Raw genomic sequence first — 117,726 nt, forward strand, 5'->3', positions numbered from 1 at the left:
CCCTGACATATGCTTCTGTTCCTTTTCATCTCTGTTTTTTCTTGAACCAAACCACCAGTACTGTGGTGGCTTTGTACTGTGTCAGGTTAGGTACACTGGAATTACATTTCCTATAATTCCCTTTTTTGAATGATTCTGAGTTAGTACTGGCCACAGGAGACATTTTGTGTGGGATTTGAAAGGCTGTAAGTTAAAAAGCAGTTTTTTGTTTTTTGTTTTTTTTAATACTCTGAAGGACAGTAGAGGGTGCTAGGAATGTTGACAGTTTGCAGACATTGCCACTGATCAGCTAGCTTACCCTGTGGGAAGAATCCAGATATGTAACTCCTCCAGGTTCTGTCAAATCTCCTCCAGCTTCTCTAAGTTCTGGCCTAAGTGTTTGGCAACTCCATGGTGAAACTCGCCACCTTCTCCTGCTGATCATCCATGGCACTGAGGTTGGAGGGGGTGAGAGACAGATGTTCATCCTCGTTCGTCCTTATGGGTCCCAGTTTGTCTTCACTGGTTCCAGTTTGTCCGTGCTCTTATACGCATCTAGCTTTCCTTCCCAACTGCTAGTTTGTTTGATCTCTAGTGAGTTCAGGTTCAACACTAGACACAGATGCAACAGCTTGTGTGGACCAGCTCCCACAACCGCAAACCATTATGATAAATCCATTATTTTGTATCAATAATAGAGGTTCTGCTTCTTGGATCTATTCCTGATTGATATAAATATTATCTTGTTCTTTATTACTATTGTTTATAATATGTTTTAATATTCTATTTTTTAAAAGATGACTTAGCTATTTGAGGGCACTATTTTTCCATATAAATGTCAGAATATATACTGGAATTTGTTGAATTTCATTAAATTCATTGATTTTTGGGGAGAAATGATATCTTTAAAATATGAAGTTTGAGAGCATGAAAAAGTCTTTCCATTTATTAAAATTGTATCTTAGCCCTTACCAAGGTTTTAAATTTTCTTCCCTATATATCTTGTATATTATTGATTAACTAATTTTAACAAAATACCTTGGTTAATTTTAAGACAATTTGGTTTTATTGTAAAAATGAATGCATCTTTTTAAAAAACTATTTTCTATTTGGTTATTGAGACTAACTGCAATTGATTTTTGAGGACAGTCTTGTGCCTGTAAACATTGCCAAACTCTTTTATTAGTTCTGATTCTATTTTGTATGTGTTGTTTTTAAGATAGATGATCATATCATCTACAGAAATGACATTATTTTTTTCTTTTCATATCCTACATCTCTTACCTTATTTTTTCTTTCTTTATAGAATTGTCAGGTACCTCCAGTATAATGTAAAGAGTGGTAGTGATCACCTATCTTACGCTGTGTATGTTTGGGCACTCTTGGGCACCAGAGGATTACTAAAGTTTCAGTGAAGTTGGCATGAGTAGAGTACAGCATATGAGGCAGGCCATCTCCTCTACTCTTTAGCATAACTATACGCTATGCTTTTTCAAGTCTTTCATCTTTGAACATGCCATGCCTTCTGCCTAGGATCTCTTTCCCACTTTTCTTGATTTGAGTAATATGGACTCAACTTCAAGACTCAAGTCAGATGTCATTTCCTTCACAAAGCCTCCCCCAAGTCCCCACTTTGGGGACTCTTCTTCTGAATGCTCATAAATACCATGTGCATACCTCTATCTCTGTACTTAGTTATTTAGGGCTCTGTCTTTTCTGTTGGACTGTAAGCTAATTGCTGGCACGGACTGTGTATTACTAATCTTTGTACTCCTAGTGTTAAGCCCAATGCCTGAAATATAGTAGTTACTCATTTACTGCCTTTTAAAAATGCATTCAAATTGAACTGAACCAAAAAAGGAATCACAGTTGGTATGAGGCATGCCTAAATTACCCGGCTTATCCCGTAGCCATGACAGGAGCAGGCAGTACCCATGTTGGGGAGGTTTAAAAAGGAAATGCTAACAAAAATGTCTACCAATTAGGGAATGGCTATGTAAAGGAGGGCACAGTCATACTATGGAATACTCTGCAGTAGTTAAAAATAATGGAATAGACCTGTAAGTATTGAAACAGAAAAAATCTTCAACTTCTACTGTTAAGCTGTTTCAAAAAGAATATTGAGACTGAGGATAATATTCATGTAAAATAAGTATTTCTATACCTGTATTTGCATGTATGTGCATGTGTATAATTGTGTGTGCATATGTATGTATATATGTGTGTATTTTTTTATGTGGCAGATTCTGATGTTGGGCCATTTTATCTTCTCTTTGCAGTAGTATGTCTAATCTCAGGACATGAATTGATTTAAGTCATTATGGAAATCCCAATTCTCTTTGTCTGTGATTGATCAGGGAGCATGTTACCAAGTTTACCGTGTACTTTAGGGAAAGACTATCCTGTCAGAGAAGAAAAAGGCATGAAAGGAAAAAGTTCTACTTTGCCCACTCCCACTTTCTTTCTGTGAAGGTATAGACAGGAACTGATGTGGGAGAATTTTATGTGGGGAGCTGCAACAGCCATCTATCTAATGACCACGGTGGTAAGCATCTGAGGCTGGCTGTGCAGAGAGAAGGGAAAAGTCAGGGTCCTTGATTATAACATTGAGCTACCAAACCAATTCAGAGCCACCCACCTCCAGATGCTTTCACGTGAAGAAGAAATATCCTTATGGTTAAGTTACTGTTGGTTGGGTTTTCTGTCATTTGCAGTCAAAATTATCCTTTGTGCTACAGGTATAGTTCACTTCCATACCACTTGAGCATTTTCCTTTTTATTCTTAATCACAAAATGTATAATGCATATATTCCTGTTCTTTTCCATTCTCCAACTTTTTGCCTTGTAGATCACTCCCATACCCTTCACAAGTTCTCTTGCTTTGACTTTGGACTACCTCCATAAACGAAACTGGACAAAGGCCACAGTGCCAAAGCCCAGGCAAATTACCAGGAGAACCAGACTGGACTGTGTTTCCCTTTACCCTCCACCTAAAATTGCAGGCTCAATTAATGCCCAAGATACTATGATTTTGTTGTGTTATCTTGTTATATTATAAAGAGCAAATAATAGCAGAAGCAATAATGAGCTGAGGTTTGGTGAGTTTCAGGCATTTGCCCAAATCTTAGGTTAGTCAAAGTGTCACATTGTATTTGAAATCTCTCATTGGATTCTGATAATTACCTTAAGTGAAATTTGTCTAGTATAGCCAAATGGAAAGATCCCAGCATATCTTCATATGCCCAGTAAGAGATGAGGGTAACAAGTGTGGAGGGGTGACAAAGGCATAGGGGACAAAGTATAATTGGGTAATGAATGGTGACATTTTAGGCCCACAGTAAGAGATGAACATTAACTCCCTTTATAAACATTTCATACATTAAAGAATCATGGCTTGAACTTCAGGGAGCTGAGTCCCCGCCTGTCAAATAATATTTCTGTGGCCATTGAAATTGTCCCTCCTTGACTCTCCTCACTTATACCATGGGATAATGGGATTGTTGTGAGGCTCAAAGGAAGTTATGCATGCAAAATTATTTACAGAAAAAGGGAAATCAATGGGAGATGTTCATATGGAGGTGTGAGCCACATTTTTTAAGTTATTAAAGAAGAGATCTTCCTGACTACAAATTAATACTTTCATCTTCCCTTTTATTTTCCTCAGAATATAAAATGTGCCCTAGTAGTAAACACTTATTTAGCCTCAGGAATCAGAAATTTGAATTCTAGTCCTACCTCTTATGCTCACTGTCTTTTGCATAGATCCTCAGACAAATCACCTTTGTCTTGTCATTCTTTCTCCATTTACAAGACAATAGGTCCTCCTTACTTGGGTTCTCCCATTCTGAGAAAAGACATGACACTTCAAGGGAAATTAATCTATGAGCTGAGTGCAGTCCCTGGAGGGGCAGGAACTTCTAAGTCAAATGTGATCTGAGTTAAACAGCCATAAGGTACAAACTTACATCCTCAAAATCCACAGCAAGGGATATGGCAGAGTAGATGCTCTAAGACCCTGTCCCCACACAGAAGCTTTGAATAAACAGCAACAGCTGGCGGAAACATCTTTCTCCAAGCTCTGGAAAATAGTTAAACCATTACAGTGAGAGGGTGAGTGCCAAATCAAAAAAAAAGTCTCCTTAGAGGCAGTTGTATCTCCGGGGGCCCTAGCTGGCCCCTCCCCTGCCCCTGGCCTCCATTCTGCAGCCAGTAGAGTAACCCCAGGGTACACACCAGGAGCACGCGTGTCTGGGCCCATCTGTCTGGTAGTGGGGGAGGGACTTGCCGTCCCAGAACTTGCCCTGCATGTAGCAGGTGGTTCACGGAGATCTCCCTTTGGAATGCTGCAGGAGAGCAGCAAAGTTGCTGTCTGTAGGACATACAGGGCAGTGCCTGGGACCATGAGGAAACAGTTTTCTAGGGAAGAGGGGACATTCCTAACCATGTAAATGCTCGCATTGCCACACCCATGAGCTCAAAACAAGATGCATGCGCAGAAAGGATCAGGGCAGGTGATGCTTTGGCCTGGAGCCATTCTCCAAACTCTTTGTGGAGTTAAGCATTTACGCTGGTCAAGCTGCAAAGATTTGGGAAAGGTGTTTTCTTTTTTTCCCTTCTTCTTTTTCTTTTGTTAGCTCCTGGTATTCAAGGAAAGCTCTGTCATAACACTACCTGAACACAAACTTAAAGAACAGGCATCCCAGCTTCTAAATTCCAGCAATAAAAATTCAAACTATCAAAATGTCCAAGTTTCAACAAAAGATTACAAAGAAACAGGAAGTGACGGTCCAGGCAAAGGTCAAAATTAAAGCCTCAGAAACCATTAATAGGAAGGATGGGACCTGAGATATTCCAAAGATTTTTTTTTTTTTTTTTAGTCTTCATTTTATTGAGATATATTCACATACCATGCAGTCATACAGAACAAATCATACATTCCATTGTTCACAGTACCATTACATAGTTGTGCATTCATCACCTAAATCAATCCCTGACACCTTCATTAGCACACACACAAAAATAATAAGAATAATAATTAAAGTGAAAAAGAGCAATTGAAGTAAAAAAAGAACAATGGGTACCTTTGTCTGTTTGTTTGTTTGTTTCCTTCCCCTATTTTTCTACTCATCCATCCATAAACTAGACAAAGTGGAGTGTGGTTCTTATGGTTTTCCCAATCCCATTGTCACCCCTCATAAGCTACATTTTTATACAATTGTCTTCAAGATTCATGGGTTCTGGGTTGTGGTTTGATAGTTTCAGGTATCCACCACCAGCTACCCCAATTCTTTAGAACCTAAAAAGGGTTGTCTAAAGTGTGCGTAAGAGTGCCCACCAGAGTGACCTCTCGGCTCCTTTTGGAATCTCTCTGCCACTGAAGCTTATTTCATTTCCTTTCACATCCCCCTTTTGGTCAAGAAGATGTACTCCGTTCCACGATGCCAGGTCTACCTTCCTCCCCGGGAGTCATATTGCATGTTGCCAGGGAGATTCACTCCCCTGGGTGTCTGATCCCACGTAGGGGGAGGGCAGTCCCCTTTTAAGGTCCCCTTCTATATCTTTTAGTAGAGTTACATAGTTTTCTTTGTATAGGTCTTTTACATCTTTGGTTAAGTTTATTCCTAGGTACTTGATTTTTTTAGTTGCTATTGAAAATGGTATCTTTTTCTTGAGTGTCTCTTCAGTTTGTTCATTTCTAGCATATAGAAACATTATTGCTTATGTGCATTAATCTTGTATCCCGCTACTTTGCTAAATTTGTTTATTAGCTCTAGTAGCTGTATCGTTGATTTCTCAGGGTTTTCCAGATATAAGATCATATCATCTGCAAACAATGACAGTTTTACTTCTTCTTTTCCAATTTGGATGCCTTTTATTTCTTTGTCTTGCCGGATTGCCCTGGCTAGCACTTCCAGCACAATGTTGAATAACAGTGGTGACAGCGGGCATCCTTGTCTTGTTCCTGATCTTAGAGGGAAGGCTTTCAGTCTCTCACCATTGAGCACTATGCTGGCTGTGGGTTTTTCATATATGCTCTTTATCGTATTGAGGAAGTATCCTTCAATTCCTACCTTTTGAAGTGTTTTTATCAAAAACGGATGTTGGATTTTGTCAAATGATTTTTCAGCATCTATTGAGATGATCATTTGATTTTTCCCTTTTGAATTTTTAATGTGTTGTAATACATCGATTGATTTTCTTATGTTGAACCATCCTTGCATGCCTGGAATGAACCCCACTTGGTCATGGTGTATGATTTTTTTAATGTGTCTTTGGTTTCGATTTGCAAGTATTTGGTTGAGGATTTTTGCATCGATATTCATTAGGGAGATTGGCTGGTAGTTTTCCTTTTTTGTAGCATCTTTGCCTGGTTTTGGTATTAGATTGATGTTAGCTTCATAAAATGAGTTAGGTAGTGTTCCATTTTGTTCAATGTTTTGAAAGAGTTTGAGTAAGATTGGTGTCAGTTCTTTCTGGAAAGTTTGGTAGAATTCCCCTGTGAAGCCATCTGGCCCTGGGCATTTATTTGTGGGAAGATTTTTGATGACTGATTGGATCTCTTTGCTTGTGATGGGTTGGTTTTGGTCTTCTATTTCTTCTCTGGTCAGTCTAGGTTGTTCATATGTTTCCAGGAAATTGTCCATTTCCTCTACATTATCCAGTTTGTTGCCATACAGTTGTTCATAGTAACCTCTTATAATTTTTTGAATTTCTTTGGGATCTGCAGTTATGTCACCTTTTTCATTCATTATTTTGTTTATATGGGTCTTCTCTCTTTTTGATTTTGTCAGTCTAGCTAGGGGCTTGTCAATCTTGTTGATTTTCTCAAAGAACCAACTTTTGGTGATATTTATCCTCTCTATTGTTTTTTTGTTCTCTATGTCATTTATTTCTGCTTTAATCCTTGTTATTTCTTTTCTTGTATTTGGTTTAGGATTGGTTTGCTGTTCATTTTCTAGCTTCTTCAATTGATCCATTAGTTCTTTGATTTTGGCTCTTTCTTCCTTTTTAATATATGCGTTTAGTGCTATAAATTTCCCCCTTAGCACTGCTTTTGCTGCATCCCATAGGTTTTGGTATGTTGTGTTCTCATTTTCATTCGTCTCTATATATTTAGCAATTTCTCTTGCTGTTTCTTCTTTAACCCACTGATTGTTTAGGAGTGTGTTGTTTAACCTCCAGGTATTTGTGAATTTTCTAAGTCTCTGATGGTTATTGACTTCTAATTGTATTCCATTGTGGTCAGAGAATGTGCTTTGAATAATTTCAATCTTTTTAAATTTATTGAGGCTTGTTTTATGTCCCAGCATATGATCTATTCTGGAGAAAGTTCCGTGAGCACTAGAAAAGTATGTGTATCCTGGTGATTTGGGATGTAATGTTCCGTATATGTCTGTTAAATCTAATTCATTTATCAGATTGTCTAGGTTTTCAATTTCCTTATTGGTCCTCTGTCTGGTTGATCTATGTATAGGAGAGAGTGATGTGTTGAAGTCTCCCACAATTATTGTGGAAACATCAATTGCTTCCTTTAGTTTTGCCAGTGTTTCTCTCATGTATTTTGTGGCACCTTGATTGGGTGCATAGACATTTATGATTGTTATTTCTTCTTGTTGAATTGCCCCTTTTATTAGTATGTAGTGGCCTTCTTTGTCTCTCAAAACATCCCTGCATTTAAAGTCTATTTTATCTGAGATTAATATTGCTACACCTGCTTTCTTTTGGCTGTCGCTGGCATGAAATATTTTTTTCCATCCTTTCACTTTCAATTTCTTTGTGTCCCTGTGTCTAAGATGAGTGTCTTGTATGCAACATATTGATGGTTCATTTTTTTTTGATCCATTCTGCGAATCTATATCTTTTAATTGGGGAGTTTAATCCATTTACATTCAACGTTTTAACCGTGAAGGCATTTCTTGAATCCGCCATCTAATCCTTTGGTTTATGTTTGTCATATATATTTTTCCCCTCTCTCTATTCATATCCTTTATTGTACCCATACCGAATCTCTTTAGTACTGAACCTTTCTCCAAGTCTCTCTGTCCTTTCTTTGTTTCTCTGTCTGTAGGGCTCCCTTTAGTATCTCCAGTAGGGCAGGCCTCTTGTTAGCAAATTCTCTCAGCATTTGTTTGTCTGTGAAAAATTTAAGCTCTCCCTCAAATTTGAAGGAGAGCTTTGCTGTATAAAGTATTCTTGGTTGGAAATTTTTCTCACTCAGAATTTTAAATATATCATGCCACTGCCTTCTCGCCTCCATGGTGGCTGCTGAGTAGTCACTACTTAGTCTTATGCTATTTCCTTTGTATGTGGTGAATTGCTTTTCTCTTGCTGCTTTCAGAACTTGCTCCTTCTCTTCCATGTTTGACAGTGTGATCAGAATATGTCTCGGAGTGGCTTTATTTGGATTTATTCTATTTGGAGTTCGCTGAGTATTTATGATGTGTGTATTTATGTTGTTTAGAAGATTTGGGAAGTTTTCCCCAACAATTTCTTTGAATACTCTTCCTAGACCTTTACCCTTTTCTTCCCCTTCTGGAACACCAATGAGTCTTATTATATTCGGACGTTTTATATTATCTATCATATCCCTGAGGTCCGTTTTGATTTTTTCAATTTTTTCCCCATTCTTTCTTTTATGCTTTCATTTTCCATTCTGTCATCTTCCAGGTCACTGATTCGTTGTTCAGCTTCCTCTAGTCTTGTACTATGAGTGTCCAGAATCTTTTAAATTTGGTCAACAGTTTCTTTAATTTTCATAAGATCATCTATTTTTTTTATTTAGTCTCGCAATGTCTTCTTTATGCTCTTCTAGGGTCTTCTTGATATCCTTTGTATCCTGTACTATGGTCTCATTGTTCATCTTTAGTTCTTTGAGTAGCTGCTCTAGGTGCTGTGTCTCTTCTGAACTTTTGATTTGGGTGCTTGGGCTTGGGTTGTCCATATCATCTGGTTTTTTCATATGCTTTATAATTTTCTGTTGTTTTTGGCCTCTTGGCATTTGCTGAACTTGATAGGGTTCTTTTAGGATGTGTAGACCAATTGAAGTCCTTATCTCTAATTTATCAGATCTGTAGCTTTGTGGAGTACACTTTCTCTAACTAACCAGCAGGTGGCGTCCACGAGCCACCTGTTCTCCACAAGCCAGTTCTCCCCTGCTTAGCCTTTGTGGTGAGTGGGGGAGTGAGTCTTGTGGGGTCCAATTGGTGTACCAAGCTTGCGTGTGTAGTTGGTGTTGCCCCCCCTGTATATGGGGCGTGTTTCTGGGCAGTCAGGGAGGGGGGTGGCTCTAACAATCAAATCTCCCTGGTGATCCTGGAGTTTTAAAGCTGCTGCAATAGTCTAATCCTTCAGTTCAGTCCTGCCACAGTTTGTCTCTGCCACTGACCCACAAGTCCTTGGTATTGGCATATGGCTCCTGAGACTTGTGAGTGGGTCCCTCTTCCAGACTGTGCACCCCCTGGTTCTCTGTTGAGGGATGACTGTGCTATGTCACAGGTGAGTGCCGTCCCCCCAGGGCGGTTCTGGGCTGCTGGGCTGTGTAGGGAGGCTCCCAGTCTGCTGAAATGATGGCTGAATGGGGCTTTGTTAATTCATACTGCTCCACCTTCCCAACTCTGGGACAACCAGCTGAGGGTGCAGGGAAGGCTAATGTCCACGCCCAGTTTTATGGAGTGTGCCTGTTATTTGAAGCACTTCCATCACACTGGGTTGTCTGGGGCAGCTCTGGGCTATGGGGCTGGCGATGGGCAGGAGTGTTTCCTGTCCACCAGGATGATGGCTGTGAGCTGACACCCCCCCTTTTCTTGGGAAGTTGTGGTGTTTAGTGAAATTTCTCAGCCACTGGATTATTGCCTTTTGTCTCAGAGCTCTCTTAGTTCTGCTCTTGTCTTGACCTGCCCAAATTGCAAGTATTTGAAGCTTTCTGTATTGGGCTTCTTAGAGTAATTGTTTTAGAAAAAGGAAAAAGGATTAAAAAAGAAAAAAAAAGGGTCCTCCTTACAGATCTAATGGGTTATTGAAATGCTAAGAGACAAAGCAATTAGGGCCATTAAGGAAAGGTCCACAGGGCAGAGAGATCAGCTTTTCTTCGGGATTTGCATATGAGCCTGAGGGCCTGAGCTCTGCCCTTCCCCTTTCTATGTTCACCAGAACTCCAAAAATCCTCCGCTTTTATTTTGGAGTTTTTCGTGCTGTTTTTTTCTATGTCTGTCTCTTCTCTGCTGTGCTGGCTGCTCTGATTCTCTGGTGTCTGGTCTCAGTCTATCTATGGTTGGAGTTTGGATCAGTAGAATGAGTTTCCGATAAGGGCTGCCACTGCAGTTCTCCCTTCTCCTTCCCGGAGCTGACAGCCCCTCCTCCCACGGGACTGAGCCTGGCAGGGAGGGGTGCAGGTCCCCTGGCTGCAAAAACTTACAGATTTCGCTGATCTCAGCAGTTCCACATTTTCATGATTGTTGTATGAAGTATGCCCAAAGTCAGATTGCTCTGTGGTGTCCAGTCCACGCAGTTCCTGGCTTTCTACCTACTTTCCTGGAGGAGTAACTAAAACATACAGCTCACCAGTCCGCTGTCTTGCCCCAAAGACTTTTAAAAAGTGGTCCTAATAAGGCTCAAAGCACTAAAGGAAAACATAGACAATGAACTAAGGGAAATTAGGAAAACAACAGATGAACAAAAAAAGAATATCAGGAGAAAGATGGAAATTACGAACAGGAACCAAACAGGGGCAAGAAGGCAGTGGGATGACATATTTAAAGTGCTGACAGTAAAAAAACTGCCAACCAAGAATTCTATATCTGGCAAAATGTCTGTGATGATTAGGTTCTTGTGTGAACTTGGCCAGGTGATGGTGCCCAGGTGTCTGGTCAAGCAAGCACTGGCCTAACTGTTACTGCAAGGACATTTGTAGCTGGTTAATAAACCAGAAAGCTGGTTTATTAAATTATCAATTGATTGCAGCTGTGGCTGATTATATCAATGACAGGTGTGCCTTCCACGATGGGGAACTCAATCAGCTGGATTTAATCCAATCATTTGAAGACATTTAAGGGAGAAGAGAGAGAACTTCACTTCTTCTTCAGCCAGCCAGCCTCTCCTGGGGAGTTCACTGAAGACCTCCGTTGGAATTGCCAGCTTGCTGCCTGTCCTGCAGAATTTGGACTCATCCCCACAGTTGCGTGAGAGACTTTTATAAACTCTCATATTTACAGACATTTCCTGTTGGTTCTGTTTCCTTAGAGAATCCCAACTAATGCAATGTCTTTCAAAAATGAGGGCAGGATTAAGACATTTCCAGATAAATAAAAGCTGAGGGAGTTCATCACCACTATACTGGCCCTGTAAGAGATGCTAAAGAGAGTTCTGCAGGTTGAAAGGAAAGGACAAGAGACAACAGATCGAAGCCCCATGAAGAAATAAAGATCTTCAGTAAGGGCAGCAGCAGGGGTACCTATAAATGCCAGTACTATTTTAGTTTTGGTTTGTAACTCCACGTTTTACTTTCTGCAGGATCTAAAAGGCAAATACATAAAATGTAATGATAAATCAATGATTTGGGACTCATGAAATTTGTGACAAGAGCTACATAAAGGTGGGGGATACAGGGATATAGGAACGTAGTGTATGTATGCTATTGAAGTTTATTTGGTATCAAAGCAATCAAGATTGTTGCAGATTTAGGATTTTAAATTTAAGCCCTGTGGTAACCACAAAGAAAATATCAGAGGATATGTAAATTCATAGAGACAGAAAGTAGAGCCCAGGTTACTAGGGGTGGGGTGTAGGGGCAATGGGGAGTTAATACAAAATGTCTGTAGGGTTTCTGTTTGGGGTGGGGGAAAGTTCTAGAAATGGATGATGAAGGTACTGTAACACTGTAAGTAATTCCACTGAATGGAATGCTTGGGAAGGGTGAGGATGGGGATATTTATGTTGTATATATGTTTCCACAATTAAAAAAAGAATAATAAACTAAAGTTATAATGGCAATTAAATGCAATACATGATACTGGATGGTGTATTAGTCAGGGTTCTCTAGAGAAACAGATGGGATCAAAGAATGGAGGAGAAAAGGCTTAAAAGGACCTTAGTGAGACATAAGAAAAAATTGGAATATAGACTGTAAGCTTTATATCAATGTTAAATTTCTTGAACTTGATAACTGCACTTAAGATGGTTACATAAATGAATATCCTTGTTCATAGGAAATGTACATGAAAGTATTATGTGTTCAAGGAGTATGATGTGTGCAACTTTCTCTCAAATGTTTGTAAAAAAAAAAAAATTGGTGGATCTGAGTATCTGGGGGCATGAGGGCATATTGGAGTTCTCTGTACGGGAATTCTCTGTATTATCTGCAACTGTCCTGTAAGTTTGAAATTATTTCAAAATAAAAATGTAAAAAAAAGAATTTTAAAAAGAATAAAACTGAATTACAAAAAAAAATTAGGTGGTAGAAATAATATCAATTATATCAATATCATGATAAATATAAACAAATAAATTCTCAAATTTGGTTCAAAATGTGGATATATTTTAAAAGTACATTTAAAACATTAGTACCTAAAAAAGTTTGAAAGTAAAAGGATGGATAAGAAAAACCAGGCAGATATTAATAAAAATTAACCCAGTTAAGCTTTTCATTATCAGTCTCTGAAATAGAAAAAAGCAAGGAAGAAAGGGGTAAGACTTATTGGTGAGTGAGCCATGGACATTAATTATAATACTGTGTTATTAGTTATGCCCTTGGGAAATATGGAGATGTGCATTACATTTTGTCTTTTTTGGGTCCACAGAGGAGAAAAACCTCAGAAGTCAGACTTTGACAAGTGAAAGAATTTTCAAATTTCCATTAGACTGCCTGATAACACATCAAGAGCCAAGCTGAGATCATAGTTTCTCCCATAGTGTAGAGAGAGAATACACCTTCTGCAATAAGGACTTTTGAGGCACAGTGTCCCTGGGAAGGACATACAAAGGGAGAGTCCAAGCTAAAATGAACCAAAAATGGAAGATCTGCCTTCTCCCAGCTGGCTTGTGATGAGAAGTCAAAGAGACATAGCAAGCAAAGTGGGGCAGTGGTTGGACATATGTGTCATAGTTTACTCTCAACCAAACACAAATTCTAGAATGAGGGTGACATTGTAAAAAACCCAATGACCATAAATGTGTGGGTTTATTTTTGAACTCTCAATTCTATTCCACTGATCTATATGTCTATCTTTATGTAAGTATCACACCATCTTGATTATTGTAGCATTGTAGTAATTTTTTAAGTGTGGTTTTATTGAGATATATTCACACCTCATTCAAACCATCCAATAATTTTTGATATTGGGAAATATGAGTCCTCCAACTTTGTTCTTTTTCAAGATTGATTTAGCTATTTTAGGTTTTTTACATTTCCATGTGAATTTTCAGATCTGCTTGTTAATTGCTGTCCTAAATGCAGCTGGCATTTTGTTAGGGATTATGTAGATCAATTTGTGAATTATTGCCGTTTTACTAAAATTATCTTCTAATCCATGAGCATAGGACTTTCCAATTATTTAGATCTTCTTTAATTTCTTTCAACAATATTTAAATGTTTTAGTAGCATAAGTCTTGCACTTCTTTGGTTAAATTTATTCATAAATATCTTGTTCTTTTTGATGCCACTCAATCTCTTTACTTGATATGTGTCAATTCAGATTTTCTATTTATGCTTGAGTCAGTTTTGGTAGTTTAAGTATTTCTAAGAATTTGTTCATTTCATCTAGGTTATTTACTTTGGTGGCATCCAATTGTTTATAGAATTCCCTTACATTCCCTTTTATTTCTGTGAGGTTGGTAGTAATGTTCCGTTTTTCTTTCCAGATTTTAGTTGAGTAGTCTGTCTTTCTTGGTCAGTCTAGCTAAAGGTTTGCCAATTTTGTTGCTCTTTGCCAAGAATCAACTTTTGATTTTATTGATTTTTTTCTCTACTGTTTTTCTATTTCATTCACTTCTGCTATAACCTTTATTTTCTTCATTTTACTTGCTTTGGGTTTAGTTTTCTCTTCTTTAAGCTCTTTAAGGCAGAAGTTAAATTACTGATTTGAGATTCTTTCTTTTTTTCTAATGTAGGGGTTTCCTGCTATAAATTTTCCTCTGAGCATGGTTTTGCTGCATCTCGTTAATTTGGGTAAGTTGTGTTTTCATTTTCATTCATCTCAAAATATTTCCTAATTTCCCTTGTGACTTCTTTGACCCATTTCTTAGGAGTATGTTGTTTAATTTCCACATATTTCAGAAGTTCCTCCATTTTTTTTTCTCTTGTTAATTTTTTTATTTCCTCACATTATGGTCAGAGATATCACTGTGCATGATTTCAGTTTTTTCAATTCATTGGCCTAACATATTCATGAAGAGTGTTCTGTATGTTCCTCAGAAGAGCGTGTATTCTGCTCTTGTTGGATGGAGTGTTCTACAGATGTTTGTTATTTGGAACATTGAGTTGTTAAAGCCTTCTCTTTCCTTGTTAATCTCCTGTTTATTGTTCTATATGTTATGAAAGTGGGCTATTGAAATTTCCAACTCTTATTGCTGAATTGTCTATTTTTCTCTTAATTTTGTCAATTTTTGCTTCATGTATTTTGGTCTCTGTTATAGGGTTCATGTATGTTTATAATTGTTGTATCTTCTTGATGAATTGACCCCTTTATCATTATAAAATATACTTAATCTCTGGTTACACTTTTTGCCTTAAAGTCTATTTTGTCTGATATTAGTATAGCCACTCTAGCTCTCTTTTGGTTATTATTTACATGGCATATATTTCTCTATCCTTTTACTATGAACTTAATTTATGCCCTTGAATCTAATTTGTGTCTCTTGTAGACAGCATACAGTTGGATCATGTTTTCTAAATCCATTCTGTCAATCTCTGCCTTTTAACAGAAAAATTTAATTCATTTAAAGACCTCAGTCATTTGTATTCTATAAACTTCATGTTGTTTTTGCTCTTTTCTTCCTCTCTAACTGCCTTCTTTTTTGTTAAATAGATATTTTTCTAGTGTACTAATTTTAATTACCCTATCATTTCCTTTGCTATATATATATATTTTTTTCTTAAGTTACATTCTTAGTGGTGATTACAATTAACATCTTAATATATAATAATATATTAATATATAATACATATAATATATAATAATACTAAATAATAATAATAATATCAACTAAATTACAGTGGTATACAAATACTTTGAATTTATTTAGCTCCATTCCTTCTCCCTCCCCCCAACTTGTACTGCTATTGCCATACAAATTACATCTATATACATTGTATTCTCAACAACACCAATAATATGGAATGCTTCACAAATTTGCATATCATCCTTGCACAGGGACTATGTTAGTCTTCTCTGTATTGTTCCAATTTTAGTATGCGTACTGCTGAATCAAGCACAACATAGTATGATTTTGCCATTAAAATCTCCACTCTAGCTTCAGTTTGGAAATGAATTAAAGTGGAGGCCAATCTGGAGGTGGAAAGACTAGAAGATGCTGGAATAAATCAGGAAAAAAAACTAGAGTAGTGGAAAAAAGGTGTATGGTGAGCTCAAGTTAAGATGTTGGAATTTGGGATGCTTGTAGGATTTTCAAATGAAGAAAGAAGAAAGAAGAAAGAAGATATCTAGGTTTTAAACTAAAGTTATTAGTATATAGACAGTAATGGAATCCATGAGAGCTTATGAGTATGCCCAGTTAGATTACATAAAGTAATAAGATAAGAAGGCCAAAGATGAGATCCTGGATATTTTGAGGTTGAAGAAAGGAAGGGGAGTTCTCAAAAGAAAGTGAAAAAGAGCGGCATAGAAGTACTTGAAAAACCAGAAGAATGTGGTTTCATGGAAGATGAAAGAAGAAAGTATATCAAGAATAGAGATGCCATGTAAAATAAGGAGTAATATTTTCAATGGATTTAGCAATAAGGAAGTACATTAATAACAATGGTACATTAAAGATAGCCACAAATTCTTTGCTATTCTTCCCATTAAAAGGTGAAATCTATTGCCTTACTCTTGAATCTAGGGCTGTACTGGGACTTGTATTGACTAATAGAGTGTGGCAGAAGTGAGACTGTGACTTCTGAGGCTGGGGAGCTTCCACTTTCATAAGCTTGAAACACTCCCTATTGAAACCTAGTTGTTTTGCTATGCGAAGCCCACATGTGGAGAAGATCTGACTGTAGCTGAGCACCCAGCCAAGAGCCAACACTACCTGCTGACCATGTGAATGAGCCACAGAGGATGTTCTGACCAATCAAGCCTCCAGGTGACTGCAGCTCCAGCCAATATCATGCAGAGCAGAATTGTCCAGCCAAGTCTTGTCACCCCACAGTATCAGGAGAGATAATAAATGGTGGTGGTCATCTTAAGCAACTAATTTTTGGGGTAGTTTGTTATTCAGCAATTCACAACCTATTTTATTACATTTTGTAATGTCTGTAAGAGCAGATGCTTTATTGGCATAGTGCAAGTGTAAAGTGCCATGGCTTGAAGGATAGGAACTGGAAACAATTATTCTAAAAAGTTGATTGTAAAGGAAAGAAGATAGATACAGTAGTAGTCAGAGGAAGATCTTTAGTTGATGAAGGGTGTTTTGTGTGTTTTTAATACGACAATTTAAAATGCTCTTGGGAAGGTTCATGTATAAGAGGAAAATGTTGAAGATAAAGAAGAGAGACAGGATAATTGATGGAATGAGATCTCTGAAGATATGGGAAAATATGTTATCTTATTCAGACTCCCCTAGAAATGATCTATTGGGTTTTTTTTAAACATGAAAAGACACATTTTATTGCACTAAAGTTATAAGAAAATAAAATTTCTAAGTGAATCACACCATAGACACAATCCCTTTAAAGGTTGTTTTCCTCCATCATATCAAGAGGAAAACTTGAATTAACCAACCTGAATCTGATTGTTTTAAATCAGACTAGAGATCAATCAATCAATCAAACAAACAAAAAAGGAGGAGGAGTGCAAAAAGAGATCTATTGATTTTGTTAGGTATGCGCCAGCATACCTGATGGGTGGCATCTTATATCAGCTACCTTCTTGGCAGTCACCTATGAAAGGTTGCTTTTGGCTCATACACTAATCCCTTGTCTAATCACACATGGAAAGGGTATTTAGGGTGTTTTAGTTAGGGTATAAATAACAGAAGACAAATCTCAAAATGGCTAAAACACTGAAGTTCAAGAGTTGGTAAACTCAGCAGCTCAACAGCATCATCAAGAAACAAGGTTCTGTCCATCTTTCTGCTCTGTCATCTTCAGACATTTGTCTTGTTCTCTTAGGTTGGCTTCTGTCATGGTCCCAAGACAGCTGCTGCAGTTCTAGGGGTCATTCAGAAATTAATGTCAAGAGACAGAAGTGGGAACTTTTGCCTTGCATGTCCTCTAATGGTTAGTGACTTCTCTAAAGGTTTAAATCTCATCATATGCCCAGTAAATAGCAAGGATGATCTTAGGTAAGCTGTCTAAACTTTATGAGCTTTAGTTTTCTCATCTGTAAAATGGAAGTAATGTTCATATAGTGCCTTTCTTGACGTCATTGTAAGGAATAAGAGAGAGTATTGTGATAAGCGCGTAGCATAGTGTCTAACACACAGAGCTTCCTTTCATCTTCTCCATCCTCCACACTGTGTTTAGAGTTCATTTTCCAGGATGCCATGTTGAAGGCCTCTCCTCTCCTATCACTTGAAATACCGCAATTGGCTTAGAGTAAACTTGATTTATCTTCTGGGGCTGGGGTTAGTTTCCTGGAAGCACTTAGAAGAGAGGAAAAGTAATTGGATTTCTATAAGCAAGGAAAAAGGGTGTGGATGGGCAACTAACAGTTTCTGCTCCACAGGATCACCAGTGTGCAAAAAACTGTTCTGGTCTCATTGACCTTTGGGGTGTGAGGACTCCTATGGGCCAGGCGGGAACTGAGATGTCAGAGCTTCCTCACAGGGTAGAAAGAGCAATCCAGGGCACACAGTGGAGATTGAGGGCACAGATGGAGTACAGGTGCTGATGTATGTGTTGGGGGAGAGAGTGGGTGAACATTCAGAATGATTTATTCTTATGCAACTATATCCCTCGTGAGAAGGCCCTGGACTCCACCACAGCCCTGTGTCTGAGCCAGCAAAATAAATCATAAAGTTATTTGAGCTCTAAAGAGAGTGCTAATATGAGTACTGAGTATTTGTATTATCATGTTACTAAGTAAAGAGAAAAAAATACCCTGCATCCTTACATGCAGTGCTTGTTCTCTAGAAACAATTAGATTTCCCATCTAGACTCTCCCTTTCCTTATCTCAATAGACACAGTGCCATCTACCGAAAATAAAGCACCAGGAGCCATGGGACCCCAAGGGATTCCCAGGAGAGCCCCCTTTTTGTGGGCTCCCTGTCTCACCCACCTCCCAGATGGACTGGAGAGAGTAGGCGGAATCCACAGTCTGTTCTCCTGTCACAAACTGAAATGCATCTGTTCCCTTGTGCTTTCCGTGAGCTACAAGGGTAAAATGTTCCTGCAGGGACCTAGGGAATCTGGCCAGAAACCCAAAGTGTCCGTGAAAAGTCTTTTAGCCTATCCGCCTGCCTTCAACCAGATCTACATGTACACTATCCCATAGAGAGGAGGCATGCTTTTATATTAAAATATAACAAATAATTGACATGTCTTCCTTTGGATTATTATGAGATACTTCTTTCCACATGATAGCATAGCCATTTATTTAAGTCCTTTTATCCTTCTGTGAAATTTTCAATGGGTACAAAAGATAAGAGATTTATAACAGAATCCTGGAACCTGATCAGGACAACTATGTCTTTGGGGTGTGTGGATAACCTAGCTCACCACAAAATCCATTTAGGTCAAATTCCACTTCCAGGTTTATTGTGTCCCATGAAGATTGCAGTGGTTGGGTTCATAAACGGAGAAATGGAGAAACAAAAGGATGAATGTTGCTGCTATTTAGCCACTAGAGTCAGTGATAGAATAGAAAGTGGATGTTTTTTTGAACTACCCAGCCTTCTCTGCAGGGATTTACTCAACCCTTGCCCTCCTCATCTCTCACTTTACTTTTCTTCCTTCAGAGGAATCTTGGCTCAGCCTGGCAGGTAGCCCTTTGAGGACCAATTACAATGTAAAGCTCTGGTTTGAATTCTATCCTGATTTGATTTTTGGTAGTCAGACCTGGCATTCCTTCCACTTGCCCCTCCAAATCTGGCCTCATTTTCTCTATTGTGTTTGCTATTTATTCTTTCTGCTTTCTTTTTATTAGATTTTCTAAAGCAAAACTCCCCACAGTTAAGTCTGTGGTCTATTAATTTATCACGAATATTCTTGAAATTGTCTCATTTAAAGGAGCATTTGAAGCCAGTACCTAAGTGCCTGTTACCATGGTGACCACCAACAACTGTTTAGAACTGCCTGCTTAAACCAGAGAGGTAGACTGCTGCTGGCAGAAGAGTGAAGGTTAGCAACTAAGGCCTCCTAAGCAGGATAAAAGGCAAGTGGATTCTGTTCTTTTTTTTCCTGTTCTATTGAGATATATACACATACCCTACAATCATCTACAGTGTACAATCAGTTGTTCACAGTGCCATAATATAGTTGTGCATTCATCACCAAAATCAATTTTTGAACATTTTCATTATTCAAAAAAAAGAATAAAAATATAAATAAAGAAGAACACCCCAAACATCCCATGACCCCATCCCCCCATTATTCATTTAATTTTTGTTCCCATTTTTCTACTCATCTGTCCATACACTGGATAAAGGGGGTGTGAGCCACAAGGTTTTCACAATCACACCATCACACCACATAAGCTACATAGTTACACAATCATCTTCAAGAATCAAGACTACTGGGTTGCAGTTCAACAATTTCAGGTATCTAAAGGCAAAGTGGATTCTGATGCGGAATTCTCAGCCTGGAGCAGGACATCCTTCTCTGCAACAAGACAAAGCAAGTTGACATTGTGCTCCTGGATTCTTCACATCATGGGATTTAGGAAACTTAGGAATTGGAAGAGCCTTTCACCAGCAAGGTACTGAAGAGAGTTTGGATTTGAAGTTGATACCTCACAATGTACTTGATCACACTTGAGTTCTGGAGCCAGCCATTTACCTTACTGTGCCTCAAGTTATCTATTAGAAAAATGGATAAAACACTCCTATGTCACCAGGATATGTGAATATCAGTGAGGCAATAAAAGAGCAGCCCTTTTGTCAACAAGGTGTTATACCCATTCAGGATATTATCGTTATTTCCTATAACCAAAAAATGGCCTCTAAAACCTCTGTTTTGGCTCAACAACTGTTTCCTGGGAGCTCATTTTGGTTGCCATTAGTCAAACTTCCTCAAAGAAAAGACAATTCCTTCAATAGAGAGTAGTGTCAAAATAATAGCCTTGTTGATGATCATTTCCAAGTCAGGATTTCCATGCTTTCTATTATTCACTGGTCCTGTGAAAGAGCTCACAGCAGCTGTCAGGCATGTTTCAAGTGCTACAAAGGTAGTTATAAGAAAAGTATGTTTAATAAATAATGAAGACTACAAGAAGTACAAATTACATTTCTTTAACCTCTGTTTTCTTTGCCTTTCCATTTGCAATTTTGGTTAGAATATTGAAGAGACATTAGGAGTACTGAGCATTGTATTAAAATAGGAAGAAATGTTAGGTCAGGCAGTATTTTTGGGAAATGTAGAAGGATCTGTGTATCAAAAAGTAGTTATGTGCTTGGGAGAATTTTGGATGTAATGCTATAAGTTATGGATATAAGTGGATGCTTTAAAACTGCAAGATCCCAAAGTTCTTGGGCCCAGAATCCTTTTGTTGTTCTTCTTAATGACTCAACTGTTGTTAGCATGAATAATCCAATATTAGTGAATTTTTGATGACTCATCCATCTACTTGCAGGAAAGAACCGGGGTAAAAGAGCTCATTCTCCAGGTGATCTTAAGTAGGCAGTCTGCTTCCCCAAACATTCTAAATTCCCGTCTTTTCACCAATTGGGTAGGGAGGTCAAAACTTCCCATAGATAGGTGGGATGTGGAGGAGCCCACAGAAGGTTGAAAATATGCATGTGTTTAAATCAGATGGGTTCATCATCAAATTGATATCTTGCACATGTTCTCAGTAAGGGTGGACAAAACAATCCCACACAAAATTTCTAGTATTGTGGTTGTTACTGAAGAATCACGAGGAACATACCTTTTACTGTTTGTCTCAGACCTTGTAAATCATGAAATGTAGTTTCAGATTGTAGTGTAAAACCAATAGAGTAATGTGCACATTACTGTTAGCTGAAAATACAGTTCTTTATTACGGATTGCAGCTTGTTCTCCCTAAAATAAAATTCAGCATTTGCTGAGTTTAAGTTTAGCTTGGCTTACTTTTCTGCCAAATAGAATTTAAGTACACTGGATATAATCCTGTGTTAGCTTTCTTTTCAACATCAACCAAAATTTTGAATGTTCTTATCAGTTTATTATTAAACTTTCATGCAAAAGCAAAATGGAAAAATTGAAAGGCATAAGCTTTGGCTTCAGATAGACCTGGTTCAGAGCTTGACTATGCCTTTTATTTGATCTCTAATCCTCACTTTCCTTACCTGTAAAAATTAGATGTTAAAAATGCTTATCTCATATGGTGGTTATAAGGTTTAAAGGAAATAATAAATGTAGATTGTGTTGGGGTATTTGCATGGCCCCCCAAAATAATACCTACTCTCCCTTCCCAAGTTGTGAACCAATTAAGAAATAGACAAGAGTTAAGGCATAGAGGAGACCATTATCACTGATAAAGCTGACATTGGGGAGCATAGTCTTCCTGATGCTGAACACCAGAATTAGACTTATTAATGGGTCACAGGCTGTCCTAAACAATAGGTCTCTCCACTGGGAAAGGGCCTTTGCCACTAAGCTTATGGCATGTCTGAGATCAATGGGGAGCACACACTCCACATGAGATTTGCTACTGAGAGAGAAAGACACTGGATTATAAATAATCAGTTTCTTCCAAATTTACCAATGAGAGAAATCACTCCTTCTCCCCAGAGTAGGGTGTGTGGGGTAGTGGGGGGATCCAGGAGTGTTTCGGCTCATGGGGCTGCCTCCCATGGGAGGAAACATCAGGAGTGCAGGATGAGTGTTCTGTCCAACAGAATGTTTCACACGGTGCTGGCAAAACAAGCATTTATAGCTGCCACCTATGCCTATTTCAATTACTGACCGTTAAGGAAAAGTAAAACCTGAATAGCGACAGTACTTACATGCCAAACGATGCAATTTTCACTTTGTTTTGTAGTCAGTGGAGAGCCAAAAATAACTTTACATCAGGGAGAGACCTTGAGTTTGTGTTTTAGAAACTGAACTCTAACTGTGGTATAGAGGATGCAGAAAATGAGTGAAATCTTAATGAGCCAGGCATTATGCCATGCACTTAATGTAATGCTTTCTTTCTCATCTTCACAACAATCTTGAGCATGACACTGTATTAACATTATTCCCATTTTACAGAAGAGAAAACTGAAACTTTGAAAACTTAAATAACTTATCCAAGATACTCAGCTTGTGAATGAAAAAATCTAGAAATGGATTCCATATCTATCTAACCCCAAGATTCAGAGTGGGCTCTAAGGGAGTGCGTCTGTGCAGTCACATGGAGCCCCACGCTTAGAAGGGAACTTTGCTTGGTTTATTACTCTGTTCTTGCTACCTTGAACTTCTTAATAATTTCTGAACAAGTGGCCACACATTTTCATTTTGTGCTGGGTCTCACAAATTATGTAGCTGGTCCTGCCAAGCAAGGCATTGGTTTCTTTTCATTATCCCAGTCTCCACTTTCACCAAATCTGAAGGTTTCTATACAAATAAAGCTCCCTTTTTAATTAAATAGCTATGGAAAATTAACTACCATAGGTGGAATATATATGGGCTATTCTATATGGATGTTTTTGCATTTACACACATAAACATCCACAACTCAAGGCCAAATCTTCATCATCAAACAATCCTTTCTCCAATTTTCTTTGGTTCCTGGGGACTTCTCCACTGCTGCCATGCTGGGCCCAGGATGTGAGTGGGAGCCAGGCCAAGAAGGGTTGAGGACAAGGCCTGGGGTTTAGCGTGTTTGCAGGGTTAATACATTCATGTCTAAGCACATGTGTCTGGTTATATTCCAAGTCCAAGTGCAAATTAGTTTAGGATTACCTTTTTGATGTTTTCCATATTTCAGCTTCCATCAATTGACACAAATGATTAAGGAGTGATGTAATACATATTGGCACAATTTCCCAACTTGTTTGAGGCTATGGGGCTACTGAAAGACAGAAAGTCATTCCAGAAGTTGAGGAGGATATTTTAGAAGGACATGCTACATGAGCAGCACTGCACTGGTGCTTTATTTTTTTTAATCACTGTGTTTAATCATACACATAATACTCTCTGAAATAGGTAGTGGGCCATCCTCTTAGAAAAGAACTTTCTTTTTTTATTAGATAAAAGTTTGAAAATACAAAAAGAATAACCATAGTTAAATTCTTCTACCTCCTTCTGTAATTTGTCCATGTGCACACACATACAAACACATATATAGTTACAAAATGGGGAGTAATGCTCACATTGTTTTGTAACCTGGATTCTTTCTCCACTTAACATTCTGAGCATTTAATAGCTTGGGGAAAAAAAAACTTTAATAGTTCTTGTGGATGTTTTAATTATTACTATACATTTTTTGCCTTGAAGACCATCATTGGAAAAATCTGATTATTTTTTTAGACAGAAGTGAAATATCCTGGTCAAAGGCATACATATTTTTAAGGCCCTCAACATAAATTGCTGACATCCTCCAGAATGATTTTACCATTGTATATTTCCAGCTCAGTGTAGGAGTGGCTGTTTACATAAGCCTCTTTTTAAAAGGTTGGGTCTAAATCTATTTGGGTTTCTCCTACCAGCTGCTCATCAAACCAAGGTGCACAGCGTGCATAGGAAAGCAAGGATAGCTCACTACTCCCAACACACACACCACGGCCTTGTGTGTGTGGAGACAATATAGTTGGTCTCTTTCAGAGAAAAGAGATTTTCTGCTTAGTTTCCATGGCTCTGTTTCTGATGGCTGGTTAGGAATTAATTACCTAAACATACTTTTTTTAAAAAGCTATGTTCTAATTTTTGCTGAGCTCTACCTTTCTTGCTAAATGATTTATTATTAATTTATTCTCTCACGTATTGTCCTAGAACTTGTTCACCCCCTGTCAAATAGATGAATGGATTGTTTCTGAGCTGAAATCAGAGTTAGTCATGTTGTTGCATATTATTGCCTAGTTTCCCAAGTCCCTGAAAATTACTTGTAAATAAGAATTAGACCCTAAAGAAAATAATGCTTTCAATTCATTCTAAACCTTTGACAGCCATTTTTATGCCTGAGTTGTGTTTTGTAAGGATTTTCCATGGCTAATGTCTTCCTTCTACAGTATTCTAGAATTCAGCAGAGAAGCAGGAGCCTAAAATTTGGCTTTGTGTATAAGCTCAGATATTACTCATAGGAGCTCAGATATTTTTCCTAGGTTTGCTCCATTGGTTGCCATATCAATCAGCGCTCAATTGGTGGGGAATTATAAAGAAATCTTTTCAGGCTAGAAACTGAATAAGTAATTTTAAAGCAATATGCCATGCTGCCATGCTTATGATTGATAAACTAGATCATGAAAAGACACTTATTCAGTCACACTAATAAAGTAACCATAATTCTTTTTAATAAATGCTTCCATCTCAACTAACATTTTTTAGTCTACTGAAGGAAGACCAAATGAATAACATAAACTTGACCTCAACTTTTTTTTTTTTTTTTGACCTCAACTTTTTTTTTTTTTTTTTTTTAACTGCTTAACTTCCAACATGTTCCTACTTTACCCCAAGAAAGTTACATAATATAGCAACATTTCAGTGAACTTGTTCCTACTACATCCATCAGAAATTAACAGACCATAGTCATTTCTGGGCATCCCCAGAACGTTAAATAGCTTATCTGTTCTTCTTGGATTATTGTTCCCCCTTCCTTAATTGCTCTCTACTGCTAGTTCCCCTACATTCTACATTATAAACCATTTGTTTTACATTTTTCAAAGTTCACATTAGTGGTAGCATATAATATTTCTCTTTTTGTGCCTGGCTTATTTCGCTCAGCATTATGTCTTCAAGGTTCATCCATGTTGTCATATGTTTCACCAGATCGTTCCTTCTTACTGCCGCGTAGTATTCCATCGTGTGTATATACCACATTTTATTTATCCACTCATCTGTTGAAGGACATTTGGGTTGTTTCCATCTCTTGGCAATTGTGAATAATGCTGCTATGAACATTGGCGTGCAGAGATCTGTTCGTGTCACTGCTTTCCAATCTTCTGGGTATATACCGAGAAGTGCAATCGCTGGATCGAATGGTAGCTCTATATCTAGTTTTCTAAGGAACCGCCAGACTGACTTCCAGAGTGGCTGAACCATTATACAGTCCCACCAACAATGAATAAGAGTTCCAATTTCTCCACATCCCCTCCAGCATTTGTAGTTTCCTGTTTGTTTAATGGCAGCCATTCTAACCGGTATTAGATGGTATCTCATTGTGGTCTTAATTTGCATCTCTCTAATAGCTAGTGAAGCTGAACATTTTTTCATGTGTTTCTTGGCCATTTGTATTTCCTCTTCAGAGAACTGTCTTTTCATATCTTTTGCCAATTTTATAATTGGGCTGTCTGTACTATTGTCATTGAGTTGTAGGATTTCTTTGTATATGCAAGATATCAGTCTTTTGTCAGATACATGGTTTCCAAAAATTTTTTCCCATTGAGTTGGCTGCCTCTTTACCTTTTTGAGAAATTCCTTTGAGGTGCAGAAACTTCTAAGCTTGAGGAGTTCCCATTTATCTATTTTCTCTTTTGTTGCTTGTGCTTTGGGTGAAAAGTCTAGGAAGTGGCCTCCTAATACAAGGTCTTGAAGATGTTTTCCTACATTATCTTCTAGGAGTTTTATGGTACTTTCTTTTATATTGAGATCTTTGGTCCATTTTGAGTTAATTTTTGTGTAGGGGGTGAGGTAGGGGTCCTCTTTCATTCTTTTGGATATGGATATCCAACTCTCCCAGCCCCATTTGTTGAAAAGACCATTATGGCTCAGTTCGGTGACTTTGGGGGCCTTATCAAAGATCAGTCGGCCATAGATCTGAGGGTCTATCTCTGAATTCTCAATTCGATTCCATTGATCTATATGTCTATCTTTGTGCCAGTACCATGCTGTTTTGGCAACTGTGGCTTTATAATAAGCTTCAAAGTCAGGGAGTGTAAGTCCTCCCACTTCGTTTTTCTTTTTTAGAGTGTCTTTAGCAATTCAAGGCATCTTCCCTTTCCAAATAAATTTGATAACTAGCTTTTCCAAGTCTGCAAAGTAGGTTGTTGGAATTTTGATTGGGATTGCATTGAATCTGTAGATGAGTTTGGGTAGAATTGACATCTTAATGACATTTAGTCTTCCTATCCATGAACATGGAATATTTTTCCATCTTTTAAGGTCCCCTTCTATTTCTTTTAGTAGAGTTATGTAGTTTTCTTTGTATAGGTCTTTTACATCTTTGGTTAAGTTGATTCCTAGGTACTTGATTTTTTTAGTTGCTATTGAAAATGGTATCTTTTTCTTGAGTGTCTCTTCAGTTTGTTCATTTCTAGCATATAGAAACATTACTGACTTATGTGCATTAATCTTGTATCCCGCTACTTTGCTAAATTTGTTTATTAGCTCTAGTAGGTGTATCGTCGATTTCTCAGGGTTTTCTAGATATAAGATCATATCATCTGCAAACAATGACAGTTTTACTTCTTCTTTTCCAATTTGGATGCCTTTTATTTCTTTGTCTTGCCGGATTGCCCTGGCTAGCACTTCCAGCACAATGTTGAACAACAGTGGTGACAGCGGGCATCCTTGTCTTGTTCCTGATCTTAGAGGGAAGGCTTTCAGTCTCTCACCATTGAGTACTATGCTGGCTGTGGGTTTTTCATATATGCTCTTTATCATGTTGAGGAAGTTTCCTTCAATTCCTACCTTTTGAAGTGTTTTTATCAAAAAGGGATGTTGGATTTTGTCAAATGCTTTTTCAGCATCTATTGAGATGATCAATTGATTTTTCCCTTTTGACTTGTTAATGTGTTGTAATACATTGATTGTTTTTCTTATGTTGAACCATCCTTGCATGCCTGGAATGAACCCCACTTGGTCATGGTGTATGATTTTTTTAATGTGTCTTTGGATTCGATTTGCAAGTATTTTGTTGAGGATTTTTGCATCTATATTCATTAGGGAGATTGGCCGGTAGTTTTCCTTTTTTGTAGCATCTTTGCCTGGTTTTGGTATTAGATTGATGTTAGCTTCATAAAATGAGTTAGGTAGTGTTCCATTTTCTTCAATGTTTTGAAAGAGTTTGAGTAAGATTGGTGTCAGTTCTTTCTGGAAAGTTTGGTAGAATTCCCCTGTGAAGCCATCTGGCCCTGGGCATTTATTTGTGGGAAGATTTTTGATGACTGATTGGATCTCTTTGCTTGTGATGGGTTGGTTGAGGTCTTCTGTTTCTTCTCTGGTCAGTCTATGTTGTTCATATGTTTCCAGGAAATTGTCCATTTCTTCTACATTATCCAGTTTGTTGCCATACAGTTGTTCATAATATCCTCTTATAATTTTTTTAATTTCTTCAGGATCTGCAGTTATGTCACCTTTTTCATTCATTATTTTGTTTATATGGGTCTTCTCTCTTTTTGATTTTGTCAGGCTAGCTAGGGGCTTGTCAATCTTGTTGATCTTCTCAAAGAACCAACTTTTGGTGATATTTATCCTCTCTATTGTTTTTTTGTTCTCTATGTCATTTATAAGCCAGGCACAAAAAGAGAAATATTATATGCTACCACTAATGTGAACTTTGAAAAATGTAAAACAAATGGGTTATAATGTAGAATGTAGGGGAACTAGCAGTAGAGAGCAATTAAGGAAGGGGGAACAATAATCCAAGAAGAACAGATAAGCTATTTAACGTTCTGGGGATGCCCAGAAATGACTATGGTTTGTTAATTTCTGATGGATGTAGTAGGAACAAGTTCACTGAAATGTTGCTATATTATGTAACTTTCTTGGGGTAAAGTAGGAACATGTTGGAAGTTAAGCAGTTATCGTAGGTTAGTTGTCTTTTTCTTACTCCCTTGTTATGGTCTCTTTGAAATGTTCTTTTATTGTATGTTTGTTTTCTTTTTAACTTTTTTTTTCATACAGTTGATTTAAAAAAGAAGGGAAAGTTAAAAAAAAAAAAAAAGATGTAGTGCCCCCTTGAGGAGCCTGTGGAGAATGCAGGGGTATTCGCCTACCCCACCTCCATGGTTGCTAACATGACCACAGACATAGGGGACTGGTGGTTTGATGGGTTGAGCCCTCTACCATAAGTTTTACCCTTGGGAAGACGGTTGCTGCAAAGGAGAGGCTAGGCCTCCCTATATTTGTGCCTAAGAGTCTCCACCTGAATGCCTCTTTGTTGCTCAGATGTGGCCCTGTCTCTCTGGCTAAGCCAACTTGAAAGGTGAAATCACTGCCCTCCCCCCTACGTGGGACCAGACACCCAGGGGAGTGAATCTCCCTGGCAACGTGGAATATGACTCCCGGAGAGGAATGTAGACCCAGCATCGTGGGATGGAGAACATCTTCTTGACCAAAAGGGGGATGTGAAAGGAAATGAAATAAGCTTCAGTGGCAGAGAGATTCCAAAAGGAGCCGAGAGGTCACTCTGGTGGGCACGCTTACGCACACTTTAGACAACCTTTTTTAGGTTCTAAAGAATTGGGGTAGCTGGTGGTGGATACCTGAAACTATTAAACTACAACCCAGAACCCATGAATCTCGAAGACAGTTGTATAAAAATGTAGCTTATGAGGGGTGACAATGGGATTGGGAATGCCATAAGGACCAAACTCCACTTTGTCTAGTTTATGGATGGATGTGTAGAAAAGTAGGGGAAGGAAACAAACAGACAAAGGTACCCAGTGTTCTTTTTTAATTCAATTGCTCTTTTTCACTCTAATTATTATTCTTGTTATCTTTGTGTGTGTGCTAATGAAGGTGTCAGGGATTGATTTAGGTGATGAATGTACAACTATGTAATGGTACTGTAAACAATCGAAAGTACAATTTGTTTTGTATGACTGCGTGGTATGTGAATATATCTCAATAAAATGATGATTAAAAAAAAAACATTTATTTCTGCTTTAATCCTTGTTGTTTCTTTTCTTGTACTTGGTTTAGGATTGGTTTGCTGTTCATTTTCTAGCTTCTTCAGTTGATCCATTAGTTCTTTGATTTTGGCTCTTTCTTCCTTTTTAATATATGCGTTTAGTGCTATAAATTTCCCCCTTAGCACTGCTTTTGCTGCATCCCATAGGTTTTGGTATGTTGTGTTCTCATTTTCATTCGTCTCTATATATTTAGCAATTTCTCTTGCTATTTCTTCTTTAACCCACTGATTGTTTAGGAGTGTGTTGTTTAACCTCCAGGTATTTGTGAATTTTCTAAGTCTCTGATGGTTATTGACTTCTAATTGTATTCCATTGTGGTCAGAGAATGTGCTTTGAATAATTTCAATCTTTTTAAATTTATTGAGGCTTGTTTTATGTCCCAGCATATGATCTATTCTGGAGGAAGTTCCGTGAGCACTAGAAAAGTATGTGTATCCTGGTGATTTGGGATGTAATGTCCTGTATATGTCTGTTAAATCTAATTCATTTATCAGATTGTTTAGGTTTTCAATTTCCTTATTGGTCTTCTGTCTGGTTGATCTATCGATAGGAGAGAGTGATGTGTTGAAGTCTCCCACAATTATTGTGGAAACATCAATTGCTTCCTTTAGTTTTGCCAGTGTTTCTCTCATGTATTTTGTGGCACCTTGATTGGGTGCATAGACATTTACGATTGTTATTTCTTCTTGCTGAATTGCCCCTTTTATTAGTATATAGTGGCCTTCTTTGTCGCTCAAAACATCCCTGCATTTGAAGTCTATTTTATCTGAGATTAATATTGCTACACCTGCTTTCTTTTGGCTGTAGCTTGCATGAAATATTTTTTTCCATCCTTTCACTTTCAGTTTCTTTGTGTCCCTGTGTCTAAGATGAGTCTCTTGTATGCAACATATTGATGGTTCATTTTTTTTGATCCATTCTCCGAATCTATATCTTTTAATTGGGGAGTTTAATCCATTTACATTCAACGTTAAAACCGTGAAGGCATTTCTTGAATCGGCCATCTTATCCTTTGGATTATGTTTGCCATATTTTTCCCTCTCTCTATTAATATCCTTTATTGTACCCATACCGAATCTCTTTAGTACTGAACCTTTCTCCAAGTCTCTCTGTCCTGTCTTTGTTTCTCTGTCTGTAGGGCTCCCTTTAGTATCTCCAGTAGGGCAGGTCTCTTGTTAGCAAATTCTCTCAGCATTTCTTTGTCTGTGAAAAATTTAAGCTCTCCCTCAAATTTGAAGTAGAGCTTTGCTGGATAAAGTATTCTTGGCTGGAAATTCCTCTCACTCAGAATTTTAAATATATCGTGCCACTGCCTTCTTGCCTCCATGGTGGCTGCTGAGTAGTCACTACTTAGTCTTATGCTGTTTCCTTTGTATGTGGTGAATTGCTTTTCTCTTGCTGCTTTCAGAACTTGCTCCTTCTCTTCTATGTTTGACAGTGTGATCAGTATATGTCTCGGAGTGGGTTTTTTTGGATTTATTCTATTTGGAGTTCGCTGAGCATTTATGATGTGTGTATTTATGTTGTTTAGAAGATTTGGGAAGTTTTCCCCAACAATTTCTTTGAATACTCTTCCTAGACCTTTACCCTTTTCTTCCCCTTCTGGGACACCAATGAGTCTTATATTCGGACGTTTCATATTATCTATCATATCCCTGAGGTCCATTTTGAGTTTTTCAATTTTTTTCCCCATTCTTTCTTTTATGCTTTCATTTTCCATTCTGTCATCTTCCAGGTCACTGATTCGTTATTCAACTTCCTCTAGTCTTGTACTATGAGTGTCCAGAATCTTTTTAATTTGGTCAACAGTTTCTTTAATTTCCATAAGATCATCCATTTTTTTATTTAGTCTTGCAATGTCTTCTTTATGCTCTTCTAGGGTCTTCTTGATTTCGTTCATATCCCGTACTATGGTCTCATTGTTCATCTTTAGTTCTTTGAGTAGCTGCTCTAGGTGCTGTGTCTCTTCTGGTCTTTTGATTTGGGTGCTTGGGCTTGGGTTATCCATATCGTCTGGTTTTTTCATATGCTTTATAATTTTCTGTTGTTTTTGGCCTCGTGGCATTTGCTGAACTTGATAGGGTTCTTTTAGGGTTTGTAGACCTATTGAAGTCCTTATCTCTAATTTATCAGATCTACAGCTTCGTGGAGTACACTTTCTCTAACTAACCAGCAGGTGGCGTCCACGAGCCACCTGTTCTCCACAAGCCAGTTCTCCCCTGCTTAGCCTTTTTGGTGAGTGGGGGAGTGAGTCTTGTGGGGCCCAATTGGTATACCAAGCTTGCGTGTGTAGTTGGTGTTGCCTGCCCTGTATGTGGGGCGTGTTTCTGGGCAGTCGGGGAGGGGGGGTGGCCCTAACAATCAAATCTCCCTGATGATCCTAGAGTTTTAAAGCTGCTGCAATAGTCTAATCCTTCAGTTCAGTCCTGCCACAGTTTGTCTCTGCCACTGACCCACAAGTCTTTGGTATTGGCGTATGGCTCCTGAGACTTGCAAGTGGGCCCCTCTTCCAGGCTGTGCACCCCGGGTCCTCTGTTGAGGGATGACTGTGCTATGTCACAGGTGAGTGCCGTCCCCCCAGGGCGGTTCTGGGCTGCTGGGCTGTGTAGGGAGGCTCCCAGTCTGCTCAAATGATGGCTGAATGGGGCTTTGTTAATTCACACTGCTCCACCTTCCCAGCTCTGGGACATTCAGCTGAGGTTGCAGGGAAGGCTAATGTCCACGCCCAGTTTTGTGGTGTGTGCCTGTTATTTGAAGCACTTCCGTCACACTGGGTTGTCTGGGGCAGCTCTGGGCTATGGGGCTGGCGATGGGCAGGAGTGTTTCCTGTCCACCAGGATGATGGCTGTGAGCTGACACCCCCCCTTTTCTTGGGAAGTTGTGGTGTTTAGTGAATTTTCTCAGCCACTGGATTATTGCCTTTTGTCTCAGAGCTCTCTTAGTTCTGCTCTTGACTTGACGTGCCCAAATTGCAATTCTTTGAAGCTTTCTGTATTGGGCTTAGATTTCGCCGATCTCAGCAGTTCCACGTTTTCATGAGTGTTGTATGAAGTATGCCCAAAGACAGATTGCTCTGTGTTGTCCAGTCCACGCAGTTCCTGGCTTTTTACCTACTTTCCTGGAGGAGTAACTAAAACTTACAGCTCACCAGTCTGCCATCTTGCCCCGCCTCCTTGACCTCAACTTTTAACCTCAACAATACGTCTTCAGCACCAGTGAAGTAGCAGAGGGTTTCAGGCTGAGGGAAGGCTGCAGGCAGGAATCCTTTCCTATTATTTTCTCTTAGGAGAAGAGAACAATAGTGTCCTAAACTCGAAGCTTAATTTGCCTGCCTGTAACATCGGGGAACTGCTTGTCTGTCTGATCATTAGATCAAATAATAGGATGAACTAGAGAGCTCATTGGGAAATCAGGAACCATATTTAGGAAACCACATAATATTTAGTGTTTCTGGCTTTCCTATTTTTTGTTTTGCTGCCAGACTCTAACTGCTCATTTTGGGAATCTTTGCTCATTTCTTTCATTATAAGATTATCTTTTTATAATATATGCTTGAACATGTATAAGGGTCCCCACATTTTTAGGTAGCTAAAATTGGATTACAACATTTTTTTTTAGAACACTCTTGGCTAGTAGGAATGGGGAGAAAGTGAGATAGGGACTGAAAATAGCTATTTTTTAATTGTCAGCAAATTTTGGTTTCTCTAGACATAAAATTTTGAATTCACTTTTGAGGACAGATTGCTCCTTTACTTCCATCTCTTGATTCCTGGACTCATCTATTTTGGCTCTGGGGAAGATGGCACCATATAATTGTCTCTGATTAATGGCCCATATTGTGCTCTAGAAGATAGAACTTCATTGTTTCAGGCTATTGTCTCCCAACTGGCACCATACGGAGTCTTCAATAAGACATTCTAGCTTTCAGTTATCCCAGATGTTGCTGAGTAATGGGGTCTATAATAAGACCATGTCATTCCATGAGCCCATTCCCATGCTTTCTTTGCTAGGAAAAACCCTGTGATGACCTTACCTGGGGCAGATGCCTTGAAAGGGGATGACCATTCTTCTTAAGATTCACCACAACCCATCCCTCCTATAAACGGATCCATGAATAGGGTCAAATCTCAACATGTTCCAGGGAGACAGATAAACATTATGACCAAGGAGAAAATAACTTACACCCCCAGAAGAACTGCAAGACTTTGCTAATATGTATCAGCATAAACCTGGGGAACATGTATAAGACTGGATCTTAAGGGTATTTGCCCAAAGAAAATAGATATAACACTAGATTGGGCTGATTTAATTGACACGGGTGACTTACTAGAGCTACTGGATTTTAATGTCAGTTTGTGTAGCTGAAGGTGGCTGTAACATCTTTCTTGATTGGTTGACTGAAACTTGGACTCAGTAGTGACATATGTCTAATGAGGTTGAGATGACAGAACTTCTCTGGCATGATGTGGAGAGGGGATCCAAAGCTAAGGTAGGTAAGAATGTTGGACTGGATTTATCATGTGCAGCCTACATTCTACTCCCCCTTCCCTTATATTCCACTAGAAAGCCCAGAAGATATTCCCTTCATTAAGACATGGAGAAATACATTAGCTAAGGGAACATATGCCTTCTTGAAATGCTCAGTGGTTGCTCTCCTTTAAAGGCTGGGTATGACTATAGGGGATACTGCCACTGAGATGGGCTCCCAAATTTGATTGTTATGTGCCTTGATGTGGTTTCTTTATTTTTTTTTTTTAATTAGAGTTTATTGTGTTTCTTGGATCTGTGTGCCTATGATTTTTAATGAATTTGAAAAATTAGAAGTCATTATTTCTTCAAATATTTGTTCTGTTGCCCCCTCCTTTGAGAACTACAATTATCTGTATATTAGGCTGCTCAATGATGCTCTGCTCATTTTTAAGTTTTCTGTTTGTTTCATTTTGAATGATTTCTATGGACAAGACTTCAAATTCATGAATGCTTTCTTCCATAGTGTCTAATCTGCTCTTAATCCCATCCAGTGTATTTTTTCACCTCACATATTGTTTTGTTCAATTTTAAAAGTTTGATTTGGGTCTTTTTAATATCATCATTTGTGCCTTTCCTTAACATGTTTATGTTATGATTTCCTCTACCTTCTTGAATGTATCGATTATAGCATAGCTGTTTTAATGCCCTTATCTACTAGTTCTATTATCTGTGTCATTCTGGGTCAGTTTTAATTTATTTTTTTAATCATTATACATCATATTCTTCTTCTTCTTTCATACATACCTAGTAATTTTGTCTGGATACCAGCAACTATGAACTTTAGCTTGTTAGGTACTGCATATTCTTGCATTTCTAGAAATATTCCTGAGCTTTATTCTTGAATATAATTTAAGTTACCTATAAACAGCTTGATCTTTTGAGGCTTGCTTTTAAGCTTTGTTATACAGGACAAAGTCTAGGGCTGATTCTTCTCCCCTCCCCATCCCCCACAACTACTAATGTAATCTAAGTGTTCTAGCTGATGTCCCACGTATGATGACATTTTCTCACTCTGGCTGGTGAGGCCACCAACCATTCCTGGAACTATGTGAGCCATGAGGATTGACCCCATTGCCCTTTCCAGTGGTTTTTACCCAAGAACCACCCATGCATGTGCTGGTCCCTGCTCAGCTGAAAAATCTTTGTAAATAAGCCTCAATATATTTACAGGATCTTTTTATTATAAGTGACAGAAACCCAACTTTAATTAGCTTAAGTAAGGGAAAAAAAAACAGCATTTGTGGGAAATAAGACTGAAAAATCTAAGGATAGGGCTAACTTGAAAGACAGTGGATGCAGGAGCAAATGAGGTCACCTCTCTTGTGTGCTTTTCTGTTCTTTCTCCATCTATTGCTTATCTGTGGTTCTCTTTGCATGTTACTGTATTATTTCTTACTGGAGATGGCTTCCTCTGAGCAGAGGGAAAGGTGGCTTCAAGCAGTGACAGTTGGTACCATCATCTTTGTAACTTTTTCCCTGGGTCCATTTTTCAAATCTCAAGGAATTTCAGTTGGCCCTGTTTGGGCCACATGTCCACCCCTGAGGCAACACTGGGCATGAAAGATGGAGTGTTTTGGTCAACAAGGCCAGGGTGAGCCCTACTTGATCCATGCAGAATGAATTTCTTGCAGGAAAGAAGAGTGTATTCTTGGAAGATGTTGAAGGAGAGATGTGGAATAGACAAAACAGAGACGGTCACTGCACTCAGTTTCCTCATCTGTAAAATAGGTAAAATAATTTAAAATGTGCTGATGTATGCAGGTGTTTAGCATAGTGGCAGCCTATAATAAGAGCTTAGGAAATGTTATATTACTATCAATAATTTGGCTTGGTGCCTCCAGTTGTTAGTCACTTCTCTACTCCACTAAACCTCAGTAAAGAAGTTTCTCTTTGTCTCTCTGTCCTAAGAGTGACTTGAGTTCCTACCTGTGGGTCTCAGTTTCCAGGTAACTGGGTTCCGCTCATTCAGCATTGCAATTTTTCAACATACCTGTTTAGCCCTCCCTAAGCAGATATCATGTGTGGGCATCTAATTAGCAGCACGAAACAGATGATTCACTCGAATTTGGTAATTTGAGGAGATGAATAAAGGGATTATTTACAAGGATTTTGGCAAGGTATGGGGAATCACAAGAGGTAGTGTAGTACCCTAGCCTAGTAGAAAGGTACTGATATTTTCCAAGGCCTGAGGGGACAAGGGATAGAATAGTTACTGGAACCAGAGAGAGAGGGCCACTCGACAGGAGCTGGGTTATCTGGTCAGCCTGTATTTGGTTGACCCCACAGGGAGGGAGCCAGTGAATAAGTAACCAGACCCACTCTTCTGCCTCTAAACACCATTCCCCTTTGGGTGAATCCAACACGGAGCCAGAGGGTAAAGGAGCCTCTTACAGTCCAACCGGTCATCCTCCCACTTGGGCACAGAGAGGGTGGTGAAGGAAACAGAGTAGACTGCAGGAACATCTAGTGTATCTTAGATCTCAGACCTGGTTTGGATCCTTTTCTCTGGGCATACTTATTTTGATCCTGTGGGCTGATCTCTCAGTACTTTTGGACCCACACCTTTGCCCCTATTCTCAGAACCACCGATTCCTGGTCATGTCCACACAACCTTTGTCTGTTTAGGGTGTCCCTGACCCTGAAGTAGGGAGCTCCGGGTTTGTATAAGTTGGAGTGCAGAGATTGCTAGTGATAGTGTGGTATTTAAGAGAGCAAAATGCTGGTTGCAAAGGCCTGGGGATTTGCAACCTCATAATAGGAGGTTTCCTTCTTAAGTTTGTCCCTTTAGTGGATCATAAATCGAGTCATTTTTTGATGCCAACCCCTTTATTGGTTGACTCTAGGGGATTAGCATAAAAAAAAGGAGAGCTGTTCCCTTGTGTGAACTCAGGTGGGAGGAGGGAACTGGGGCTGCCTTCAAACATTTGCCTTTCGGCATCTTCTACAGATACAAAATTCACTTCATTTTTTATAGTCCTTGGGTAGGAAGCCAAAGGTGTAGGGCAGGGGAATGAAAATTAATGATACTGAAAGAGAGGCAGATGGAGAAGGAACTTTCATCCTTGCTGGAAATTTACAGAAAGATAAAAGTGAAGTCAAAGGAGTGAGTGAAGTAATAACTAAATGGGAAGTGAGAAGTACTAAAGACAAACTTTCAACTCTGGAGATTCACAGGCAATCCTGCCATTAGAAAGAAAGGACAGGACAAGTCCAGCTTTGGCCGTGGCAGATGTGCCAGAAGCCAAGCAGCCACCCATTCAGCACAGTTAGAGGCAAATGCAGGCCTGGCCTGGGTGTCTGCTCTTTATTTTGAATCTGGCATTTTCCTTTCTGAAACACCTTGGGAGCAACTCAGCCAAGGCAAGTGAACAAAAGAGAAAACCAGGCTATCTGGCAGGTTGGCCCACAAGAGCTTTGCTCAGCCATTTGAGATTGATGGGTGTTTTCAGACTGGTACCCAAGAGATGTTCTTAGTGTTGGTTTGAGTATTTTGGATGTATTACCTAATATCTCAGAAGAAAAATCACAGCACAAGTGCCCTCTGGCTTAAGTGCTTATTTATTTTCACAGCCTTTGTCTTTCTGAGCTCGGCACTCTGTTGCTGTGTTGCTATCGAAGGGATGGAGAAAAATAGAGCCATTTTAACGTTGTACTGTTTTGCATTTCCCAACAGTTAAGAAGCAGCCCATTATTAGCTGGCAACACTGTTGTGACATCAGTGGTGACTTTGCTGCTTGGGATTCAGTTCATGAAATGTCTTTCTCTCTCGTGCAAGTTTTTCTTTTTTCTTTTTTTCTTCTTCTTCCTTTCCTTTTTTTTTCTTTTCTTTTTTCTTCCCTCTCTTCTTTCATCTCTCCAGTTTCATTCTCATGCCAATGCCTGGCTAAATAAATGGCCACCCACATTTCTGGCCTAACTGCTCTCCATTCAAGAATGGGTTACCAAGATGCTAACACAATAGGCTTGACCCAACTTTGAAAATCTGGATCCCTAGGAGCCCTTTCTTATGGCTATCCCTGGATGAGCAAGAGAGCTGTCCCTGCCCAGATGGGCTGTCATGTCTCGAATGACAGGGCGTGAGGTTGGGTGCATGGCCTGGCACTGGGTAAAGAGGCTCTTTGTGCTGGCATGGGGTGTCTGAGCCTGGGTGGGAGGAGGAGGTCTCCAGGCGGGAGGCGGGGAGTGGGCGGGTAGGGGGCAGTTGATGTGGAGTGTTGGATGCTGGTGGGATGAGAAAGACAGCCTTACCAGGGATGGGGACAGTGGGGGCAACAGGAGATTGTGATTGATCCAGTAAATAAATATATTGAGGACAATTAGAGATAGCCTTCTCAATAATGGAGAAGAGAAATGCATGTATAGAAAGAGAGAAAATGAAATAAACTCTGTGGTATAAGAATGGAATTGTAGACATTGGTATGAGTTCATAGTTTTTAATATAAGGAGATAAATATGGATATAAAATGTGTGTGCATATACACATGTGTATATGTGTGTGTATATACTTTGCATGTTATAACATTTCTGAGATTTTTTTTAATAAAAACTGGAAAAAATTTTAAATGGATGTAACATTACTAATTACCTCATGGTGCTGTTAAAAGAATTAAATGAGGTAATTCATGTAGTGCCTGACATGTAGCAAACTCTTAATGACTATTATTATTATTATCCTCCAGCAGAAAAGCACACTATAAACACTATTCTACATCTTGTTTTCTTCACTTAAAAGAATATCTTGGAAATCCTTTCATAACAATACATACCTTCCTTTTAAAAATGAATAAATCTAGCTTGTGTTCTTTACTATATTACTTTTAGTATCAAAAAGCCAAAAAAAAAAAAAAAAACAGCAGTAATCATGGGGAGGGATCTGCCTTAGTATGTCATCTGCCGTTGACTCATAATTTAATTAATTCTTGTTGCTAATGGAAACTTCTCGTTGAATAAGGCAGAGTTGTTATTTTAATAGCAGTTCATTACTGAAGAGAATAGGAAAAAATATTCAACACCAAATCTATGGACATGTGGATAGTCACAGTAAAAATTTTTCCTACTTTTGTAAACTCTGAATCACACTCACTGAGTAGTAGTTAAGGCAACCATTGACATTCATTTACTTACTCATTTCTTCCAATCCATGTAAAAATCCTTATTGAAGGACTGCTAAGTGCCAGACATGATTTGTTGTGCTTGGAGACAGCAGTGAACCAACCAAAGACCTACCCCTGTGAAGCTCTCTTGTTCTAAAGGTGGGGAGACAGAGAGCAAACAAATCCCTGATTTTATGACATGTCAGGTGGTGATAAATTAAACTCTAGATCAGTTTCTTTCCTACATGAAGAAAGGTAATTTGGTGATTTTTAAGTTTGCCTTATTAATCGTGTGAGTTTTAGCAACCAACCTCAGATATAAGAGCCTCAGTCTCCATATACCAAAAATGGAAACCAAAAAGGGATAATTATAATAATTTTCTTATAAGGGTGTGGTAATCAAATATGAAAAAAGCCTGGCATAAAGCCAGCCCCTTAGCAGCACTTGTTAAACAGAAGCCATTATTATATATCAGTTGAACAATTTTTTATTCTTGTTTTTGAGACTAAGACAAAGTGTTGCTTCTACTTATAGCAAAGCTACTTGCTTTCCCAGCTTGGTTGTGTCACTGATATATCCCCAGACCTACAAACCTGGGCCTACAAAATTAGTCACATTTCTTTTCCTGTCACATTCACAACCTCCCATCAAAAGGAGGAGGAAGTCCATTCTCTACTGGGTACCCTTCTAGGAGGAATTTCTTAACATCTGTCATGGTCTCTTGACAACCTGCCCAGCAGCCCACGCTTGGAATGATCACTCTGCACTGTCCTGTAATTTGGTTCTCCAGGTAGCTCTTCCCAGAGGCAAGGCCCTCTCTGAACTCCAAAGCCAAACGAGACCAGACTTGACCTTGCAGGCCATGCTGAATATTTGGATCTTATCCAAAGAAGACTGGTAAAACTGTGAAAGGTTTTAAGCAGGAGAATAACCTGAACTCTTTTATGTTATAAAAATAATTGTGTGGTTGCTGTGTAAAGAATGGGGTAAAACTGCCAAGAGAAGAAGCAGGGAGACAAAGACCAATGGGAGCTTTCTGCTGTCATCCAGGTGGAAAACAGTGGAAGCTTATATCAGAAACAGAAGCAACACTACATATACGTAAAATAAAAAAATATATAATATAATAAAATATTACATGTAAGGATATTTATTATAAGGAATTGGTTCACATGATTGTGGGGGCTGGCAAGTTGGAATACATAGGGCAGGCCGGAAAAAGAAATTCTGGTAAGAGTGATATGGAATTCTTGAATCCAAATTCCTTAGGCTGGAAACGCAGGAAGGAATGGTGGGTGTAGTCTTGAGGCAGAATTCCTTCCAATCTCTGGAACTCTCTGTTCTTGCTGTTAAAACGTCCAACTGATTGGATGAGGCCCATCTACATTATGAAGGTAAACTCCTCTACTTAAAGTCAATTGACTGGAAAAAGTAGGTAGAAAGCCAGGAACTGCGTGGACTGGACACAACAGAGCAATCTGACTTTGGGCATACTTCATACAACACTCATGAAAATGTGCAACTGCTGAGATCAGCGAAATCTGTAAGTTTTTGCGGCCAGGGGACCCGCACCCCTCCCTGCCAGGCTCAGTCCCGTGGGAGGAGGGGCTGTCAGCTCCGGGAAGGAGAAGGGAGAACTGCAGTGGCAGCCCTTATCAGAAACTCATTCTACTGATCCAAACTCCAACCATAGATAGACTGAGACCAGACACCAGAGAATCTGAGAGCAGCCAGCCCAGCAGAGAGGAGACAGGCATAGAAAAAAAACAACACGAAAAACTCCAAAATAAAAGCGGAGGATTTTTGGAGTTCTGGTGAACATAGAAAGGGGAAGGGCCCTGAGGCGCATATGCAAATCCCGAAGAAAAGCTGATCTCTCTGCCCTGTGGACCTTTCCTTAATGGCCCTAATTGCTTTGTCTCTTAGCATTTCAATAACCCATTAGATCTCGCAGGAGGGCCCTTTTTTTAAATCCTTTTTTCTTTTTCTAAAACAATTACTCTAAGAAGCCCAATACAGAAAGCCTCAAAGACTTGCAATATGGGCAGGTCAAGTCAAGAGCAGAACTAAGAGAGCTCTGAGACAAAAGGCAATAATCCAGTGGCTGAGAAAATTCACTAAACACCACAACTTCCCAAGAAAAGGGGGGTGTCTGCTCACAGCCATCATCCTGGTGGACAGGAAACACTCCTGCCCATCTCCAGCCCCATAACCCAGAGCTGCCCCAGACAACCCAGTGTGACGGAAGTGCTTCAAATAACAGGCACACACCACAAAACTGGGCGTGGACATTAGCCTTCCCTGAAACCTCAGCTGATTGTCCCAGAGTTGGGAAGGTAGAGCAGTGTGAATTAACAAAGCCCCATTCAGCCATCATTTCAGCAGACTGGGAGCCTCCCTACACAGCCCAGCAGCCCAGAACTGCTCTGGGAGGATGGCACTCACCTGTAACATAGCACAGTCATCCCTCAACAGAGGACCTGGGGTGCACACCCTGGAAGAGGGGCCCACTTGCAAGTCTCAGGAGCTATACGCCAATACCAAGGACTTGTGGGTCAGTGGCAGAGACAAACTGTGGCAGGACTGAACTGAAGGATTAGACTATTGCAGCAGCTTTAAAACTCTAGGATCATCAGGGAGATTTGATTGTTAGGGCCACCCCCCCTCCCTGACTGCCCAGAAACACACCCCATATACAGGGCAGGCAAAACCAACTACACACGCAAGCTTGGTACACCAATTGGACCCCACAAGACTCACTCCCCCACTCACCAAAAAGGCTAAGCAGGGGAGAACTGGCTTGTGGAGAACAGGTGGCTCGTGGACGCCACCTGCTGGTTAGTTAGAGAAAGTGAACTCCACGAAGCTGTAGATCTGATAAATTAGAGATAAGGACTTCAATTGGTCTACAAAAACTAAAAGAACCCTATCAAGTTCAGCAAATGCCAAGAGGCCAAAAACAACAGAAAATTATAAAGCATATGAAAAAACCAGACGATATGGATAACCCAAGCCCAAGCACCCAAATCAAAAGATCAGAAGACACACAGCACCTAGAGCAGCTACTCAAAGAACTAAAGATGAACAATGAGACCATAGTACGGGATACAAAGGAAATCAAGAAGACCCTAGAAGAGCATAAAGAAGACATTGCAAGACTAAATAAAAAAATGGATGATCTTATGGAAATTAAAGAAACTGTTGACCAAATTAAAAAGATTCTGGACACTCATAGTACAAGACTAGAGGAAGTTGAACAACAAATCAGAGACCTGGAAGATGACAGAATGGAAAATGAAAGCATAAAAGAAAGAATGGGGAAAAAAATTGAAAAAATCGAAATGGACCACAGGGATATGATAGATAATATGAAATGTCCGAATATAAGACTCATTGGTGTCCCAGAAGGGGAAGAAAAGGGTAAAGGTCTACGAAGAGTATTGAAAGAAATTGTTGGGGAAAACATCCGAAATCTTCTAAACAACATAAATACACAAATCATAAATGCTCAGCGAACTACAAATAGAATAAATCCAAATAAACCCACTCCGAGACATATTCTGATCACACTGTCAAACATGGAAGAGAAGGAGCAAGTTCTGAAAGCAGCAAGAGAAAAGCAATTCACCACATACAAAGGAAACAGCATAAGACTAAGTAGTGACTACTCAGCAGCCACCATGGAGGCAAGAAGGCAGTGGCACGATATATTTAAAATTCTGAGTGAGAAAAATTTCCAGCCAAGAATACTTTATCCAGCAAAGCTCTACTTCAAATTTGAGGGAGAGCTTAAATTTTTCACAGACAAACAAATGCTGAGAGAATTTGCTAACAAGAGACCTGCCCTACTGGAGATACTAAAGGGAGCCCTACAGACAGAGAAACAAAGAAAGGACAGAGAGACTTGGAGAAAGGTTCAGTACTAAAGAGATTCGGTATGGGTACAATAAAGGATATTAATAGAGAGAGGGGAAAAATATGACAAACATAAACCAAAGGATAAGATGGTTGATTCAAGAAATGCCTTCACGGTTATAACGTTGAATGTAAATGGATTAAACTCCCCAATTAAAAGATTTAGATTCGCAGAATGGATAAAAAAAATGAACCATCAATATGTTGCATACAAGAGACTCATCTCAGACACAGGGACACAAAGAAACTGAAAGTGAAAGGATGGAAAAAAATATATCATGCAAGCTACAGCCAAAAGAAAGCAGGTGTAGCAATATTAATCTCAGATAAAATAGACTTCAAATGCAGGGATGTTTTGAGAGACAAAGAAGGCCACTACATACTAATAAAAGGGGCAATTCAACAAGAAGAAATAACAATCATAAATGTCTATGCACCCAATCAAGGTGCCACAAAATACATGAGAGAAACACTGGCAAAACTAAAGGGAGCAATGGATCTTTCCACAATAATTGTGGGAGACTTCAACACATCACTCTCTCCTATAGATAGATCAACCAGACAGAAGACCAATAAGGAAATTGAAAACCTAAACAATCTGATAAATGAATTAGATTTAACAGACATATACAGGACATTACATCCCAAATCACCAGGATACACATACTTTTCTAGTGCTCATGGAACTTTCTCCAGAATAGATCATATGCTGGGACATAAAACAAGCCTCAGTAAATTTAAAAAGATTGAAATTATTCAAAGCACATTCTCTGACCACAATGGAATACAATTAGAAGTTAATAACCATCAGAGACTTAGAAAATTCACAAATACCTGGAGGTTAAACAACACACTCCTAAACAATCAGTGGGTTAAAGAAGAAATAGCAAGAGAAATTGCTAAATATATAGAGACGAATGAAAATGAGAACACAACATACCAAAACCTATGGGATGCAGCAAAAGCAGTGCTAAGGGGGAAATTTATAGCACTAAATGCATATATTAAAAAGGAAGAAAGAGCCAACGTCAAAGAACTAAAGTCAATTGACTGTAAATGCTAATCCCATCTATGAAATACCTCCCAGGTAACAAGTAATCCAGTATTTGACCACATAACTGCACACCATAACCTAGTCAAGTTGATACATAAAATTAACCAAAATAAAGCTGGAGTAAAGTGGTAGAGAGGAGAGGGAAACAAGCATGGGCTTGAGATGTAGTCTGTTTGGAGGCAGAATTGGTACTTGCTGATGGATTCAATTTAGAAGTGGAAAGGAAAAGGAAAGTTTCCATTGTGAACACTTGGGTAAATTTAAATGGCAGTGCCATTTACTAAAAATGGGGGAAAAAACACAGTGTTTGAGAAAATGCCTACTAAATGCTAAAGAAATCTCAGGTTAAGTGCTTAACACTGCAGGTATACTTTTGGGGCTTATACCCACACTAAAATAATGTCAGGGTCCCATCTTAAACCCTGCAGACCCTGCATGAGCAAGACCAGCTAACAGCCTACCTGCAGAACTTCAGGCCTTGGCGAGCCTCCGGCCCATGCCATACCTTCAGTACCCTAGGAGCAATGAAGTTTCCTTCCCCATTAGTTCAATTGAGGATGGGGAAAATCATCCCCCACACAGAGAATGTACTCAGCTACATTGCTCAGCCAAGGCAATTAGCAAAATGCCGCAAAGTACATTTCCGAAAGCCTGGACTCTTCAGTCTTCAAGTACACTAAGTGGGGGATAAGCCCATTTGTGATGGCCAAAAAGTATTTCTTTAATTCTTTAAGGTCACAATGCAGTTAAAAATGTCCACAATCCACATTACCAAGCAAAACACTTAACACCTGGCAGACTGCAGTATTTACATTCAGATGTAAGGAAACGTCACAGTTTTCTCCAGGAATAAAAAAGAGGTACTTCAGATTTTTGCAATAAAGGAGCCATTCATTTGAATTAAAAATTAAAGCAGAGGAGGCAGGGCAAGATGGCGATTGGTGAGCTGTATGTTTTAGTTACTCCTCCAGGAAAGCAGGTAGAAACACAGGAACTGTGTGGACTGGACACCACACAGCTATTTGACTTTGGGCATACTTCATACAAGACTCATGAACACGTCAAACTGCTGAGATCAGCGAAATCTCTAAGTTTTTGCGGCCAGGGGAACTGCGCCCCTCCCTGCCAGGCTCAGTCCTGTGGGAAGAGGGGCCGTCAGCGCTGGCAGCAGTGGCCGCTCTTATTGGAAACTCATTCTACTGATCCAAACTCCAACCATAGATAGACTGAGACCAGACACCAGAGAATCTGAGAGCAGCCAGCCCAGCAGAGAGGAGACAGGCATAGCAAAAAACAGCAAGAAAAACTTCAAACTAAAAGCAGAGGATTTTTTGGAGTTCTGTTGAACATAGAGGAAGGGCAGAGCTCAGGCCCTGAGGCTCATAAGCAAATCCCAAAGAAAAACTGATCTCTCTGCCCTGTGGACCTTTCCTTAATGGCCCTAATTGCTTTGTCTCTTAGCATTTCAATAACCCATTAGATCTGTGAGGAGGGCCCTTTTTTTTTTTTTTTTTTAAATCCTTTTTTCTTTTTCTAAAACAATTACTCTAAGAAGCCCAATACAGAAAGCCTCAAAGACTTGCAATTTGGGCAGGTCAAGACAAGAGCAGAACTAAGAGAGCTCTGAGACAAAACGCAATAATCCAGTGGCTGAGAAAATTCACTAAACACCACAACTTCCCAAGAAAACGGGGGTGTCCGCTCACAGCCATCATCCTGGTGGACAGGAAACACTCCTGCCCATCCCCAGCCCCATAGCCCAGAGCTGCCCCAGACAACCCAGTGTGACAGAAGTGCTTCAAATAACAGGCACACACCACAAAACTGGGTGTGGACATTAGCCTTCCCTGCACCCTCAGCTGGTTGTCCCAGAGTTGGGAAGGTGGAGCAGTGTGAATTAACAAAGCCCCATTCAGCCATCATTTCAGCAGACTGGGAGCCTCCCTACACAGCCCAGCAGCCCAGAACTGCCCTGGGGGGATGGCACTCACCTGTGACATAGCACAGTCATCCCTCAACAGAGGACCCGGGGTGCACGGCCTGGAAGAGGGACCCACTCGCAAGTCTCAGGAGCCTTACGCCAATACCAAGGACTTGTGGGTCAGTGGCAGAGACAAACTGTGGCAGGACTGAACTGAAGAATTAGACTATTGCAGCAGCTTTAAAACTCCAGGAACACCAGGGAGATCTGATTGTTAGAGCCACCCCCACCCCGACTGCCCAGACACACGCCCCATATACAGGGCGGGCAACACCAACTACACACGCAAGCTTGGTATACCAATTGGACTCCACAAGATTCACTCCCCCACTCACCACAAAGGCAAAGCAGGGGAGAACTGCCTTGTGGAGAACAGGTGGATCGTGGACGCTGCCTGCTGGTTAGTTAGAGAAAATGTACTCCACGAAGCTGTAGATCTGATAAATTAGAGATAAGGACTTCAATTGGTCTACAAATCCCAAAAGAACCATATCAATTTAAGCAAATTCCATGAGGCCAAAAACAACAGAAAATTATAAAGCATATGAAAAAACCAGATGATATGGATAACCCAAGCCCAAGTACCCAATTCAAAAGATCAGAAGAGACATAGCACCTAGAGCAACTACTCAAAGAACTAAAGATGAACAATGAGACCATAGTATGGGATACAAAGGATATCAAGAAGACCCTAGAAGAGCATAAAGAAGACATTGCAAGACTAAATAAAAAAATAGATGATCTTATGGAAATTAAAAAAACTGTTGACCAAATTCAAAAGATTCTGGATACTCATAGTACAAGACTAGAGGAAGTTGAACAATGAATCAGTGATCTGGAAGATGACACAATGGAAAATGAAACCACAAAAGAAAGAATGGGGAAAAAAAATGAAAAAATTGAAACAGACCTCAGGGATATGATAGATAAAATAAAACGTCCGAATATAAGACTCATTGGTGTTCCAGAAGGGGAAGAAAAGGGTAAAGGTCTAGGAAGAGTATTCAAAGAAATTGTTGGGGAAAACTTCCCAGATCTTCTAAACACCATAAATACACAAATCATAAATGCCCAGTGAACTCCAAGTAGAATAAATCCAAATAAACCCACTCCAAGACATATTCTGATCACACCGTCAAACACAGAAGACAAGGAGGAAGTTCTGAAAGAAGCAAGAGAAAAGCAATTCACCACATACAAAGGAAACAGCATAAGACTAAGTAGTGACTACTCAGCAGCCACCATGGAGGTGAGCAGGCAGTGGCACAATATATTTAAAATTTTGAGTGAGAAAAATTTCCAAGAATACTTTATCCAGCAAAGCTCTCCTTCAAATTTGAGGGAGAGCTTAAAATTTTCACAGATAAACAAATGCTGAGAGAATTTGCTAACAAGAGACCTGCCTACTGGAGATACTAAAGGGAGCCCTACAGACAGAGAAACAAAGAAAGGAGAGAGAGACTTGGAGAAAGGTTCAGTACTAAAGAGATTCGGTATGGGTACATTAAAGGATATTAATAAAGAGAGGGGAAAAATATATATGACAAACATAAACCAAAGGATAAGATGGTTGATTCAAGAAATGCCTTCACGGTTATAACGTTGAATGTAAATGGATTAAACTCCCCAATTAAAAGATATAGATTCGCAGAATGGATTAAAAAAAATGAACCAGCAATATGTTGCATACAAGAGACTCATCTTAGAAACAGGGACACAAAGAAATTGAAAGTGAAAGGATGGAAAAACATATTTCATGCCAGCGACAGCCAAAAGAAAGCAGGTGTAGCAATATTAATCTCAGATAAAATAGACTTTAAATGCAGGGATATTTTGAGAGACAAAGAAGGCCACTACATACTAATAAAAGGGGAATTCAACAAGAAGAAATAACAATCATAAATGTCTATTCACCCAATCAAGGTGCCACAAAATACATGAGAGAAACACTGGCAAAACTAAAGGAAGCAATTGATGTTTCCACAATAATTGTGGGAGACTTCAACACATCACTCTCTCCTATAGATAGATCAACCAGACAGAAGACCAATAAGGAAATTGAAAACCTAAACACTCTGATAAATGAATTGGATTTAACAGACATATATAGAACATTACATCCCAAATCACCAGGATACACATACTTCTCTAGTACTCATGGAACTTTCTCCAGAATAGATCATATGCTGGGACATAAAACAAGCCTCAGTAAATTTAAAAAGATTGAAATTATTCAAAGCACATTCTCTGACCACAATGGAATACAATTAGAAGTCAATAACCATCAGAGACTTAGAAAATTCACAAATACCTGGAGGTTAAACAACGCACTCTAAACAATCAGTGAGTTAAAGAAGAAATAGCAAGAAAAATTGCCAAATATATAAAGACAAATGAAAATGAGAACACAACATACCAAAACCTATGGGATGCAGCAAGAGCAGTACTGAGGGGGAAATTTACAGCACTAAACGCGTATATTAAAGAGGAAGAAAGAGCCAAAATCAAAGAACTAATGGATCAACTGAAGAAGCTAGAAAATGAACAGCAAACCAATCCTAAACCAAGTACAAGAAAAGAAATAACAAGGATTAAAGCAGAAATAAATGACAGAGAGAACAAAAAAAAATAGAGAGGATAAATATCACCAAAAGTTGGTTCTTTGAGAAGATCAACAAGATTGACAAGCCCCTAGCTAGACTGACAAAATCAAAAAGAGAGAAGACCCATATAAACAAAATAATGAATGAAAAAGGTGACATAACTGCAGATCCTGAAGAAATTCAAAATATTATAAGAGGATACTATGAACAACTGTATGGCAACAAACTGGATAATGTAGAGGAAATGGACAATTTCCTGGAAACATATGAACAACCTAGACTTACCAGAGAAGAAATAGAAGACCTCAACCAACCCATCACAAGCAAAGAAATCCGATCAGTCATCAAAAATCTTCCTACAAATAAATGCCCAGGGCCAGATGGCTTCACAGGGGAATTCTACCAAACTTTCCAAAAAGAACTGATACCAATCTTACTTAAACTCTTTCAAAACATTGAAGAAAATGGAACACTACCTAACTCATTTTATGAAGCTAACATCAATCTAATACCAAAACCAGGCAAAGATGCTACAAGAAAGGAAAACTACCGGCCAATCTCCCTAATGAATATAGATGCAAAAATCCTCAACAAAATACTTGCAAATCGAATCCAAAGACACATTAAAAAAATCATACACCATAACCAAGTCAGGTTCATTCCAGGCATGCAAGGATGGCTCAACATAAGAAAATCAATCAATGTATTACAACAGATTAAAAATTCAAAAGGGAAAAATCAAATTATCATCTCAATACATGCTGAAAAAGCATTTGACAAAATCTGACATCGGTTTTTTTTTTTTTAAACAGGAAAAACAAGCCTTTGATTTTTATTATTCAAAAAAGCTTCATACATTTTTATTTGGCTTTCTGACTCTGTGCTTGTGCCTTCAACACTTTCACAACGATTTTCTGCTCTTCAATCAGGAAAGCACGCTTGATCCTGTCATGGACACATTTCGTACACATGGAACCACCATACGCTCTGCTTACATGTTTTTTTGTTTTAGACAACCTCATAAGAACTTTAGGCCTCGCAGCACAAACACCCCGAAGTCGGCCTGGGCACACGCCACATGCAGATTTTGGTGCCTTCCCAACCTTCTTGGTATAAAGGTAAACAATTCTATTACCAGTGGTCCGGGACAGCCTAGTTTTGTTGGAAGCAGTATTGTAGGATAGCCTACGATGGTATGTCAAATGCTGGACCATTTTGAATACCTCTAGGTACCGTCCCCGGAAGAGCCATCCATTTTTGATAAAAACACTTCAGAAGGTAGGAATTGAAGGAAACTTCCTCAATATGATAAAGAGCATATATGAAAAACCCACAGCCAGCATAGTACTCAATGGTGAGAGACTGAAAGCCTTCCCTCTAAGATCAGGAACAAGACAAGGATGCCCGCTGTCACCACTGTTATTCAACATTGTGCTGGAAGTTCTAGCCAGGGCAATCCGGCAAGACAAAGAAATAAAAGGCATCCAAATTGGAAAAGAAGTAAAACTGTCATTGTTTGCAGATGATATGATCTTATATCTGGAAAACCCTGAGAAATCGATGATACATCTACTAGAGCTAATAAACAAATTTAGCAAAGTAGCGGGATACAAGATTAATGCACGTAAGTCAGTAATGTTTCTATATGCTAGAAATGAACAAAGTGAAGAGACACTCAAGAAAAAGATACCATTTTCAATAGCAACTAAAAAAATCAAGTACCTAGGAATAAACTTAACCAAAGATGTAAAAGACCTATACAAAGAAAACTACATAACTCTACTAAAAGAAATAGAAGGGGACCTTAAAAGATGGAAAAATATTCCATGTTCATGGATAGGAAGACTAAATGTCATTAAGATGTGAATTCTACCCAAACTCATCTACAGATTCAATGCAATCCCAATCAAAATTCCAACAACCTACTTTGCAGACTTGGAAGAGCTAGTTATCAAATTTATTTGGAAAGGGAAGATGCCTCGAATTGCTAAAGATACTCTAAAAAAGAAAAATGCAGTGGGAGGACTTACGCTCCCTGATTTTGAAGCTTATTATAAAGCCACAGTTGTCAAAACAGCATGGTACTGGCACAAAGATAGACATATAGATCAATGGAATCGAATTGAGAATTCGGAGATAGACCCCCAGATCTATGGCCGACTGATCTTTGATAAGGCCCCCAAAGTCACTGAACTGAGTCATAATGGTCTTTTCAACAAATGGGGCTGGGAGAGTTGGCTATCCATATCCAAAAGAATGAAAGAGGACCCCTACCTCACACCCTACACAAAAATTAACTCAAAATGGACCAAAGATCTCAATATAAAAGAAAGCACCATAAAACTCCTAGAAGATAATGTAGGAAAACATCTTCAAGACCTTGTATTAGGCGGCCACTTCCTAGACTTTACACTCAAAGCACAAGCAACAAAAGAAAAAATAGATAAATGGGAACTCCTCAAGCTTAGAAGTTTCTGTACCTCAAAGGAGTTTCTCAAAAAGGTAAAGAGACAGCCAACTCAATGGGAAAAAATTTTTGGAAACCACCTATCTGAGAAAAGACTGATATCTTGCATATATAAAGAAGTCCTATAACTCAATGACAATAGTACAGACAGCCCAATTATAAAATGGGCAAAAGATATGAAAAGACAGTTCTCTGAAGAGGAAATACAAATGGCCAAGAAACACATGATGAAATGTTCAGCTTCACTAGCTATTAGAGAGATGCAAATTAAGACCACAATGAGATACCATCTAAAACCGATTAGAATGGCTGCCATTAAACAAACAGGAAACTACAAATGCTGGAGGGGATGTGGAGAAATTGGAACTCTTATTCATTGTTGGTGGGACTGTATAATGGTTCAGCCACTCTGGAAGTCGGTCTGGCAGTTCCTTAGAAAACTAGATATAGAGTTGCCATTCGATCCAGCGATTGCACTTCTTCGTATATACCCGGAAGATTGGAAAGCAGTGACATGAACAGATATCTGCACGCCAATGTTCATAGCAGCATTATTCACAATTGTCAAGAGACAGAAACAATCCAAATGTCCTTCAACAGATGAGTGGATAAATAAAACATGGTATATATACACGATGGCATATTACACGGCAGTAAGAAGGAACGATCTCGTGAAACATATGACAACATGGATGAACCTTGAAGACATACTGCTGAACAAAATAAGCCAGGCACAAAAAGAGAAATATTATATGCTACCACTAATGTGAACTTTGAAAAATGTAAAACAAATGGTTTATAATGTAGAATGTAGGGGAACTAGCAATAGAGAGCAATTAAGGAAGGGGGAACAATAATCCAAGAACAGATAAGCTATTTAATGTTCTGGGGATGCCCAGGAATGACTATGGTCTGTTAATTTCTGATGGGTATAGTAGGAACAAGTTCACAGAAATGTTGTATATTAGGTAACTTTCTTGGGGTAGAGTAGGAACATGTTGGAAGTAAAGCAGTTATCTTAGGTTTGTTGTCTTTTTCTTACTCCCTTGTTATGGTCTCTTTGAAATGTTCTTTTATTGTATGTTTTTTTTAATTATTTTATTTATTTTTTTTATTTTTCATACAGTTGATTTAAAAAAAAAAAAAGTTAAAAAAAAACCAAGAACACATGACCCAGCAATTCCCCATCTAGGTATACACCCAAGATAACTGAAAACATTTGTACAAAAACTTGTACACAAATGTTCATAGCATCATTTCTCATAATTGCCAACAAGTGGAAACTGTCCATCAGCTGATGAACAGATAAATAACATGTAGTATACCCAAGCAATGGAACATTATTCAGTCATAAAAAGGAATGAAGTCCTGATACATGCTACAACATGGTTGAACATTGCACTAAATGAAAGAAGCCAGATACAAAAGGCTGCATATGACTCCATTTATATGAGATGTCCAGAATGGGCAAATCCACAGAAACAGAAAGTAGATTAGTGATTGCTAGAGGCTGGGGAGTGACTGCTGATGGGTATGGAGTTTCGTTTTCAAGGTGATGAAAATGTTCTGGAATTAGTGGTGATGATTGCACAACTCTGTGCATATACTAAAAACTACTGAACTATATGCTTTAAATGGGTGAATTGTGCAGTATGTGAATTATATCTCAATAAAGCTGTTATAATCAAACACACACACACACACACACACACACAGACACACACACACAGAGGCGTGTTGGCCTCTCAGGAACCAGAGCTCAGTCCTGGCTCTGTGTAGCACATAACCCTAAACATCCTCTTCCACGACTAACATTTCTCCACATCTCTTGTCCTGTGGCTTCCAGACAAAGGTCACTAAGTCCAAATGCCTTCCTGGTGCGTGGGCTGTGGCACTGCGAACAGTGGAGATGAGCACTGCTTTAAAAAACAGGGACGTTTTGGCAGAGACGTGCTTAGATAAAAGAAAAGGCAAATTAATAAAATTATCAAATCCTTACTTTTAGGAGCACAACAACATATTCTTTACCAGTAGGACTAGCTGTTCATTTTCTTCTCTTCCTGTTTCAGTTATGATTCTGGAAGAATTCATGACTTAGCAAAGTATTCTCAACTGTTGCACATGATGGTTGAGGAGTATTTTCAATGTTAAGTAGCTCATATTACTCTTAAAATTGTAAATACATAGGTTTAGCTAGAAATGCATAAAGTTGATACTGATTCTTTACAGTGGCTACCAGATGAATATTAAATACTGGAATTGGAAATTGTTTCATTTTTATAAAAACATGTAACAAGATAAAATTTTCATAAAATAAAATTTAAAATTTGTCATTGTTAAAAAAAAATTAAAGCAGCTTCCAGGTGCCACAACTTTTTTTTTGGGGGGGGGGGGCAAACAAGCTAAGTCTCCAGTGGGTGACCTACTATGTGAATCTGAGCAAGCCTTCCGTTGAGACATGCTTCTTTCCAATGTTAATGAATGCTCTTGTAAGATAAATGGCTCTCTATTCGAACTGACACTAGGTTTGCTTTCCAGAGCAGTTCCTACCAATGAATGGATTCAGAGCAAGGTCTATTTAAGACCAGACAGCGCTAGGTGGACATTCGCAGATGATAGATTTTAGTGTACAAAAAAGCCATCTGCTCAATGAAAAAGTGTAGATAGGAGATTCCTTGCCATCCTGGTTCCATTTGCCTTGCTTCCTTCACCTCCTTGACTTTGGTTCCTGTTTGTTTCCTTCTTTGACGCAGGTACTCAGATGCTGGTAGTTGCCAGCCTCTCTGGCCACTGCAGTGGTAAATAATAATAATAGCTCATAACATTTGGTAAGCCCTTTCCATGTGCTGGTAGACTCTGTGCTTAGCACTTTACATGCATCGTTTTATAACCTTGTAACAATCCCACCAGGTGGTAATATCAGGATACTCATTTTACAAATGAAAAAACTCAAGCCTGAGAGATTAAATCCTTTGCCTGAGGTGACAGGGTTGGTAATTGTCAGAAGTCAGGTTTTTGTGACTTCAAAGCCCAAGCTCTTGCCACTGCATTCAGCCCTTTCTTCCTCCCTTGCTTTGTTTCTCTTAGCCCCCAGCTTCCTGTTGCCAGCCTCTACTCTGCAGATTCATCTTGCCCAGTTCTCCCAGGCCCCGAGGGCTCTCCCAACAACCACCTGGTCCCCCCTTGGCAGCCCGGCTACCCAGGGCTTTGCAAATTGCTTTCCGCCACCCCCACCTGGCAAGTTTAGTACTTCCAACACTGACAAGTTCCTTAGTCATATACCTTTTATTTTCATTAGTTAAATGCTTATGTGCTACCATTTAAATTAAAACAAGAGTGACCGATTGCCAGATTCAGGATCTAAGATACACTTAAGGCCTCAAAAGTGGATTAAGGAGAATGTAAATTGAACTTGGAAGTGGGACACATGGATCCTCAAGGAAAATTAATGGCAAGTAAAAATATTCCAAATTCGAAATCCTTTGAGGCTCTTCCTAGAGAGGAGAAATATGATTTTAAAAAGGACTTAGCATCTCTTTAACATGACTTTTTACTTATAAATGTATGTTCATGGAACTTTGCCAGAACGTTTCAGGAATGCCTGTCCAAAGTGTAAATTTACTATTTTGAGAAGGTCATTCCTTCTTCAGCTTGTTAGAAATAAGCCAATGTGAGATCAATAATTTTATTCTGGAACTCTGCACTATTTGTTTGATTCTGTTCTGTTCCAGGCATATAGTAGATGCTCTTATTTGATGAATTATAAAGAATACCTAAATAGCTTTTACAAGTTAGAGAGCAGAATGCAGAGGAGTGTTATTTGACTTGGGTTGAAACTGGAATTTTTCTTAAGTACACGGTTGGAGGCTTTACTCAATAAAATACTGTAGAAGCACAATGAAATGGGTATCCTGTTCCTCCAAAGTTAACGACTTTCTAAAGCATTTGGCTTTCTTACCAAACAATTAGCACCATTATTTCCAGGCCAATCAATAGGAACAAATCCAAGATTAAGAGCATTTTGGATCATTATTCTCCTTTCATCACTTCTTCATTATTTTCTGTTTGAATAAGACCTGTAATCAGTGTTATTTACCAATCTTTATAGTGAAACTTTAAACCAGTAATTGTTCCTGACTTTGCAGGTATTAAATGCCATTTCAAATATCTTTTCAATAATTTTGTAGTAGCTAATGAGGTCCATTTTTTCCAGACTTTTCCATCCATTGAGGGAACACTGAATCCCCAAGAGTCTTTAAAGACTATTCGTTGTTTAATTGGTGGCAGCTGTTCCTTAGAAAGCTACTAAGTATATAAAAGTGTTTTTTTTTCACTCCTTAATGGCTTTTATCACGGTTAAAGAGTTATCCTTGAAATACATATGAAATGCATATGATGGTCCCCTGAGGTTTTGTGATATTGAAAAATTTAGATACTGTATTATAATTCTAACATATGTAAGAAATTATAGGAGAGTACCCTTGATTTTGGATTTAATTACTAACACTTAAAAAAAAATATTCTCTTAAGTTTTCTGCATAGATTTCCTCAAGAAAAGTTATTAGTTCATTGTAGTTAATGCTAAAGTATGAACATTCTGTATTATTAGAATGCAACATTTTTCCCTACCTTGTCCTTGAATGCTTTCCAAAAATCATTAGTCTTGGATACATACAGTAATAGCAGATTTGCTTAAATGCTGCTATTAATCCGTTTTACAACCTCTGACATTTTGTGCAAGGAATTTCAGAAAAAAAACCCTTATGCAGACATCTAATGTCCAGAAAAACCAGAGCCAAACATAATGATTTTACAGTTGAAAAACAGCCAAGCTGCACATTTTCAGAGTGTGATTTTACAGGGAGTCTGCATGCAGATGAAACATGGCTTTTAAGAACATAATCTTCATGGTAAAGGCCTTTCTTGTCTTGGCACTAGGCTGCCTTTCGAGCCAAGGTCAAAGTACTTTCTGCAGGTTCTATTTTTAGGTTTCCCCTTTCTTAACTGGACCTTCCTGTTTTGAGTTAGAGCAACACCGAGAGCACATGCTACAGAAGGAGCAGGTATGACTTTCTCCGCTGCTTCCCCTGGAGGGCAATTGCGCTAAATCCCCCTGCTTTGTACACCTCACGGGCGGCGCACGCCAGCCAGTGGCCCTCTGTGGTCACCTGGCCTGCCAGGCGCTGGGGCCTCTGAGGAGACCAAGGTTTACTTGGGGTTCCCCTTGCTTTTGTTGCTTTTGAATTTTCTGAGCCAGCGGTGACCTTATGTTATTGATACTAATCAAGAGTCACCTAGATCTTCAAACTGTAAATCTTAAGGGAAAATAGTAGGTGAAAGTGATTTAATTTAGATTGATGTGGACGAGACTAGGAAACAAGAGCATGTTGATAGAAAACGTCAAATGCTTTTCATTTGTTTTTGAAATTGAATACAGAAGCTTGTAACAAACAAAAACAATGCATTTCAGTTTTATATTATGGCCTGTGAGAAACAAGCAAAAAGGAAAATGCTCACCTGATTGTGGAGAAGGAAAGAATTTATTCATGACCAGCAAGAACGGATGCACTGCCAGAAACGTGGCAGGCGCGGCACAAAAGAACATGGCAGTAGTTATACCCTACCCCTAAGACGCAGGTCCCTCCCCTTTTTCCCCATTGGCTGGTACTCCAGAGGTTACAGCCTATCTGAGAGCGCTAACTAGCCTGCCTTTGAGATTTTGAATTTTACAGCCTATCAGAGAGAGTTAACTAGTTTAAATTTCCCGCCGAGAGTTCCCGCCTTTGATTATACCCCATATTCCTTTACATTCACTAGCCCTGGTTATTTTTCCCATATAAGGAGCTGGCACTGATTCTAGGCTTACGTCATGGCTCTCTCTTTCTCCTTCCCTTTACCATGGAGCCAGTTTAAGCCAGTGCTGCTGCCAAGTCTCCATTTTCCCTATTCCATGTTGCTTTTATGTGAAAGCTAAACTTAACCCTTTCTTACATGGCCTTTCACTTACACAGAGAGAAGAATGAAGATTAAAGGAACAGGGAGAAATACAAGCAAGTGACCTTGATGTGGGCAGAATCTCTGAGAGGAAAACATCTAATAGAGTAGTTATGTATTATTTTCCCAGAAAGGAATTACTTGATTTTTAAAAAGCGTATTTCCTAAATTTGTTATAAGCAGTGCTTCAATTTGGTGAAAAGTTTAGAAGCATGTACATTTTTAACATATTTCCTTTCATTATTTTTTAGTGAAGAAAGATTTAAATACTCTGCCCTGGATGTTGGAGAAGTTTGCATCTTCATCCTTCCCCTCATAAAATTTTACTTCAATTTACTTCAACAGCTCCATCTTGTGGTTATTTGTAAACTCTCCCCTAAAGATATGTTGCATTTTCACAGTTATGGGCATAAATGGGATCCTCTCTTTTAATTTCCTCTGGAGGTTGGATGAAATTAAGTAGCAAAGAAGAATGGGCACCAGTCATTTTAGTTTAAAAGACCACAGACCTGAGAGAGGAATGCATGGGAGGCAGTCAGTAAATACTGGTTGAATGAATCTTGAGTGAGGGTAAGAAGGAGCATAGTAAGGAAAAGCAGGGTGTTTGTGCCCCCACATTCTGGCACTTTTTACTGAGAACAGCTGAACTTATTTGGCAAGTAGAAAAATTTCTGGTTTTAGGGAATTTTCATATGCTGTATTTGAAAATGTGTAGTGTGGATCTGAGTTTTGATTTTACCAGTTACTAGCCTGAGTTTCTAATGTAGTTAATCTAAGTGAGAATAACTGTGATTTGTTTGGGTAATCATTGTGGCCATTTAATGAGTTAACATATACATCACCTAACATTTTATCAGCTGTATAGACGGTGTGCCTATTTTTGTAGTTTATCCCTCCTGTTTTCTAGGAGGGAGTTGTTGAAAGGACCAAGACTCTGATACAACATGTTTTAGATACCTAATAGAATGTAGTCTTAGAAAAGTATTGTTGAAATCCCTTGTATTTTTCAGAAAAGTTTCTGGAAGTCAGAGGTATGAAATTTAAGAGGAACAAGATTTTCCATTATATTGGTCAAAACTATTAGTTGCAAATGAGAGAAAATCCATTTCAAACTATTAAGAAAAAAACGAGGGTATTTATTGCAGTCTTCTTTACATGGGTCTAATATATTTGTTCATATAACAATATTTTGAGAAGTGATCTAGCTTCAGGTGAAAGAGGAGGCTGCCCCTCTCCATCTTGCCATTCTGTTTTCCTCTTTGTTCACAGGGTTTCAGGCTTACATTCTCATAGCTCCCAAGTGAGCAGAAAGAAAGTTTTTCTTCCCACCACTTTTGCAAATGCACAGGATTTATCTGTTTAGATTGGCCTGAATTCCTGAATCAAAAGCAGTGGCCATATTATTCACAATTACCAAAAGATGGGAGCAACCCAAGTGTCCACCAACAGATAAATGGATAAACAAAGCTTAATATGTATGTGCAGTGGAATATTATTCAACTGTGAAAAGGAATGAAATTCTGACACATGGGACAACATGGATGAACCTTGAAGATACGTTACATGAAATAAACCAGGCATAAGAAGGACAAATATTGTATGATGTCACTGATAGGAAATAATTAGAATAAGCAAATTCATAGAGTCAGAAACTAGAATTCAGATTACCAGGGGCTGAGGTGGGAATAGGGAACAGGGAATTAATTCTTAATTGTTGCAGAGTTTCTGTTTGGGAGTAGTGGAAAAGTTTTGTTAATGTATAGTGGTGATTGTAACACAACATCGTGAATATGAATGTAATTAACACCACTGAATTATATATCTGGTTTAAAGGGGCAAAGTTAGGTGGTATATATGTTGCTAAATCAAAAATTAAAAAAACCAACCAACCAGTACCCATAGGACGGTAAAGAAAAACAATGAACCCTAATGTAAACTATGGACTCCAGTTAATTGTACAATTATAATAATCAGTTTTAACATAGAATCCACACTAATGCAAAATGTTAAAAATGGGGGCTGGTATATGTAAACTCCGTATTTTCTTCATGATCTTTCTGTAAACCTACAACAAGGAAGGAAGGAAGGAAGGAAGGAAGAGGGAGGGAAGAAGGAAATTAAAACAAAACAAAACAAAACAAAACAAAAACAAAAACAAAACAGTGGCCAAGGAATTGAAGGGACCCTGATTGGCTTAATTATGGGTCGTGTGCTGCCTTTTGGGTCCATCTCACCTAAACCTCATGGCCTAATGGTGGTGGAGGGTGGTTTCCTCAAAGGAAAATAGACTTGCTGTTACCAATAGTAAGAAAAATGGAATGGTAGGCAGGCCAAAACAAAAGATGCTTCCAGAATCCATCTGTTCTGGTTTGCTAAAGCTGCCATTATGCAAAATACCATAAATGGGTTGACTTTTACAAAGGGGATTTATTAAGTTATAAATTTACAGTTCTAAGGCCATAAAAGTGTCTAAACTAAGGCATCAACAAAAGGATACCTTCACTGAAGAAAAGCCAATGGCATCCAGAACACCTCTGTCAGTTGGGAAGGCAACTGGCTGGTGTCTGCTGGTCCTTTGCTCCCAGTTTGCATTTCAAAATGGCTTTCTCCAAAATGCCTCTGGACTTCTGTCTCTTAGCTTCTCTCAGCTCTTTCTTGGGTTCTCCTGGGGCATTTCTCTATAAGCATCTAGGAGTCCTCTCTTAGCTTCTCCAGGGCAAATTCTGAGCTTCATCTCTTAGCTTAGCATCTCCAAACATCCTTCTGTTTGCATCTCCCAGCATCTCCAAGTGTCTCTGTCAGCTGTTAGCTTCTCCCAGGGGCAAACTATGCATTACATATCTATCTTCTCTCCAAAATATCTCTTTCAGCTTCTCTGAGCTCCTTCTCTCCATGAACTCTCTTAAAGGACTCCCATGATCTAATTAAGACCTACCCTGAATGGGCGGGATCACATCTCCATGGAAATAATTTAACCAAAGTTCTCACCCACAGTTGGATGGGTCACATCTCCATGGAAACATACAATTAAAAGGTTCCACTCAACAAGACTGTATTAAAAAATCATGGCTCTTCTGTGGTTCATAACAGTTTCAAACTGGCACATGATCTTTTGGCAAAACAATTAATTTTAACTTATTCCTTAGCAAAGTTGTGAGGGGCCCTGATGCTTGGCCCTTTTCCCTACATCTTCCACTATTTGTTGGAGCCATCACTGTTTAGGTTGGGGCAAAGTTCCTTTCCTTTCCTCGAAGGTCCTGGGACATGCCAGGCTCCTCATCTCCTGACCTGGCTTCTTCCTGATATTCAGATGCCCCAAATTCTTCTCTCATAATTACTATGGCTAGAAAATGAGTTTGGATTAATATGTATGTTTCTCCTGTAAGGTAGGATTGTGTTTATCCTAATATTTTTGTAAAATATTTTTCAAGTCTTGTTAATTGGTTTTGGCCAGTTGAAACTTCTAGCCCCCCACCCCACTCCTTTCTCTCAGAGTAGTTGTATGTTTACAGAAAAACCATGCATAAAATAAAGCATTCCCATATAACACTCCCCCACCCTTATTAACACATTGCATTAGTGTGGTACATTTGTTACAATTGATGAAAGAACATTATTATAATTGGACTATTAACTATAGTCATGTTTTACATTAGGGTTCACTGTTTGTGCTGTACAATCCTATGGTGCTTTTTTCTAAAATTTTATTATAGAAACATATATACAACCTAAAATTTCCCCTTTAACCACATTCAAATGTATAATCCAGTGGTGTTAATTACATTCATAATGTTGTGCTTCTCTCACCACCATTCATTACCAAAACTTTTCCATCACCCCAGAGTTTCTAACTCTCTACAATTTAAGCATAAATTCCCCATATCCTACCACCACCACAGCCCCTGGAAACCTATATTTTAGTTTCTAGCTCTATGAATTTGCTAATTATTTCATATCAGTGAGATTATACAATATTTGTCTTTTTCTGTCTGCTTATTTCATTCAACATAGTGTTCAAGATTCATCCATGTTGTTGCATGTATCAGAACTTCATTCTTTTTTTATGGCTGAATAATGTTCCATTGGATATATGTACTGCATTTGTGTATCCAATCATCAGTTTATGGACACAAGTTGCTTTCATCTTTTGGAATCATGAATAATGCTACTACATGAAAATATCTGTTTGAGTCTATGCTTTCAATTCTTTTGGGTATACACCTAGCAGTGAGATTGCCAGTTATATGGTAATTCTATACTTAATTTTTTGAGGAACTGCCAAACTATCTTCCACAGTGGCTGTACCATCTTACATTCCTACCAGCAATAAGTGACTGTTCTGCTGTCTTAACATCCTCTCCAACACTTGTGATTTTCAATTTTTTAGTAGCAGCCATTCTAGTGGGTGTGAAATGGTTTTTCATTGTGATTTTGATTTGCATTTCCCTTATGGCTAATGATATTGAGCATCTTTTCATGTGCTTTCTGGCCATTTGTATATTTCTTTGGAGAAATGTCTATTCAAGTGTTTCGCTCATTTTTAAATTGGGTTGTTTGTCTTTTTGTTGTTGAGTTGTAGGATTTCTTTATATATTCTGGATAGTAAACCTTCTCAGATATGTGGCTTTCAAATATTTTCTCCCATTGTGTAGGTGGTTGTTCTAGTTTCCTTGGATGCTCAAGCAAATGACCTTCAATGGGATGGTTTAAACATGGTAATTTATTAGTTCACGGTTTTGAGGCTGAGAAGTCCAAATCAAAGTATTATCAAGGCGATGCTTTCTTCCCAAAAACTGGTATTCTGGAGCCAGCTGGCAGTGATCCTTAGACCTGGCAACTCTGTCACATGGCGATGCACACGGTGGCCTCTCCTGGCCTCTATCTTCTCTTCCAGGTTCTGTTGTCCTTCAATTTCCTGTTTCTTGTGGCTTTTTTCTCTGTCTTTCATTCTGCTTATAAAGGACTTCAGTAATAGCTTAAGACCCATCCTAATTGAGGTGGGCCACACCTTAACTGAAATAACCTCATTAAAAGGTCCTACTTACAATGGGTTTATAGCTACAGGAATGGATTAAGTTTAAGAATATGTTTTTCTGGGGTACATACAGCTCAGTTGTCTTTTGTTTTTTTTTTTCCCATTTCTTTTTTTTTTTTTACAGTTAGAAATATCTTTTTTCTTTTTTTTTTTAATTTTAGTTTGAAATAAATTCAAACTTACAGGAACAGTTGCAAAAACAATACAAACCCCATACACAGAACTTCAGCATACCCCGACCCCCCTCCCCTGATACCCCGATCCACCAACTTTAACATCCTGTCACACCACCATTTCTTTCTCTCCCTATCTATCATCCATCATCTATTGCTCTGTCTTCTGAACATATGAGAGCAAGCTGCACACATCCTTGAACAAACAATATAATTCACATATACATTTCCCATGAACAAGAACATTCTTTTATGCATTCCCATTAAGCAAAGCTAAGAAGTTCAAGAAATTCAACATTGATACAAAGCTTTCATTCTATATTTCCTTTTTTTTTTCTTATGTCCTAACTGTGTCCCTTTGAGCCTCCTCTCCTCCATCCTCAGATCCCATTCAGGATCATCCTTGGCATTTAATTGTCATTATTTATTTAGACTGTCTTTTTTTTCCCCCCTAATTGTGGAAACATGTATACAGCCTAAATCTTCCCATTCCAACACCTCCCTAGCATTCCATTAGTGGGATTAATCACATTTAGAATGTTACAATGCCATCACCATCCCACCATCCATTACTAGAAATTTCCCTTCACCCCAAATAGAAACCCTACACTCATTTCTTAAGTCCCCATTGCCCCTTCCCCCACTTCTCATAACCCATACTCTACTTTTCATCTCTATGGTCATAGTCTCTGACACTTTCTTTGTGTTTACCATGGGGCTTAAATTTAACATCTTAAATCTATAACAATCTTGTTTTTCTTTGATACCAACTTAACTTCAATAGGACACATAAACTATGTTCCTATACTCCTCCATTCCCCCACCTTTATGTAGCTCTTGTCAAAAATTACATATTTTACACTGAGTCCAAAACCACTGATTTATCATTACAGTTTATGTATTTTAGATCCTGTAGGAAGTAAACAGTGGAATTACAAATCAAAAATACAGTAGTATTGGTATTTATATTTACCATGTGATCTTTACTGGAAATCTTTATTTCTTCATGTGGTTTCAGTCAACTGTTTAGTGTCCCTTCCTTTCAGCCTGCACAATTCTCTTTAGCGTTTCTTATTCATCTACTAGTGATGAAGTCCCTCAGCTTTTGATTATCCAGGAATGTTTTCATCTCCCCCTCATTTTTAACTTGTGAATTTTCTAAGTCTCTGATGGTTATTGACTTCTATTTGTATTCCATTGTGGTCAGAGAATGTGCTTTGAATAAATTCATTTTTTTTTTTAATTTATTGAGGCTTGTTTTATGTCCCAGTATATGGTCTATTCTGGAGAAAGATCCATGATCACTAGAGAAGAATGTGTGTCCTGGTGACTTGGGATGCAATGTTCTATATATGTCCGTTAAATTTCTCTATATCTCTCTCTCCTTTCTTTGTTTCTCTGTCAGTAGGGCTCCTTTTAGTATCTGAAGTAGTGCAGGTCTTTTATTAGCAAACTCTCTCAGCATTTGTTTGTCTGTGAAAAATTTAAGCTCTCCCTCAAATTTGAAGGAGAGTTTTGCTGGATAAAGTATTCTTGGTTGGAAATTTTTCTCTCTCAGAATTTTAAATATGTCATGCCACTGCCTTCTTGCCTCCATGGTGGCCGCTGAGTAGCCACAACTTAGTCTCATGTTGTTTCCTTTGTATGTGGTGAATTGCTTTTCTCTTGCTGCTTTCAGAACTTGCTGCTTCTCTTCAGTATTTGACAGTCTGATCAGAATATGTCTTGGAGAGGGTTTATTTGGATTTATTCTATTTGGAGTTTACTGGGCATTTATGCTTTGTGTATTTATATTGTGTATATGGTTTGGGAAGTTTTCCCCAACAATTTCTTTGACTACTCTTTCTAGACCTTTACCCTTCTCTTCCCCTTCTGGGACACCAATGAGTTTTAAATTTGAACGTTTTATTTTATCTATCATATCCCTGAGATCCCTTTCAATTTTTTTATTTTTTTCCCCATTCTTTCTTTTGTTCTTTCATTTTCCATTCTGTGGTTCTCGAGGATGCTGAGTCATTGTTCAGCTTCCTCCAGTCTTGTACTGTGAGTATCCAGAATCTTTTTAATTTGGTCAACAGTTTCTTTTATTTCCATAAGATTGTCTATTTTTTTATTTACTCTGGCAAGTTCTTCTTTATGCTCTTCTAGGGTCTTCTTCATGTCCTTTATAGCCTGTGCCATGCTCTCATTGTTTGTCTTTAGTTCTCTGATTAATTGCTCCAAGTACTGTGTTTCCTCTGATCTTTTGATTTGGGTGTTTGGGTTTGGGCTCTCCATATCATCTGGTTTTATCATATACTTTAAAATTTTCTGTTGTTTTTGGCCTCTTGGCATTTGCTTTACTTGATAGGGTTCTTTCAGAATATGAAAAACACCAATCTCTAATTTGTCAGATCTACAGCTTGGTGGTGTACACTTCCTCTAACTAACCAGTAGATGGCATCTGTGAGTCACCTATTCCCCTCAAGTCAGTTCTTCCCAACTTTGTCTTTGTGTTGTGTGGGGGTCTGATTCTTATGGAGTTCAGTTGGTGCACCAAGTTTGGGTGTGTTGTTGGTGCTGTCCACCCTGAATGTGGGGCATGTGTCTGAGTGGTTAGGGAGGCAGGGCAGCTTTAGTAATCAAACCTCCCAGGTGTTCCCAGAGATTTAAGGCTGTTGAAAGAGTCTAAGCCTTCATTTCAGTCTTGCCACAGATTGTCTCTGCTGCTGACTCACAAGTCCTTGGTATTGGCATAGGTCCCTGGGATTTCTGATTGGGTCCCCCTTCCCAGCCGTGCTCTTCCAGGAACTCTGCTGAGGGAAGGCTGTGCCATGTTACAAGTGCGCACCAGCCTCCAGGGAAGCCCTGGGCCACTGGGGCAGGGGCATTCCCAGCCTGCTGTAAAGATGGCTGAATGGGGCATGTTAATTTCCCCCTTTTCACATAGCTCTGCCTTCCCAGTTCCGGGACAATTAGCTGTGGTGCACTAAAGGCCACTGTCCACAGCCGATATTGTGGCATGTGAGCGGTGCTGTGGGAAACACTCCCCATCACACTGGGACCCTTGGTGCGGCTCTGGGCTGTGGCTCCAGCCCCGGGCAGGGGTGTCTCCAGCCCTCCAGGAAGATGGCTGCAAGGGGCGCAGTTTCTTTCTCCTTTTGGCTCCCCTCTACCCTCCTGGCTCTGAGACAATTAGCAGTGGTGTGGTAAGGGCTATCTTCCATGCCAGATATTGAGGCATTGGCATGGCCCGTTCCTGCCACGCTTCACTGCACGGTTCTTGCCACCGTATCCGCAGCCATTCCCTGTTTTTTTTTTTTTTTTTTTAAGAACTAGTCCATCTCCAAATGCCAACCCACGGTTTCCCCACACTGCAGCGCAGCCACCGGACTTTCAGCCAGCTAACTCACTTGTTTCAGAACGCAGACTCCTGGTTTCACCAAATGCACGGTCCCTGTGGATTTAGCAGACCTTGTCCAGCTGGTGCATTGCTGGAACTGGTGTTCTGGGTCACTTTCTGGCTTTTATCTAATATTTTTCACAGAGGTGTTTTTTTGCCCTGTCTCACCTAGCCGCCATCTTAGATTCTCCCACAGTTGTCTTTTTATTTCACAATAAAGTCTTGTGATGCAAAAAAGTTTTAAATTTTGCTCCTTTATTGATTTATCCTAAGTTAAGTTGTTTAATGTGATTATTTTAGGATGGACAGCATGGTAACAGCTAATCTACTACTCTCCACAATTTCCCCAGAAAAATTAAAAGTTAGATGTCACTCATGTGAAAGATGTGTTTTAATTGGAAAGAAAGAGGGAAACATGTAGTATCTGAGGATGCATCTGGATAGGTGGGATTCTATGATGTGTGTGTATGCACACATGCTAGGACAGGGGAACCAAGGCTCCCAGAGAGCAGTGAGAGGTCCCTGAGATCCCTAGATGATTATCAGTGAAATCAGGATAATCTTAGAAGGTGACCAAAACAAATGCAAATTTGGTCCTACCAAAAGTAGAATGTGTAGCTGGAAAGTAATGACATTACTTTCAACTCTGGAACCACAATCTGTGAACAATCATATCACAGACCACACCCTTTCCATTTGTGTGTTTCTGGCCTTGGTATTTCTGCAGTTTAGTATGTCTTTCCTTCCAACCCCCAGGAAAATCTTCAGACCCAGCTCACATTCTTGTCTGTAGGTGAACCCTTCCTTGGCCCCTCCAATGGGAGCTCCAGCATCTCCTTCATTAGCACCAGCCTGATGAAGCATGTGACCTTGTATCTGTGTGCTTCACTAGGTCTGGGAGCTTTTATTACTGGTCTCTGTATCCTCACCACTTAACACAGAACTTTACAATGCCAGGCCCTGTAATGGTGAGGACTCTTTGGTTTCACATGGCACAAACATAATTGGAACTAGCTCCAGAAGAATAGAAAGGTAATGGCTCATGTCACCAAACAGAAGGATGGAGGAAGTAGTGGACTCAGGGAGCTCTGAAACAGGGATTTGAGTGCCAACAGGACTCATTCCCCATCTCTTGTCTCTGAGTCTCTTTGCTTGTTGCCTTATTTTCTCCTCTGCCTCTCAGTTGACTCCTGGCAACATCCAGGCTCACATCTTTATAGCCTCCTAACTGGAGGGAAGGAGCTCTCCTCTCCCAGCCAAGCTTGGAAAAAGCCAGGGAAGAAGTCTGAGTTGCCTGCTTCCAGCCCAGGACCACCCTGTAACCAACTGCAGTGGCCACAGGAAGGAGCTACATTGAGTACGCTGTCAACGGCTCAACCAGTCACTGTGGATAAGGATGTAGGGTCACGTAAAAAGATGATGGTTTTCACACAAGACACTTGTCTAGAAGGAGGGACAGAAAAAGCAGTTCCTTTAAAGAAGGAGAAGAGACCTAGCTCAGACACAGCTACTGGGGAATACCTGAAATAAGCAGCCTTCCTTCTCCCCCCTCCCACCTACCTCCAGCACATCAGCCAATAATCACGTGATAAATGAGAGATTTTCTAGATAGATAGAAAATCCCAGGATAGGTATGAGAGGTAGTGGGATGGGGAAGGGGGGTGTTTGCTATTTTCTGGAGACAGAGAAACCACAAGGTTCCTTCCCATATTAAACTCCAGACATTTACCTCCCTCACTGGCCACATGTCCTTTCTTTCTGAGAGCTTGCACCAAGAACTCTGGTCTGTCTCTACTGTCTCTGTAAACGCCGCCACCTTTTTTACCCTTTGGTGCTTTCTCCTCAGTTCTGGCTTTGGAGTCTTCTGGGTGTCCCTGTGCTCCCTGCCCACACAGACCTGTGGGTAGGCCATTTTTTATTTTAAGAATTTGGTTGCTAATCACTCTGAGGAATGAAAAAAAAGAGTACAAACAATAACATGAGGAAATTTCAGAGGTTCAATAATCTTACTGAACTCCTTCTCATAATATATTCGAAAGACGAACACATTCAAAAAAAAACTTTTTTTTCCCCAAGACATTGCTTTGGGTTTTATTTAAATACCAAAGACTTGGTATTCTAGCAACTGAAGTTGCTAAAATAATTTAAATTTCCTTTTTTGCTTTTCTCTATAACATTTTGTTTTGAGCACTTTCATTCTTTAGTTTTTGAAAATAATGTTTTGAGTCTTTATAATATTTAATTGCATTTCTTCCATAACTTACATAACTATTACCTTGTTGTTAGAATTTAGTTATTTATATATTTTTATTATTTTAAATCACATCGTGATGAATTCCTTTGTGATCTTCAACCACATCCTTGATTTTCCCTTAAAGAGATTATTAGAGATAGGATCATTAGATTAAAGTATATGAATATTTTTGAGTTATTAGTTTCTCTCTTTTTTTTCCTCATTATGAAAGTAAAATGTTCATTATAACATTTTTGGGAAAATACTAAAAATACATAGAAGAAAATAAATATAATTTGTAACTTCACCTCACAGAGAGAGATAGTAACAGTTAATATTTTGCTGTATATTTTTCTATTTGTATGTATACTTTTAACCAAATAGCAGTTACAAAGACTGTTTTATAATCTCCTTTATTCACCTAATAATAAATCACAGTTTTCTATATTGTTAACACTGTTTAATCCCAGTGTGGGTATTCTATTATATAGATGGATACTTACAATGGTGAACATTTAGATTGCTTCCAATTTATGCTATTTTAATGAATTCTTTTTTTTCCTATAATTCTTAACTTTTTTTTAATCAACTGTATGAAAAATAAAAAAAAATAATTTAAAAAAATACAATAAAAGAACATTTCAAAGAGACAATAACAAGGGAGTAAGAAAAAGACAACTAACCTAAGATAACTACTTTACTTCCAACATGTTCCTACTCTACCCCAAGAAAGTTACCTAATATAGCAACTTTTCTGTGAACTTGTTCCTACTATACCCATCAGAAATTAACAGACCATAGTCATTCCTGGGCATTCCCAGAACGTTTAATGAATTCTTATACATAAATCTCGGTGCACAAATCTGATGCAGAGCCCCATGTTTAGAGGCCATTAGGACTTGTAAATATTTAGACCTATGGTCTGTAGCTTCCGTGTACTCCTGCCTGAGTTCCACAGATGTTAGGGTGGCTGACAGGGAGCAGTTATTGAGCCCCAGATGTGGAAAGGCCTGGGGGAGAGGGGATTATTATGGCGAGAACATGGCACACCATTTGTGACTTTTTCTTTCTCTCACTCTGATGGAATGAACACAGGAGTGTAATCTCCGGTTTGGTAGCCAGCAGTTTAAATTTGGACAACTCACTGGAAACAGCTGTCTGGTGAAGAAGAGATGAGATAACGGATGCAGAGTTCCTGGATGGTGACAGGCACTCAATAAATATTAGTTCTTTTTCCTGAGAGGGAGAAGGATGGTTATTTATCAGTCTTTCGGGGCACCTGTACATACCTAGACAAAAAAAGATCTTTCAGCAGCTGTAAAACTAAACAGAACAGCAAAATGGCACACACACACAAAGGAAAGCTTTATGCGGCCTGTTTGTGCGAAAGACAAGCCCGGGGTTTGTTTTATGTTGTTTATGTAAGAAAATCACAGACAGGGGCTTCCCAAGAGACTGTCTTCTGCAGCAACTGTCTGATCCTAATAGTTACAAGTGCTGCCTTTTCCTCCCACAGCCTTTGCTGCAGGCTGCTTCTGCAGGGCCCCGATGGGGAAGAAGTGAGCTGTTGAGGAATGAACTGCCCACCTACTGTTAAGTAATGTTCTGTCTCTTACACGGTATTTCCACTTAGGAAAATGTGCACTTGGCTGCAGCGTTTAGTACACATCTGTTTGACAAGCCTCAACAGCAGCTCTGAGGCCCTGCTCTGAACTGCCAAGTGGTCTCTGAAGATTTTGCAGTCATCAGGAGTCAGTCTAGAGTTGGGATGGGATGAGGATGGCAGCTAGACCTCTCGGAGTGTCTGGTGGAATCAATTAGGAAAGCTAAGCAGGGAGCCCATCAGTGGAGGATTGCCTCTTCTAGAACAGCTCCGTCTAGCAATACTCCCCAGAGTTACTCAGGTAACAGTGGGCTCTGCAGAACTGGCTTTGTTGTAGTATTAAACTGGAAGGTGGTACATTTTTATTCTGGGATTCCCAGAATCCAAACTCAAGCCACAGTTTCCTTAACAGTTTTCCAACAGCACTTCATCTCTGATTAAATGTACACTTAATCTGGATCTTTTTTTTTTTTTTTAATTTTGGAAAACGTGTATTTCTGATAATAAATGCTCCTCTTGCAGCACAGCTATATTTCATTAGGATTATGGCTAGCAAATTGCTGCTGTACGGCATAAAACTAAGCTATGAAACCTAAGACATATGCCTTATATTACTTGCTCTTGATGGATACAGTTATTCTCTATTACCAAAAACACAAAAATTGCCCCTCAAATAGATGTCACATCAAATTCCACCACATCCATGACTTGAACACAACAAAACACCCAAACCTTTTTGTTTCCTAGGGAAATTTGGTTTCCAAGTAACACTTGAGTCATAGTTTTGAAAATAGTGCTTATATTCCAAAAGAATCCTGTCTAAGTTCTATGGCGGATAGCATATCTCTCAATGCTTAGCCAGGTTTTTTTGTAGGAGACAGAAAACTTGGACCCAGCAAGAGTATGGATAATAAAATTAGCTGCATTCCTATCCCATAAAGAATCTTCTGAGCATCACTTACTTCATCTTGGTTGCGGTCATTAAAAAAAAGTAAACAGATTTCTTTCAACTATAGATTGTTTATTTTTCTTGATGTCAATGGAGAAAAGATTTTTACCAGATCCTTCCATTAAGACTCCTTTTTAGTGCCTTTTGTATTTACAGAGTACCTTGCAGGGATCAATTTGTCTCTTGAAGCCTTCACCTTGTGCAAAAGTTTATGGGTGGCTTATGTTAGCAAAAAAGTTTCTTGTGAACAAGATAGTGCTGTGGCGTTTTACACTGTTGGTGTGCTTCTACAATTTTGTTGTGTTAAACAGAGTTTGAAAAACAAACACTGTGGGTCTAGTCTTTACTACCTAAGTCCATCTCCTCTTCCTGTGGATTTTAAACTTGAGATTTGTTCAGGCTACCTCAATGATTGCTAACCTTTGTCTCTAATCCTGGAGGGAAACCCAAGGATTTCTCAATAATTAAGTGTTGAAATGGCCCTCTTCTCTCCTCACCCACCAGCTGAACCAGGTGGTTAATGTTTTAGGCACAGGTCCAATCCTATTCAATTTTTCCCTCTGAACTAAAAGGAGAGCCAAGGATGAATGAATGACTAGACATTGTAACTGCTCATTACGGGGCCATCTATTACCCTTTTTAGTATGCGGTATGTTAATAAGCCCAGATATTATGGCAGTCGGTACATAACTAATCTACCATCATAAATAAGAGTAATGGCGGTGATACCAGTATATTCTATGGATATACTGTACTGTTTAGAAAGCATGACATTTTAAATAAACTTTACTCAAGGTATTTAAAAAAACATAAAGGCAGTAATGAAATATAGAGCACAACATTAGTTGACACAGCAATTCCTGTCTCCCAAGACTGCTAAATAACCAGCATTTAAATCTTCATCTTGAAATATATGGTCTTCTATGATTTTAAGTGAGTTGTAAAACTTTTATGGAGTGCACCCTAACTTTATTTTAAAAATATTCTCCATTTTTATAGCAAAGGTGACCCAGAAGTACCTTGTGAATAATAGAACAACATATTTAAGCTTTTAAATTCACCTCTCTGGACAATACATAAGCCTTCCTGGTACTTATATTTTTCCTGGCTTGAAGTGAAAACAGAGGAGAATTTTGAATTGGCTATTTACCAAAAACATACTGATCTAAACTCCAGAGGTAACTGAATTTTACCTCAAATGGGCAAACTTTAAATTTCTGCTACAAAGTTGAAATGAGGATTCAAAAGCTAAGGCCAATTATTATAGAAACTTAAAGAAACTCAAATCTTTGTATACCTGAGTGTTGAAATTGTGAAAAGTTTATACTCCCAACACCTGATAGATTTTGCACATACAACTCTTTAAGCTGATTTAGGCCTGTGGGATGACTTCATTTCCATATATGGTGAATTAATTTTAAGTCCAAAAACTAATTAAGATACTCAAATGCTTTATAATGCTTTATATTTATTGCCAAGTTTCATTACTGAGTTGCAATTCTCTGATTTTATCAAGCTCCTGTATATTTCTCAATGAAGCCCAATCCATTTTCTCTCCTTTTTCTTTTCTTTTCTCCCTCCCTTCCTTCCTTCCTTCCTCTGAAAATAGTTGTAGCCTACTAAATAGATAGGTAATACACAGTTTGGCTTTCAGCTTAACACAGTATTGTGCAGCCTCATCCTGATACAGTATTAGAGTTAATAGAGTTTAAAAAATGTGAAAACATCTGATTCATCTATTTATTTCTTCTCTTTTCCACTGAAGTCACATAGAATAACTAAATGGTATCATAGCCAGTAAAAAGCATTCAACAAATAGCTCTTTGTATGTAGTACCATATTAAAGCACCATCCAAAGGATGCTAGTTTTCGTCGCTGAACAAAAGTCCTGCTATCTGTGAATTCCTATGAAATATCTGTTTCCAAGAATATTTAGCAAGAAGGCAATTGTTTACAGAATTCAGGGCTCTTGTTAAGACTGTTTGGATTATGCTTATATTCTCTGTTTCAGTATTTATATAGAGGGCAGAGGACATGGCATATGTTTTTCCTTCTCAATAGGAGTATACTGTGTGAGCATTAGCTTCCTTTTTATCTGGACTCTTTTGCTTCTTTCTTCTCTCTTCCTCGCTCAACTCCCAGTCTTAGTTACTTTCTAAGGGAAGAAGCCAGGGGGACGGTCAACAACTGGTGTTAGGAAAGCAGGCTGCTGGCTGGAAGGCTTGGGCAAGGAGGTGGTTTCCCATGTGCCTTTGGGGCAAGCCTACTGCTTAGTCTCCCTGACTGGAAAGCAGGTGGGCGTGAGGAAGGATACTCTATATTTATTTAAGGTAACGTTAGGAAAACAGTAGGAGTCTGTACTGGGTAAAATTTTCCCTGAGACCCTTCTATTCCTATCATACTCGTCTGAGGAGTAGGAGATAGAAAGATCAGAGAAGGGTGGGAAAGAGAAGGTAAAGAAGACACAAGTGGGTGGGAAGTAAAAGTGGGGGGAAGGGAGAGGGAGGGAGAAGCTGGAGGGGTGCCAGTCTCCAGTGCTGAGGGGCAGTCTGGGAGAGAGGCGGCCAGGGACGGCAGGGAGGGCAGGGAGGCCCCCGGGTTGGTGGGGAAGGGAGAACACACAGAAGCCTCCTTCCCTGGACCATGTGCTCTAGGCATCGTTCCAGCACTCACTCTGCTTCCTCTAATGCCTTCCTGTCACAATCTGAGCAATGGTCAAACCATCGTCTTGCCATGAAACTTATTGAAAAGGCTCCTTAACAAGAGAGGGCCTGTGCAGGCTATTTCTCAACGAAAAAAAAAGTTTGTTTTTTTTTAATTAGAGAAGTTGTAGGTTTACAGAAAAATCCCTCTGAAGGTACGGAGCCCCCATATATCCCCCCCTGCCCCACATAGTTTTCCCTATTATTAAGTTTGCATTTGTGCTCCGAAGTGTAAGGAGACAAAAACTTCTAAAACCCACACACATAACACAATGAAATTGTGTTACTATCATATGAACAAGAATGTCTAATTTATTTTATGAATATCCCTGTAGCCTTCACTTTACTTGTACTCCAGTATAATTATTTTAAAAAATATTTCAAAGAGATAGCACGGGGGATCCTTTTGGAGTGATGCAATTATTCTGTATCCTGATTGTGGTTACACAAAATTTATACATGTTCTAAAATTCATAGAACTGTACACCAATAGAAAAAAGTCAATTTGATGATATTATAATTTTTAAAGTAAAAAAAACATTATAGCCTCATAAAAAGCTGAGCTTTTTAATAAGTGCCAAGGTCTCGCTCTGTAATTAGCATAAAGGTTAAGGTAGCTTTTGAGAAGAGACTAGATTTACTTGAAAGGTTCAGACTTGCTTTATTAAAACATTAATGCCTTCAATTAAACAACACTTGTTAAACACTTGCTGCGCGGAATTCCCCAAAGGTCACTTGCCTTGAGGGGTGTCTGTGTCTGTCGTTGTCAACCCCACCCCACCTCCAGGGCTTTGGAATAGACTAAAAATCTGTTTACAAAGTGGGGTTAATTTCTTTGCTTTCCTCAGAAGGGTTGGTTTGGGGATCCCCTGAGGGGAAGTCTCTGGAAACTGTACCGTGCAATACAAATGTGGGCTTGTTAACGATCCTTTGTGTGTGTCCTCAAGTCCAGAGACTGGGCTGAGTTGGCAGCTCTGCTCCTGTGCTGAAAAGGAGAAACAGAAAAGGGGAAGGTGGTCTTAGTTCGTCAGCACAGTCCCAAAGCACACTCCCAATGGCTCACACGCACACATCCTGATATCCCCAGGCGGGTGCACGCAGCAGGGAATGAGGTCTAGAGACCTAGGGGAGCCTACTGGAGCAGGGGTGAAAAGATTCCAGGGGCAGGGCTGAAGTTTGGATGGCAGGGACCCGAGTTGTTGTTTCCAGCTGGCAATGATTCTGATTGGTTGGTGGTCAGGCTCCATGGTGTTCAAGGATGCTGAACATCTTCCCCGTGGCTCGGTGACCCGTGAGATAGCATAGTAAGCAAGGCAGCTTAATATAGAAAATCCAAGGCCCCCTTGGTCCCTTTTTCTTTTTCTGACTTTTGATGGAGCCATGATTTCAGAGAAATATATTTCTAAGAAGAACGTCCGTGCCTAGGAAAGTTGAAACTGATGCCTGGCCTCAGAGAAAGTAAAGAACGATGAACATTGTGGCCAATGGGGAGCAAAGAGAACAGCGCTATTTAGCTGTAGACCAGGAATTATTAACCTTTTTGGGGCCATGGATTCCTTTGGCAGTCTGGTGAAGCCTACAGACCCCTTCCAGGATAATGTTTAAAAATATATAAAATATAAAACACCGGATTACAAAGGAATCTAATTATATTAAAAAACAGGGATTCAAAGAACTAAGTTAAGAACATTTCTCCTTGTGTAGCAATATGGGCCTTGTCATGCCAATATTTTGATATTCAAGAGAACCAAGAATCCAAAGTTTTAAATGAAGCTTCCTGACCTTTAAGTGTTGACAGAAAGTTTTTAAAACACAGAGCCAGTCTAACCATATATCTGGGTTGGCTGCTGGCTGCCACTTTGAAAATTCCATATTAGAGATTCTAGGAGACACTTGGCAGATGCAGATGTGGAAGGGTGATGGTCCATATGATGTCACCAGACAAGACTGGGAACTGTATCATGGCCAAACCAGGGAAAGCCTAACACAGGGCCATTGACCAATGGCAGAGGAGAGAAATATAGCAGAGAGGATGTGCATATTCTGTGGACCTGGATTCAAGTTCCTAACAGTGTTAGTCTTTATTTTCTTTCCTTTGGGATTTTAATATTAACATCCCACCTTCCACTGTGATTTCCCACTGAAATATTTAGAAACATATTTAAAAGTTTGGCTTTGGAATTTAAACTTTAAATTTGCTTTTATTACCCCTTTACTTCTTTTCTACTAACTCTTAGAAAATGGATTTTTCAACCTCATGAAAAAAAGGGAAAGGCTAGTGTTGTGCTATCAGCATAGACAGGTACTACGTGGGAAGGTACCAGAGGAAAAACAGAGGGGAAAGCCCCAATTCCTATGAAAATTTTTTAAAATATTAATCTCTATAAAGGATTTTTAACTATTCTGAACATAACTGAAATTAGCCATGACCAGCTAACTATCTTTTCATATAATTAGAAAATAAATTCATCTCTCAAAAAAGTCATGGAATTCATATACATTACTTACAAATGGGGCTCCACATTTCAAATCATACCAGAAAGTCAGTAAGTTATTGTTTTTCAAATGGTGTTAACAAAGTATATAGGGACTGATCTTTCCTAGATCAATGGCCTCTAAACTTTTTGACTAATGTGCTGGTTTGATTCTACTATGTACCCCAGAAAAGGCTTATGTTCTTTTATTCCACTCTTGTGGGGGCCGACCTATTGTGAGTGGGACCTTTTGATTAGGTTGTTTCCATGGAGATGTGACCCACCCAATTCAAGGTGGGTCTTAATCCTTTACTGGAGTCCTTTAAGAGAACTCATGGAGGGAGAGATGCTTAGAAAGACAACACCCCAGGAGAAGCAAGAAGGACCCACAAGAGAAGCTGAGACAGAAGCCCAGATATTTTGGAGAAAGCCATGGAAACCAGAAGCTAAACTAGGGAGATTAGGATCAGCAGAGTCAGCCATGTGCCTTCCCATGTGACAGAGGAACCCTGGATGCCATCAGCTTTTCCTCAGAGAAGGTATTGTCCTGTTGATGCCTTAATTTGGATATTTTCATGGCCTTAGAACTGTAAATTTGAAACCTAATAAATTCCCATTGAAAAAGCCAGTCTATTTCCAGTATATTGCATTCTGGAAGCTTTAGCAAACTGAAACAACTACTATGCATGCATAGTAAAGAAGTATATTATACATTGTGTGTGGATAGATAGATAGACAGATATTATATATATATGAATAAGTTCCATGAAAGAATATTTGCCTTTATTAAGAGAAATGCTCTCTAATATTTTCTATTTCATTAAAAAATGTTAATCTGAGTCCACTAAATTGGTTTCATTACCCTCTAATGGGCCCTGGCCTGAGGACTGTTGGAGCAGTCTCCATGCTTCTTTTCCCTCTAGACACAGTCTTGCATTCTCAGGTTCCCCCGTAAACACCCCAGGGACAATTGAATCAGGACCAAGTCCTTTCCTCAGCCATGGTTGTTTGAAGAATACATCTAGAGGCTCTGTATAATCATTAGACTCCATCCCCTTAATTCTATAATTTATTATTTCACTCATGTGGTAGTTGGAAGCTGTTATGACCCCCAGAAAAGTATGTTTTTAAGTTAATCCATTCCTGTGGTTGCAGACCTATTGTGGATGGCACCTTTTGATTAGGTTATTTCCATTGAGATGTGACCCACCCAATGCAAGGAGGGTCTTAATCCTCCGACTGGAGTCCTTTATAAGAGGATAAAAGCCACAGAGAAGCTCAGAGATGAAATTAAGAGAAGCTCATAGAGAAAAGCCCTGGAGAAGCTAAAAGAGGATCAACAGAAGCTCAGAGAGGAAGCCACTGAAGCCAGAAACTGAAAACAACAAAACCTGCAAGCAAAGAACCAGCAGACGTCACCATGTGCCTTCCCATGGGATTGAGAAGTCCCAGATGCTGGCAGCCTGTCTTCAGAGTCCAGGTATCGTCCTGTTGACGCCTTGAGTTGGACATTTTCAAGATCTAAGAACTGTCACTTGTAAGCTAATAAATACCCCATTGTAAAAGCCAACCCATTACTGGTATATAGCATTATGTCAGCTTTACCAAACCACAACAACTCATCTTTTCAGTCTTAGTAATGTCATTCATCCAATGAAACATTTGCTGAATATTTACTGTGTAGCAGGCACAGGTCTTACATCTGGGACTACAGGGAGAAAGTGTAATGGGAGATACAGGCACAAAAACAGATGATTAGGCACCTACTGGAAGGAAGAATGGTGTGAATTATCGTTCATCTGCCCACCAGTAAGAAGGTTCATATGGCTGCTGTTCTGAACCAAGGAAAAAGTACTGACTTTGGAGGGATATATAGAATATTAACAAACAAACAAAGTTTTATTTCAGCATAATAAATCAAGTATTTGTAAATTGAATATAAGAGACTTTAAAGCAAAACAGCAGTGCAGAAAAAAACTTGACTCTATAAATCATACTTCGATTTATTTGAAATGCACTTATTTTTTTCCAAAGTGTGTAAAATATTCTTTTGAAATACACCTGTCCTAATTACCTTTTTTTTTGCCTTTTTTTTAATCTTCATTTTATTGAGATATATTCACATACCACGCAGTCATACAAAACAAATCATACTTTCGATTGTTCACAGTACCATTACATAGTTGTACATTCATCACCTAAATCAATCCCTGACACCTTCATTAGCACACACACAAAAATAACAAGAATAATAATTAGAGTGAAAAAGAGCAATTGAAGTAAAAAAGAACACTGGGTACCTTTGTCTGTTTGTTTCCTTCCCCTATTTTTCTACTCATCCATCCATAAACTAGACAAAGTGGAGTGTGGTCCTTATGGCTTTCCCAATCCCATTGTCACCCCTCATAAGCTACATTTTTATACAACTGTCTTCGAGATTCATGGGTTCTGGGTTGTAGTTTGATAGTTTCAGGTATCCACCACCAGCTACCCCAATTCTTTAGAACCTAAAAAGGGTTGTCTAAAGTGTGCATAAGAGTGCCCACCAGAGTGACCTCTCGGATCCTTTTGGAATCTCTCTGCCACTGAAGCTTATTTCATTTCCTTTCACATCCCCCTTTTGGTCAAGATGATGTTCTCCGTCCCACGATGCCAGGTCTACATTCCTCCCCGGGAGTCATATTCCACGTTGCCAGGGAGATTCACTCCCCTGGGTGTCTGATCCCACGTAGGGGGGAGGGCAGTGATTTCACCTTTCAAGTTGGCTTAGCCAGAGAGAGAGGGCCACATCTGAGCAACAAAGAGGCATTCAGGAGGAGACTCTTAGGCACAAATATAGGGAGGCCTAGCCTCTCCTTTGCAGCAACCATCTTCCCAAGGGTAAAACTTATGGTAGAGGGCTCAACCCATCAAACCACCAGTCCCCTATGTCTGTGGTCATGTTAGCAACCATGGAGGTGGGGTAGGCGAATACCCCTGCATTCTCCACAGGCTCCTCAAGGGGGCACTACATATTTTTTTCCTTTTTTTTTTTTTTTAACCTTTCTTTTTTAAATCAACTGTATGAAAAAAAAATTAAAACAAAACAAAACAAAACAAAACAAAAAATACAATAAAAGAACATTTCAAAGCCTAATTACCTTTTATTCAGAGTTTTACAAATTGTAACTTTCTAAATGTCTATAGCACTGAAGTTATTTTCAGGTTTTTTTACTTTCTTTTATCGTGATATATTTGAATTAATAGAGCATGGAATCTTTTCCTTAGCCTGCTGCTAAAGGTTGAAACCACTGTCAAATGACAACTTTTAAGCAGGAATTATAAAAAGCCTAATATTTTAGGACAGTTTAGCAACCACTGTGTAATTCTCCTGGTATTATTCTACCTACTTTGTGTCTAGTTTGGTTGGTAGAGTAATACAAGGTGAAAATCTAGCCCTTTATTTTATCCTGATAATTTGATGAGGTGAAACTCCTTAGGGTCAAACCCATTTAATTAGGCCTCTGTCTAATTTCTTCCCTTGGTGGACTAAAATGCAGCGTTGTTAAAACTTTAATGCACATAAAAATCACCCAGGGAACTTGTTAAAGGGCTAATCCCAGGATCCATCCACAGAGATTCCAATTCTAGGATTTTGAGTGGGTCCCAGAAATCAGCATTTTAAATATCTTCCTCGGGGATGCTGGTACAATATTTCTTGGAGCATAATTTAAAAAATTTAGGGGAAAGAGCATGTAACGTTTGGGTAGAACAAAATCCTTGGTCTCCCAGAGGCTTTTTCCTCTGCTGATAAAAACTATGTTTAAGAAACAAAAAGGATTCTTTTAATGAAACCACTGAGACCACGGATATAGCCTCCTTTCCCCAAACTTCCAAGGAAACTCCTCAAGTTGGCTTGTGGAGAGACAGGAATGGGGTAGGAACTGCACAAGCAAAGACACATTAGAAGTCCTTATATTTAATTAGCGGCAGGACCCCATACTCCAGGAAAAATCCTAAGTGAAGGTCTAAGAGGTGCAGTTTCCACGGTGGCCACATGGTGGCGATCTTTTGCATCGATTTGAAGAGCTCTGCTCCTCACCAACCTTTTAAGCTTACTTTCAATATTAAATACGTCATTAATTTTAAAAGAGTGCATTAATTTTAAAAGGATGCAAGAAGAAATGGTTTAACAGGAGAGTCTTCAAACTCACATTTCAATCAAATGAAGACATAGTCTATACGGAAGGAATTTCCTGAGATTTCCACAGCAGCAGACCCCAGGAAAAAAAGATAAAAATGTGTTTGAGAAAAGGTGCAGTCTTTGCAAAATGAAAAATGTCGCTCAGAAAAGGTATCTTAAAAGCTTTCCAAAAAGTTGGCTTTTTGGAGAACTGGCAGGTGCAATTTGGTCATGGAATAAAAGCATTATCTGGTAAAAATTTCTTTTTCATTAGTCCATACTCAGAAATAGAAAATGAGGGGGGGAGGGGAGGTGGGGAGTGGGTAGGGTAGGGGGGAGAGGGAGAGATAGAAAGCAAGCAAGCAAGCAAGAAAGAAACTCTGTATAAATGTAATAACACTGGGGCAGTTGTGAACCAAGAATGACAGCTTGGCTGGTGTGGACTGGAGCTTTTCCTCCCAGGCACTCCAAGTAGCTTAATTGACATTACCCTAATTGCGTGGGAGAGTGGATGCCAGCCCCAGGCCTCCCAGGGGTAGGGCAGGGAGTAGGGGTGGATGGGGTGGGCTGAGAGCAGGCTGACGAAAAGCCTTGAGGACTCCCCACAGCCCAACTTCAATCCAAGCAGCCCAGCCTGGGATCTCTGCGACCTCAGGACAGGGCGGCCTGCGGTCGGAGTTCATGGTGAGGCCAAGGGCACATTCCTCAGGGAGCAGGTGCAAAAGGCGGCAGAGACCTCAGGCCAGTGCAGAGTGCATTTGCCCGTTGCTGGCCCCTCAGTCAGCTCTGGGCCACACCTGGACACAGCTGTGCACATTTAGTGCAGAACAATCCCTGGCCACAGCCTCTCCCCAGGAGGTCTGCTGACGCCTTTGAATGTAGATACAAAGTCCCTAGGGAGGTCAGGAGGAGGAAAGAGGGGTGGAGGTACAGTCACATCCTCACATTCCAAGGGCATGTCACAAAGTTGGCTTCACGTTCTACCCCCTCATTTCAGCTTCGTCTGGGAGAAGGAGGCTTGGGGGCCAGAGAACATACCTTAAAAGAGGCATAAAGGGCTGCTGGGATGTGAAAGGTGGGAAAAGAAAACAAGCCTCTATAGCTGGGACCCTCTTCCCTCTCTCTCTCTCCATTGGTTTGCCCATTGTGCTCTTGGTCAAGGATAGGAGATGGTGTGAAGGGGAAAACTCTTGTCAAGAAAAATGACAGGAGACCTGAGAGGACCACATTTGTGGGAGAGTGCAGGAGAGATTCTTGAACCATTTACCTTCCTTCCTCTTTTCTCTTGCCCTCAGAGAGCAGTATTTGGGGTTGTAAATTCCTGTGGACCTATCTTTGGCACTTAGGCTGCCTTCTTTCTAGAAATATGTCTTGAGCTCTCAAGGAGAAAGGGGGACAGCTTTCAAGGACAGTGTAGGTCCAAAGAACACAAGGTCCTGGTTGTTTTGAGGACAGCTGTCTTTGGTTATTCTTTGTGCTGACCAGGTCCCTGGGGGCACAATCGGATAACTTGGACAGAGAGAACAGAAGTTCTCTTTGCAGGAGAGAATGTCTCCAGAACTGTATCCTGTGGCCATGAACACTTTCCCTGTGCTGCTAGGCAGTTGGTAGAGGGGGGTGGGGGGGGGGGGTGGAGGGGAGGGGCTACCCGAAAGGGAGCCCCCTTAGCAAGACCCTTTTTCCCTTGCATTATCTCCAGCTCCAGGGAGATGGGTTGCCAAAGCTGGAGAAGCACGGAGAGCTCAAATCACGAGACTGCTGGACAGTGTTTAACATAAAATACAGCAGGTCCTAGAAAGGCAAACAGTTGACTTACTTAATGACTCCCTAATTAAAACCATATCCCACACCTTGTGTGAGTAAGACTTTATCTTTGGGGTGTGTGTGTCTCACTGACTCTAGGCTTGTTATGTACATTTAGAGCTAGGAATGCAGAAATGTAGAAGGAGTGAGTTTTAAGAAGCAATATTTTGAAGTTTATTTTAGTTTAGTTTGTTTATTTTTACTTTGCATGGAAGACTTCATGTTTGAAGATGAGGTTTCTGACCCACAATGAGGAGGGTTGGTGCTCAGAGTGACTTCCTTAAGTGTGGGGGTGGATTTGCCAGGATTTGACCACACCCTCCATTCAGTCGCTGCATAATTGGGGTCATTGTACAGGGGGTGACCCGGGGGCGACCCCAACTGGAGGAAAGTGAAGACAGCCTGTGGGCTCGCCCAGGCGTTGGAGTTCTGCCCATTTACACACCCACACGATATACATGCAATGCACTCACTTGCAAGATAGATCATTTGGAAATGAATTTTGCCTTGAACAAGAGATTTTAGGTCTGAATGTTTAAACCATAAATTAAGGAATAAAGACAATTGCACTCCAAAAGTTTAGAGATATTAACTAAATATTTAGAAACCAATATTACGCTAAATCCACTGTTCTCACACCAAAGCACTTCTTATTCAACTGAGTTTCTCACAATTAGACTTTTTGAAAAAGAAGGATTCAAAAAAATAACGTTTCCTTTGGAAGCAGATGCTGTATTGACTGGTAGTCAAATTCCCAGAATCTTAGTTTAGTATCACTTTAGATAATTAGCTGCATTGCTTTAATTTCCAACTACTGTGCCTTTGAGGTCTGTTGGCAACCATATAGATTTCATTACCTCACAGGAAACTTGCTGAACAGTCAATATGTTGTATGCCTTGAAAAGGGCACAGAATTATATCATATATCCTTTCCTGTAAGTTGAGTGGTCATATAATTTATTGTCCAAATTGGGACACTTTTGAGAATGAAAGGAGGCACTATTAATAATTACTTCAGGACAACAGGTATAAACTGGATCTCCTTATCTATCAACAAGATTGTTTCTCAAAGTTGCCTCATGGAAAAGAGGTAGGCTTAGATATAAAAATCAACGTAGATGTTGTTGTAGATATTATTTAAGACCTCACAAAGGTTCTCATATTACAAGCCACTCCAAGTTCATTTTTTAGGAAAGACAAGTTAACTCTAAATGCTATTTAGGAAAGATAAGTCATCCTGGAATAATCACTATTAGTTTTGCATCCTTACTGAGGTAACCAAGAGAAACGATTTTTTAAAAGAAGGTATAGAAATTTGAATGGATTTTGTAATTATTCCTAAGGGGGGAGAACTTTAAAATTATAAATGTTGAATGCTGTAAATAGCTTAATAAAGCAAAAAGGTAAGTGCTTATGTTGTGGAGATTACAAATAGATACCTATAGGATTAATGTAAATTCCTATTGTTGTGGTTTGGAAAAAAAATTTCAGAGGCATCATCGTATGTGATTTTAAAAAGTACTGTATCTCAAACAATTGAGGAATGTAGATGATATGCTCCAGACAACTAGTTTAAAGATGAAAAATTAGTCACTGTGATGGAGAAGACAATGAGGATGGAAAATATAAGTGGAGACTCTATATTATTATTATTCTGAAATGTAAGAATGGAAAAAATCTAAATTAAGCATTATTTTATGTATCACATGATTTTCAATATCAATGTATAATTTAATTATCAAATCAAAGATTATGAGTAGTTACTGGAATATTTCATCCATATCCCTAAATGTTTATATATTTAAATTAGATGGAAACATTCCTTTGGCTCTTACAATGCATCGCCTCCCATCTGGGGTCACCTTTTATCTGGGCATGGCTGTAGTCACCGTATAGGTCTCTGTTGTGTCGGTTTGTTGTGTTAGGCTGCAGAGGTTAACGCTGGGCAGGAAATGCACCAGGACCACAGGTCATTGAACTTATGAGTTATGTCTTCCTTATCCTAAGCCCAGCTGTTGTCTTTCAAAACACCACCATGCATGGGGTAAGAGATTATGAAGATGAGCAGATTATAAAGATTAGTGGATGACTACCTGGGTCTCAGAAACCAAAAGTTTCTTACAGTTACACTGAATGGCACCGGGGAGTTCTTTTCCATCACATTTCTCTAAGAAGCCTTCTATCATAAACCTCAGCTTGGAATCAGGGTGGTTAGGAGTACGTTTAATAAAAGTGAGCCACTGGGAAGATCTAGAAAGTAGGATGAGTTGGCCTGGTCTTTTCTGGCCCCTTGAGAGCATAGCATCTTATTGGGGTGGATAAGGCAGACTTCTGGACTATCTAGCTCTGCAACCTTAGGCAAGTCCCTTTGACTTTCTAAGGGAGTTAGATGGGTTTCCTTCTGGAGTTGACTATTCCTTTAACTTTGAAAATAAAAACAAAAGGTTAACAAAAGATTAAATAAGTGGTACAGAACATAAATACCTCAGAAGTAAAAAGAAAGAAAAGATCAATGTGGGATTTAGTGATTAGGGAAAATCTTCTAATTTCCTTGGCTTTCATGACAAAAGAAATTATGCTTCCCTCCTCCATTAGTTGTAGACTTTTAGTTTCATAGATTATTGAGCAGGAAGTGAACTGAGGACCAGGGAATAGAATTCCATTACTTAAGGTCATACTGCTATGTAACAGGTCCTCAAGCAACAAAGAAAATACCCTTGGCCTCCTGAACACTAAATGCATGTGAGGCATTAGTTGGTAGGTTAAGGGGCTTGGCAAAAAGAAGAGTGTCCATTTCTGGTGGCCTTGCTCTTAAAGGTGATGATTCTGTTCTCTCTATAAAACTATAGAGGTTTTGAAGTGTGAGGAGCAGGCTTAGGAGAAGGGGGAAACCCAGAGGGTCAGAACACCTCCAGGACCCCTGAGGGCACACGATTGATCCAGGTCTTCTCTAACAAGGATCTGCAGAGTTACACAGTGTGGGTGTGGGAGGCTTACGGCTTTGATGCTATGTAGTAAACGATTTAACCTTGCCCAAAGAGAGGTGCAGATTTGCCCTCAGCTCCTGAGTAGTAGTCTCTAAGCCCTTGGAATGTCCTGTCTGATAAAAGGGTTCTTTGTATATGTGGGGACCTTGGGCCAGCCAGATAGTAATAATGAGATTTGGGATGGGGGTTTTGAACAATGTGATTTAGGGTTGGGGCTTGGGTCTCCTAGTATTGACTCTACTTCCTAAGGGGCTGGAGACTGAGATCAGCTGCACAGACAGTCAGCCAAGCTGATGTGATGGAGCCCCAGTAAATGTCTGGACACCACGGCTCAGGTGAGACTCCCTGGCTGGCATTACTCTGTGTGTGTGGTCACATACTGATGCTGGAAAAGTAATACTATCCATGACTCCATGGGAGAGACAATAGAAGCTCTGCATTTGTTACTTCTCCGGACTTTGCCCCAAGTGCTTCTTCCCTTGGCTGATTTTAATCTGCATCCTTCCCCCATAATAAACCATAACTATGAATATAACAGCTTTCAGTGAGTTCTGTGAGTCCTTCTAGCAAATTATCAAACCTGAGGGTGGTTTTAGGAACCCCCTCCTCCCAAACTTGCATTGGTGTTAGAAGTGAGGGCAGTCTTAGAGATTATACTCTGATATCACAGATTCCCTTTGCTCTCCAATTTGATCTAGTTATCTTTCTGGTTGGTGGCACTTATAGCTGGCTAATTGGTTATTCGAACTTCTTTGTGGAACTCACGTAAATCAAAAGTGTGCCATCAGAAAGCTATGAGGCAAAATTGAGAAAGTAGATTCCATGTCTACCACAATCCAAGTGATTCTAATTTGTACACTTTTGACTTTCATCAGAACTGGATTCTCTTGGTTGGATGAAATGCTATCTTTCCTTAAAAAAAAAAAAACATTTTCTTCTTGTTTTAAACAAAGATTGTCGGAATCCAGTCATGATCCTGATCATCACATAATTATCATAAAAAAACCTTTCTTGACTGTGTCCTCCCCTGTGCTTTGTGCTCATCATTCAGAGTACACATCTTCACGCATCTGGAATGTTGCATTCAGTTCTGGGCACTATATTTCTTGATGGTTACTGAAAACCAGGAAGCTCCCACGGGAGTTGCTGGGACAGCATAGGGGTCTGGAAACTATGATGTATGAAGAACAAGACAGGGAACTGAGGATTTTTAGTCTGGAAAAGAGAATCTTAAAAAATAAGAGCTAGCAGCTGTTCATATTGCAGAATTGGGACCAGATGTTGCTGATTTGGGTTTAGCAGAAACAGAACATAATAAAACTTAGAGCCATTCAATATTAGAAAGAGTGGAAATGAAGTCGTGAGTATCCTGTCACCAGCAATGTTTATGGAGAGCCTCGGTGACCATCTTTTAGGGATGCCACATGGGGGAATCCTCCAGGAGCTAACTTAGGATGAAAGACTCTGTGTTTGAACTGGAGATTCAAAAAGATGTACCACAAAGCCCCCGTTTTTGAGGGGCCTACCCTCTTCCAGAGCAAAGGATGTCTAAGGATAAATATAAGTAACAATATAAGAAAGCACATGACACAGAATAGGGGAGACACTGAGATCTGTGGGTGGGGAGGGAGGTGGTGGATGGGGAAGCTTCGTGGAGGAGGGGACACAGGCGGATTCAGAAGCATGGCTGGGACTGAGATTAATGGAGAAGAAGATTTAAGGGGCATAGCTGGAGCCATGGGGAACTTAGTGAACAAAGGAATGTGCCGGAACAGTGAGTATGCCTAGGTTTAGAGAGGACTGTTTTTGAGGAGAAGGTGCACAGAGATGGAAGAAGTCAGATTCAGGAAATCTTTAAATTCCAGATTATTGAAATAAGTCCTTTACCAGTATTTGAGTTGCTAAATAGCAATGCCCTTTATATTTGACAGGCAGCACAGTCTTCTTTGTGCAGGGCCTCAAATGTTAGGATAAAAACAAGGATCATGGCATTTTCTTGACTTCTTTCATCATTGCAGGCTCTAGCCCTAACAGGCTCTTAAGGAAAATTGTGCATTCTTTTTGCATTTGGCAATATCAGCCTACCCACCCCGAAACCCTCAAAGCCCACAGTGTAATTACCCCCAGGAGGCCAGAGGTCATTTAGAAAAGCAAGTGTAGGCAACACCCAGCTATTAGAACTCAAACTTCAGAGCTCTCCCTAAATTCTGGCCCGAAGCATTTTGAAGATGGGGGGCCTTTGAGGTCGGTATTTCCTGCCTGAAATGAAGGCGTTTGGTTTCTGTGGTTGGCTTGGGCAGGCTGTCTTCCTGCGGGGAGGTCTTCTCTCTCAGCATTGGCTTCAGGCCTGCTCCCCGCCACTCTGCCTCCTTGGAACACGTGCAAGCACTCACACATTTATGTTTGCTCTGTTCTGCATTTAGCTACACTCCTTGGGCTCCATGGGAGGGGAGCATAGGGGAGACTTGGTGCTGGCCTATGATGCTTTGTCCCAGATGAGAGAAGCAGTTTAAGACAGAGAATGCTGAAGGGCAGCTGCTCCAGAAGGGATCTTCCAGTCAGCCAGCCCGCCAGCCCATCAGCCCGCGCTTCTCCTGTTTCCCGGAGAGGAGAGGAAGCTAGGAAATCCGAAGTCCAGGAGCTGTTCTCCATACACGGAAACATGTCAGCGATAATCAACTTACTCTGTACAAGATCTGCTTGCATACAGCTGCCCCATATATTATATATAATTTGAGGGGCCCTGGAAAGCCCCCTATTCTAAGTAGTTTCCACATTAGCTTATTCTCAGGTTTAAAATGCTGCCATTAGGGCGAATTCATTGAACATTAGCATTAAATTTGCACTGAGGTTCTCTCTATTAAAAAAAATCAGAGGAGTAGTACATTTACAGAAAAATCATGCAGAAACACAGTTCCCATATACCCCCTGTCATGGCCCAAGAGGGCTTTTGTAGCCAAAGGACTAAAGAAAGCACCGGACATGTTCTGAGACATGAGCTTTTACTATGGGGCTTACCTACAGGGTGGGAAGTTGAGTCATGTCGCCCTAAATTCAGGAGCTTCTCTGAATGGATTCAGGAGCTGCTCTGAATGGCGGTGGGTTCAGAGCTCAAGATACTGTGCACTTTGGGGGGCTAAATAAGCTGGTTATAAGGGCTGAACATTCCAATGGGTGTGAGAGCATAAGGCGGGGGGAAGGGGGTATCTTGCAACATAGGGAGGGATTGATTGTAATCAACAGGGAGGAGGGGAGGATTATTGATTATTTTATAGATAACAGTATCTCAGGGAGTCTCAGGAAGGAGGTAGTTTCGGGTATAGATTACATTTAGCACCTGGTTTTACAAGGAGAATAGGTCAAACCTTAACTGACCTAGGTCACGCAAGCTGCTGTGTGCAGTCTGCAAGATACTTGGGGAAGGCCCTGGTCCTGGGGTCCCCACATCCTCCTCACACACACAGTTTTCCCTGTTATTAACATTTTGAATTAGTATGGTTTCGTTGTTACAATTGATGAACCAATTTGGAGGTTCTCTTTTAAAGTGGAAATTTACCAGGATGCAATGATTTAGTCTGTTGGCTTATCCCTGCCTGATAAGAGGCGTGTGCTACATTGAAAGCATTAGGTATCAGAGAAGGCAGCAAAAGACAACCAGATGTTTTGAACTGAGAGAACAGCAGTACCAAGGGCCACTTTGACTCCCTCCGGGTTGTGCCATGGGCCAGCACACACCCAGTTAAGCTTTCATGCTCTGAAATGGATGCTCTTCACACCTAGCTTTATGTTCAGTCTTTTCAGGGGGAAAAATCCCAATAGGATTCCAGGATTTGGGCCATGGTGCCTCCCAACTTTGAACTGCCCTGTCTGGTGTACTTGTATTCATTCATGCCATCAGGGCTTTGTCTTTGAAGTTGGCTGTGGAATCTCAGGTCTGTTGTCTGTGGGGAGGGGGCACATTTTCACCGGGCAGTCATAACACTCAACAGGTTGGGGAAAGTTCTCCATTCCTATCCCAGTCCAGAAGCCAATATCCTGGGTCCTTTGTACACCACACTCAGAAAAAAAAGCTTCTTTTCAGATGCTTTCCAGACAGAAGGAAACCGTCCAGCAGGTGTCAGTAAGTTCTAGGATGTGCAGGGAGAGCTCTTTTTCAAACCAGCTTAGCATTCAAGGATCTCAGAAGAGCTGCGACTCACAGGAGGGTCTTGAGTGGTGGAACGCTCACAGAGGAGCATGGGGAGGGGAAATATAAAGTCCTTTTCCTTGGGATTTCACATATGCCTGAGGATCCTTGGAAGCCTGTCCTGTAAAGCCCCTGCTGAAAAACGCATGGTGACTGGCCAGGCAGAGATTGCAATGCACCCAGATAGCAGTTCATTTTGTCTATTCCTCTGTGATAGGGCACAATCCAGTGCTGGCTTTATCTAAAAGGCAACTTGTTCAAATCAGCCTTAGGATTCACATTTATCCTGAATGAAGCCTTAACTGAGATAGTTGTAGAAAGCCTAGGCATTGTCAATCTAGCCTGGGGAACTCCATTTTACACTAAGGTGACCCTCCATCAAATAAAACTATGCAAATTGGAAGCCCTAGAGCCACCTGAGCTTGGACTGGGTCTCTGCTTAGACTGAAGTTCTCTTTCTGGGCTATCAGCCTGGGCTCTGAAACCAGTGGGGCTAAGGTGTGAAGAGCTCTTTACTTCACTACAATCTCTTTGTTTCATCAATCAATCAGCATTTATTAAAAGGCTGCTATTTGCCAGAAACTATGGAGGATACATAGAGATATAAGATGGGGTGACTGAGTGTAAGGGGATCAGCACCTTGAAGTGGGCTTGGGTGTCCAGCTGTGGTTGATCAGCAAACTATCCCTTCCCTATTGTGGTACCAGTTAGGGGAACTCCTCCCCCATTTTGTAGGATCCTAAAGAGGTTATCATTTTGGCACCACATCCTAATACTACGGGGCTGGGATTTTGACCTGGGCTGGCCAATCGGGTCTACTGTGGGATTGCTGTATGAGTGTCCTCTGTTTCTTATAGCCAAAGGAGTGAAAATAATCCATGGGTTGATGATATTTGATCTGTTAGACACTATATCAAAACCAACAAGAAATTCTGCAGGGAAGAGATTAAGCTAACGATATTCTTATTTTACATTGGAAGCAGTTGTTCAATACACAGGTATTGAAACTGATTGTACTCTGGTAAAACAGCTATTACCAGAGTACTTGAATAGTCCATGTCTAGGAGAATGATTTTCACATTAAACTTGGATTAATGAGTGTACCAGTTTGGATATATTATATGCCCCCCAAAGCTATATTCTTTAATGCAATCTTGTGGGGCAGACGAATTAGTGTTTGATTAGGTTGGAATCTTTTGATTGAGTGTTTCCATGGAAATGTGACTTAATCTATTGTGGGTGAAACATTTGATTAAATTATTTCCATGGAGATATGGACCCTGCTTCAGCGTGGTCTTGATTTAATCACTGGAGTCCTATAAAAGAGCTCACAAAGAGAAGGAGCTCAGATCAGCTGAGAGGGACATTTTGGAGAGAAGCTAAGAGCTGACACTGACGCTGACACTTGGAGATGTTTGGAGATGTCTGGAGATGCTACCTCAGAGTTTCCTCCAGAGAGACTAAGAGAGGACCCCGATGCTTAGATGCCTAGATGCTGAAGAAGCTAAGAGAGAACCAGAGACATTTTGGAGAAAGCCATTTTGAAACATAACCTGGGAGCAAAGGACCAGCAGATGCCAGCCACATGCCTTCCCTATTGACAGAGGTGTTCCTGATGCCATTGGCCATCCTTCAGTGAAGGTATCATCTTGATTTTGCCTTAGTTTGAACACTTTTATGGATTTAGAACTATAAATTTGTAACTTAATAAATCCCCTTTATAAAAGCCAATCAATTTCTAGTATTTTGCATTACGGCAGCTGTAGCAAACCAGAACAATGAGTTCTGAGTGATAAGGATTGTGTCAAATAGTTGCCTGATTGTTACCAAGAATTTGGGTCTGCTGTTGCTGATATAACATGTGAGTCAATTGGGCAGTAGGAGAAGGGTTGTGAACCTGGACCCTGAAAGAAAGGTGACACTTAAAAACTATCAAATACCAGTGTTTACTCCTTTAGACCACGATATTAGACATATTATCATTAGGGAAGGGTTGGAAAAAGTGTTTGCTGGTTTCTTAAGCCATTTGCAGTTTCCTTTTTCAGGGTCTTACCTAATTTTTCCACTTGAAACTGGAAAGCGGGGTTGGCAATTAACACATTTGCCACTACTCTACCACCATGCACTTGGCAGAGACATCATTTATGCCTCTCAGGACTCTTCTTTGCTGAGACCAGATGCAATTTATAGTTCATCTCAGTACAGAGCTCTTGGCATTGGCATTTACTACCTGTCTGTGAATGTTGGCCTACTATGCACCATGCAAGATGAAAGCTATTATCTAATATAGACTACAAGCTGTGGTGCAATTTTATGTGAAGACTCTGAGTAGAATCTTTTCTAGCTCTTGCTTAGCCTATCTGTACATAAGCTGGTGTAAGTAAGGCTCAGAGAAACACACAACTTCAAAATCAACCAACTATAGATTGTGACACTGATGCTGTGAATGTAAATTTTTATTGAATAGCAAATGAAGATAAGACCAGTTATTTTTAAGTACTTAACACATCAGTTCCTGTCCCTGTGGGCAGAAGATAAATATTCATTGAATGAATCAAAGAATGGTGAACAGTTGAAAGGGGGCAGTCAGAACTTCCCATTTTCAAATGTTTTGCTTCACACTGACAGGTGCCAGACAGACAGCCAAGGAGACCCAAGGTCTTCTGCATGTTTTTTAAAAGTAAGCGGCACATCTCCAACAGAACACTGACTCACTCTATAGCCTACACAGGACTCACAAAGTTTCCTATCTTCAAGCTCATTTATTTCTTGGAATCTCAGATTCATTCTCATCTCAGAGGACCAGCCAGGGTATAATTTGACATAGAGGATGGAAATGTAACAATCCTAATAAGGAGGCTGAGAAAGTATTTGGCCCCATCAAATAATGAACGTTTCCAAGTCATGTAAGGTAACATTTTAGATAGTTTTGATTTATGGTGGTAGGTTCATGGAGACTTAAAGGACTAAGACATCCAAAACTGTATCCATAATGGATAGAAGTAGCTTTCTGTTATTTTTCCACCTCAGCTCTGATTAGAATGTCAATAGTCACCTAAAAGACAAAATTTCTCTATCCCATCACCAATCTCTAGAACTATCTTGTTTTCAGTTGTCTGAATTTGAAAATGCCAGAAATGCATTTTTCAGTGTTTGTATCAATAACAATTTCTGTATTCTGTTCAAGTGACTTCTCCCCCTGGACTTTCTACCTTCCGGATTTTCAAAATGGCCTTAATACATGTAGAAAAAGAGAAATATTCTGCAGCGTTGTAAGATTGGATTGTTATGGTTTAGGTGGATACTAAAATAGTCAATTTCAAAGAATCAGAATTGATAACCTCTTTTTGATTACACCAATAATGAGGACAAAGTGATGATACTTCGTAGCATGTATTTGCTAGTGTTTTTTTGTAATTTTTCACTGGGCAGATGCTGGAGTGCTATATTTCATATTATGTAGCAACAGTAGAGAGACAGCTAATATTTTTTTCTAGCTCAGTTACTCATATATGGCACCGCTATAGAAAGAAGTCATTTAATTCCCTTACTGCAGAGAAAGGAAAGAGTTAGTGCTAGTCTTCACCACTGAGCTAGCACAGCCTATGGCTAATGCCCATTTGCAAAACTACATTGGGAGAAAACTTTTTACTCTCTCTGTTTTGTGACCTCCCACAAGACATCACTCTTAAGTGTGGGCCTTAAAAACCTCTATTGAGGATTTCTATGAAGATGGCAGGGAAGAAGGGGTGGGGGGAGGGCTTGTATGCCCAACCCTTGGACCAGATTTAACTTTATCCCTGGGACCAGATCACCAAGAATCGTGTCATGCATATACTATACCAAAGGTTCCACTAGGGCATCCATAATTTTCCCCAGGGAAGAAATGCCTACCCCCCTTGAGAGCCACAGGGTTCTGCACCCTGCAATGAGGCTATCTAATCCATTTTGGCTGGTTACACTGAAATACTCTTTGTTCCCAATTAAATCAATTATCTGGGTAATCGTCATAATTAACAGCAGAAGACTTGAGCTGTCAGGACCCGCTGTAGCAAAAATATTTGGGCATGTGGCTAAGCTCCAATAGCTCTGTGGGCTTCTGAAGCTGGGGTAGGGAGGGGAACTGCGGGCATGGTGGCGTTGGCTTTCCCAGTTAGTAATGGGCTCTAACTAAGTGGCTGACCCATGGGTGGTGGAAAGGACTATCGACTAGAAATCAGGAGATGGTGCTTCCATGTGACCTCTGGCATGAGCAGGCTGTGTCAATTGAGCAAGATTCTTCACCTCAGAATGACTTATCTCTGTATCTGTAAAATGAAACAGTGAGGCCAGTTGGTTTTAATTGGTATTTACAAAGCAAATGCTGCATATCAGGATTGAGTGGCAGTATTTCATTTAAATCTTATAACCAGCCTTTTATGAAAAGGCACAGGGAGGTTAAGTAACTTGCCCAAGGAAACATAGCTAGTAAAATTCAAAGACCAGAGGATCTCTTGGCTCCCTCCAGAATGTAATTTTTTTTACCACCATTGCTGAGAGTCAAGTTGGGGTGCAAGTCAACTCCAAATCCCAATGAGGGTAGGTTTATTTAGCTTCTGGCTACTCCAAGTATGGTCCATGAACCAGGAGCTTGGGCATCACCTGGGATATTTTTGGAAATGCAGATCTCAGACCCCACTCCAAATCTATTCATCGGACTCTGCATTTGTAGACAGATACCCTAGTGATTCATGTGCCAATTTGAGAGGCACTAATCTACAGCTGACCAAAGGCCAGTAGAATTGGAACCGTTGCAAGGAATTGCTGTCTTCTGTCATTTGTGGTCAAAGTTCTGAAGTCCCTGGACTGAGACGCCAGGGGAGGGGTGCAGGGCTTTCCTTTTTGAAGTTAGTTTTAAGGCATTTGCCTGCGTGCGAGGCTCTGTGTTTCATTTTAAAATTTCTTATCCACGTCATATGCTCCTGGCTCTCTGCTCCACTTCCAAAAGGAAGCCTCCAGTAACCAGAGGTAGAGCAGGAGTTAAAAATGATCTTTGTGGGCTGGATACAGAGGAGAGGTCATTAGGAATGGATTAATGTATGTACAGAATGAAACTCTCCAATGTCCTTTTGCAGGCAGGAAAAATTGCTGTTCTAACTCTCCCACTGGTTTCCCTTCTTTATTCAACTATGACTTTACACAAAAGCTTTCTATGCAAAGATAATTGGATTTCTAACGCTATTTGTTCAAAACTCATTTAAGATTATAATGGCCCAAGTTACAGTGTTCATATCAACTCATCAGTAGTAAAGTAGCAATTTCTGGATAAATATGTAGAGTTTTGTACATACATCTAGCATTACCAAATAGGAACAGAAAAAGAAACCAGAAATAGAAATCTGTTAATATAAACAGATACCACATATGCCTTGCTGCACTAGACTTGAATGTGCTGGATAAGTTTAGGTTTTCAACATCTGAGTGCTATTTTTATCTTACCTATGTATGTATTTGTTTAGTGTTTAATCACTGCGGTACTTTTGGCAAATGGGTCACTGAAGAAGAACAATATAGCCTGCTGTATTCACGACTGAAGTGCAAATTTTAACTCTTCTAAAATGAATCAAACATAGACTTTAATAGCGATTATCTCTCCAATGGAGGTTGCAACAGAACCCTGGTTCCTGAATATCATAAAGGTACCCTTTAGCATTTTTTGATAACAAGTAGAATGTTTTTGTGAAGGTGCACGTATTTCTATGGATTTTTGTGTTTACATTATGTATGTTGGACAGCTTTTTCACCTTTTCAGATATATGGTAGTAATAGCTGTTTTCCCTGCATTTTTTTTCTTTCTCTGCTCTATCCCCTATCCAAGAAAGAGGCCACCTACCACTCATTAGCTGAAACAAAAGGCTGAACGCATCAGTGCTTAAGCAAGGAACAGCTGTGTTGTTAAGACAAAATGTCTTCTTGCAGACACAGAGCTTATATAGGCTTGGGGGAAGCATGGCATTCAGCCATTGGTGGACTCTCAGAAACAGGAGTGGCCAGGGATTGGCTGACCTGCAGCCATGATCAGCCGTCACTGGAGTGTGGCTGTAGCTGATTGGCTGGATTTTAGAAGCACAGTTACTACTTCAAAGTTGTCATGAAGTGATTAGGGCGAGTTCGAAACTAGTTCCAGTAGTTACGTGTTGCTGTAATCATAATTTGTCTTTCTTGAATTTGGAGTATTTACTATTTTATTTTCAACACCCCCCTTCTACCCCCCATCTCAGGCAGCCTGCTTTCTCACTGTAGTACGAAATATTGGGCAATAGATTCTTTACGCGTCCATTCAATCTTAAAGTGCCCATACCCTGGCCCTCTACCCTAGGTAAGGTAGGTAATACATGGCCCTTGTGTGAGGCAGTCCCTCTTCCAGAGGCGACTCTGTTCAAAGCTTTTTCCATTCTTTACCAGGGTTCCCACATTAAGATTTAGGCTACACTCTAGCAGTTTCTACCAATCAGGTGGATTTGCCATGGAGATGGTAGAAGCCTATAAACCATTACAGCCCCTGAACAACTTAGTAAAATTTAACCATTCTGTGCTCCATTCTTTTAGGCTTCTCCTTCCCAATAAACCAGCTGAAGAAAGAGTTCCACTGGCAATTTTTCTCCAGAAAATATAATGTGATGTATTATACAATGCATGGTTGTTCTGTAACTTTCAAGGGCAAAGGTCCTAAACTTTACTCTGTGGAAGAGATCTGTTTCTGAAAAAGGACACAGTAGCGGCAATTAGGAGCACAAAGACAGGCAAACATGGATTCTAATTCTAGCTGTGTCACTTACCAGCTGTGAGACCTTGGGTACTTTACTTACCCTCTCTGAGCCTCACTTTCCTGATTTGTAAAATAGGGATAAAGCACAGTTCTTTTCTCATAGGATTATTATAAGGATTAAATGAGAGGAACACATAAACACTTAGGATGGTGCCCAGTACACAGTAAATGTTCACAATGTTGGTCATATCATGATTAGCTGTTTTTTTCTGTAAAGAAAGCTGGTGGATACGGTAGGATAAGGAGTTGGGTCTGGGAGTCAGAAGGCCTGGGTTTGAATATAACTAATATTACCAGTCATGCAGCCAAGAATTAGTCATTAAACTTCCTAAAGACACAATTTCCATATTTACAAAATTATGAGAATATTTGCATTGCCTACAGAATTGACCTAATATTTATTAACTTTGTGGTGCTTTTCAACTCATTCTCCCAGGGCATCAATTTTCTTACCTGTAAAATGGTGCTAATAGCTGCTCAGTCTCACTGATAGGGTGGCTATGAGTATTAAATAAAATAATACAGGTAAAAAGATAAAGAACCACAGGTGGTCCTCTTTACCTGAGGATAACTAATATTAAAAGAATTAGAAGAGAAATCACTTAAAACAAGAATCAAGATTTCACAATAATTGGTATTTTAAAAAACATTGATTGTTTTTAAAGATGAAACAGAAAAGTCTGAAAACAAATTAGCAGTTATCTCACATTTACCAGAGTCTTATAATTGCAATTATTTGCTGATTTTTAGAATCAGAAAATGAATCAAGCGTTGATTTTTTTTGCTTCATTTTGCTGAGAAAATTTTGTGACACCCTTTGCTTTTCATTTGACTTTTGCTACACAGTCAACAAGATCATTTTTGCAAACGTATTAAAAGACTCCACTCATTTTCCCAAGGGCCTCCCTTAATCCTTTGCTTTTCAAAGCCTGCTCTTCTTGAACCTTAGATTGTGTCCCTATCCAATGCGGGGCTGAAAGCCTGCATCTTTTGCAGGATATACAATTTCACTTTGTCGCAATCAATTTACATTTTATTTGCATTGTATTATTGACCGTACAGGAGTGTCCAACAAAGATCTTAAGTGGCTTTAAGTAGGAAGTTACCATTAAGTAGGAACTAATGTTAAAAGTGGTCAATTAGTGAGTTTTTTTCTATTCTGAGAAAAAGATTTTTGCATTCCTACTCAATCTTGAAGTTACATAGATTTAGGTAATGAGGACCAGCTCCCCTCCCTAAAACTATATATGATGGTATTCCAAATGCCCTTGGATGGAGATTACCATTTTAAGGCATCCTAAAATGTTTCTCAAGTAAAACGAAAAACTAATCTGGGTTTCCAGAGACCACCTTTTCTTATTTCTTATTTCTGCATTTCTTATTAGTTAGTGGTAATTCAGGGCGAGGGGTGTCCTTTCCCTTCCAGGTGTTGCCCCGTTTCGCGCTGCTGGCAGGGGTGGACGATGATTTTTGAAGTAAACACAGGTGGGCCAGGCATAGAACTAAGTTTGCAACTTGCAGGAAAAGAGTGAATTCCTGTGTGTGGAGCGCCTGCGGAGGCTTGACTGATTAAGGCCTGTAGAAATTTTCTCAGTCCTCTGCAGGCAAGAAGAGTTGGTGATTAAAGACATAAGGAATCCGGGAGGAATAACCCCTTCTCCCGAACACTTTCCATAACCCATAACATCTTCTGACACGTCTGGAAGGGGAAGTAGCTGATGTTTGTCAGGATCACAAAAGCCACCCTTCCCCCGTCTTGAAACAAACTCCACTCTCCTGTCCTGTGGTAAGATTAGCAGTGAATAAGACCTGAGATTAAAAAGGATTTCACGGTGCTTTTGTGGGATTTCCTAAACAGGCAGCTGCGGGCGGAAATTTAGACAAACAACGGGCCTTTTAAGGGGGTCCTTGCATGATCTGGTCCTTTCAGTGCTGACCGTGTTGCTGCCGGTTGCTGAGGTCAGACCTTGGTATGATAAGGAGCTAGAACTCGGAGGATCTGGGGGAGCCTTTTGAATGCCCTTTGTTCTCTTCTTCCTCCCGAGGAGGACGGCTGTGCGGGCTGCCGAGGAAGGGAGGCGCCGCACTGTTCGCTGGGAGGAGACCTATTGAGGAAATGAGCGATTTCCACCCTGAAGTCCTTTCTCGTCAAAGCAGCTCCGACCGAACCTCCTCCCGCCAGGCCCGGGCCTGTGAGGGAAGCTCTTGCACGCTCTCCGGAAAGACCAAAGCCAAATATTGACCGTCTCAAAGCTTCATTTTCACCACCTCTTAAAGCCGTCCTAAAGGCTTGTAGCTTCTCATTTAGGAGAGGGAAGAGAGCCCCTTGGGAAGATCCGCTTTTGAAGGCATAAGCTCTAACGTTTGAAATCTGTTGGCAAACTGTGCATTTCTCTGCTCTCGCTGGGGCAGCTGGATTCTCTCTCAATGAGTCACAGGGCTGCCAAGCATTTCAATGAGAAATCCTCGGGGTGTCCTTTAAACACTGCTCAAAAAGCCCAGCCTCGGAGGAACGCCTCCTGCAGGCCACAGTTGTGTTTACAAAATCCTTGGGGCTGGTGTGTCTGGAAGGCGGCTTTAGGAACCTCGTGCAACCCTGGAGGGGTTGCAAAAGGGTGTCTAAGCGGTGGCCAGAGGCCTGTGACATCAGAAGCCAAGCCTGGCAGACACAGTGAGGGAAGTAGAGCCTCCATGAGGGCATCCGGGTAACTCCTACCTTCCGCAGTCGGTAGCTTTGCCATCCGGGGTCCCCCAGAGCATTGGTTGGGGCGGGGAGGAGCCATGCAGCGCATCACCCCCACAAAGTGTGAGCAAACCTAGGTCATAAGGACCATGTTGTTTTATATCGGAAAAATGATGATTCAATGGGAAAGGCTGGTTAGGGGAGATAATGAGTATCATTCAAGGGCCTATAAGATGCTTGCTTAGGAGAATCTACAGAGTGGCCAAAGTCATGAAGCTGCTGACGTAGGAGCTGACAGTAGCTGGGGAGATAAGATGAAGACACTTGAAACTACAAGGGGTGATTCTCCGGGGCATTGTGCCATTTTATCTGGAAGTTTAGCCTCTGGAGTCCGATTTCCTGGTGTGACTCCTGGCTTCTTCCCCTTCCTGTCTGTGTAAACTCAGACACTCAGCTTCCCCATCTTCAAAATGTGTGTATCACAGCATCCACCCCAAAGGATGGAGTGAAGCTCAAATGAGCTATCTCGATGAAGTACTGAGCAGCAAAAGGTGCTCACTACACATTAGCTATTGACATTATCCATTATGCAAAGACAGAATAAAGCTCTGAAGAGTGTGGTGCGGCCTGGAGTGACTAATGGTTCAAAGAAACAAGAATTAAGTTGGATTTAAGGTGGGTTTGGAAAAATGGGCTGGATTGAGACTGGCAGTGGAGAGAGGCAAAAACCATTTCAGGACATGGAGATGAGTATGAGAGAAGACAGAGAGCCAGTGTTCCTATACGTGGGTTGGTTTGGATAGCAGACGGCCTAGAGCAGAGGCATGGATTGCATAGCAGGAAATAGGTTTAGTTTAAATAGGCAGGGCCTGGAAACTGGACTGAGACAAATTCAACTCGATACGATAGGGAGGAGAGAGAAGTCCAACGTAAATCTCTGAACAGGTGAGGATGTGTTGAAGGTGGGGTTGAAAGGGGACTAAAGGGCAGTGATTGCAGAATAACCGGAATTGGTGAGTCTGGAGTTGGCTGGTGAGGGTGACATGGTGGTATCTGGGTGTGTGGTCCTGGGATCTGGGATGGGATGAGAGGGATGGATTAGAAAGACATTTACAGGGTACATGAAATAAGACTTGGCGACTCTCCTGTGCATAACGTATACATTATGGAATTTGAAAGTCTTAACGCTTGAGTGAGTCCTGATATTTTGGCTTTAGGGAAGAGAAATGCATTTAAGTTAAATCAAGTAATTAAAGATTTGCACACAAGCATGGGAACTCCGGAGAAGCTAAACAGACTAACAAAAGGATGCCTCAGGGACGTAGTCACTGGAGAGTCTTCTGTAACCCAAATGGCACCAGTAAGATGTTTGTGCACTTTCATTTTAATGCTCCACCATAAACAGATAGTGCCACCTGTCTGCATCTCATTTCTCACCTTTTATATGTTTCCTTTCTATTCTCTATAGTGTAATGGGGATACTGTTCTACCAATTTAAAATCAAAATGTTTAATTTCCCTCTTAAATCATATTCTTTGTAGCTTTCCATCTCAGAGGATAACCACAGAATCTCCATCCCGTGAAAAAATAATAGGTTTGAAAATCAGGCTTGGACTCAGAGAGAGGATTTTCTTTAGAATTTCAGGAACTAATTTGGATGAGTCAGAGCATAGAATTCCTCCCAGAGTCTAGAGATGATATTTACTCTGTCTAATCTAACTTGATTAGTGATACTGGAAGGATAATATGATGCAGGTTGAGTGAAGGAAAAGCCCACCCTTCCTAGCCTGAAGGATGTGGAAGAAAAGTGAGAGGCTGAAGTGGAGGAAAGTATCAAATATCTGTTTTTTTCTTTCTCTTTCTCTCACCTCCCATCACCCTCAAGACCAAACTTCAAGGACAGTGGGGTAGCTTTAGAAACAACCAGGTGACTTGGGGTACTTAAAGGGCATGAGGATTTTGCTCCGCTGCCTGCCTGGGAGCCTGGGTGGCAATCATTTCCCATGTTGCCCTCTGTGTCCTCTGGGACAGCCTCATTGCAGTAACCCTGGCGGCAGTGAGGTAGAAGAGAATTGCCTGCTGTTTTCATTTTCCTGGGCTGCCTCTGATGCCCCCAGCCATGTGAATTCCGTGTAGAGGAAGCTGAGAGTCTTGGGAACTTTCTACTACTTAGCAAGGGTGATTCGATGCTGGGGCAAATGAATGGGAGTCACTACCCTTTAAGAGGGGTCATTAACATCGGAGAGAGCTGAGGTGAGTCCACGTGAGCCTGGGAGAGCCACCAGCCACCATCCAAGCCGTGAGACACCTGGTCACAAGGGACATCAGCTGTAAACTACAGCTGTAAGTGCCAGCAGGGTCAGCAATGATCAGATGTTCAAGGGTCATGGCTGTGGGGAGTAGAGGGGACAAAAGATATTGTGTGTCTTTTAGACCTCTTTCCCCTCAGTGCCACAAATTCACCTAAGCCCCACTTGCCCCATAGTCCCAGACACCAGAGTGAAATAGAGAAGGAGAAAAAAATAAAAATCTAAAAGACTGAGTAATACTTAAATGTCAAAATTATTGCTTCAAACTAAGAATTGGACTGGGGTGTTTTGTTTTATTTTGTTTTGGTCCTCTTGTTATCTGGTGGGTGGAGACTCATGAAGAAGCTGAAAGCAGTTATAAATAAAATAAAAGAAGTTATATTTTCTCTTCACAGTGGAGCTGTAGTTTAAATAAATTTATAACACCACCACAAGAATGTCTGCTTGCTCATCATTTCCACTCCTCATAACTTCTCTTGAATATGGTCTCTCATGACTTGCCAGCCACTTTCCCGGTTGCTCTCTAAGTCATCACCTGCACTTTCATTTTTCACAGTTGTGTGTCTGACTGGCTCACTATTTGTTAGTTCAAGAACTCCCCAGTAAAGGAATCTGCTTGGCCCAAATCAGGTTGCATGGATTGGGATCTAACCTTTAGGTTATGGAAAGGGGAGACAGAGCCCTGCCCAGGGAAAGTTCCAGGAAGTTATCTGAAGTAGATAAACTAATAGAATAGGCAATTCTCTATGAGTTCACCCATGTTTAAAGTCATGACTAAAGAACCAGGAAAGTATCTTGTAAAGGTATGAGAATTTTCCATCTGGACAACCATGTTCCACCTCTATGAACCACTCCAATACGCTTATATAATTGTGATTGAATTTCTCTACCGCCAGAAATAAATTTCATCTCCTTATGCCATATGGGGAATTAGGAATCAGTCAATTCTTTGTTATGCAGAGTTTTAATTGTATATTCTAGTTACTCAGCTATTACAGTTAATAAAATTTTGCCTTTATATATTGAAGATTTTTCAAAGAATTCAAATCTATTAAAACAGATAAACTAAATCCATATTACACGTAATTCTTGTTTGAAGATTCAGAAGACCTCTGAGGATATTACAGTCTCTCTGGGTTATAATTTTGAACATCAGTTATCCTTGTTCATATGGGCAGCTGATAGTCTTTGTTAGTAATCTAAGTCAGCTTGTAATATCTATCTCATGTTACATTTTAGCCCAAGTTTTACTCCATCCGAAAGCAACTTTGGGGTATCTTGCAGTTTATTTCCTACCTCCTAAAGCTCTTTGTCTGGAGCTGCACATGTTCACACAGCAGGAGTGTTGACTTTCCTTCAAGGGGAACAGATCGTCAAGCCCATTCCAGGGGATCTTCACTTGGGCGCCAGCGCAGGGTGGGTGAGACAAAGGGAAAGCCACGTGATGACCTGAGGGGTTTTGAGAAATAGAGGTGGCTGCTGCTTTACTCAATCCTCTAACATCAGCATGACTTTAAACCTGTCCCTTTCCCAAGTGTATGACGTCAGTGGCAAGAGGAGCATGCTAATGTGAGGATTTTTTAGATGGCATCAGTTTGAAACCCGGGCATTGTTTTCCACTCAGAGGCATCACATAGGCTTACCCAAGATCCCAAGGGAAATGGGAGGGTATATAAAGTCTCTTTTATTCTAATTCAGTGCCACTCCTTAGTGTCACATGTGAAAATAATGTGCACTTCAACATCAGCTGTAATAGTTGAAAAACAGATCAAAATAGAGTCAAATATAAATGAATGCAACTTCAATTATACTCGCAGATAGGGGACAGCTCATCAGCCTTAACCTATGCCACCATAGCTCACCCATTAATTTACTTTCATTCAACAAGCCTTTAGTGTACATTTCCCCATGTATCAGGCTCTTTGCAAATTGCTGGGGCACAAATCTCAACTGGCTTTTCTCAATTCTAGCAGGAGCCTCTCTCACCTCAGCCCTGATTTACTAGGGTATTTGTTTGTTCTGAGACTTTTTTTTTCTCCCAGGACAGCTCAACATCAGAAGAGAGCTGAGGTCTTGATTAGAGAGTTCAATCAAAATATAAAAGGAATTAGAGAAAGGGTGGGAACTCTGTAAACTTCATCTCCTTTTCCCATATGCAGATTCCTTGAATCCCATCTGAAAATCTATAGCCAGATATCCAACCCTAAATGGATTAAGGGATGAGGTTGTTTGGCATCTCCTCAAGCACTTCATCTACAAGGGGCACTTAGCATTGCTGCACATGGAATGAGACAGAATAAAGGCTTTTTTGGAAAGAACTCTTCTCATGGAGAGTGCTGTATGGTTGCAAGTAATACTTGTGTGGGCAGGGGTTGGGAGACCCAAGGCAGGCTTTGGTCACAACAAATGTTAAAGTATACTTCTGTTTCGCTGAATGGAGCCCACCTGGTTTTAGCCAGAGCTAAGTTGCTCAGGAAAATAAACTGAGGGCTCCCCACAAACTTTCTCTCTATTTTCCCCCACATAACACACAGTTTCTCCTCTAAGTTAAATAAGTATGTAAAGAATACTGGTTTAAAGAGTTGTAAATTATTATCTGCCCAGGATGCCTTATTCCATATTTAACCATTTTCTTCTTGCTTCTCTAGGACCTACCATTTGCATGGCTCCAAAAGGAAGTCAGAAAGCCACCTGTGGAATCGAGGAATGTTTGGAAATTCTATCCTGCCCATCCCCCAGCTGACCCAGCACTTGCTTGCTAAGGATCGAATCGAATCAGGATGCGAATCACGGTGTTCTTGGCCATCTCCCCTCCTTCCACTGCAGCCCCTCCCCTCCCTTCAGGTCCCCAGTGCTGTTGGGGTGAGCCCCCCAATTTAGTGTTCCCCATTGTGGTTCTAGGCGTTCTGCTAACCCCACTTCTCCATCACAAGTTAATTATTACCTGTTTGACTTTTACTAAACTACCGATTCAAAAATAATGGATGACTCGTGATCCGTGTCTAACTTCTTCTCCATAGAGAGACATAGAGATAAAAGGAAAGGCACTAGAGATGGACAGCTTGCTTCACAGGAATGAGTGGGTGGGCTGGTGGGCTCTGGGACAGATGGACAGCCGTTTGGGGCTTTGGCATCTGGCAGTGGCACTTGGGCAGGAGAAAAACTTTCCCATTCATGCCAGAGTCCTTCTGCCTTCCTCTAACCTCACCAGTTAAATTCCAAGTTATTTTCAGGTGAAATACACATCATAGGGGGTCAGGTCTTCCCTTGTGTTCTTTTTACCATTTTTCTTTTTAAGATTCTGCATCTGTTTGTGGCCCAGCATTTCCTAGAAGCAGAGAATTTTTGTTTGTTTCTTGGTTTTCTTTTTGGTCTCTTGTCTTTTTTCGAGGGTGATGAATTAATGAGTCTTTTTCTCTGCTGTGAACAACAGGTGCATGGAAATCATTGTCCAGGAGAACAGGCTGCAGCAGTTTGTCTTCAATATACTCTGTGGGAGGTAGGAGCACCAGGCACTGGAACTGACTCATGTGTTTGGGATCTGAGACCATTTTAAAGGTCTTAGTCTGTAAGAGAACAGTTGGTCAGCTTTCATTTGGGGTTCCAAAGTGAACTGGGTAATATCACTTGGGGAGGAGACGTTCTAAATATTTTACGTTAGTTTCTTATGATCATACCTTAGAATTCAAACATATTTATTTAAGGCCTAAATTCTGTTGACAGCTTTCACTTGGAAGAGGCTTGTGCAAAGTGTCATTTTTTGGTGATTTTATTTATTTGGACCACTGGGCCCTTTGCATTTGAAGTAAAAATGCCCTTGGCTCCAGGCCTCTTCCTTCACTACAATGATTCATTTTTTTATTTCTAACAGTCAATCTCTTTTATTTCCTCAATTTTATTTTCCTTTTGTCTTTTTTTCTGAGTGGAGAAGTGGAAATACTAAGAATAATAGACAGCAGTAGAGAGTGGGGGTTTTGATGCTTATTTCTTGACACAGAAATTTAACAGAGACTGGCTCTATAGAGATTCATGAGAAATAAATGAGCCTTTGCAGACTGAGATTTTCCACGTGCTTTCCCAGCTGTGGTGTAGAACATCTCCTGGAGACAGGTAACATATTATTCTCACCACTCTGCATTTTTGAGAAACTGTGAGAGGCATTAACAACTATTTGCTAAAAGTGGAGAGGCCAAAACTCTAAGTGAAGACAGAAGTAAGCCATTGGGGCTCTAATTTGTTTACATGGATTACTTGGCTTAGGTTTTTGTTGTTTTTTCCCCCCATGTACTTTTCTATCCTGTCCTTGTTCTCTATCAAGGTAAGAGGAGAAAAATTGCCTTATTTCCAACCATAAAATTCCAGTCTTTAGAAGAGACCTTGGGAGAAGAAGGACTTGGCATTTACTGAATGGACAAAGAGGAAAAAAAGTTTCAATTATTCAAGGAAATTTTAAAAATGAGTTTTAATTTGCTACTATCAAATATAAATATTAATTTTGAAATGGGTTGGCTCTCGGAAGCAGATAATGTAATGGGTTGTGAACTATTAAAAATCACCGAGGGACACTAAGTAATATATGTATATAATATCCTTTATTTTATAATGACTCAAACTGTTGAAAATTGATTTTTTTTCCTATGGAATTTATAAACCAGGGGAGGATTTCATATACTTTGTGATTAAATTAACTTTAATGGCCATTTACATTCACAGTCAGATCCTGGGAAAGGAAGAGTTTAGGGGGATAAAATTCGATGGTGTCGTGCCAAGGGCAGATTGAGGGATATCTAGTTTTTAGAATCTGAACTACAGGAGGGAAAAACTTAAATGGATTAACAAATATTACATAGTGTGAAGACAATAATGACTACACTTTACTGAGCACAGTGCTATTCATATATGACATTTCATTATATCTTCATTAAATCCTGCAAGTAGGGGACTAACTTCCATTTTATGGCGGTGAAATGTAGCAGGTACATTGAGGAGCCTGCCTGGCACACATCCTCCCACAACAAATCCCTTGCTCTTTTTTCTGACCAACAGTGCCTCCAAGGAAGTGCCCTGCTTCTCTGCTTCTCCTTGATGGATAATTTATTGTCTAGCTACAGAAATTTTAGGGTGGGGGAAGGTTGCCAGATTTAGCAAATAAAAATCCAGGATGCCTTGAATTTATCAGACAACTCTAGGTGAGGGCTTATGGGCACTTGCTGAAAGGGAGGAAGCTGAAGGAAAAAGCAGGTAAGAAATCAGGACCCAACAATGAGGGTTCCAATGACTAACCTTAATTACCAGATTATCACATGAAGCTGTAGGAGAAAGTGGAATGACAGAGATTTGGTAAACTGGGTAGAAGTACCAGTGGTACTTGCGGTAAGTATTCAATAAATAGTGACTGTACTACAAGTTACTATTATCTAGAATGGGCTCAACCATTATTACTTGGAGTGGATACTCATTATATGGGTATCAAGGGTTGGAATTAAGAGAACAAACTGGAGTGACAACAGCTGCAACGTCTTAGCCATGTCACCCTGATCAAGCTACGTAACATCTTTGGGCTTCAATGCCTTTATCTGTAAAATGAAATGATACTGTCTTTAAGAGTTATTGTCCTCAACAAATGGCAGTAGTGGCTTATCTTTCTCATTATCATCATCATCATCTAGAGTAGGGATTAGGAGGCATTTTCTGTTAAGTGCCAGATAGTAAATATTTTAGGGTTTGTGGGCCATCCTACTGCAACTGCTCAACTCTGGTATTGAAGCAATAAAGTAACCAGGATCAATATGTACCTGAATGGGTATGACAGTGTTCCAATAAACTTGTTTACGAAAACAGACTTGGGGTCAGATTTGGCCTGAGGGCTGTTGTATGCCAACCCCTGCTTCACAGCATGATTCTGCAGTTTCTTCCCAAATCACATCATCTTGAGGAGAGAAGGAAAGAGGTGCTGCTAGAGCTGGTCACTAAGCAGGGGTGTATCTCTGGCAGGAGATGGCCAGGAGTCACTTACAGCAGGGCTAGAGGGGAGAAAGTGGCAGAAGACGTGGGTGTAAGTTGTGGGCAGTGAGTAGCAACTGCCTTTTGGGAAGCCCAGACCTAGAGCAATAAATAAGAAAATCCTGAGGACAGGGTGGGGTTTTATGTACTTTTTTTTTTTTAAGATTTATTCACACACCATACAATCATCCAAAGTATACAATCAATTGTTCACATTACCATCATATAGTTGTTCTTTCATCACCCTGATCTATTTTTTTAACATTATCCTTGTACCAGAAAAAGTGAAAATAAGAATAAAAAAAAAAGAGTAAAAAAAGAACACCCAAATCATGCCCCCCACCCTATTTTTCCTTCAGTTTTTTGCCCCCATTTTTCTACTCATCCATCCATACACTGGGTAAAGGGGGTATGATCCACAAGGCTTTCACAATCACATTGTCACCCCTTGTAACTATATTGTTATACACTTGTCTTCAAGCTTCAAGGCTACCGGGTTGTAGTTTGATAGTTTCAGGTATTTACGTTATGTACTTTTATTATAATAATATTTAAAATATACTGGGTGCTTATTGTGTGCTGGCCACTGTGCAAAGCACTTTATATACATTATCTCCTTCAGGCCACCCCAAACTCTCCAAGAACGGGTACTACTATTATCTACACTGTATAGATGAGGAAACTGAGACTTGGGAAAAACACACATGATCCTCAGTTCAAAATCAAGCAGTCCGACTCCGGTATCTGAAGGACACTAACTCCTACACCATATTGCCAGTGCCTTTACACGTCCTGGCACTCAGTGCCATCCTATAACTGTTTGTAGAATGAACAAATGAATGAATAAATGATTTTTTTTTAAGGTAAATCATTAGCTGCACAGAAGATATTTGATCTTTGGTCAAATTGTTAGCAGGTTATTGGGCAAGTTCCTGAGACTATAGATCAGTTTCCCCAGGGAAAGTGAGGTATTTTACTCACAGGTTTTCAACTTATTACCATGACTTGAAGTTTGAGGGATTTATCTTCTACAGTTTGAATGGGGAGAGTTGGGCATAAAGAGAAGGCAGAAATTGATAGTGAAGAAAATAATGGAGTGTGTATTCTAAAGAAGAGATTTTGTTTATTAGGTTTGATGGATAGTGTAATCATCTGCCACAAGCATTATTACAATTTCACTGTGCCTTAAAGGAAAATACTGTTAGCTGAATTAACGAAAGATCTTGTACATTTGGAAAAGTAACAAAAGGGAAGAAATGAGGTTTGCAAAGGATTAATAAAGTTTTGATGAACCTTTTCATGGTTTGGCTTGTTGGATTTTGTTTTTTCGAAGACAAAGGTCCTTACAATGTGTGGGGGAGGAAGGGTGCAAGGGAAATTAAGTATTGTATTTCTCTTGGTTCTTTTGGAGAATCATTGGTTTGCAGATAGAAGATCATTTTCCTCTGATAAAATGAGATTGTGCTGAAATTGCTCTAGTGGGACATGGGGAAGAGTGGGGCTGATCAAAATGACAAAAACCATCCAAATCCAGTAAAGTTGTGGGAATCTGGCATGTGTTAGGGTGTGGGTGATGGGCTTTGCTGCTTTTCTACTGCATTTTCCAGAACTGTCTACCACTTGTATTTTAATTAATTTCTTCTCATCCTTACAAGTGGAAAAAAATGAATATTCAATGAATATTATATTACAATAGGCTAATGAATTTTACATGACACTGGACTAGGCCCTGTATGAGGAAACCCGGAAGCAGCTCTCTAGGAGTTTCTGTCTTAAAGTAACATCACAAGCAAATATGGATCACAGTCAACACCTCATTTCTTCATTCATTGGACACTTATTGAGAGTCTCCTCTGTGCCAGAGACTGAGTATATGTTGCTAAATACAATACAGCTCCCTCAAAGAGCTTACATTCCTCTGGAAGGTTCAGATGACTGACCCCACTTCCTAGCAATTAATTGGCATCCAGTAAATTTTTGTCTAATTCATGAGTAAGTAAAGATTTCATTTTAATGTCTGACTATGAGAGAAGAACTGCATGTTTAGGTTCCTTGGGAGCACAGAGAAGGGCTTCTATTTAAGAACTTGTGGACCAGGGAACAATTCCCCAAAAAGACAGTATTTGTGGTGAGTCTGAAGCAAGGGATGGGAGAAGGCCGAGTTTCAGGTGCTGAGGATGGCATATTGGCAGGCACCAAGGTATGAAATAGCACAGTGCATTGCAGAAATGGCAAGGAGTTGGGGATGGCTGTGCTTCTCATGTGCATTTGTTTCAATGAATGACATCTCCATCCATCCATTTAGTCAAGTCAGAAATCTAAATGTCATCCTTGACTTTTCTTTCTTTTTGTTAGTCCTATAGCCAACCCACCATCAAACCCCATTAACTTTACCTTCTAAATATCTCTCAGGTACGTCTAGTCCTCTGTATCTCCTCTATGACCACCAGACTAGTTTGGGCCACCATCAGCCTCCACTTGAATTATGCAATAGCCTTCTAACTAGAATACCAGATCCACTCTGTCCCTTCCAATTCATTCTCCATACTGAAGCCACAGTGATGTTTTCAAAATAAATCTGACAGTGTTGTCACCACCTCTTCCCCTCCACTTCTTAATATTTTTAATAGTTTCCCATTGCCATTAGGCAAGGACAAAACCCTTGGCCTGGCTTCAACGTCCCATGTGGGCTGGCTCCCTCTTTCTCTCTCCAGCACCCTCCCATGTCATGCTCACCCTCCTTCCTTGTGTTCCAGGGCACTAACCTTGCAGTCCCTTGGACTCCACAGAGTCCCTTCTCAAAAGGGCTGTGCACATACCGCCCCCTCTACCTGGGATCTCTGCTCCCCCATTCTTTGTCTAGTTAATACACATTCTCCAGGACTCAGCCCAGTTTTTACACCCTCTGAGCCATCTTCCTTGACTCGCATAATTAAGTGATATCCGTCAACAGTGCTTTCCTCACACTATGAACTTGTCTTTTATAGACCTCACAAGAGTTGTGATTTTAAGTTTTTAAAAAAGAGAGTATTGAGTGGCTCATGTAACTAGTAAGTCAAAGAGGGGCAGTGAGTTCAGGCATATCTGACTAAAGAGACTTGAACAATGTTCCAGGACCTCTCTGCTGTTCTCCGTGTTGGCTTCATTCTCAGGCAAGCTCTCAACTCGGGGGCAAATCCCAGCAGCAGTCCCAATATAAAAAGATCACAGGGTGATTTAGTACTGATTTGTGTGATTGTATTGCTAATGTCCGTCTCGTCCCTTGGATTGCAAGGTCACTTTGTATCCTAAGTACCCAGCACATTTCCTGGCACAGAACAAATGAACGAACGAATAAATAAACCTTAAAGATGTATTCTGTAGGGGGAGAGGAAAGGAAGGAGACAAGACTAAAGAGGGAGGCATGAAGCAGACTGTTTCAAAATCAAAGCTTGGAGGAATTAAGAGAATTTCTTTCTACGATTACTGCCATAAAGAAGGTTTGTTTTTGTTTTTTTTAAAATATATATATACTTTATTTTTTAGAACAGTTTTAGATTTACATAAAAACTGAGGATATAGTATATAGAGTTTCCATATACCTTAAACTCACATTTCCCTATTACTCTTACATTAGTTGGTTCATTTGTTATAATTAATGAACCAACATTAAACCATTGTTATTTATTAAAATCCATCTTCAGATTTTCTTAGTTTTTATCCAACATCTTTTTTTTTTTTTCTGTTCCAGGTTCCCGTCCAAAATACCACATTATATTTAGTCATCATGTCTCTTTTGGCTCTTCTTTCCTTTATCAGTTTCTCAGATTTTCTTTGTTTTTGATGACCTTCCAACTTTTGATGGATCTGGTCAGGTATTTTGTAGGATGCCCCTCTACTGGAATTTTCTGATGTTTTTCTCATGATACATTTTGGAAGGAATTCAGTCACTATGTACAGCCCACAGTTACGTTCCTGCTTCCTGAGGGTGTGGTATCTACATAAATTGTTTTGAATTCTTCTGCATGCCCCCCCTTCCATTTATTAATTTATTCAATCATTTATTTATATCAGAATGGACTCATGGTTATTTATTTTATACTTTGGGCTATCATCCAATAGGAGTTTTTAATTCTGTTGCTCAGGTTGCCCCAGCTTTGATCTTCAGAGCTCTTTCAATTGACTTCCGTGCTCCTTTCATATACTACCATCAGTGTAGGGTTTATTTTATTTTCTGAGCACTTTCTGGCACTACAAGATGCTCCAAGCTCAGTCCTAGAATAGTCATTTCTCCAATGATTCCTGGTTCTTTTTATTGGAGGATCGTATTGGAACAAAAGATCTGGACAATGAAAAGGGTTTTACATAAGGAAAGTGAGTGGTTCAGGCTGCTAGGAGGGAGAGCCGAGTTGTAGGCACAATAACGCAAAAAGGGAGGAAGGGAGATGCTAGGCTTTTTAGAGGAAAAAGTGGTTAAGGAGGAGAGAGATGAGTGAAGTTTCAGAAATGAAGAGGGCAGGTGCAGAGTGTCACAAGGTGAGCCGAGAGGTATCCAAGCAAATAGTCACTAGCTGGGATGCAGATTGTCAGTCACTGAGGTGCTCTTCAAAAATTGATTAAAGATATCAATGTTCCATTCCTTCCCCCCAAACAAACCAACACCACACCCATCTAGTTGATTGTAATTTCAGGGTCTTGTCTGATTATAGGTCCTTTCACAAAGTCCAAGCAAGATGGAAAACACATGGTAAGGTGTCTCTGCACTTACGTTATTTGTTGCCTGGTTCTAGCCATCTAGTAAACTTGACTGTCAGCACACCAAGCTGGTGCTCTTGGCCAGCTTCTATTTGACGCTAATGCCTGTTTGCATTTCAATTATATGACCATCTGAATTGCTGGTTAGGAGGCCCTGCAGTCCATCCATTCTGTCACTGAACTCCTGACCATTGAACTAAGCCATTGTCATTGAACTGAACCACTGAACTCTTTGAGCATCTCCTGAGTGTTGTCCCATGTGAAGTGATATTTTAACATAAGCTATATATCATAGCCTGGCGGTCAGGCATGACTAACCGGTAAATGGCTGGCACAAAGATAGGTTTTCGTGGCCAGTTTTTGTCATCTTGTGCAAAGGGCAAAAGTAAGCAAATCTTGAACTAGGAAGGCTGTAGAAAGAGTGCAGATTTTTGTGTTCAAATGTTGGCTATTTACTAATTATATAAACTTTGCATGTTTTTAACATCTCCAGGATTTAGTTTCCACATCAGCAAAATAAGAATAATTAAACCTACTTCAAAAGATTACTGAGGGGAGACATGGTGTCTGCACACAGAGCTCTGAGGAGGGCACCCCTCCCTTTCTGTACTCTTCTCTCCAATATGGCTTCCTCTTTCTCCTTCTCCTCAAGCACTTTGTCTCTTACTCTAGTTCTTCATGGCTCATAAATGCAGCCTTTTACCCAGGCCTCCCATCTCTCAAGTGCCTCAATCCAAAATGGTTTCTTGTACTTCTCCACTTATCAAAATTCCCATTTCCTTAGACTCTGATCTCAGAAAGATGTTAGAAGAAAGCTTTTAGCTTAGTTGGTTCAAGTAGTTCATCATAAAGTGTGACTGACTTATAGGCATTAATACGTTCATTAATACATGTTATTTTTTCAAGCTCATCTCTGGTGTGTGTGTGTGTATGTGTGTGCATAATACTGTTTATGTTTAGCAGGGACTCATGAATTGTGTCTAATCTGAGAGGTCTTAAAGCATGGTGATTAGGAAGGTAGGTTCTGGAATCAAATCCTGGCTCAGTCTCATATTAGCTATGTGAGTTTATGCAAGTTATCTAGGCTTTAGTAGTAATAGCTATGGCTTTAGGTTGTTGAAAGGGTGAGATGAGATGAAACATGCAAGCTACTTAGAGGAGTGCCTGGCACACAGTAAGTGCTTAGTAAATGTTAGCTCTCGTGATGGTAATCGTGGCAGTCATCTCCCCCATCTCATTTCTGCTTTGAATATTGGAAAGTTTGCGACAGAACTTGATACTCCCTTTTTCAAAGGTTTCCTACTGATAAGAAGAGCATCTCCTTTTGTTTTTTAGCTTGACCAGAAAGCAAATTTCCAAGAACTTGACATCTTAGCATAAACTAATTTGAAGGTTTGAATGAACAGATGATCTTACAAGTGTCCAAGCATCAAATGTCAGTGCTTTTCAGTGAACGAGGAGAAACTTACTAATAAACCAGAGGCTTTATTCATTGCCATGTGATCAGGTTCACCATGCTAATTATAGTCACAGACTACAAACCAGCCAGACGTCTTTCAGTTGAATCATAAAACTATCTCTGAGCTGGATAAGAATTTAGGAATCATTTAGTTCTTCTTCCTATGTGACAGATGAGGTCACTCAGGGTGGTTAAGAGGTTTCCTATAAGCCACATAGCTGGAACTCAGATTTTCTCCTTCCCAGGCCAGGGTCCTTTCCACACAATGCCTCAGTGCATTTCATCAGTGCATATCAACAGCTCTTGGTGGGGCTGTAGGGATGAATTCGCCCGTATCAGATCTCCTAGAAAGCAGACAAAAATTTCCTTCCCCAAGTGATCTTCATGTGCATTTGGGAAGACATTGTGTAGCAGCATTGACTTTTTATTTGCACTATACTCAGAGGTGCAAAGAAAATGTGGCTTATTTGTTTTCTGAAATGGATCTAGATTTTCCCCTAGGGTGGGAGTACTGGGCATGGTGAAGTTGGGGTAGTGGGTGGGGACACCTACATTTGCCAACAAAGAGAAACACTTTCCCTTCAACAGTCTCTTTTAGATCATTTGCTTTATTTGGGGTCAGTAATTCAGATTTCTTCCCTCTCCCCAAGCTCCTTCTCAATATGGCCTTGGGTCTGTGTGTGCAAGTTTATCTGCTGTCCTTTGACTCTAACTCTACACCTTGGCCTTCTGTCTGCTGGGTTGCACCTGGGCTTGCACTGCCTGTAGGTGCACAAATCAGACAAATTGTCCCTATCCCAGGCCTCCACTTGTCCACTGATTCTTTCAGAGGCTCCTGTTCCTTCACTGAGGCATGTGGGAACTTCGGGATCTAATAAACCAGGGATTGGCACACTGCAGCCTGTGTGCCAAAGACTCTTGATGTAAATAAAGTTTTATTGGAATGTAACCATGTCATTCATTTACATATGGACTATGACTGCTTTCATGCTACAACAGCAGGGTCAGGTAGTTGTGACAGAGATTGGTCTGCAAAGCTGACAATCTTTACCATCTGGCCCTTTATAGAAAAAGTTTGGGGCCACTGCTCTAGACCAGTGCTAGCCAATAGAACTTTCTGTGCTGATGCAAATGCTTTATATCTGCACTGTCCAGTACAGTAGCCATCAGCCACATATAGTGTTTGAGCACTTGAAATGTGGCCAGAGTGACTGATGAATGACATTTACATTTTTATTTAATTTTACTTAATTTAAATTTTAATTTAGATAGCCTTCTGTGTCTAGTGGCTACCACATATTGGATAGACAGCTCTCAGCACCCTGAACAGGCAAGGAGTTCTGCCTCAGGGTCTTCTACTAGCCTTTTCCCTCTGCTTCTGCATTATTGCTCCAGGACATAAAAACAAGCCAAGTTTTTAGCCAGGAATATGCAGCTTAAGGCAGTGCCTGGGGATCCTGCTATTTATCGGTCCCCGATGTGCCAGATTCTTCCGTGTCCGCTAGGTATTTATTGTCTAGCAGCCCCCACCCCTACCCCCAAGTTTTAACCCTGGGCTAGGGTATAAAGGGAAAACTCTGTAATATTCTTCTCTTCCCACAGACCACCATTCCCTCTCCTCGTGCTGCTGGGACTTCCCTTTCAAGATGCTGTATCATCCTCCTTCCTCAGATAGCGTCAGTGTTTCCTCCTTCCCGGGACCTCAGATGAATGAGGTGCAGAGGACGAAACTGGTGTAACTTAAGGGGAGATCCATCAGGCCAGCAATCCCAAATGGGCAGGACTGCTGCATTAATCTGATTTATGGAAGGTTAGAAGCTTGGCTATGCTCAGACACAAGGCACATTTGTCGAGTGCCTAATATGCCTCAAGCTCTCAATGCCTCTCCAGAAAGGGCCGTCTGCCCTCCCTCTCTTCTGTTTCCCTACCACAACCCCAAGCTGACAAATACTATTGTTTTTTTTTTTTTTTTTTTTTGGTTTGTTCACTTTCTTTATTAGAGAAGTGAAGGGTTTACAGAACAATAATGCATAAAATGCAGTATTTCCATATACCACCCTATTATTAACATCTTGAATTGGGGTAAAACATGTTATAATTGATGATATCACATTTTTATAATTGTACTGTTAGTTAAAGTCCATGGTGTAACTTAGGGTTCATGTTTGTGTAGTGAAGTTCCAAGGAACTTGTTTAAAATTTTTATTTAGTTACCATAGATATATAATCTAACATTTTCCTTTTTAATCACATTTGGATATATATTTCAGTGCTGTTAATTTTATTCACAGCATTGTGCTACTATCGCCGCCATCCATTACCAAAACATTTCCATAGTTCCAAACAGGAATCCTGTACATTTTAAGCTTTAACTGACACATACAGTTTTGCAATCATCCCTTTGTGTCGGTTTCCGCAGTTTGGGAGTGAATACCTGTACCAGAAGCATAGCCTTTTTTTGATCATCTACATTTTCCCCTCATATTACCTTCTCAGGACGGCCTTACCTGATCACCGCATTTAGAACTGCATCACTCACCCACCCACGGCGGCACCTCATCTCCTAATTCCCGGCTTCAGTTTTCTTCACTGCACTTATCACCTGCCCAACTCTACAACTATTTGATTAGCTAATTTCCTATCTATCTCCCCCTTTAGAATACAGGCTCCTCCAGAGCAGGAATTTTCTGCTTGGTTCAACAAGGCATTCTTAGTACATAGAATAGACTCTGACAGAGGGTACTTACCCAAATATTTTTGAATGAATAAAATAATGAGAATTATATCTCATAGTATAACTTTGATATGTGAAAAACAATAACAACAAAATTTCTTCCCCACCAGGGGTGAGAATAGGGAAGGACAAGGGAGATGAACGGTACAGAGAATCTCTCTTTTCTGCCCTTGTGTGGGGAAGGAGGACAAAAGTTGTAAAAGAACATGGAATCCCTCCTATATCATGGATTAAAAAATGAAATCTTTGAGAAGTCAAGAGATGATCCAATGCTGGCAGAGAAGATACATAAACCACATGTCTTGATTCCCCAATTCATTCTTACTTGATTACCAAATACTGTGACCCAGCTTAATTTCTGAAACTCTTTTATTTATCTAAATTTCCAATACTTACCAACTTCTAAAAGTGCCTTTTATTTTATTTTTTACTTTTTTTTGTTCTTTTTTTAAAAAATTCAGTTTTATTGAGATATATTCACATAGCATACAATCATCCACGGTGTACAATCAGCTGTTCACAGCACCATCATATAGCTGTGCATTCATCACCCCAATCTATTTTGAACATTTTCCTTATACCAGAAAGAATCAGAATAACAATAAAAAATAAAATAAAAATGAACACCCAAATCATCCCCTCATCCCACTCTATTTTTCATTTAGTTTTTGTCCCCATTTTTCTACTCATCCACCTATACACTGGATAAAGGGAGCGTGATCCACAAGGTTTTCACAATCTCACTGTCACCCCTTGTAATCTACATTGTTATACAATCGTCTTCAAGAGTCCAGACTACTGGGTTGGAATTTGGTAGTTTCAGTTATTTTAAAAGTGCCTTTTATTTTTAAGTAAAATAATTAAGTTGTAGAGATTACTTGATTTCTGTTAGGAATTCACTAGAATGCTTTAATTATTCTTCTCCTTAGGAACTTTAGGTTGCAATGTATCTGAAGTTAGACTTCTCTCTTAGAAAGAAAGGTGCTAGCAAATTAAGTTTTTGAAGATTTGTTCCAAATGTGTTAATGTATATAAAAGCAAATCATAAGCCATAAAGTACTCTGCATTAGTAAGGTATAGCTACTATCATCGTTATCAGAAATCCTGAGAAAATTTTGAAATAAAGTTTTCTTTTTCACCTTGCCAAGAGTGTGAACTTATTTAAGAAATGGAAATGGCCAAACATTTAGTCACTTAATGAGAATAGCATAGATTTCCCATTCTGCTGAAGTGATAGCAATCTCCACAACCTCATCAGATGGAAAGTAATGGCTTTTAAAACTACAGGAGAGGGGAGAAAAGGGAAATCAATTGAATTGTTTTTATAGTAGTAATTATGGATTGTAAGGTGCTGATTTAGTTGTAAGAGATTTTGAATGGGATTTTACATAAGGGCATATTTAATATTAACCCAAGGAGAAACACATCTTAATAAGCTCCTGCTTATTTTCTTGCCACAGAGAATTGCCTGAACACATTTCTTCAAACCATCTCCTGATTTTATGTAAATGAGCAAAATCTATGCAATACAAATGCCCAGATCCAAAGCAAATGCTGGAAATAAATAATATTAAAGATAGGCTTATTTATTACCTTCACCCTATATTTGGTTTGAATATGAAAAAAGTCATAAGAAACTGTTTAAGAATGTTGTTTCATTTTTCTGAGCCTTGATTTCCTCATCTGTAAAATGAAACAAGCAGATGATCCAGAGTCACCAACTCAGATGTCTTCGAGGTGTGGCATATATTTGTGTGAAGCTTGCTAAGATAACAGGGAGGTATTGAGGACTGTGTTAAACCAGAACATTCGTGGCCTTCCTAAAAGCTGTCATGGTCAAAACGTTGAAAAACTGTCCTTAAGGGCTTGGTTTGGGCAGCAGAGCAGCCGCTGCCTGCCTCCGTGCTGAATGATGGGGAAGCTCCAAGAAGTCACATGCCATGAACCCACATCTTTTTTTTTTAGGAAATGGCTTTTGCTATCCATTTGTTTTAGTTATCAATTTATCGCCTCTCTGACCTAATTCAACTGTTTTGTTTGTGCAGTGAAAATAGAGCTGGGCCTTTAAATAGTTTTCCGTTGTCACCTGGCACACGGTTAAGCTACTGGAAAGACACTTTTGCTGCTTGGTTCCGGTGTGCTCTCTGGCTCCTCCAGTGCCTGAGGATCCCCCAGCAACAGGCTTCTGCAGGTGTGCAGCTTCTCTAGCACCTGACCCCCTGAAGAATGGGCAGCTCCTCCAGCACATAACTCCTACAGCGTGGGTAACTTCCCAAGCATCCTGCCTCAGCCGTGTGTGCAGCTTCTCTAGTGCTGGGTCCTGTAGCACAATGCAGCCAGCAGCTT

General features: G+C 39.9%; 1 protein-coding gene, 1 long non-coding RNA gene and 1 other non-coding gene across 3 annotated transcripts; 1 reads left to right on the forward strand and 2 right to left on the reverse strand.

Annotated features, from left to right (window-relative positions):
- Nucleotides 1-1,859: 1,859 nt before the first annotated feature.
- Nucleotides 1,860-103,409, forward strand: LOC119544430. The gene is made up of 3 exons (XR_005218836.1): nt 1,860-2,039; nt 14,083-14,140; nt 103,099-103,409. It is a non-coding gene; the product is annotated as an uncharacterized LOC119544430 (long non-coding RNA).
- Nucleotides 15,300-15,406, reverse strand: LOC119545082. Its single transcript, XR_005219057.1, has one exon. It is a non-coding gene; the product is annotated as a U6 spliceosomal RNA (small nuclear RNA).
- Nucleotides 49,316-49,726, reverse strand: LOC119544429 (60S ribosomal protein L34-like). The gene has a single exon (XM_037849923.1). It carries the CDS (start codon nt 49,712-49,714, stop codon nt 49,361-49,363), a length of 354 nt encoding a protein of 117 aa, XP_037705851.1. The 5' UTR covers nt 49,715-49,726; the 3' UTR covers nt 49,316-49,360.
- Nucleotides 103,410-117,726: the final 14,317 nt, after the last annotated feature.

Source organism: Choloepus didactylus, chromosome 9 (genome assembly GCF_015220235.1).
Source record: "Choloepus didactylus isolate mChoDid1 chromosome 9, mChoDid1.pri, whole genome shotgun sequence".
NCBI lineage: Eukaryota > Metazoa > Chordata > Mammalia > Pilosa > Megalonychidae > Choloepus > Choloepus didactylus.

Excerpts from the sequence above, each read along its gene's own strand:
- LOC119544429 (XM_037849923.1), bottom strand. The coding sequence starts at position 49,714 with ATGGTCCAGCATTTGACATACCATCGTAGGCTATCCTACAATACTGCT.